General features: G+C 53.2%; 8 protein-coding genes across 15 annotated transcripts; 5 read left to right on the forward strand and 3 right to left on the reverse strand.

The window, feature by feature from the left end:
- Window positions 1-5,213: 5,213 nt before the first annotated feature.
- Window positions 5,214-12,875, forward strand: LGI3 (leucine rich repeat LGI family member 3). The gene is made up of 8 exons (XM_010592400.3): window positions 5,214-5,419; window positions 6,333-6,404; window positions 7,203-7,274; window positions 7,622-7,693; window positions 7,798-7,869; window positions 8,505-8,674; window positions 8,844-9,008; window positions 11,376-12,875. The coding sequence occupies exons 1-8, from the start codon at window positions 5,214-5,216 to the stop codon at window positions 12,191-12,193; spliced, it is 1,647 nt and encodes a 548-aa protein (XP_010590702.2). The 3' UTR covers window positions 12,194-12,875.
- Window positions 12,876-18,331: 5,456 nt separating this feature from the next.
- Window positions 18,332-22,368, forward strand: REEP4 (receptor accessory protein 4). Of its 2 annotated transcripts, XM_023551028.2 has the most exons (9): window positions 18,782-18,815; window positions 19,631-19,703; window positions 19,851-19,985; window positions 20,146-20,222; window positions 20,314-20,434; window positions 20,863-20,976; window positions 21,333-21,468; window positions 21,630-21,775; window positions 21,863-22,368. In XM_023551028.2, exons 4-9 carry the CDS (start codon window positions 20,155-20,157, stop codon window positions 21,926-21,928), a joined length of 651 nt encoding a protein of 216 aa, XP_023406796.1. In that variant the 5' UTR covers window positions 18,782-18,815; window positions 19,631-19,703; window positions 19,851-19,985; window positions 20,146-20,154; the 3' UTR covers window positions 21,929-22,368. The 2 variants fall into 2 exon arrangements, with proteins under 2 accessions (XP_003412530.1, XP_023406796.1); XM_003412482.4 differs by lacking the exon at window positions 19,851-19,985 and having other exon boundaries at window positions 18,332-18,815.
- A 4,297-nt stretch (window positions 22,369-26,665) lies between these two features.
- HRURF (HR upstream open reading frame) lies at window positions 26,666-29,756 on the forward strand. Of its 2 annotated transcripts, XR_002786357.2 has the most exons (3): window positions 26,666-27,046; window positions 27,590-27,723; window positions 29,244-29,588. XR_002786357.2 is itself a non-coding variant. In XM_064272721.1 (2 exons), the coding sequence occupies exon 2, from the start codon at window positions 29,585-29,587 to the stop codon at window positions 29,687-29,689; it is 105 nt and encodes a 34-aa protein (XP_064128791.1). In that variant the 5' UTR covers window positions 26,666-27,723; window positions 29,244-29,584; the 3' UTR covers window positions 29,690-29,756. The 2 variants fall into 2 exon arrangements, 1 of the variants encoding a protein (XP_064128791.1); XM_064272721.1 differs by having other exon boundaries at window positions 26,666-27,723; window positions 29,244-29,756.
- Window positions 29,757-29,792: 36 nt separating this feature from the next.
- On the forward strand, window positions 29,793-46,768 carry HR (HR lysine demethylase and nuclear receptor corepressor). Of its 3 annotated transcripts, none has more exons than XM_003412483.4 (19): window positions 29,793-29,857; window positions 31,134-31,783; window positions 32,528-33,308; window positions 34,853-35,003; window positions 35,088-35,275; window positions 36,773-36,937; window positions 37,703-37,792; window positions 37,968-38,083; window positions 39,410-39,491; window positions 39,883-40,046; window positions 40,163-40,399; window positions 40,627-40,792; window positions 40,993-41,062; window positions 41,272-41,402; window positions 41,558-41,677; window positions 41,772-41,887; window positions 44,151-44,315; window positions 44,814-44,942; window positions 45,193-46,768. In XM_003412483.4, exons 2-19 carry the CDS (start codon window positions 31,172-31,174, stop codon window positions 45,253-45,255), a joined length of 3,546 nt encoding a protein of 1,181 aa, XP_003412531.1. In that variant the 5' UTR covers window positions 29,793-29,857; window positions 31,134-31,171; the 3' UTR covers window positions 45,256-46,768. The 3 variants fall into 3 exon arrangements, with proteins under 3 accessions (XP_003412531.1, XP_023406798.1, XP_023406797.1); XM_023551030.2 differs by having other exon boundaries at window positions 39,413-39,491; window positions 39,880-40,046; window positions 45,193-46,767; XM_023551029.2 differs by having other exon boundaries at window positions 39,880-40,046; window positions 45,193-46,766.
- Window positions 46,769-50,643: 3,875 nt separating this feature from the next.
- NUDT18 (nudix hydrolase 18) lies at window positions 50,644-53,890 on the forward strand. The gene is made up of 3 exons (XM_003412485.4): window positions 50,644-50,833; window positions 52,135-52,348; window positions 52,573-53,890. Exons 1-3 carry the CDS (start codon window positions 50,672-50,674, stop codon window positions 53,166-53,168), a joined length of 972 nt encoding a protein of 323 aa, XP_003412533.1. The 5' UTR covers window positions 50,644-50,671; the 3' UTR covers window positions 53,169-53,890.
- A 1,292-nt stretch (window positions 53,891-55,182) lies between these two features.
- FHIP2B (FHF complex subunit HOOK interacting protein 2B) lies at window positions 55,183-70,371 on the reverse strand. Of its 2 annotated transcripts, XM_064272723.1 has the most exons (17): window positions 70,278-70,371; window positions 65,113-65,191; window positions 62,992-63,164; window positions 62,250-62,354; window positions 62,017-62,139; window positions 61,563-61,787; window positions 61,253-61,449; window positions 60,808-60,916; window positions 60,296-60,372; window positions 59,545-59,734; window positions 58,796-58,941; window positions 58,552-58,680; window positions 58,279-58,369; window positions 57,898-58,041; window positions 57,395-57,535; window positions 57,019-57,119; window positions 55,183-56,805 (listed from the first exon to the last, which is right to left on the reverse strand). In XM_064272723.1, exons 1-17 carry the CDS (start codon window positions 70,320-70,322, stop codon window positions 56,679-56,681), a joined length of 2,202 nt encoding a protein of 733 aa, XP_064128793.1. In that variant the 5' UTR covers window positions 70,323-70,371; the 3' UTR covers window positions 55,183-56,678. The 2 variants fall into 2 exon arrangements, with proteins under 2 accessions (XP_064128793.1, XP_064128794.1); XM_064272724.1 differs by lacking the exon at window positions 57,898-58,041.
- A 3,331-nt stretch (window positions 70,372-73,702) lies between these two features.
- On the reverse strand, window positions 73,703-100,201 carry DMTN (dematin actin binding protein). Of its 2 annotated transcripts, XM_064272726.1 has the most exons (16): window positions 99,484-100,200; window positions 88,441-88,645; window positions 88,093-88,167; window positions 87,568-87,723; window positions 86,600-86,644; window positions 86,094-86,193; window positions 85,676-85,732; window positions 85,252-85,404; window positions 84,555-84,673; window positions 83,779-83,884; window positions 77,714-77,778; window positions 77,498-77,546; window positions 77,304-77,311; window positions 77,055-77,120; window positions 76,669-76,749; window positions 73,703-76,488 (listed from the first exon to the last, which is right to left on the reverse strand). In XM_064272726.1, the coding sequence occupies exons 2-16, from the start codon at window positions 88,456-88,458 to the stop codon at window positions 76,375-76,377; spliced, it is 1,212 nt and encodes a 403-aa protein (XP_064128796.1). In that variant the 5' UTR covers window positions 88,459-88,645; window positions 99,484-100,200; the 3' UTR covers window positions 73,703-76,374. The 2 variants fall into 2 exon arrangements, with proteins under 2 accessions (XP_064128796.1, XP_064128795.1); XM_064272725.1 differs by lacking the exons at window positions 73,703-76,488; window positions 76,669-76,749 and having other exon boundaries at window positions 77,112-77,546; window positions 88,441-88,496; window positions 88,585-88,645; window positions 99,484-100,201.
- An 8,489-nt stretch (window positions 100,202-108,690) lies between these two features.
- FGF17 (fibroblast growth factor 17) lies at window positions 108,691-114,034 on the reverse strand. 2 transcript variants are annotated; one of them, XM_010592404.3, is made up of 5 exons: window positions 114,000-114,034; window positions 113,769-113,805; window positions 110,457-110,601; window positions 110,082-110,188; window positions 108,691-108,984 (listed from the first exon to the last, which is right to left on the reverse strand). In XM_010592404.3, the coding sequence occupies exons 1-5, from the start codon at window positions 114,032-114,034 to the stop codon at window positions 108,691-108,693; spliced, it is 618 nt and encodes a 205-aa protein (XP_010590706.1). The 2 variants fall into 2 exon arrangements, with proteins under 2 accessions (XP_010590706.1, XP_003412534.1); XM_003412486.4 differs by having other exon boundaries at window positions 110,457-110,634.
- Between the last annotated feature and the right edge of the window lie 6,653 nt (window positions 114,035-120,687).

A 120,687-nucleotide genomic window follows, 5' to 3' on the forward strand; every position in this document is an offset into this window, starting at 1 on the left:
GACTTGCCACGAGTCTCTTTTCCTATTTTTGTCCACTCTGCTGATAACTGTTTTTCACATGTTTCCCCCCAACCCTGCCCACGCCATGGGTTTGTTTGTAAGCTGAAGGCTTCTGATGGTAGATCCCATGTCTGGCCCTTCTTTCTTGCTCCCAGACAGCCTTGCACAGAGCTAGGCGTGGTGATTGACTAGGTCCCAACCTTCTTGTCTTTGAACCAGCCCTCTCACTCCATGGTACCTATCCCCCTGCTCCTCTGGACTCCACTTTTTATATCCCTTGATCCTAAATCAGGTCCCTGAGTGGTGCAAATGGTTTGCACTTGGCTACAAGTCTAAAGGTTTGAACCCATCCAGTGCCACCTCAGAAGAAAGGTCTGGCAGCGATCTGCTCCTGTAAAGATCACAGTCAAAAAGACCCTATGAACCGCAGCTCTACTCTGTAACACATGGGGTCGCCGTGAATCAGAATCAACTCAACGGCAACAGCGTTGGTTTTTTTGGTTTGACCTTAAACTTACCCTAAGAATGCCTGCCACTCACCCAAATATGGTCCCCTCTCTGGATCTTCTCCTTCTCCACTGTTTTCCTCACCTCTTGTACTAAATCAAATCCACTAACGACTTTGGTTTGGCTACATCCTCTCGGCCGCCTTTCACTTGTTGTGCCAGGTGGTCTCTAAAGTGCCTTCCCCTCTAATCTGGCACAAGTGTATAACTAAGAGCCCTACACCTCACTTCTCTATTGGCCTGACTCTCTTATCCTCCTACACTTTAACTCCAACACTTCAGCCCAATTCCTGTTCCTTGCTCAGGGGTCCTTCACACCTTGGCCTGCCCTTCAATCATGAACTGGCCCCCATTCTTTAGCCCTGGCAGGCTCCCTATCCCCACGAGGACACTCTCTCCAGCTGGAGGGCCTTCACTCTAGAGATTGCACAACAGCATGGCATCCGAGCTGAGAGCCCCTGAGAAGCTCAGGGAAGGACAGAGGGAAGGGAAATATTTGCTCCCACTACCCTCCTCTCCCCCCAGCTGCCCCTTTAAATATTTGCCCAAGCCTCTGCCAGCAGGGAGAGTGTCCTAGGATGAGTGGAAGAGGGGGAGGAGTGCAGGCATGAAGGGGGAGTGGGGAGAAGCATCCTCCTCTCAACTTGGTCTCAGCTATGTCCAGGTGCCAGATGCTGGAGACGGCCCGCCTGCAGTGCCCACCCCTGCCCTCTCCCCAGGGCCCCTACTCCTGCCTCTGGTTGTCCTAGCAACGTTGGGATTGATCGGCTGACTCACGAGTACTGGGCCTGAGCCAGGCGGGCAGCAGGCCAGTGGGAGAACTGCAGGCATTTCGGGGTCCCTGTGGGCATTTCAGGAGGCCGCAGGGTCCAGTGGCAGGGCTTGTTCTGAGCAGGTGCCAGGGCTTGCCATCATCAGTGCATGCTGGGAAAGGGGTCTGTTCCTTGGAAAGAAGCCACGCTGTCTTGAGTCCTGACTCTCTCTGCAAGACTGCCCTTAGGTTGTATACAGTTCTCACAAGCTTTATGGCAGCGGCTGCCTCTTCTTTTCCTTCTCTTTCTTCTTCTTCACTCGTTTTTTTGTCTGTTTGCGGGCCAGGGAAGGAAGCCCTCAAGTTTCATAAGAAAAGTTTACATTCTACCATCAACTGGTAGAGGTTTTGGGATGCTTGAAGAAGGAATGAAAGGAGGGATTTTTTTTTAAGTATTTTATTTATATTATTGTGCTTTAAGTGAAAGCTTACAAATCAGGCCAGTCTCTTACACAAAAATTTGTATACACCTTGCTATGTACTCCTAGTTGCTCTCCCCCTAATGAGGCCCGTACACACTCTCCACCCTGTATTCCCTGTGTCCATTCAGCCAGCTTCTGTCCCACTCTGCGTTCTCATCTCTTCTCCAAACGGAAGCTGACCACATAGTCTGATGTGTCTACTTGAGCCAAGAAGCTCACTCCTCACCAGTATCATTTTCTATCCCATAGTCCAGTCCAATCCTTGTCTGAAGAGTTGCCTTTGGGAATGGTTCTGGTCTTGGGCTAATAGAAGGTCTGGGGAACATGACCTCCCAGGTCCCTTCGGTCTCAGACCATTAAGTTTAGTCTTTTTACAAGAATTTGAGGTCTTCATTCCAATGCTTTCCCGCTCCATCAGGGATTCTCTGCTGTGTTCCCTGTCAGGGCAGTCATCAACTGTAGCTGGCGCCATCTAGTTCTTCCAGTCTCAGGCTGATGTAGTCTCTGATTTATGCGGCCCTATCAGTCTCTTGGGCTCATAATTACCTTGTGTCTACCTTGTGTCTTTGGTGTTCTTCCTGGAAGGAGGGAATTTGGGCTCATAATTACCTTGTGTCTACCTTGTGTCTTTGGTGTTCTTCCTGGAAGGAGGGAATTTAGGTGGGCACGCATGCTCCTTCAGCCTTGAAGCTCCAGTCTCCCTCTTTAGCCACATGGCCCACTCTCCCCAACACCAGCCCTCTGCTCCAGCCTTCTCATTTCTTTGCTTTGTCTTAGGCCATTTCTCCCTCGTGGAAAGCCCACTCCCAGCATCTCTCCACCTCTCTGGACACCACCCATCCTAAAAGGCCAAGAGCCAATGCCATGCCTTCATGACCTCGCCTCCCCACAGTGCCCCTCTCCCTTCTCTGAAATTCTCTTGCTACTGACCATACTGCTATTCTTGTCAGCTATGGGCATGCATTTTGTTGCCCCGTCTTCCCAACTAGGCTATCATTCTTGCTTACTGGGCACAGAGCATGTAGACAGACAATATTTAATTGTATTCAATGATAAGGCCCTGTTACCACACATGAAGGGGCTCCTGGGCTGTCAATAGTTCATTTCTTCAGTATGTGGCAATCTCAGTGTTCCCACTGGCTGGCTCTGGACCCTGGAAGAGTTATTCTGCCTTTCTAGGTTCTAGTATGTTCATCTGTGAAATAGGGCTAATACTTCCTGTTTTGTCCACCTCATCAAGATGTTGAGAGGATCCAATGATATCACTATGTGAAAGTCCAATCATCATGGTTGTCTTCATCTACTTCGTCTCCCAGGGCACCTCTTACTAGCTAGGAATAGGATCGAGACTCCCACTTTTTGCTGTCCCTGGGTTAAACCCCTCTGAGAGCCATGGGTGATGGAGAGTCCCATGGTAACCATTGCTTCTATGTGTGCCCCTCCCCTTCCTCTCTCCCAGCGCCTCAGCTGCAGAGTATGGGACAAGATTCACTCTGCTCTTTGTGTGCTGGGCAGAGCTGTGCCAGGGACGAGTGGAGGCAGTTGCCCAGCTGCCCCAGCCACCCTCCCCACCTCCATTGCTCTCCTTCCCACAAGCTGACGTACGGAGGGCAGCATGAGCAGCTGGATGGGCAGTGGCAAGTGGACATCAAAGGGCAGGGGCATCTCTGGCTGAGAGAGGAGGGACTTAAGCTCAGACCAGAGAATCCCTTGCTGGCAGAGGCTAGGGGCAGCTGAGGAAGCATCTTAAACTCAGGGATCTCAGTTCCCTGGACTGATGTAGAAAGAGTACTAGACTAGGTGCCCAGGCACCTGACTTCCAGGCTCCCCTTGCCCTGCCTGTAGCTGTGGGCTCTTGGGACAGTCACTTCCCTCCCCCTGAGAGGTGGTACGGTAGAGCAACAGTTCTCAAATTTTTTTTTTACTTTGATAACTCTTTACACTCTTAAAACATATTGAGGACCCCAAAGAATTTTTGTTTTGTAGGTTATGTCTGTTGGTATTTACTGAAATTTTTAAATTATTTATTTAAAATAGCAACAACAAACTCATTTTATGTCAATACAAATAACACATTTTAAGTGTAAATAACTATTTTATAAAGCAAAACATTCAGAGATAAGGATATCGTGGTTTTACATTTTTGCAAATCTCTTTAATGTCTGCCTTAATAGAAGCTTTACCATGTGGCTTCTGGAAAATTCCGGGGCACTTTTATGAAACCATGAAAGTGAAAAAGGCAAGTAATATCTTAATATTACTAGGAAAATTGTTTTGACCTCAAGGACTCCCTGAAAGGTTCTCAAGGACCCCCAGCCTCCCTGGACCACACTTTGAAAATTACTTGTGTAGAATGACTGTAAGCTTTGGAGTTAGGCAGAGTGGACTAAAATCCCTGCTCTGTCATTTTCTTCTTCCGATACTCTGGGCCTTACCTACCTACCTCAAAAGGTTGAGAGGATCAAGTACGTAAAGTATACAACAGGATAGTGTATGTGATCTAAAGCTGGGCTGCGTCCTCGTCTTTCGCGCCTCAGTTTCCTCAGTTGTTAAACAAAGGACTGAACTGGAAAACGTCCAGAGCTCTCCCAGCTCCGACAAGCTGTGGCTGTGCAGTGAGAAACGCTCCAGAGCGCCACACGCTCCCACTCCAGCTCCAGTGACTACATTGCCCTTTTCTGCTCACAGGGACACAAAGGCGCATTCTGTTCAGTAGCCGTGGAAACACATGTGCACACAGCTATGCATGCACACGCAGGGCTTCGTGTACATACTTGTGCATGCCAGCTATACATATGTCACTTACGACACATCCATGGACGTCTACTTGGAGGATGTGTCCCCTGAAGGCCAAGACGTGAGCACAGGTACACAGACGCACATGGATTCATAAGGCAGAAAAGCCTCCGCAAGGGAGAAGGTACATGCACTGCACAGAATGAGCGTGCACACCGTCACGCCCAACATACGGATGCACCTGTATACGTGCGCGCGCGCGCACACACACGCGTTCACGCACGGACGCTCTGGGTACCAGACAAACAAGCAGATGGCCCCAGGGACTGCTTTTAGGGCACACAGCGGCAAGGGCCCGCAAGCGCTCCTTTCTCTGGCTACTGCCAGCGCCGGGACTTCCCACACCCAGCCCCCGCGCGCGCCCCCGCCGCCCGCCGCCGCAGTCCGCGTCCACCCGATCCTGGCCAGCCCTCGCTCGCTCCGGAGCTCCGAGCATCTCTCCCAAGCCAGCCTGCAGGAGCCAGCAAGGGAGGGGACCGCAGCCGGCGCTCGAGGGCAGGAGGAGGCACACGGGGCAACAAGGGGAGTCTGCTCTCCGCAGCAGACGCAAGACCCCTAGCTGCGGCTGTGGCTGCGGCTGCCGGTGGCCCAGAGGTGCCTGCCCGCGCCGGCTGCCACAGCCCGCGGGAGCGGCGGGGCGGGGACTGCGGGCGGTCCTAGGCAGCGCTCGCAGGCGGCATGGCGGGGCTGCGGGCCAGGCGGGGCCCGGGGCTGGGGCTGATGGCGCTGTCCACGCTGGGCTTCTGCCTAATGCTGCAAGTCAGTGCCAAGAGGCCCTCCAAGACGCCCCCGTGCCCGCCCAGCTGCTCCTGCACCAGGGACACCGCCTTCTGCGTGGACTCTAAGGCAGTGCCCAGAAACCTGCCCTCAGAGGTCATCTCCTTGTGAGTGCTGAGCCCTGGCCTGGGGACGGAATGGGGGGAGGGACAGTAGCAGGAAAAGCTCTGGGAAAGGATGGGGGGAACCCCTGGTCCCCCCTCTTCAGGGTGTGGGGTCCAGGAGGACGCCAGGGGATAGATTCTCAGGCTGGAGGTTCCAGGCACTGGCAGGGCAGGAAGTTCTGCAGCCATGCAGGCTCAGTGGCCATGGCTGGGCAAAGCTGGAGTTTACGGCCAAGAATCAATCATTGCCACATGAGCATCAATGAGACCTACTGTGCGCAGGGCTCTGGACTTGGGGGGTTGTTTACAGGAGCACGTGGGCCCCTGCCTAGGATGTTACACCTAGGGCAGAAAAGCTTCTTGTGGGGGATGGGAAAGGGGTGCCTTGGGGAGTGAGATACCCCACACAGTGGAGGTGGGGTGGGGTGTGGAGTCTCCTGCCACTGGTCTTGCCAGCCATTCTTCACGCAGCCAGCTGGCCAGCCAGCCACCTGTCCGTTGCAGCAACCTGTCTCAGATTCCCTATGCATGGTGAACTGGAGAGGCTCAGGCCCTGGAGAGCAGGATGCTAGGCACATCCCCATCCCAGTGCCCATCCCTCAACAGCAGCCAGCATGTGTGGGTGTTTGGCTGGTGATGATGGTGAGAGTAATGGAGCCTTCTTTTGGGTGAGGGGGAAGCCAGAGCCTGAGGCCTTTGGTGCTCAGGGAGGCAGCAGGGGAGGATCCTGGTGAAGGAAGGCAGTGAGTTTGTGAAAAGAAGGGACAGACTGACCCAGGTGAAGGGCCAGGGCTGGTGAGATGGAAGCATTCAGGGCCAGTGAGTACAGAACCCATTGCCCTGCCCATCTCTCACTTGCCACCCGACCCCTGCATACTGCATACCGCCCCAGTACTGACTCTGTGTCGCCCTGCAGGACTCTGGTGAATGCTGCCTTCTCCGAGATTCAGGACGGAGCATTTTCTCACCTGCCACTGCTACAGTTCTTGTATGGACAGGGCCTTTGGGGGAGGGGGGCGGGTCCTATGCAGTGTTTGGATGTGAACGTGAACGTGCAGGTGTCCCTTACTTTTGCTCTGATAGGATATGCTGCAAAAGGTGGAGCAGCCTAGAGTCAGGAGCTCAGGACAAGGATCTGAGGGCCCAAAGGGCAGCAGTTGGGAAGAGGGAGAACTAGGGATTGCATCCAGAAGCCAGTAAAGGGGTATTTGGGGCCCATTTAGGAAGAGACCCAAAGAAGCTGGGTACAATAGCTTGGACTGCGCCAGAGGGTGGTCAGTGGGTGGGTAACCCAGGGGTCAGGGTTTGAAGAAAGAACGGGGTCTAAAAGGGAGGGATGATAGGAAGGCCTGGAATTCTAGAAGGTGCTGCTTAAAATTAAAACCTGAGCCATAGGAGAGAGGACATATGTGATACCCCACCTCCTCACTGAGGGTTATCCTCAACTTACCATCAGTCCCTGGTGGACTAGAGCAGGCTGGGGTGACAGTGCAGAGACAGGGAGAGGAGATGCAGTGGGGAAGGACCAGGACCCAGCCTGGCAGGAGAAATCTGCCCCTGACTCTTTTTACCCTAGGTGCACACAGGGACTCGGGGAGCTTCTGGGGCCAGAATGGGCTCCTGCCTGGTCTTGCTGCCCAGGCTGTTTTGAGGCTCTCAGCTGGGGTCCAGAGGTGTGTGGGGGGGAGCAGCCAGATCTCAGGCAAGCCCAGGGGTGAGGCAGTGTGCTGGGGGCCGGGGCAGCAGACACACCCTGGGAGCTCTAATTCCTCCTTTGTCTCCCCAGGTTACTCAACTCCAACAAGTTCACGCTGATTGGAGACAACGCCTTCACAGGACTGTCCCACCTGCAGTACCTGTGTGTGGGAAGGAGAGGGGAATGGGAGGAGGGAGGAGGGAGCCCAGGTCTGGGGAGCTAAGAGGGGAGGTTGAATGAAGGAGGCTGGGAGGAGGTGATGGGGAGGTGAGAGCCCTTGAATCCTCTCACTGGAAGGACCCAAGCAAGGGTCATTTCATCCATCTTCCTTCCTAAACCATTCTGTCCAGTTGCCTCTACTACTCAGCCTAATGCTGCCAGATTCAGAATGGAAGCCTGTTTCAGGGACATAGGCTGGAATCTAGGCTGGGGGGTAGGCACAGGGAAATAGGTTGTTGTGGGGTCTGGGATCCTGAGTGGTGGCTGAGACAAGTTCTCATTCTTTCCAGCTTCATTGAAAACAATGACATCTGGGCACTCTCCAAGTTTACCTTCAGAGGACTCAAGTCCTTGACGCATCTGTGAGTACATCACACGCATACCTACATTGGAACAAAGCCCTCTATATCCTGTGGCCTTTGGCCTTGGTCACTATCTTCAGGTGACCCAGGGGCCTCTCTTACAGCTCACTGGCCAACAATAACTTGCAGACACTGCCTCGAGACATCTTTCGACCCCTGGACATTCTGAGTGACTTGTAAGACCTGCGTCCTACCTCTTCTAATAAGGCCTCAGAGGGGTGTGGCCCTGGAAGGAGTGGAGGGGAGTTACAAATTAGGAAAATCCTAAAGCCTTGAGAGGCTGAGAGGATTTGGGACTAGGGGTCTTGGAGAAGGCTAGGTGGAGTTAGATAGAGATCAATGGCTTTCCAAATTGGAGTTCCTCAAAATACCTGTGGTTCCCTCAGAATGCTCATTAGACACTGTGTGGGTATGTTTTTAAAATGTATGTTTGATTGAATCTACGTTAAAGTCCTATAGCATAGCCACAATCATGTATCATTATTTATATATATATATATAAAAAAAAAAAACAACCCTGGATTGTGGAAGCTTTGGAGGATCAGGGATGTAACATACAGTGCAGGTTGTACACTGCAAAAAGCAAGGTGAGTAGGAACTGAAACTAAGCCCACACTCTCCTTGCCAAAAATGTATCTACAGGGCTGCATCCACCCTGAGGGGAATCTTTTTCTATTTGCACAAAGAGCCCTGTGAGAGACTAGCAGCAGCCTTGACAATATCTACTTCTGAAAACCTAGAGGGCCTGGGTGGGCAGAGTAGCTGAGAGTCTATCCCTCTCTGTGCCCACTCTGCCACTCTCATGATCCAGAGACCTCCGGGGCAACTCATTCAACTGTGACTGCAAGGTGAAGTGGCTGGTGGAGTGGCTGGCACACACGAACACTACAGTGGCCCCCATCTATTGCAACAGCCCGCCCCGCTTCCAGGAGCACAAGGTGCAGGATCTGCCGCTGCGGGAGTTTGACTGCATCACCACGGGTAGGAGTTGCCCCTGCCCTCAGGCATCAGGTCTGCCCTCCCCCAGGTAGTTCCAGAGGCACCCCCTGAACCTCCCTTCAACACACTTCACCACCCAATAAGCTCTTACTTTTCTCCTGTCTGGCTTCAGTAATGCCCCTTCATACATGTGCCCCTCTTGCCCCTGCAGATTTTGTGCTGTACCAGACCCTGTCCTTCCCGGCAGTGTCAGCTGAGCCCTTCCTTTACTCCAGCGACCTCTATCTGGCTCTGGCCCAACCAGGTGCCAGCGCCTGCACCATCCTCAAGTGGGACTATGTTGAACGACAGCTGCGAGACTATGATAGAATTCCAGGTACCTGTGACTGGCTTGGGTGTGCTGGCCCTAGATGGGATGTAGGGGAAGGGGTATTCATTGTTCAACAAACATTTACTGAGTTCTTATAGAGGGATGGATGAAGCAAGGTCTCTGCCCATAAGAACTTTCTGGTGTTTGGGGGGAGGCAGATAGATACGCAGATCACATCCGTAAAATGGGTACATGCAAGGATGGAAATATAAACATGATGCTCTGGGAACACAAAGGATAAGCCTGCCTTAGGCAATCAAGGAAGGCTTCCTAGTGGAGGGGATGCATAAGCTGAGTCTTGAAGGATGAGGGAGAGGAAGGAGTCAGAGATGATCCCTAGGTCCCTGGCTTAGGTAACTAGATGATGCTAGTGAAATAAGGAGAGGAAGTATAAGTAGCTATTAGATTCAGTTTTGGATCCACTAAGTTTGAGCTGAGTCTTGAAGGCCAAGGGAAAGTTAGCTGGGAGGAAAAACGTGGGAAGGGTGTTCTGGCAGAGGTGTGTAACAGCTTAGTGTGTGTGTGCGTGGGCGTGGGCGTGTGTGCGTGTGTGTGTGTGTGTGTAAACTATAAGCAGCTCGTATGACTAGAGCATTTTCAAGGTGAGGAGTGGCAGGAGATGAGACGAGAGAGAGATGATCAGGTCATTGGCAAGTTTTGAGTAGGGTGTGCCAACCAAGCCAGTCTGCATTTTGGAAAGTTCCCTCTGCGAGCAGCATGGAGAGTAGACAGGCATGGGCCAGGATGTGTGAGTAGACCAGTTGGGGGATGTGCTCCTGCCTGTGGGAAGGATGCTAGAGCCTGGACTGGGCCAGTAGCAGTGAGAACAAAGAGATAAATTTAGAAGCGAGGATTGAACTGACACAAGATGAAACAGAAAATTTAAATTGCCTTGTATCTATTAAAGAACTTAAAGCCATTATTTAAAAAAAAAAAAAAAAAAATCTTCTCCCACAAAGGAAACTCCACTCCGGATAGTTTCCCTGGTAAATTCTACAAAACATTTGAGAAAGAAAATAACACCAGTCTTACACAAACTCTATCAGAAAATAGAAGGAAGCATTGACAAATTTGGGGGTGATCAGCTGTGGAGTGAGTGAGGGACAGGAGGGTGTTGGAGATGACTCTCCAGGTTTCTGCTTGGGCTTGTAAGTGAAGCCACTCACTGACATTAAGAACACAGGAGGAGGAGGAACAGGTTTGCAGGTGGGCATGCAGCTCAATTTTCTCCAGGCTAAGTTTGAGGTGCTTGTGGATGGGGGGTGGCAGGGAGAGTTTGAGCTGCAGACTGGGAGCTGAAGGGTCATTAGCTTATGGGTGGGCAGACCACGGCTCAAAGCAGGGATTTAGACATTGTGGCTGCCAGAGCCAGAGGCTCGGCATGAGCACCCATTTGGGGAAGGGTGTGGCCAAGGTGAAAGGAGAGGTAGGTGAAGCAAGGATGATGAGGAGGAAATGAGGGGTGTTGATGGGGGACACCAGAGCCAGCAAGAAGTGCGTGGCCTCATATGCTTCGGGTGCCTGAGGAGGGTTCAGAAATATTTGGTTGTGAATACAGGTACACACATGTATATGTTCTTGTACATAAAAGTCCATGTATGTTCTGGCCTTTGAAAAGTGGGAACTCCTGGGAGAATGTGCTTTCTCACACGTATCCAAACATCTGGGTATCGTTTTGGTGCACCTAGGATTTGATAGGCATGGCTATGGTTGTGCTCAAACCCTTCCTCCTTCCCCTTCCTGGCTATTTATCAGTGAGGGGACTTTGGGAAAGTTACTTACCCTCTGTTTCTTTTTGTGTGAATTTGGCAAACTAGTAGGGCCCTTTTCAAAGCTATTGTTTGAGGTGATATGTGTTAAACACTTAGCACAGTGACATACAATAAAAATCTGGTAACTGATACTACGGTTAAACAATCAGTCAATATCTACCAACCAACCAACCAGTTGCCATGGAGTCAGTTCTGACTCCTGGTGATTCCACGTATGTCAGAGCAGAACTGTGCTCCATAGGGTTTTCGGTGGCTGATTTTTCAGAAGTAGATGGCCAGGTCTTTCTTCCAAGGTGCCTCTGGGTGGACTTGAACTTCCAGATTGGGAGCTAGGGGGCCATAAGCATACAGGAGGGCAGACTAAGCTTAGCAGTTGAGCACATTTGCACCACCCAGGAACTGCGATCAATATCTAGGGGTGCCTATTTTGTGATGCTGAGACTGATTAACAGCTAGAAACAACTAGAAAACATTGAGTGCTGAGTTGATGAACTTAAGTGGGAATGGAATACGAGAGCAGAGAACCTTAGTTCTGGCCCAGGGTTGGACAGGGTGGGAGCAGCTTGACCCTGCCTGACCCTGCCTGCCTCTGTCTGGGCAGCCCCCTCGGCAGTGCACTGCAAGCCCATGGTGGTGGACAGCCAACTGTACGTGGTCGTGGCACAGCTGTTTGGTGGCTCTTACATTTACCACTGGGATCCCAACACCACGCGCTTCACCAAGCTGCAGGACATTGACCCCCAGCGTGTGCGCAAGCCCAATGACCTAGAGGCCTTTCGCATTGACGGGGACTGGTACTTTGCCGTGGCCGACAGCTCCAAGGCAGGTGCCACCAGTCTCTACCGCTGGCACCAGAATGGCTTCTACTCCCACCAGGCCCTGCATGCCTGGCATCGAGACACCGACCTGGAGTTTGTGGATGGTGAGGGCAAGCCGCGGCTGATTGTCTCAAGCAGCTCCCAGGCGCCGGTCATCTACCAGTGGAGTCGAATCCAGAAGCAATTTGTGGCCCAGGGCGAGGTGACCCAAGTGCCTGATGCCCAGGCAGTGAAACATTTTCGCGCTGGCCGTGACAGCTACCTTTGCCTCAGCCGCTACATCGGTGACTCCAAGATCCTGCGCTGGGAGGCCACTCGTTTTTCGGAGGTGCAGGCCCTGCCTTCCCGGGGCTCCCTGGCCCTGCAGCCCTTCCTGGTGGGTGGCCGCCGGTACCTGGCGCTGGGCAGCGACTTCTCCTTCACCCAGATCTACCAGTGGGATGAGGGGCGGCAGAAGTTTGTGCGGTTCCAGGAGCTGGCTGTGCAGGCCCCTCGGGCCTTCTGCTACATGCCTGCTGGGGACACCCAGCTGCTCCTGGCCCCCAGCTTCAAGGGACAAACACTTGTGTACCGACATGTTGTGGTGGATCTCAGTGCCTAGAGGAGTGCCCAGGCCTCTGGGTTCCTCAGGACAGCTGCTGGAGGCCGATGGGTGAGCAGCACATGTGCCCATGTGAAGACACATGTAACCAACCCGCACACATGCCCTCTCCTACACACATGCCCGGTGAGCCTGGGCATGCACCTTGGGCAAGCCCAGGGGAGCCTGTCATTGTAGATGTAATCGGCGTGAACAACTGTACAGACATACCAGACACACCCAGGCAACCCAGCACACCAAGGTACCCTCCTGTACATGGACAAGTCACCCCCTCCCCGATACAGGTTCCTGTCACCCTGCTGCCCCCCTTGACTCATGCATACTAGTGGCTGGGGTAGGGGTGCAGGGAGGAAGGATGACCCCACCCTCCTGTTCTCCTGCTTGCTGATCTCACCCTCTGGTCTCTCCTGTTGGTACTCCAGGTGTTTGTTTGTCTGTTCACGGTCACCACTGCTGCCCACAGCCACATCCTTCATAGCTCTGGGTGTTTCATCCATGCTACACTCCTCTGTGTACACACAAGCACACTGACAGCCCTGCTCAGTGACACACTCTCTCACGGACCTGTCTGCCCTCCTGTTTCCATATACACACCTGTCAAGGAGTGTGTGCACACAGGTGGTCAGCTTTGCCCACAGGGGCCCCGCCTGCTACTTTGCCTCTCTTCTTCTGTTCCTCCTCTGCTCACATCCGCCCCCATGGTGCCCGCCCTGCTGCTAACAAGGATGGGAATGGTGGTGCCAGCCTCTGTGCACCAGCTTGACCACCTTCCGGGGGCAAAGCCCCCAATACCCCAAAGCAATAATAATATCAACGACAGCAACAACAGACCCTTGGCTCTTTCCAGTGTTCTCTGTCTGTTTTCACTGGAGTTTCCTGCTGTGACCCTGACTCGCATCTCCCCCGTGAACAGGAGAGCACTCAGATGAAAGCCTTTCTGCTTTCCTTTCCTATAACTGCTGCTGCCTCAGCCTTGGACCAGCCCCATCTTTGGGATGTGGACCCTGAGTTATGCTGGCTCCTTTGGGTGGATACAAAGAGCTGGCCTAGCCAGGGAACCTCCAAGCATGCCAAGCCACTTGTGCAGGTGCCTGGAATGGAGCTTGGCTTGAGAACAGCTTGGGGGGTTCTGGCACCCCTCTAATCCACACAGGCACCCCATGAGCTTCTCTGCCTTGGGTTTACAGAGTGGTGGAGAGGGTGAGGGTCCTGTGGGAAGGGCACCGGGTATCAAGCTTCTGCTGCCATCTGCTGTCTAGTGGGAACATAGAACTCTGAGATGCAAGGCCTGGGGAGAGAGGGCGGTGGGGAGGCTCTTTCCTGTGCCCAGATTGTGTGAGGGTTTCCTGTGGCAGGATGCCCAGGGGCACTTGGGGGCAATGCTATGATTCACTTGCTTCAAATAAAAAGTTCCCACCCCGTTGCCGACTCTCAGATGTCCAACGATGACAAAGTCAGAGGCAGCTGTCTCATGAACAGCCAGGGCCATGCTGTCTGCTGCTCACAGGAGGTCCAGCATCAGTTTTCAGAGCCTCTTCCTGGCCATGTCCTTCCTTCCAAGGAGTGGGCATCCCCAACGTCAGCTGATCCTGGGTTCAGGAGTTCTCCGGTGATGACACTCAGGTGCTGGGTGAGGGTGACTAGTCTCCACTGCCTGGGCCTGACTCATGTCCTCAGTTCCTTCCTGGAGATCACAGTTGTGGGGCCCAGTGAGACTTGAGTCTGTCCCTGTCAGGTCAACTCCAAACGACATGGCCAAAGACAAGCTCAGCAGTTCCTTGCAATCCCCCCCTTACCTCTACCCTCCATCCTAGGTGAGGCACCTTGAAGTACTGGCGAGCATCTTGGTCTCTCTTCTCCTCATAGTGAGTCAGCCACCAAGTCCTCTCCATTCTTCCTTCCAAATGTTTGCCAGATATCCAAACTCATTGCCTTTGAGTGGATTCCAACTCATGACAACCCCATGTGATACAGAGTAGAACTGTTCCATGGGGTTTTCTTGGCTATAATCTTTACAGAAGCAGATCACCAGTCCTTTCTTTCGTGGTACCACTGGGTGGGTTCAAACAACCAACCTTCCAGTTAAGCCCTCTTTTTTTCCCCTCTCCCTACTACAACCTTTGTGCAAACTCTCCTTCATCACTCATTATCTTGGGTCCTTTACACAGCTCCCTGACAACCCATTTCTCACACACTTCTAGACTCATCTTCCTAAAATATTCTTTCATCATGTCATCCCCTGCTCAGGAACCTACCTTGGCTCCCTATTGCTTCTGGAGCTCTCCCTCACATGAAGACCGCTGTTCTCTGGTCCCATCTTATGTACCCAAGCACCTGCGGGCAGTTAGGGTCCCATACTAGCTCTGAGAATGGAGTAGTAAGATTGGTGATAAAAAGAGAGTGAGGGAGGAGTCAGGTGGGAGTCAGGCAGGGGCAGGGGTGAGACCCAACCAGAAGCAGTGCCAAGTCAGTATGGGTAGGGAGGGTCTTAGGGAGAGCAAGGACACAACAGCTGTATGGCAAAATGGGGGTGTTTTTGACCTGTGAACTTGTCTTCTCCTTGTCACCCCCTCTCTACTTATGAATTTGAATAAATGGAATCCTGAACTATTAAGCCGTTTGTTACCTTGTGTAGGTCAATGACAGAGAGAGAGCAAGAGATAGGGGAATGGCAATGGGTGAGATGATAGACCCTCAGGCACAGGCTGCCTGGCTGTATGACCCTGGAAAAGTCACTTAACTTGTCTGGGCTCCAGGTCCTCATTTGATCTTCAGGGCCTCTCAACTCTCACCTGTCACAAAACCTCCCTCATTTATTTGTCTTTCAGGGAGTACTTGTGAGCACCTGGTCTGAGAGCTTGGAAAGGTCACAGACAGTGAAGGAAATAGATTACTATAAACAGTGTTGTATGGTAGAACGCACACTGGGCTTTGTTGTTGTTCCACCTCCTCAAGCCATGTTCGTGTACTCTGGGTTTAGCAGGTACCACATCATCCTGGGAATAACTGTCCTGCTTTTTCAAAAGGGGAATGGGTCCCTATCCTGTGTCGGGGAGTGGTAGCCAGGGAAAATGAGCTGGGTCTCTCAGACACGTTGGCACTCTATTGCCCAGTAGAAAGATAAACATCAGTCTGTCAGCATTCCCCCCAGGGCCTAAAGGCTGGGAGACATTTCTCTCCCTGTCCGCTTCTGAGTGCCCAGCTTTCTGCAGATTGGTAATGGAGCTCACTGTGTGCCCGCCTGGTCACTTGCCGTGGGGATCATCCATGTGTCCAGGGAGCTGCTGAGCAACCCAGTGTATGTCAACAGCTTGGGCCTAAAGACCGTGAGAGGCTAGTCTACTCTCTGCCCGAGCAGAGGGTGACACTGCTCAGCTGCCAGCCTCACGCCCTCCACGCTAAGTTCTGCTCTAGGCGGCAGAGCTTTGACATCTTGTCCCTTAGATTTCCCAAGCACAGGATGTGGGACTAGAAGTCTCCATGTGGCACCGTCCCAGCTGGGTGGCCTTAGAGTGGGCACAGGAGCACTTGTGCCCAGTGAATGGGGGGCGAGAGAGGCCTGTGATGCTGAGGTCAGGCCAGTGGCTCTGGAAGGTAGCCAGTGGGAAGGAGGCAATTCTGTAGCAGGTACCAAAGGACTCGAGGCTCACACACACACAGTATCCCAGGCGTCCATCCCTCCAGAATGGTGGTTGTCTCCTGCCTCTTCTAAGACCCCCTTACTCGTCCTTGAGCTGGTCCCCTACTCAATGGGTCCCACCTTTCCTCCTTCAAGGAGATCTGGGATACTTTCTGCCTCCATTACAATGTCTGTGCCTAGAGATGGATGGCGACTGGGGCCTTCCCAAAGAGGATCCTGCCTTGGGCACTTCTCATTCTTCCAGCCAGAATAGAAGCTGGGCTGAGTGTGAGGGGGTGGTGAGGAAGAGAGAGACATCAGGGCCTTGCGGGGGTTTCTCCCATGGGCTGGCTTCACTGCTAGCTCTCATACCTGAATACCAACAAAATTGTTGATAATAATTAAGACTATATAATCACTGTGTGTGTTTATTTATCTCCAAGAAGCTTCCTTTCCCTGGCCCCCATCATTACCTATTCCATCCTTTTGATAGGTGGTGGGCGTTAACTATGGCTCTAATAAAAAGTAATAACTGCCCGTGTTTCCAGTCACCCACAGCCCTGGGTAGCTCTGTTCTCACCCTCACCTCAGCCCTGAGAGGCGGAGGGGGGAAGGATGTGCAGGGTGGGAGGGATACTGTTCTCCCCACTTTCACTGAGACGAATTGAGTCACAAAGCAGAAGGTATCACAAAGAATGAAACCCGCATACTAAATTGTAGAAGTAGTAGCGTTTGCCTTATGTTTTAGAGTCCCAGGGTGGCACAAATGGTTTGCGTTTGACTACTAATGTAAAGGTTGGAGGTTCAAACCCACCCAGTGGTGCCATGGAAGAAAGGCCTGGCAATCTGCTTCCATAAAGATTACAGCCAAGAAAACCCTACAGAGCAGTTCCACTCTGTAACACATGGGGTCACTATGAGTCAGAATTGACCTCACAGCCTCAGGTTTGGCTTTTTTTTGGGGGGCTGGAGGGTAGCTGCAAATGGTTAAGCACTTGACTTGAAAGGTTGGTAGTTCAAACCCCACCCAGACGCACCTTGGAAGGAAGGCCTGGCAGATGGGTGATCTGCTTCTCAAAGTTCACAGCCCTGAAAACCCTATGGAGCACAGTTGTACTCTGAAACACATGGAATCAACTGGATGACAACAGGGTTTTTTTTCTTTCTTTCTTTCTCTTTCTGATATATGCCTCCCTCTCAGAGGGATTTCTCCAGTTCTCTGTCCCCCTCCCAGGGTTTCACTCAGCTGATCCCTCAGAAGCCTGATCAAGCCAGGCATGTACCATCCATGTAGCAATAAATGCCACTGTACTGTTTCTAGTCCCTGGGTGGCTAGAATACTAGCAGGACTATTAGTGGAAATGCTGGTCTTTGGAACTCGCCCAGAGGTACACAGTTCTACTCTGCACACATGGGGTCACCGTGAGTGGGAAGGGACTCTAGGACAACTAACACCAACAACGGTGCTACATTTGGGCAAGTCGCTTTCCATCCCTGGGCTTATTTCCTAAATGAGAAAAAGGATATTGGTAAAGATTGAGGCTCTGTGCACAGAAACGCACTACAAAATGGCAATCGTTGATATTAAGCTCTCAGGGATATTTGTGTTTTGGGCTCAGAGGAACAGGTGGAATTTCAAGCCTCTGGTGACGAAGGGACGGGGATTCTGCTCAGAGTCTCTTAGATCACCATGGTTATTCTGCCCAGGTGTGTGGGCTCTGGAAGGGTGTACCAGAGAAAAGTGAACCCCGGAAACTCGGACTTTGGCGTGAGTGGGTGGTGGTGATGAGTCCCTGAGGCTCCCTCTCCCCCACTTCCTCCTCCCTCTGCCTCCAAATCAACTCAGCATCCTTTAGGGTTAAAGGGTCTCCATGACCCAGTGTAGTGTGAAAACCAGATCTGCTGGCGCTCAGCCAAGCCTTCTTGCAGTTTGAGCCTGAGGCTTGGCACCTCTCATGCCCTTTCGGATTTCACCAAAACAACCAAGCCCCGTTTCCTTCCAGTAGATTCCGACTCAGCGGCCCTATAGGATAGAGTAGAACTGCTCCATAGGGTTTCCAAAGCTGTAATCTTTATGCAAGCAGACTGCTACATCTTCTCCCAAGGAGCGGCTGGTGGGTTTGAACTGCCCACCTTTAGGTTAGCAGCTAAGCGCTTAACCACTGCGCCACTAGGGCTCCTTCCCATTTTACAGAGGGGAACAAATGAGACAAGAAGAAAAACATTGGGAGAAACTAATGACGAGCTGGGAAAACGATGAAATCCAGATTTCCTTCGTTCTGCTTCTGCCTCTTTTCACTCTCGCTAACCTTGCGGATTAGAAAGGCTGTTGTACCTACCGGCCCCATCCCGGTGGCCGGTGCGCACCGCCCCTTTAAGGGGCGGGCCTCTCGCCGCCCTGACCTCGGCCCCGCCCCCGCTCCGGACCGCGCTGCGCCTGCGCCAAGCGCCAGCGACCTGGGGTTGGGCAGATCCCAGTTCCGTGCAACTTTCAAGTGAGTTGCAAACTCCGCCCCGGGGGCCGGTGCCGGTAGCCGGACGTACCGGGACTGCGGGGCCCCGCACGAGCGAAGGCCGCAAGCCGCCACCCCTGGCTCGGGACCAGGAAGCGGCGCTGCACGAGGGCCGAAAGCCCGATTCTCAGCAGCAGGAAGTGCCAGCCGGAGCGCTAACTGCCCGAGAGGCGCGGCGAAGGAGAGCGCCGCCGGTACCCCGCTCCAAATCGGCTTCCTCCCAGCCGGGGCCGCCTCGCCCCCGGGCCACTTGTCTCCCCATTCTTCAGGCTCCCCGCACGGCGAAGCGAGTGGGCCGGGGAGCCAGGAGTTCGGGCGGTGGGCTCTTTCTTCACTAGCGGACAGCCGGGCGCCACCGCCGGTTCCCTCATCTCCACTGATTAGCCCCCGGAGCCCCCGCGTGAACGTCCCTCTACGCCTCTTCTTTGGGATCTCCTGTCGCCTCCGAGGCTGGCAGGATGGTGTCCTGGATGATCTGTCGTCTGGTGGTGTGAGTATGGCCGCTCTTTGCACCCCCATCCCAGGGTACCAGCCCGCCCCTGGGTTGGAAGCTGGGAGCGCCTGGTGGGGAACGTTAGAAAGGGGATTTTCCGAGCTCCATCACACCCCTACGCCCCCCCGCAACATTCACCGCGAGGCACCGCGTGTTTGACACCCCCTGCCCCCACCCCGCCCCACCGCCGCCAGAAGCCTCCTTGGGCGATGGTGACCCCTCCCGCACTCACTCACTTTGCAGAAGGGTGCGTGGGGCCGAGACTCCCAGGCCGGCCCGCAGCCCCTTGGCTAACACAAAGACGTTGTGGCACGTTGTGGGTGGAGAATCAAGGTGTCTGCTTTGCAACTGAGCAGTCACGTGACTCGCCATTCTGGCCTCAGCCTCGCCACTCTGAACTACTCCTCACCTTTGTGTACTTTACCACCTGGGTCGAATATCCCTGTCTGCAGCCCCGCACTGCCCGGCCGCCCTGGGCCTGATTGCATGTCCATGGGAGGGGACAGCCAGGTGTTCTCACCCTCTCCAAAGCCTGCCTCCCACCAGTTCATTGAGTGGCTGTGTGCTCACTCCGTCATGCACCCATGGGCCACTGGCGCAGGCCCGGGCAGGCTCGGGATGTTTGTAAACAGCAGGGTGGGGAGGCGGCCTCCAGGGCACTGACTCAGGTGTGGGCCGTGCAAGCCAAGCGGGAAAAACAGGGCAGGCACTGCCACCTCGCACACCAGTAGGGGAGGTGGCCACCTGATGGGGTGGGGGTGGGACGTGGGGTCCCTCACACTCTGCCTCTCCTTTTCGGTATGCTCTTCCAGTCTGGTGTTTGGAATGCTCTATCCAGCTTATGCTTCCTACAAGGCTGTGAAGACCAAGAACATTCGTGAATATGTGAGTGCAGGGGTGATGAAGAGGGTTTGTCTGAGGCAGGGTGGGCCGACAGCCTGGGGGGAGGGTGCGTATCATAGGGCTTGGCACCCACAGAACTTGGTAACTTGGTGAGGTGGGGAAGCTCTGAGTTGGCCTCCCTTCCTCCAGGGCACAGCCCAGTGGCCTATCCTGAGTAGAGGGGGAAAGAGAAAGAAGACCCTGTTCAAGCGGGTCTGAATGGAGTGAGGGATGGCAGTTCGGCACTGGGGTGACTAGAAAATCTTGTGGTGAAGCCCATTGCAGGTGGGTACAGGAATGAACAGCAGTTTCTCAGAGATGCCTGCCCAGGGCCAGCCAGGCTGCTGGGGAAATGCAGTGTGACAGGCTCTCTGGAATCTCTGGGCTGGGCCAGAGACAAGGAGGAAGCTTAGCTGCTGACCTCTGACCTTTCTGTCCCCCACAGGTCCGGTGGATGATGTACTGGATTGTCTTTGCGCTCTTCATGTCATTGGAGACCTTCACAGACACCTTCGTCTCCTGGTGTGGGCACGAGGGTTGGCGGGCTGTGGGGCGGGATGGCTCACCCTTGACCTGGCTCCCTACCTTATGTTGCTCCCCTGTGCTCTGGCAGGTTCCCTTTCTACTATGAGATCAAGATGGCCTTTGTGCTGTGGCTGCTCTCGCCCTATACCAAGGGAGCCAGCCTGCTTTACCGCAAGTTTGTCCACCCATCCCTGTCCCGCCATGAGAAGGTACCCCAGAGGGAGGTGGGGAAGTAAGCATAGGGGTAGGTGTGAGGGAAAAAACCCTGGTTCAGGACACTGGAGCCACCCAGGTTCTAATCCCAGCCCTGTTGCTGTTTAATTACAGGACCTGGACGGGGCCTAACCTTCCTCACCTGCCATGATAATCAATAGGGGATGCGCATGAATGACCTTTTAGGGCCATGATAGGGATAGGGCCATAGTGGCTGAATAGGAGCTGGTGTGAGGATGGTGGGGGTGGGTGAGTTGGGGGGAGCCCTGCTCCGGGTGTGTGTTCTGGTCCTATACCTGTAGCTCCCGGTACATTGTGGATGGGGGTAGGCCTGGGAGGTGTGGCTACCAGTGGCATCTCTGGGGTCTGCAGTGGAGGAATGGCTCTGGCTGTCCATCTGAACTCTCCTTCCCTGGGCCTGCAGGAAATCGATACATACATCGTGCAGGCCAAGGAACGCAGCTACGAGACGATGCTCAGCTTTGGGAAGCGAGGCCTCAACATTGCTGCCTCAGCTGCTGTGCAGGCTGCCACCAAGGTGCAGGACCCCCAGCCCTCCAGCAGCCCCTCCACCCCACCCCCTTTATGTCAAGGTGCTGAGAGATAGCAGCTAGTTGTTGGGGGAACAGGGGTGAGAAGATGACAAGTGGGGTGTTGACAGGAATGTGGAGCTGGAAGTTTACGCTTTCCTCAACTGTCAGCAGATTGCTCTTTCTCACTGGGCCTTAGTTTTCTGTTGGTACCACAAAGGCATGAGGCTAGATGGTCGCTAATTTCTGAGTCCTGTGCACCAGTGATTATTCTCAGCTGGGCCCTTGGTCCCCCACCACTAGCCTCCTGCTGGGAGCCCCTCCCACCCCACCCAGATGATTCAGCAGCTCTCCTCCCTCACAGAGTCAGGGTGCACTGGCTGGCAGGCTGCGGAGCTTCTCCATGCAGGACCTGCGCTCCATCCCTGACACCCCTGCCCCTACCTACCAAGATCCCCTCTACATGGAGGACCAGGTGCCCCACCGGAGGCCACCCATCGGTGAGTAGACAGGCACCCAGAGCTGTCCTGGGAGGAATGGCTTTCCTCCATGCACGCTGTGGCTTCACCTAGGCTGGAGGAAGGCCTGGCTCAGCCCTGGACCTCTAGACTGTATAAATGTCGAGCTTCACCTCACCCTGGCCTCCATGTCTTCCATGCAGGATACCGGGCAGGGGGCCTGCAGGACAGTGACACAGAGGATGAGTGCTGGTCAGATACTGAGGCCATCCCCCAGCCACCAGCCCGGCCTCGAGAGAAGCCTCTGAACCGTAGCCAGAGCCTGCGTGTGGTCAAGAGGAAACCATTGGTATGGGAGATCGGTGATGAGGGAAGTGGGCTGCACTGGCTCTTCTCACCCAGACATCTCATGGGGTACCTGCTGTCTCTCCCCCAGGGAACGTCACGATCCCTGAAGGTCCGGACAAGAAAAAAGGCCATGCCTTCTGACATGGAAAGCTAGAGTCTGAGGAGTCTGGTCCGGTCTTACCTCATGCCCTGCAGGGGGCTGGAGGCCGTTTTGAGGAGCCCTTTGGCTGCACACCTGGCCTACCTGCATCAACTGCCTCAGCTTTGCCCCTCCTGGCCTCTGCTGTTGGTTAAGGACCAGGGGTAGATGCTGCCAGGGGCCACACCCAGGGATGCATCCACAGTGTACCAAAGCAGCCTGGTCCAGGGTTATATTTATTGCCTTCCTCATCCCTCTGCCTTCCTTTGGTATGGGACCAGAGCTTCCCTTCTCCCCCTGCAGATGAAACCAAAAGCCCACCCAGCTGTGTTCATTTGAATTACTTGATGGGCCTTTTCTAAGACCCTTGCGTGTGTGTGTCTGGTTGTATGTTTTGTGTTGGAGGATGAGGTCAGGCTTATGAAAGTTTTGATAAATAAAGACATAAAAATGTTCCATTTTTCCTGGTTTGTCCCGCTCCAACAAACACCAACCGTCAAGCCTTTATTAACAGTCTGCTGTAGGCCAAGGGGAAACCCTGGTGGTATAGTTGTTAAGAGTTATAGCGGCAGTTCGAATCCACCAGGCAGTCCTTGGAAACTCTATTGTGCAGTTCTGCTCTGCCCTATAGGGTCGCTGTGAGTCGGAATCAACTCGACGGCAATGGGTTTTTTTTTTTTTTTTTTGATTTGGTTTGATAGGACTAGGGCTAAAATGACAGGCCCCTGGAGGTTCCAGGCACTGGCAGGGCAGGAAGACAGCCATCAACAGAGAATTACACTGGGGCCAGGGCTGTGATGGAAGAGCTCTTTGGGAGCGCTGCGAACAGGCCTGAGGAGGGGTCAGTCTGAGAGGACATCAGTCAGGAGGAGACAGGATTGAGCATTGAAGGGAAGGTGCAATTGTCTGACAGGGAGAGAAACCAATGGTAGCAGAGATTGGAAGGTGTTTGGGAGGCACGTTAGTCAGCTGAGGATGTACTCGGAGTTGTGCACAGATTGGGCCTGGGAAGTCCTAATTCCTCCATGAGCCTGAGGGATCTCCAGGTAGCACAGGGACCACTGATTTCCTATAAACACGCAGGAATGTCAGGGGGAGCATTGCGCCTCTAAGGAGTGGCCACGAGAGGGCAGCAGCTGTCAGGGTCTGGGCTGCCCCCAGCTTCCAGCTCAAGGAGGGTGGGGTTTGGAGGCTGGCCAGAGCCTCACCCTGCCAGGGCTTGGCTGCCTGCTGGCTGGAAGGACAATTCAGAACTCTGACGGAGCCTTCCCTGGCCCTCCCTGCTACTCCTGGTCACTGGTCCTCGGCCTGCCCCATCCACGGCTCTTTCCTCAGCGGGCCCTCTGCTCTCTTGACAGCCAGGCTCTGCCTGGGCTGGCTCCATCCCCTGGATGCTGGTCTCACTGCCGAGTCCCAGGTGGCTCCCCTCTTTACCTCCTGCCTGCTCCCCTTCCCACTTTTGATTAAGCAAAAACGTGGGTGAGAGGATTGGATGGGAAGGCAGAAATGGGGTGGTAACCCGGAGTGGCCTGAGAGTGGGGATTAACTCTCGGTGTGGGGATTATCCAGGTTTTACTTAGGAGGAGGCGCTTAATCTGCTGGGGTGGTTTAGCTCCTCACATATTGGTGCTTTGTGGCTTCCTACCAGGGTGTTCCCTTGTATCAAGGTGTTATCTTACCTCCACATTTATCCATTCAGAAAATCGTTCTTGAGCATCTACCAGATACCAGTCATCGTGCTAAATGATGTAGGGCTGCGAGGACTAGTAATGATTCCGTGCAGGAGACCTTGCTCGATACCCCTGATGTATATTAATTTAATCCTCCCAATAATCTCAGGGTGTAGGTACTATGATTATAATCTCCGTTTTACAAATAGGAAAGCAGGCATAGACAGGCCAAGTCATTTGGCCACATTAAATGGCAGAATTGGGCTTTGAACCAGGCAGTCTGGCTCCAGAGTCAGTACACTTAACCACTTTGAAATACTGAAGTGATGGCAAGGAGGAGACTACCAAGTATGGAGCATTTGATGTGTGCCTGACCTTCTGCTGGGCATTTGACAGAGCTTATTTCCTTGAGTCCCCCCAACAAGCCCGTGAGGTAAGGGTTATACCTATTTTACAGACAAAAACACTGAGGCTCAGAGAAGTGAAGGAATTTGTCTAAGAGTGTGCTGCCTGTCAGTTAGAGACACTGTCTTCTGATGCAAGCCTGCCCAAGGGTTGCCTTGGTATAGGTGGGTGGGGGAATCCACACACCTGAGCTGAGTGAATAAAACATATGATGTTCAGAGCATGTAATTAATATTGAATTACACTGAGGTTAAAATGAAATGAAAATTCAGAAGAAAGGAAGGTGAGGTGAGGCCTGAAGTTATGAGGTGATGAGGGAGAGTTGACTGGGGCTAGGCCTTCACTTGCCCTCATTCTTAGAACAAGTGCTTAGAGTGGGCAACAGGCTTCCACGGGCCCTTTTGCTGAGTTGTTGCTTTCTCAGGCTCCATGATCTCCAACTCAGTCTTCCAGCCTCATCACTGGCTCAGCTGCCGCCCAAACTTTGCCTTCAGCCACACTACTCATTTCTGCCTCCTGAGCACACCACACTCATTCCAGCTCTAGGCCTTTGCACAGGCCGTATGACTCTCCTGCCCTCCAAACAATCTTCCTCAGCCTGTGGTGATTGTCATTCAAAACCTGCTTTCTCCAAGAAGCCTATCCTTGCTCATCAACCCCTCCTGAAGCTCCTATGGCTCTTGATCTCTGACCCTACGCTGAGCACACAATGCCTTGGGCTGCCGTGGGCCTTCCATTGCCTTCCCTTCCCCTTCCAACTGGCCTTCCCTACACCCCAGCTGCTTAATGTTCCCCAAGTCATCAACAAAGTGTCATGTGCCTCCGCACACCTGGTGTGTGCTGTACCCTCTTGTTGTGCTCCCACCCCAACTCTGAGTTCTTTTCCTATTTGACCTTCAAAACCCCACTAGGACATCACCTCCTCCAGGAAGCCCTCAGAAAACACCACTGCACCTCAGGGTTGACTGCTCATCATCTCTTGCACAGATTTCTGGTGTTGCCTTGGACACATTGTATTTTCTCCCCACTGTATTGTTACTTGATGAAGAACAGACTTGCATCTTACTCACTTTTGTGTACCAGCCTGGAACAAATGGTAGTTTAACCAAAGTGAAATATTTGTGTAAGTGTGAGACTCCATGGTAAAGGCTGACTTCTTCTCTGAGACTTCGAAGCTCTGTGAAGCTCTCCTGACTTCCCCAGGGTGGAGCTAGAAGCACCTTGTAATCATTTGTTAATAGGCCTGAGTCCTCTGCAGTCACCCCACAGTGCCCAGCACATGGCCTGACACCCAAGAAGCCTCAACAAATATTTGTTGGTAAAAGAACAAATGTGCTTAAGTGACTATAAGCTCCTCAAGGGTTGGGATGGTCATGTGCTTTTTTTTGTCTTTGTGCCTTGTATCTCCTTGGTGTCCACCACAGAGCCTTGAAAATGCCAGAGTCTCTATAATACACATTTGGTAAGTGGCTGCCTGTAGGCATATGGCCGTTCCAAGGCATCTTGGAGCCAGAGGGGAAGAGGCAAGGAGAATTCCAAGTTCAGGTTCATTTCTGGCCAAGCATATGTGTGATCCTGAGGCTTGAGATATTGGGTGTTGGCTGGACTCCCCTCAAAGCCTACACTGCCTGTCTGAGAATTGCTGAGGCCCATCCTCTGTCCAACACTGCCTCCATCTGAGTGGGGTCTCTGGTCCACCCTTCACCCACTCTGGCCTAGCCACTAGAGGAAGGCCCCAACTATCTATCTCTACCAGTGTGCCCACTGCTTCCCCAGGCAGGATCAGGGCTAGGCCTTGGTTTCACCAATTTGCCTGGGACACTGATGCTCCAGGTTCTATGCTGGGCACTGGGTAGGCACATTAAACAACAAAAACCAGCCCCCTTGGAAGCAATACCTCCAGTTGGTCCTGGTACCAGGCCCACTGGGTGTGTGGCCTAGGCTCCCTCTTCAGCCTCGCCACCCACACCTTGCCTGCTTCTGATGAACTCCTCTGTTTCTTCCAAGTTCAGGGTTCAGATGTCTCTTTCCCTCTCTGTCCTCCCTTCTCCCTTCCCCCATGTCCCCACCATCCCTTGAGCCTTCAAGGTTGTTTGTCTGTCTCCCTGCCTCTTCATCACTCACTGACCCTCTAGGCCTGTGGCCCTTCCATGTCCTGGTGTCCCCTTTCCTGCTTCTTGCCTTCATGTGCCCCACACACACATGGCCCCACTGCTATATTTTTAGCTGCTACTCTCGACCACGTAATTAGCCTCTTGTTTCAACACGGCCCTAGCCGGGGCTGAGTTGGGGAGCTCTAGGTGGCACTCCCCCACCCTTGAGGGGGTTGAGGAGATGGGCACTAAGGCTCTCAGCCCCTGCCCCTCCCCAGTGTCAGGGACTGGAACACCCAGTAGCTGGGTAGGGGACAGAAACCCAGGCAGAAGGATGATACCTGTTTCTCCTGAAATCCTGGGGGACCAGAGCTGGTGTTGCTAGGCAAAAAGGTCCTGAGCCTAGGGCAGAAGGGAGGGTGTGTTCTCTACCAGGGTGGTTAGATTTAGAGGTGGGGGCTGGGGAGGAAGGAAAGGGGGGTTGGGGAGGCGCTGACTGAGAAGAGGAATTAGGTCAGTGATGGGGTGGGTGGGCAAGAGGGGAGGGTGGCATCTGCCACCAAGCTTCCTCTTGGCTCCAAAAGCATCTCCAGGCTTCCCTTCCTCTTCCCCCTTCCCCCAGGTCCTGGGAGAATTCTCCCTGGTATTCCCCCTCCCCCCATGCCCCGCCCCTGGCGTTGCCACAAGGGTGGGGGGTGGGGTAGGGGGAGGCCAGCCTCAGCTGTCTGAAGGATGGAGGGGCTGGGGAAGTAGGGCTAGGTGCCCAGACGGCCGCGTGTGTGGGAGGGGATGTCCTCAGATGCCCTCCACCCGGCAGTCCCCGCTCTGACGTGGGTGCCCCCCCTCTCCCCGCCCGGATTAGTGGCAGCTTGGCCTGACTCTCCGGGGCTCCTTCCCCCACCCCCGCCTGCTGCCTTCCCCTGGGCAGGGGGCTGCTCCACCCGAGGGGCACTGTGCTTGCCCAGGTAAGGGGCTCTGGGGACGGTTTGAGGGCAGCTGGCTCGTGAGTGCTGCTGTGCTTGTCAGCACGAGTGTGCGTATCAGTGTGTGTGTCAGTGCGTGAGGGCTTGGTGTGGGTCCGGGGCTGGCCCACACACATCTGGGGGTGCTGGTCATCTTGCCTTTGTCCATGAGTCTAGCACGGTGTCTGGGCTTTGTGTGGCTTTCTGTGTGTGTGTCTTTTGTGTGTCTCCTCAGATCTGTTCTGTCCTGAGTCACAGAACAGCCAGCTACAATGACTCCATGGGCCTGTGGCATGGGCTCTGAGGGCAGGATGGGAGCCGGGGGCGGGTGGAGAGGGGATCCGTGCCTTCCCCTTCCCCCACGAACCCCTGGGCATTTCAGGGGCCTGTTCTGAGAGCCCTAGTCTAGTCCAGGGACATTGACTTGACACAGCGGGCATGGCAACTGGCGGTGGGGTGGGGAAGGTGGCTATCCTGCTCCCATGGGACAGTCCCCATCCCTTTTGGGGATGACAGTGACAGGCCCTCAGGACTCCCACTTTGCAGTGCCTCTTCCAGGCCCCAAGCCGCAGGACTCTCCCACAAGCTGCCGGCTGCTGAGGAGGGAGGCCAGAGGACACAAATGGGGGACCACGAGCACACTCCAGTCAACCATTGTCAGCCCTGAAGCCAGTCTGAGAGTGAGTGGGAGGCTGGGGTTGGGGGCCTTGGGATTCTCACTTGCTTTAGACCCTGTACAATCATCTCCCCTGGCACACTGAGGTCCGGGCTACCCCTCAAGGGAACTGGGGGAGGAAGGGAGTGTTAACAACTCAGTCACGTAAACAAGCCCTACCAGCCTGCCCTGCCACAGATCTGGCCCCTGAGGGGAACAGAAGGGGCTCAACAAATCTATGCCAACGTTGCTCAAGTCCTGTCCAGTGTTGGCCTTTCAGACCCCCGGTCCTTGGGACCCTTCCTCCTCTCCTCAACTGGTGAAAGGCTCCTTGCCTTCCATCCAGCCTCTGGGGAGGAAGATTCCCTGACCTTTCATGGCTTCCCTCTCGGGATTGGTGGTGTGACTACTTGGGACCAGGCTAGAGGCACCTGGGTACTCATTCCTCTCTTTAGAGTAGCTTGGGGACAGGGAGAGGGACAGGGCCTCTGTCCAAGGCTGTATGAAGGCACACCGAGGATGGCTTCCACAGAGAGGCTGGGGGAGTCTAGCGGTGGGAAGTGGGTGCCTGAGGGCAAGGGAAGCGCCCCTTGGGCGTGTGGGTTTCTATGTGTGCCTGAATCTGTCTGTGTGTGTTTGAATCTGTCTGTTTGTGTCTGTGCTCTGGAACCACCCCCGCAGAGGAGCCGGGATGCTTCCTCGGGTGGAGGGTGCCCTGCTTTCCCATTTCCTCTCCTACTCTGTGCTCCCTCCCAGGAGCCACTCCCATGGGCTGCTCTCCAGCGCTGGGCCTGGAAGCACTAGGAACACTAGGGATGGGGCAGACCCCCAGAACTCAGGGACAGGGCACTCATTTCATCCCACCACCTTTCTTGACACTTGGCGAAACCCAAGCCCTTAGAGCAGGGGCGGACTAGAGCCTAGGGCCTCCCAGAACTGCTAACCTAGGACACATTCTGCCACTGGGCCTCAGGAGGGGGATTGGGTGGGGGGTAGTGAAGAGCAGTTCGGCCAGGTGAGGAGGAGGCAGGGCAGACTCAGGCCAGCGGGGTGTGCCCACGTGCCAGCGCTGGAAAGAAGCAGGATCCAGTGGTCCAGCAGGCACAGGGCCGGGCTGGCGTGGGTCAGAGCGCCCATCACTGACCCGTGAGAACCCGACTGCCCCTGCCAGCTCTGGCACTGTATCCTCCCATTCGCCCCGCCCTAGCACCCCGGGGGGCACCCCGCCCTACCGTGGCCTGGTCCGGCCCCTCCCGCCCTTTGCTCCAGTTCCCGGGCTTGGCACCTATAGTCGGGGTGCTGCCCGCCTGCCAGGCTCCGGGGCCGGGCCCACGGGAGGGTGGGGCGGCTGGGAAGCTGGCACACTGCCCCCGGGGAGCCTCTCTAGGCAGGCGCCCGGGTGCCGCGGGGGGGAGGGGGGAACAAAGGGCTCATTCTCCCCTTGCGCAGCCGGTGGCATCGCCGGGGCGTTGGCGGAAGCCCCCGGGGCCTGGGAGGGGGCAGGCCCAGGCGGGGCCGCCGAATCACGGCTCCTGTTTCCCGCAGGGTGCTGGAGGAGGAAACCGGCGGAGCAGCTTCCCTACTCAGTTGCGCGTCTGGCGATGGCGATCAGAGGTCCCGCTGCGCTCTCTGCCGCGCTCTCTCTCCATTAGCCGCGCTGCGCTGTGCTGCGCCCTCGCTTGGTGCCTCTCTCCTGAGTCTCGGGATCGGCCTCCCTTCCAGACACGACCCCCTCCCCCTGCCCCTCGGCCTTTCCCCCAACTCTGCTATCTCCTACCGGGGGCGCGCGTTCCCCCCGGCCCGGCTCCCTCTCTCCCTCCGGGGGCACCCGCTCCCTAGCCCCGGCCCGGCACTCCCCGCGGCGCAGCACGGAGTCTCGGCGTCCCATGGAGCAACCCACGGCCTCGGCCCAGAAGCTGGTGCGGCCGATCCGCGCCGTGTGCCGCATCCTGCAGATCCCGGAGTCCGACCCCTCCAACCTGCGGTCCTAGAGTGCCCCCGCCGCCCCGGGGGAACGAGAGCGCTGAGCGGAGAAAGCGAGAGGACTCGCCTTCGCCCGCCGGCCGGGAGGCCCCGGAGCCGGCCCATGGGGAGCGAGCGCCCGGCGCCGGCCAGGACGCCCGCCGCCGCCTGCGCTGCGCCCGGCCGGTGAAGCCCAGGTAAGCGCCGAGAGGGGGCGCCAGGGGAGCGCCTTCTGGGGAGACTCATGGCGAGGATTTCTGAGAGTTGAGCCCGCGCCGCACACAAGAAATGAGTTCCCGCGCACCTCTGGGCTGGGCCACACATCTGAAAGTTAGGATGCCCGACGGGGCTGAATTGCGTCGGAGCGGTGGCCCCAGAAAACCTAGGCGCCCTCTGCTACCGCACCCTCCCGGTTCTCGGATTTCGGACTTCGCTCGACTGGCCGAGGGGGCTGCGCGGTGAGAGCGCTGCCGCTCTGGTGCCACCTGTCATCCTGGTCCCATGCACTCACGTTCAATTTTCCCTCTCTTGCCTCTCTCTGGGCCCCAGCCCGCTTTGCCCGCCTCCTTCCCTCCTCCCGGCCAGACTGCAGTTAGCAGTGGCGGCTGGCTGCCCTGGCACTGCCGCCTGGGCTAGGGTAGCTTGACCCATTCCAACTGAGGCCTCCTAATCCCCCTCTCCTGGGCTGGCTCGCTCCTTCCCTTGGAGGGCAGGGTTGGAGATCTCAGCCCCTAGCAGTTGCCCTGAACTTCTGCTTCAGAAGGCAAGAAACTGTAGAGCTGTGAAGAGGTGCACTAGGGGCTGCCCTAGTGTAGGAAGACACCAGCCAACGCTGGCTGGGAGCCCTCCCCAGTGACTCCAATCTGCCCAGCTTGCGCTTCCCTCCTCTGTAAACCTAGGTGGGACTGGGCAAGCAGCACCCCGAGGACCACAGAACGCAGTGTAGGAAGAGCCCTCGCCAGTTTCCAAGCCCCATTTGATACGCGGGGACACTGAGACCCAGTAGAGTGACATGACTTGCCCAAAATCACACAGCTGGTAACTGAGTCAGAGCCAAGATCCAGCCCTCTTATTTTCCCGAGCAGTGCCTTTCTACTGAGCTCACCTTTTGGGTTCTTGCTCCCTGTCTTTTCCCATGGCTTGAGACCAGCTTTCTGACTAGGTGAGGACAGGACATATCATCCTAGAAATGGCAGCCTTGGCTGAGGGGCTCAGTCCCAGGTGGGCTGCCAAGTCCAAGGAATTTGGGGGAAAAAGTGCCCTTCCCACCCTTGGAAGTACTGGAGCATCTCACCAGTCGGAATCCTTTCAGCTACATGTGGGTAGGCAGCATGGTGCCCACCTGTGAGTTGGCACTTGCCATACTGGTTTGAGCTGCCTTGGTACTACCAGGGCGGTGCCCACTCTGCGCTAGGTGGTAGAGTGCTTGGCCCATGTGCCCAAGGAGCTCATGCTTTGGTGATTATGCTTCAGGGACCCCTCTGGGAGAGCCCCATGAGGGCAGGAGAGTGATGGAGAGTACGCCCATCTTCCTGAAGGACATCCCAGCTTGGCAGAAGACAGCCTCTGAGAACGGCACCGTGGGACAGGAGCTGGGTACCCCACAGCAGGATGACCTGCGCCATGGGGCGCTGTGCCTGGAAGAGCCTGTTCCCTTCTGGAGGGGTGTCCTGAGCACTCCAGACTCCTGGCTTCCCCCTGGTTTCCCTCAGGGTCCCAAGGATGTACTCCCACTGGTGGAGGGCGAGGGACCTCAGAATGGGGAGAGGAAGGCCAGCTGGCTGGGCAGCAAGGAGGGGCTGTGTTGGAAAGAAGCAATGCTTGCCCATCCTCTGGCATTCTGTGGGCCAGCATGCCCGCCTCGCTATGGCCCCCTGATTCCTGAGCATAGTGGTGGCCATCCCAAGAGTGACTCTGGAGCCTTCCGGTCCTTGCACTGCCCCTTCCTTCTGGAGACCAAGATCCTGGAGCGAACTCCTTTCTGGGTGCCCACCTGCTTACCACCTTACCTAGTATCTGGTCTGCCCCCAGAGCGTCCATGTGACTGGCCCCTGGCACCGTACCCTTGGGTATACTCAGCGGGCCAGCCCAAAGTGCCCTCTGCCTTCAGCCTAGGCAGCAAGGTGAGTGCTAGAAGAGTGGGTATCTGGGGCTCAAGCCACGCAAGGGAGTTCAGTGACCCTGGAGCAGTCCTGCCAGGGCAGCACCACTCTGCTTCTCCATTTGATGAAAAGATAAGGCAGCACCCAAGTAGAGGCCTGGTCAAATGGGGCCTGTCAGCTCAGAACTGTCCTAGGCCCTAAAGTGAATCTCAAGCAATTCCTACTCTGATCAACTCCATCTCACTAGGCTTCCAGGGAATTGACTCATCCTTGTCCCCCCAGGGCAAGGCCCTGGGAATCGGACCTTAGAATATGTGGCCTTGTGTTGGGGGCAGGCAAGGCCCCTGGGGACATTCAGGCACCCTCATGGCCTGTGTCTAGGGGACCTCTCCCATAGGTGATCCATACTTCCAGGGATGTGATTTTAAAATATTTAAAAACCAGTATGATAGAGGGCATCAAGCAATCAGAATAGATCCTGGAGGCCCTTCGGCTGTGCCGGCATTAACATATCGGCAGCTGGATTGTGAGGAGACTTGAGAATTCCTGGGGAAGGATCTGGGGGTAGACAGAGCAGCAGTAGAGGCACTCAGGGGACCCAGAGAGGTGCCGTTTATCAACCAGTATGGGAATTCTTCTTCTGCACTTTCACAACCCTTAAGGCCACACAGGTGTGTGCACACCTGTTGTGTGTCAGTTCCGCCCATCCTTTTAAGCACTGGGAACCAAAGCCAGCACTAGCTTAACGTTTTCTCCTCCCTTTAGGGCTTTTACCACAAGGATCCAAGCATTCTCAGGCTGGCAAAGGAGCCATTGGCATCTGCAGAAGCTGGGTTGTTGGGCTTAGCCCCTGGTGGGCACCTCCAGAGAGCAGGGGAGTTAGAACGCCCTTTGCTCCACCAGAGAGATGGAGAGACAGGAGCTAGCAAACATCAGAATCTCTGCCCACTTTTCCTGGGGCGTCCAGACTCTGCTCCCCAGACCCCCTGGCCCGCTTGTCCCCCAAGCCTGGTTCACACTCTTGGAAGTGTCTGGGCTGTACCAGGGAGTGGGAGCCAGCTGGAACCAACAGCCACATCACAGTGCTCCTCTCCTGGGCCTCCTACCGCCCAGGCGGGCTGTTGCTCATCTCACCCACCCGAGAGAGATGGGAGCCTTGGCCCTTGTGGGAAATGCCAAGAGGGCCTAGATGGGGGCACCAGTGGGGCAAGCGAATCCAGTGATGAAGTGAACAAGCCCCCTGACCCCAGGGCCTGCCTGCCCAGCCACCACACCAAGCTGAAGAAGACATGGCTCACACGACACTCTGAGCAGTTTGGGTGCCCAGGTGGTTGCCCTGGGGACGAGGAGAGCCCAGCTGGCCAGCTCCGGGCCCTCAAGAGGGCAGGCAGCCCTGAGGTCCAGGGAGCAGAGGGCAGCCCAGCCCCCAAGCGCCCACCTGACCCTATCCCAGGCAGCACGGGGCAGGGGGCCAGAGATTGGCAGGAAGTGCTGAACTCATCAATAGGGAACAAGGCGGAGGCAGAACAGCGTGATGACCAGAGAGGTAAGAGGGCAGATGAGGGGCTGCAGGGGGCCCTACTTGAGAAGGGGCAGCCAGTGCTGGGCGTTTGCAGTGGGGTGGGAGTCAGTAGGTCTTTTATGAGTGGATCACACCCAGTTGTCAGGTTTCCCACCCTGAACGTGATGGCTTCCTGGGAATTCTTCAGCATCTACAGCCCAGCAAGTGGCTTCTACCTTCATGTCTCCTCCCAAGCCATGGTGTATTGGTGGCAGTGTAATGACATGGTTAAGAGCATGGGCTCTGGAGTCAGATTGTCTGGTTCCTGGTTTTGCCGACTGCTAGCTGTGTGACCTTGGGCAAGTTACTTCACCTCTCCGAGCCTCAGTTTCTTCACCAATGCAATGGGGATAAAGATGGCACCTACCTTATAAAGAGCTCTGCAAAGATTAAATGATAAAATTCACATAAAGGGCTTTGAAGAATTCCTCGCATTTAGTAAACATCAATAAATGCTGGCCATTATGATTACTGAAGGAGCCCTGATGGTGCAGCGGTTAAGCGCTCAGCTGCTAACTGAAAGGTCAGAGGTTTGAACCCACGAACCGCTCCTCGGGAGAAAGATGTGGCAGTCTGCTTCTGTAAAGATTTACTCTGCCCTATTCGACTCAATGGCAGTGGGGTTTGTTTGTTTTTTATTATAGGGATGCTATGTTTGTGAGTTGGAATAGACTTGATGGCAATGTTTTTTTTGTTGTTATGATTATTTCGGCCACAGTTCCCTGTCTGGCCAATTTCTTCTCCTGCCACTCCTCAAGGACTCCTTTTCCTGCCTCAGGAATGGCTGCTCTCTTGGCCAGTTGGATCCTGGAACGAACCTTGGTTTGGACTCTGCCAGCTTTAGGGCTTTGGGCACATCCTGGACCCCTCTGCCATGTTATGCCCTTCTTGGAGGCTTCCAGCATGGCCGGCCTGAGTTTTTTGGAATGATCTCAATTTCTCAGCCTTCTGGACTGCTGGGCCAGGATCAGAACTCTTGATGGCCTTGCCCAAGTAACCCTGCACCTGGTGTGGGTCTGTCCGTGCCCTCCCAGACCTCTCTGCCTGGGCTTGGAAGTTGTTGGCCCCTTCGCCTTCTTGGGTTACCGCACCTGTGTCCTGTGTTGAAACCCTGCAGCCTTCTCACCTTCTGGTGCCCTCCGTTCATGTTGGGATTATCTCCTCACACTGTCATGCAGCCAACGCTATCACTAAGCCCACAGTAGAGCTATCCAAACTCTACGCTGGCTGGATCCTCTTCTCGTGGCAGGATGATCTCCCTAACTGCCCCCAGCCTTGGGCCCAGCACACCAGATCCCATCTCCTCCACTCTTCAGTCTGTGGCAAAGCATTCTCAGGCTCCCTGTTCAGCTTTTTTATTTTTTTTTAAAACTTCTACGTGCCTGGTCCCCTCTCACTAGTTCTGAATCAAGCTTTATAGGCCTATGGCTAGGCACTGGGCATGCTCTGTGTGGGGACAGGGTGGGGGCTAAGGCGGGGGCTGGGCTGGAGAAAGCCCAGGCTCCTGACCAGTTGCACTGTCCCCTTAGGAACCCGAGATGGCAGGGCCAGCCTTCAGGATGAGGGGCTTCAGGATGTACCTTGCCCAGCTCACCTGGCAGGCGTCTCTCAATGCCAAGGCTGTGCTCAGGCAGCTGGAGAGGTGGGAGGGCTGGCCTGCCACTCCCAGCACGCAAAGAGGTGAGCTGGACCCCTCTGGCCCCTGAATGGCCCAGCATGCTCCCCTCAAGGCTCCCTTCTCATCTACCTCTGCCCTGTCTCCAGATTGTCTCGGGGAGGGGAAAAGCAGCCAGAGGAGGACTCAGCAGCCAGCTCCCAGGAGGGAGGAGGTTCTGGCCCAGAGGTGCAGCTCAGCATGGGCCTCGCCAAGCACCTGCTAAGTGGTTTGGGGGACCGATTGTGCCGCCTGCTGCGAAGGGAGCGGGAGGCCCTGGCCTGGGCACAGCGGGAAGGTGAGCAGGACCCACAGGGCATTCGGGACCCCAAGAGATCCCAGTCAAAGGTGCTTTCACAAGGACCATGGGGCCTGTGGGGGGGTGGTGGGGGGAGTGGCTCTCTGTTATTCCTCCCCTCCCCCCACCAATGCTGCCATTTCCTATTCCTGCCCGTTGCTGAGAAGCTCTCCTGCCCTACTTTGCCTTTATTCCTGATTTATGCGCTTAGTCAACATGTCTTAGGAAGTTTCTGGCCTGGGTGGGGATGTCGGGAAGGTGTAAAACCTGGTCCAGCCCAGCTCTCTAAGAGCTTTTGACCTTGTTGAGAAAACAAGACTGAATGCCAAATGTGTGCAAGAGCACCTGGAGGTAAGGGGCTCATGAGGGTTTGAGCAGATAAGGAAGGCTGGGGTGGTGAGGTGCACTGGTCCGGGGAGCCTGGTAGACGTGGGGCTGATATTAGAGGCTGGTAGAGCAGCAGGCATTCAGATGGTTCCAACTGCCTCCCTTTCAGGACATCTCTGGTCCTGTCCCTCCCTAGATGGAGGGTCACTGTTGGCTCCCTCTTGCCCCAGAAAGGCCAGCCCTGTCCCATTTCATCAGTGAGCCCCTCTTCTCCTGCCACTCCCTCACACGCACCCTGGATTCCAGGCACACCACCCCACCATCCTTCCCGGATCACCCAAGCTTGTCCATACCCTCAGGTCTTGGCACTTGCCAATCCCTCTTTCTGGAATTGCCTTCTCCTCCCTTTCTGCCTGGTGAATGACACACTTACTCATCGTTTGGGGCCCACTTGTGAAGCTTCCCCCATCGTGCCTGCCCTCAGCCTTCCGTTGCATTTTCCTACTCTAGCACCACCAACTGGTGCCCTAATCCTTGGCATGTAAGCTCTGGGAGGGCAAGGACCAAGTCTTCAAAAGCTCCGAATCTCCGATACCCAGCACAGGACACAGACAGCAAGCAATAGGTGTTTGTTGAATGAATAAGTGAATACATGCTCAGTGGCATCTTTTCCACCAACCAGTGAGGACTTAGTCTGAAATTTGCTGTGAAAAATATCCTTTCCTTTGGGTGAGATCTCTTAAGGTTTCCTTTTCTAGTATACAATGTCCTCTGGAGGACACCCCACCAGAACAGTTCCCACACGTTTCTACTTCTGGTAGCACACAGGGCTTGGGACTGAGAGAGGCAGATGAAGAATGTGTTAGAAGTGGGATGGATTCAGGGCCAATGGAGAGATCCCTGGGGCAGGACTGGGGGAGGGGCTGCAGTAGGGGGAGCTTAGGCCTCCACTGTCCCTGGAAAGATTTTGCTGGGGAGGATGGTGCTGGGTGAGGTTCTTGAATTAGGCCGCAGGATAAGTAAGGGGTATCTGTCAAGCAACCCATCTGCCTTTTCTTTGGGTGGCCCCTCAGTGGTAACTGCTCCCTGCTTCTCCACACCCCTGCCTGGGTCCTCAAAAGGGGCCTATTTCCTGATCCCTCTGACCCTGTTCTCTCCTGTGGTTACCAGGCCAGGGGCCAGCTGCTACCGAGGATGACCCACGTATTCTGCGCAGCTGCAGCCGTTGCCAACATGGACTCTTCAACACCCACTGGAGATGCCCCCACTGCAGCCATCGGCTCTGTGTTGCCTGTGGTCGCATGGTGGGCGCTGGGAGGGCCAGGGAGAAAGCAGGTAGGAAAGGAGCTGGAGGCCCAGGCTGGTGGGGCAGGGATGGAGGTCTCAGTTGAGCTGTTCTAAAGTTTGTAGCCATTTCTTGGCTTCCTCTTCCCGAGAAGGTCTTCCCACCAGCTCCTAGCTCCAGGCTCGGCCTTAATGCCCCTTAGAGCAGACCCTTCCCTCTTTCCTGATCAAAGGGCCAAGCCTGTGTCCTTGCTCACACTGACAAGAAGCCAAGCACTTACTAGATGCCTCCCACTTTGCTCAACTTTCACATTTTTAAACCTTACAAGTGGGTATTATTGCCTCCATTTTACAAATTAAAAAAAGCTCAGGTTAAGTGACTTGGCCAAGGTCACACAGCTAATAAGTGTTGCAGCCAGGATCTGGAGTCAGGTCTTCTGATTCTGTCCTGTTCTGTTTACAGTTCTCAGTTTCTCTCCCTCAGTTCGACCTGGTCATTTGAGGGCTTGAAATTTCCCAATGTTCCTGTTCTAATAGATATGGCCAAAAAGAGTTCCAGGGTCAAATCAGTTTCAGAACACTCTATTCTATATGGCCACATTGGAGTCTTGCAATGCATATCAGGATATTAACAGCTCTGCATTCTCTAAGCAAAGAAGTCTATTTCAGTGTTTACCCCAAGTTTCCCCAAAAGTCCATGTTTTGCAGGTTTTGGAGCCCCCTGATTTAAACATTATGTCCTTAACCTACTTGCCTGAACTTCACCTTGGTTACCTTGATTTCCTGACTTGTAGCTTCTCCCTTCCCACCACACAGGCTCTCAGGAACAGTCCACAGAGGAGTGTGCCCAGGAGGCTGGGCACAGTGCCTGTTCCTTGAGGCTGACCCAGATTGTCTCTAGCCAGGGTGAGCTATCTTGGAGGGGTGTGGAGTGCAGTGGGCAGTTCCTGAGGGAGACCAGCTTCCTGTCTGTATGTCCTTCACCCTGGTCCCATCCCCTCCTGGTTGGTGAGGCAAAACAGCACAGGGGTAGCTCCTGGTCCCCACTTACCACCAAACTCCTCTCCTCCCAACCCCACAGTTTTGGCAGAACTGAGCACTGCAATGCACCAGGTCTGGGTCAAGTTTGACATTCGCGGGCACTGCCCCTGCCAAGCTGATGCCCGGGTGTGGGCTCCTGGAGATGGGGGCCAGCAGGTAAGAATCAGGGCAACAGACAGGTGACAGGGGCATACCTGGTGGGCCATAGAATTGGGTGGTGGTCTGCAAATTACTGACTTGGCAGGGATTTGATGCTTTTCTTTTTTAAATAATATTTTATTGTGTTTTCAGTGAAGGTTTGCACAATAGTTTTGGTTCGCATTCAACAATTTCCACATAAGTTGTTCGGTGACATTGGTTACATTCTTCACTATGTATGAACATTCTCATTATTTCCATTCTGGTTGTTCCGTTTGGTGCTTTTCTATTGTTGGGGATGAAGAGGGACCTGAAAGCTGGGTGAAGTCAGGTCACTTCCCCACCTCCCCCTGGGGATTAGGATCCAGGCTGGCTTTCTAGCACTTGCCCCGCCTCCCTCTTCACCCAGCACAATTTCTCTCTCCCAGTCTGTCCAGAGCTCCTGTCCTACTTGGTGCATATTCCAGCTTAGCACTTGTCACCTCATAATAGAACTGCTTGTTGGTGTGTGCCAGACCACAGGCTCCTTCAGGTGAAGCTTTGGCCCGCCTTCACAGTATTTCCTGAACCTAGCACATAATGGGTGCTCAACACACAGTTCTGAAAATTTTTTCATGAAGTAAATTTTTTGTTATAAAACTTGTTCATTCAAGAAATATTTTATCGAATGCATTTTGTGTGCCCTACCCTGCTCCACATACTGATTGTGGAAAACTTGGAAAATACAGACAAGTATAAGCAAGAAAAATAACAAGCCCTAAATCATGCCACCATTAACATCTTGGCATTTTTCTTTCTAGTCATTTGTCTATATGTTTTTTCACACCTATTTTAACATAAAAGAGCCCTAGTGGCACGGTGGTTAAGTGCTCGGCTGCTAACCTAAAGGTCACCAGTTTGAACCCACCAGCTACTCCATGGGAGAAAGATGTGGCAGCCTGCTTCTGTAAAGATTACAGCCTTAGAAACCCTTCTGGGCAGTGGTGGTGTAGTGGTTAAGTGCTATGGCTGCTAATCAAAAGGCTGGCAGTTTGAATCTACCAGGCGCTCCTTGGAAACTCTATGGGGCAGTTCTACTCTGTCCTATAGGGTTGCTATCAGTCGGAATTGACTCAACGGCAATGAGTTTATTTTAGCATGCTTTAGACCCATACTGTGTTTAACATTCCCTAAGCAACTTTTTTCCAGCTAACGTTATATCATATAACAGTTTGCTCTTTGTAAACATAATTTTAGGACTATATAAGGGTCCATTGTTACTACTTGTCAGTTGACTTGAATCTAGTTGAATTTGCCATTTTTTAATCTCTGGTTGGATGGGGGGGTGGTGGATGGGTTTACCAGAAGGAGCCACCAGAAAAAACTCCCCCAACTCCACAACCTTCCTGCAACAGGAATACCAACAGGACCAAGGACATGAAAGAGGGTAAGCAGCTCCCCTTGTACACTTGGACTGTGGAGGAGGGATGGCGGACCACTGTCACTCCTCTCAAGTCATTCTAGACATTAAAAAAAAAAAAAAAAAACTAAGACAAGCTCAGCCCACAGCCCAGTCCCAAGGCCTTCTTTTGAATCTTCCATTCTGAGCCCAACCGAAGTACCTGTTCTGAGCCCTCTTTTCTAGAGATTCTGGAGCTGCCATCAGGGACCATGTTGGTGGGAGGGAGTGTATCCAGAGCAGAGTAAGACGAGCAAGTGCCAGTGTGAAGAGAGCAGGTCTGGCTGGGAATGGAGGGAAGAGCATAGTGGGTAGTGAAGCCTCAAGAGAAAAGTGAGGGAACAAACGTGAGGCCCCTCACCGTTTTCCTCCGCAGCAGAGATCCCAGACTCCACAGAGACACCAGCAGAGGACCGCTCAGGCCGAGGGCCCCTGCCTTGTCCATCTCTCTGTGAACTGCTGGCCTCCACTGCTGTCAAACTCTGCCTGGGGCACGATCGGATACACATGGCCTTTGCCCCTGTCACTCCGGCCCTGCCTAGCGTGAGCAAGGGCATGGAGGGAGGACTGGGAGACTGGGGACCAGAAGCCAGGCTGGCTCTCCCTGCTGGCTTGGGGGTCCTGAGCCCTCCCGCCCGTCCATCCCTCCCTCCCCGCAGGATGACCGCATCACCAACATCCTGGACAGCATCATTGCACAAGTAGTGGAGCGGAAGATCCAGGAGAAAGCCCTGGGGCCGGGGCTGCGGGCTGGACCCGGCCTGCGCAAGGGCCTGGGCCTGCCCCTCTCGCCAGTACAGCCCAGGCTACCTACCCCTGGGGCTTTGCTGTGGCTTCAGGAGCCCAGGCCTCACCGTGGCTTTCACCTTTTCCAGGAGCACTGGAGGCAGGGCCAGGTGAGGCTCCCCACCTCTCCCCTTCTTCTCGCTGCTTGGCCTGCTGATCAGGGCCTTGGTTCCCGGGCCCATGCAGACCCAGTTGCCTGAAGAGAGCAGCAGGGCCTGGTCCCCATGCTGTTCTGGTTCCTTCTACAACATACCCCAGCCTGGCCATGGTGGGTACCCCTCTACCCCTCTCCATCCACTGTTCTGTGCCTCCTGACTTTCCCCGCTCTCCCTTACAGCCCGTGTTGGTGTCAGGGATTCAGAGGACATTGCGAGGCAACCTTTGGGGGATGGAAGCTCTTGGGGCACTTGGAGGACAGGTGCAGGCGCTGACACCCCTCGGGCCTCCCCAGCCCACAAGCCTAGGCAGCACAACATTCTGGGAGGGATTCTCCCGGCCTGAGAGTAAGTACCCCTGAGATGGACTAGCGGGAGCCAGAAGCCTGAGCCATAGGGTAGCAGCCAAGACCCAGAGTGACCCTGGCAGTGGCTGGAAGCAGGGCCCAGGGCAAAAACTGGACTCATTGGTTGCTATCACTGAGGCATGGGCCTCTGGGGCTAGGAGGTTCCTCCCTGGGCCAATGGCCATTCTGTCTTTTCCCCAGTTCGCCCGAAGTCAGATGAGGGCTCTCTCCTCCTGCTGCGCAGAGCTCTGGGGGAGAAAGACACCAGCAGGTGTGTATGGTACCAAGGGCTAGCCCCGCCTCCCCAGCTACCGCTTGTGCTTTGGTCCACCCCTTTTCCTCCTCTTCTGTGCCCCCTTCCTCTCTGACACTCAGCTCTCCTGTGCTTGTGCCCTGGGTTACCCCTACTGGTAGTGGATGCTTTGATGGGGTATCTGGTGGCTGGGTTGATCTGCTGGGTATGACCCTCTTCCCCCATAGGGTGGAGAACCTGGCTGCCAGCCTGCCACTCCCAGAGTACTGTGCCTGCCATGGAAAACTCAACCTGGCTTCCTACCTCCCACCGGGCCCTGCCCTGCGTCCACTGGAGCCCCAGCTCTGGGCAGCCTATGGTGAGTGCTGGGCACCAAGTCCACTCCACCACTGCCCAGTCTCTATCCCCATGCCCTGTCATTGCTAGGCCTGTGTGTGTCTGGCCCAATGCCCTGGGGCCTGAAGCGCCTCTCTTATTTTATTCCCCAACTGTCCTTTCTCCACCTCCCTACAGGTGTGAGCCCACACCGTGGACATCTGGGGACCAAGAACCTATCTGTGGAGGTGACTGACCTGGTCAGTATCCTGGTATACGCTGAAGCACCACTGCCGGCCTGGCACCGGCCACAGAAAGGTGGGTATTTGGCTTTAGACGAGAGTGGGGACAAACTACAGACGCACGGGGTCTCTGCCCGACCTGGTCATGCTAAGCTTGCTTTCTCCCTCAGACTTCCTCACAGGCCTGGATGGGGAGGGGCTGTGGTCTCCAGGCAGCCAGGTCAGCATCGTGTGGCATGTGTTCCGAGCACAGGACACTCAGCGCATCCGCCGCTTTCTCCAGATGGTGAGGAGGGAGCCAGGGAGCCTTCCCTTTCCCCCTTCCCAGACCCCCAGACTGGGTGGAGCTCCCAGACTGAGAAGATCTTCCTGTCTGCCGAAGTGCCCCCATATACACGTGTGCTGCCCAAAGCCAGGCTGTTTCCCTACCTCGCTCCCTCAGGTGAACTGGACAGACCCAATTCAGACAGACAGGTGCAGAGAAGGCAGACTGGGACCCAGTTACATGCTGGAGTTCAGAAAAGGGGGAGGTTGAGGCAGGAGAGTCTGGACCTAACGATGCAATGGAAGCAATACCGTTGCTTCTTGGGTGCCTGCCATACGCTAGGCATTGTGCCAAGGGCTTTTGGTACATCATCTTGTTTATTTGTCACAGTCACCCCCTGAGGTGAGTATTGCTAACCCCATTTTGCAGATGAGAGGACAGATGCAGTGGTAGAGCTGGTAACTGAGCCTATGTCTGTTCCACCCCATGGTCACTAGACCATGCTCCTTCTTGGGGAGGCAGCCTCCCCTTCAAAGGGAAAGGCAAAGGGAGCCTGTCTGAGATGCCATCTTGCCATGTCCCCTTTCCATCAACTACACCTTATGAGGAGAGACTTCCTGACAGAGGGGCTCTCTGGGGTGCCAGCAAGTAAGGTGGCTGAAGGAAACAGCATGGTAGGTGGAGGCAGAGACTGGGCCAACATAAGGGGCCAGGAAAGGAGAAGATGATGGGGGCATGGGCAGAGCAGGCAGGAGGTAGGACACTCCAGAAGGGCAGGAGAGGTGGGAGGCCAGTATTAAGTTTAGGGCAGGTCCAGTAGTTCCAAAGTCCAGATGAACCCTTGTTATCCTGGGGAAAGAACTTCTACCAAGTGTCTACCCCTGCTAGGCGCACACACACAAACACACACACCATAACTGTCCAATACTACCCTTCTGCTCACAGGCACACACATCTAGAGACACACACATCAATAGATACACACACAGATGTTGGAACTTGCAGAGGGGAGCAGACAGAAGCATACCTTTATAAATGGACAGCCTAATCTAGTCTGGGTGTGACTGGCTGTGATCTTAGGTGGCCCTGGGAAGTCCTGTATAGCTAGACCAGGATGACTCATGGGGAAGGTCTGAATGCTCATTCTAACTGGATGGGCCTGGGGAGCACGGCTCTAGGCTCAAGATGGACTTGAACTTCAGGGGGCAAAGAAATCTTGGCACATGGTTAGGGTTGCCCTGGGATCCAACCTGGTTCACCAACCAATTTCTCCCCCTTGGAGTCTTGTAGCCCTAAGCCCAGGAACAATGGCTGAGGTCCTAGCTGAATGAGGCTGGTGGCCAGTTGAAGCATGACGCTGCCGCTGCCGTACACCTCTACAGGTGTTCACAGAGCACTTCCTTCTTTGGCCTCCACGAGTCCCTGCCTGTCTAAGGAGCTCCCAGTTCTGGTTGGGCTGGTGAAGGCCTCTCATACCTGTGCCCACTCCAGAGGACAAAGCCTGGACGGGCACACCTCTCCACCCACCGAGAATGAGAACTCCTGTGTGGCCTTGCTTTTATTGGTTGGAGATCTTAGAAGAATCTGTTGAATGTTTTAGATTACCTCATCAGGGGCATGCAACTCCCTACTCACCCACAGTTTAGCACACAGTTAAGGAAGTTCACAAGGACTCCAGGTTAAGAACTGGTGTAGACGTTTATGAGCTGGAATTATTCAGGATGTCTTCCTGGGTTTTGGAGAAAGGAGTACTATTGAGAGAAGGAGCAGCGGGGTCAGGGCCAGGGACACAGAGGCTATTAAAGGTATCTAAATGAACAAACAAAAACAGTTGCTTTCTAGTCGATTCCAATTCATGGCAACCCTGTATGCGTCAGAGTAAAACTGCACCATAGGGTTTTCAGTGGCTGGTGTTTTGGAAGTAAATCACTAGGCCTTTCTTCCGAGGCACCCTTGGGTGGACTCAAACCTCCAACCTTTCGCTTAGCTGCCAAGTGCGTTAAGCATTTGCACCACCCGGGAAGGGACTCCATTAAAGGCATCTAGTCCCAAGAAAAGCAGGGATTTAGACCCCTCAGGCTCAGAACCCTCAATCCTTGCCTCTAAGCTGTTCCCCCAGCCCCCTTTCTCTCTTACCCCTCTGTCTCCCCTGCTTGCCCTTCAAGAGTTGAGACACATCAGCTCTTTTCTATGCCCCTTTCTTCTGGGAAGTTTATGTCCAGGTCCTCTTGCAGCCCTGTCCTCCCTTCCCACCCCTTGTTCATTCACCCTTCTCTTCTTCTAGGTGTGCCCTGCTGGGGCAGGCACCCTGGAGCCCGGAACCCAGGGCAGCTGTTATCTGGATGCGGGGCTGCGGCGGCGCCTGAGGGAGGAGTGGGGTGTAAGCTGCTGGACCCTGCTGCAGGCCCCCGGAGAGGCCGTGCTGGTCCCCGCAGGGGCTCCCCACCAGGTGCTCCCCCAGTGGGCCAGGGGCTTGTGGAGAGATCAGAACAGCAGAGGCAGCAAGAACAAAGACTACCTGTATATGGCATTCTCCAGCCCAGTGATATCCTCAGCCCTCTCAATACTGGAGAGCTGGGGACAGGGAGCAGGAATGCAGGTCCCCATGGTAGAGAAGTGGAAATGGAGAAGCTGAGTGTGTTCTTGAAGCCATCAAGCCAAACTGGGATTCCACCAAGAGATCTGTGTCTCGTCCTGACCCCCTCAGGATGATGCGGTGCTTTGTGTCCTCAGATGCCACTCTGCCTGTGCCCTTGCTGGCATCTTTGTTCTTAGTCTAGTTTTGGCTAAGCCCTTTGTGGTGCCTGGTGTTGTATCTAGGGCCCCTGCTCTCTAAGAGCTGGGTAGAGGTTATTATAGCAATTAGACCTCAGGGACCAGATGGCAGGATGAGGATCTATGATCCTGAGCCTCTGCTGACTCTCATGCCATCTCCTCCCTGGCACAGGTGCAGGGCCTGGTTAGTACAATCAGTGTCACTCAGCACTTCCTGTCCCCTGAGACATCGGCCCTCTCTGCTCAGCTCTGCCACCAGGGACCCAGCCTGTCCCCTGACCACCGCCTGCTTTATGCCCAGGTGAGTGTGACACTGGCCAAGAGGCAGGTGGGCTGCCCAAACCCTCCCCTGCCAGGGTCTGCCTTTTAGGGGCCCAGCTGGGGTAATGCGCATAGCAAAATAGCAGATCCAGCTCTGTGCTGTGGAGGCAGCTGGCTGGGCGGAGGAAGGGCATTCTTTCTGAGTGGGAAGGGGGAGGGCTCCACACCCCAGGGCCAGGGCCAGGCCCAAGAATGTGACTGAACTCTCCTGTCCTCTCTCTTTCTCCTAGATGGACTGGGCCGTGTTCCAAGCAGTGAAGGTGGCTGTGGGAACATTACAAGAGGCTAAATAGGGTGACCTCAGGTGTCTGGGGACAGGGGCAAGGAATAGGTAGACCAGGTGCTCAGCCAGGCCACAGCTTCAGCAGGAAGAGATGCTCGGGGATTTGGGGACTTTTGGTTAATCCCACAAACACCACTCTGGGTATAAACAGATTGCCCCATTCCATGCCCCTGCCCTGGGCACTAAAGCCAACAACCATAGTGCTACCAAAGCTCCCACCTGCCCTTTGTGAGGCTGGCATCTCCTCTGCCCCATGCCCCGCTTCATGATACTGGGCCCACCAACCCAGGAGAAAAAGAGCCCTTCCTTGGGGGACCTTGGGAATCCTTCTGGCTTTAGCAATACCTCCTTCCGCTGCCTCATCACCTTCTGCCCCCACCCATGCCCTGAGCTCTGTTCACACCACCCTCATCCTCCCTGGGCCCTGGGCAACCCTTTGCACTGCAGGCATTGCTGGGCAAGGGGCCCTTGAAATCTGCCCTCTCACTGGAGAGCTGTGAAGTGTGGGGAAGGGATGGGACCAGGGGACTGCCCGGGCTTGGCTGGAGGGAGTGATTGGGGCGATGCCACCCTGCCTGTGCTCCTCCCTCCCTCCGTCCTCTCTCCTTTGAGATTTCCATTAAAGTCTGTTGTTCTGTGAACGCTGCCAGTGTGGTTGGCACTGCTCATGCAGGCCACGTGGTCTGGGGAGGGAGAGGAGACATGGAAATTTGCTCAGGAGCAGGGGCAAATGGAGTGGGTGGGTGGGAAGCTGGGGCCGGGGTAACAGGGACCGGCAGCACCTCTGCCTGCTCTTTTCCTGGGGGCCCAGGTCCCTGGCTCTCACTGAGAAGATAAAGCCTTCTATGTGGCTGCCCCCCAAAGATGGCTCCTGACAGACACAGCATTGAGGCAGAGCCCTGGGGCAGAACAGCACTGCTTCCCTGGGCAGCAATGGCCCGCAGAGACCCTGGATCTGCAACCCTCTCTGCAAACCCCAGGCCCCAGCCACCCACCTCTCCTGTCTGACCTGAGGTAGAGATCCATGCATGTGGCCCAGAGGAGCCCTTGCCCAGCGGGTCAGCCCTGAGTGCCTCAGACAGCTGACTGCCCCCCACTTCCCTCTGGTGTGACTCTGCCCCTCCACCCCTCTGCTTGTATATCTCAGCCCCATACATGCGCCAAGTATTGTTGTACCTGATTGTTTCTGTGGTGGTTAGGGGAATTTTTTTATTAAATAATTTTTTTTTAAACGTTAATATACTTTCAGAAAAATTACAAAATAAGAAAAAGCCACCTGTAAACCCATCCCTACCTGCTCTAGGCTGAACCACTATTAGTATTTTGGTATGTTTCCTTTTGGTATTTTCCACAAGGTTTTGTACTTGGTTTCTGTCTTTTAACATTGTATTATAGACATTGTCCAAGTTGCTACCAAACCTTCATTGAAATGTCCCATTATATCCCATTAAGTGGTTTTGCCATGATTTATGTAACCATCCCCCCCTCTTTTTTTTAATTTAGATTTCTTCATTGTTCAGAAAGCTAGGTTATTTTTTTCATGGGATAAAAAAATAGAGAAGTCCTACACTTTACCAGGTACTGCACTGTGTTCATTTAAATTATTTCGTATAATCTCTTACCAACATTTTGAGGTAGATGTTATTTCCATTTTACAGATGAGGATATGGGCAGATTAGGGTTAAGACAGTCACCCAAGGTCACACAGCTATTTGAGTGGCAGAACTGGGATTTGAACCAAGTTTTCTGACTCAAGCCATCTCGTTTACATTATAGTCTGAGCTCTTAATGGAGTTTAAAGATGGGTTTGCCCTCTTCTCTGTCCTCCTCCTTCCAACATTAAGCACTTTATGTCTGATCATGTTCCAAGTAGCCCTGAATGACCCATTCCCACTTACATTTCACTGTGTATAGCCGTGTCCTGATGTCACCCCAGAACCCAAAGTACAGGGTCCCTGCTGTGGAAAGATGGTGCTCTGAACTTTTGCCATTAAGGAGTCACTGGGCCTCTCTTCCCCACACAGACCTCCCCCAATCTGCATCACACCCCTACCCCATCATGGTGACCCATCCCAGAGGTCATATGTGGTCTGACTGCTTATAAACAGCAGGTGGATCCGTGTTCATTTGTTCCAGGGCTGGCCGGGTCCAGGTGGGCACGGACCCTGAGACTGGGCCTATGGGCACTCGATAGCACTGTATCTCATATAGGCTCGGCGGCTGCTTGACCCCAGTCTAGACCTGCCCTTTGGGCCTCTGCTTCTCACAGGCCTGTCCCAGCATCCCCATTGTCAATCTTCTGTTGTTTCCAGCCCCTCTCACTGGCCAGATTTCACATGTACAGCCCTCAGAGCTGGACATGAGCTCAGAGCATGTATATCCCCTCGCATCCAATACCTTCTTTTTCTTATAAATTGTTTAGACTTTTTATTTTGAAATAATTTTAGATTTACAGAAGAGCTGCAAGATATGATAGAAAGTTTCCAATTACCCTTCACCCAGCTTCCCCTAATGTTAACATCTTATAAGACACCATGGTACATTTATCAAAAAAAAAATTTTTTTTTTTTTTTAAGAAATCAACATTGATACAACTTTGTTAACAAAGCAACAGACTCTACTGGGATTTCACCAGCTTTTCACTAATGTCCTTTTTCTGATCCAGGATCCAATAATGCCTTCTTTTCACAGATGGTCTAGAGAATAGATGTGGTTCCTCTAAGGTCACTCAACAAGCTAGTGGCAGAGCCCAGCCTGAGCCAGACTTCTTTCGTAAGAGGGCCTGGAAGCTTGGGCTATGGCCCTCCTCACCTTTCATGCTTTGTTAAGAGACAAGAAGATTTGCTACTCTGTACATGCCTTTAGTGTCACAGATACTCTTGCCCCACCCTTGTCCCTGATGCTCCCTACTACAGGCCTTTCCGCACACGTGTTCACACGCACACACGTGTATGCACCTTGAAATGGCTGGCCCAGGCTTCTCTCCCATAGGTGTTGGGAGCATGGTACTGTACCAGTCAGGCTGTTCCTGTTCGCTCCACTGGTATTGCTTGAGTGGCACCCACACCAGCCAGTTTTCTTCCCTGTCTGGGAATGGAGGACACAGACCTAACTTGACAGAGATCTTTCTTGGTTCCTGGTTTTAGAGGACCACCCTCACTGGCTGGGTCTCTTTCAGCACCTAGCTGCCTCAGCCTCCGTGTCTTTCTATCTCAGCCCCTCTCCCTCCTCAGCTTTTCCCTCTTTCTGTCTCAGGGTCTCTTGAATATGCTCTCTTCCTCTCAATGCCTTGAGAAGAGTCTTTGTTGTCTCCTTTAGCATTGGGAAAGGGCTGAACAGTCCCTCCCATGTGTGCAGCCCTTCACAGTTTACAAGGGACTTTTGCACATTCCATTGCCTCATGTGATCTTCGCCACAGCGGTGATTAGGCCCACTTGGGGTAGCAGAGGAAGACTTTCCCTCAGTGATAATGGGGGGAGTGGAGCCGCGGTTTGTTGTAGTCTTCGCTCTTCCAGGCAGTTAGGCTGTCTGGTGTTTATCTTAGGCTGCCTTTGAGGCTCTCAGAGCCTTGCCCAGACATGACCTCACTCCCTCTCAAATCATCCCTGGGAGGCAGAAAGGCGTCTGGGACCAATGCTGTCCCCACTTCACAGATGGGAAAACCAAGGGATAAACACACACACATAGAGCAAATAAGTTAACAAGTTGCTCTGCAGTCCTGGGGTCCTGGCTCTCAGTCTTGTAAGTTCAGTTGTCTGGGAGGTAAGGAAGTCTTGGATATGGCTGAGGGCAGCAGCATTCACCAAGTGTCTCAAAAGTTCACGAGCCCACCGGGGCTGTCCTGCGGCTGAACATAGGGCCCTACCTCCAGGGAACTTGCAGTTAGTGTCAGTATGTATGAGAAGGGCCTAAAGAGGCAAACATAGTGTGGCTGGAGTTCCCGAGAGTAAAGTTTAGTGCTATGGTGGCCCTGTAGGCATATTTCATGAGGGGGAGCGCCTTTTTTCATTGCAAGTCCTGTGGCCAGGAGGGCTCAGCCTGGAGGGTTGGTGGGCTGCCGGATGATGGCACCTCCCTCTGCCCAACACTGGACAGTGCACAGAGCAACTCCCACAACATCTCGCCTCACCTCCCAAACAACCCTGTGAAGAGTTTTTATGATTCTATTTATTCTACAGATGAGGAAACGGAGGCCCATAACTTTCCCAAGGGCATAGAGCAAGCCAGGGGCAGTGGCCAGACTTTCTAGCTTCAAGTCCAATGCTTTATCCATCTCACCACAGGCACTCTCTCAAAAGGGAGGGACACAAAGCCAGCAGGAGGGAAAGAGTAAAGGGGAGGCCTAAATGGAGGTGAGGAGCCCAGACTTGGCTTGCTTCATAGTTTCATTCCAGCTGGTCCAGACTTCCTGTCCTTTGAGGAGGTTAAAGGAAGCTCTGAGGAGGAAAGGTCAGCCTGGGAGAGAAGCAGAGCTCACCAAAACAACCCACACCCTGTTCTCAATGTGCCAGGCCCGTGTACTCGTGGAAGGAAACAAAGAGGAAGAAGCGTAACGTCCTACACTGATGAGGCTTGGCGGTCTGATTCCAGGCCCTCTCTCAGCCTATCCTCCCACCCCCCCGCCCGCCGTACCACACCTTGGTCATCCCGGAGGTGACCTCTCCCTTCTCCGAGTGCCTGTCACACCTCCTGCCACATCACTCATTTAGCACTTAGCTTATAACCCTCAGATGCCTTTTTTATATGTATATGTCCATCTCCCCAACTAGAATCTCCAACACGGGGGTTAGGTCTCCCCTGCCATGTGACATTGAAAGAAGAAAGTCATTTGGAAAGTGATCCTCTGGAGTAAGGGCATTGCTTGTTTACAACAAAAGTTCCAAAGTGGATCTAAGCCGCGTGCCAAAGCCCCGTGACGTCATCGCGCTCGTTGTCACGTCATCGTCGCTAGCCACTGGGGCGTCTCTGCACCCGGCAGGCAGGATGACGTCACCTTCGGAACCAGTAGAGGCAAGTGCGCACTAAAGGAATGAGCGAGGTCGGCGGCGGGAGAAATCCCGAAAGACAGAGGAGGCTGCAGGAGCAGCCGACGCCCGGCGGGAGGCCGCGCTGCCCGGCGGCTCCCCTTGCGCTCCGGGCTGGCTCCGCCCCCTCCGGACTGGCTCCGCCCCTCCGGACTGGCTCCGCCCCTCTGGACTGGCTCCGCCCCCTCCGGGCCCTGCGCTGGCCAGCCAACCGGGGCCGGCCGCGGTGACGCGCAGCCTATCAGCGGCGAGGGCTCGCCGGCCCTTCCGCGTTCGCGAGCGCGCCCGGGCCGAGGCCGCGGCAGGGGGTGGGGAGAGACCGGCCGGCCACACGCTCGGCTCGCGTCGCACTGCGTCGGGCTGCTCTGCGCGGTCAGCGCCCGCCGCCTCCCACGGGACCCGATGGCCTCTGAAGGCCTGGCGGGGGCGCTGGCGGACGTGCTGGAGGGCGGGGGGCCGCTCGTGCAGAGCTGCGACTCGGTGCCGGCCGAGGAGCTGGTGGCCCCGGTGCGGCTGCGGAAGAACGTCTGCTACGTCGTGCTGGCGGTGTTCCTCAACGAGCAGGTGAGTGGCCGCGGCCGACCGCCAGCCCCACCGCCGGGCCTCTGGAGCACGCAGGCAGCCCAGGTGGAGACAACCGCAGCTCGCTTGTGTGTGGCATTTTCCAGTTTTGCAAAGCACTTTCACTTACACTAGCATTTGAACCTGGTGCGGTCCAGGACTGCTATCATCCCGATGTACAGAGGAGGAAACTGAGGCCCAGGGGCTCTGGAACTCTTTCCCAGGTTTGTCCCCTAGGCCTCAGAACCTTGAGGGGAGGGCTGTCTTACTCATCTTCCTTTCCCAGGAGTCCAGTACAGTGCTTGGCACGTAGTGGGCTCTTGAAGATCGGAGACCTCCCCTTGGCCCCACGAATAGCAATAGCAGAACCCACACTTACACTCAGGCCTTCTGATTCCTGTCTAATGCCCTTTTTGGTACTGATTTTCCTGTACAAGTTGCTGTAATAACAGGTAGAAGGGGCCAGGACCATACATAGGGTTACATAGGGTTGAGGAAGGGCATGATTCAAAATGTAGCCATTAGTGAAAGGACGAGTCATAAGCAGTTTATCAACTATGTGGCGAGTCTAGATACATAGTGACAAATATAGACATGATTCAGCTCAGGACTCATAGTGAGTCTCACTCTGGGGCCACACGCCCAACCCCTGAAGCAGCGCCCAGGAATCTCAGCCCCTTTCTCAAGAGGAAGTCTTCCTGAATCTAAAACCAAAAAACAAAGCCGTTGCAGTCGAGTCAGAATAGTCACCCTGTAGGAGAGGGTGAAACTGCCCCATAGGGTTTCCAAGGAGCAGCTGGTAGATTTGAACTGCTGACCATGTTGGTTAGCAGCTGAGCTCTTAACCACTGCACCACCAGGGCTCCTTCTGAATCTGAAGAGGGAAGAATTACAGAAGGTACTCCTGGATAGCTCAACCATTTGACGGTGGCCATCAGAAAGGAGGACTCCCTGGGTGCTGCAAATGGCTAACGTGCTCATCTGCTAACCGGAAGGTTGGAGGTTTAAGTCCACCCAGAGGCACCTTGGAGGAAAGGCCTGGTGGTCTTACTTCCAAAAAATCAGCTCTCGAAAACCCTGTGGAGCCCAGTTCTACTCTAATACATAATGCATCACCATGAGTTGGAGTTGATGCGATGGCAGCTGGGTGTCAGGAGGGGCGTGTTAGGCAGAATGAATGTGAGATGTGATCAGGCCCCACAGCAAGGAAAGGCTTGGGGCTATGCTGCTCCTCTGGACTTCTCAGCACTGGAGCTCCCAGACCAGCTGTGGTGGGGGGGTGAGGATCCTCTCTCTCCCTTCAGGATGAGGTGCTACTGATCCAGGAGGCCAAGCGAGAATGCCGTGGGTCCTGGTACCTACCCGCCGGGAGAATGGAGCCGGGAGAGACCATCGTGGAGGCACTGAAGCGCGAAGTGAAGGAGGAGGCCGGACTGCAGTGTGAGCCTCTGACTCTGCTGTCTGTGGAGGAACGGGGCCCCTCCTGGGTCCGCTTTGTGTTCCTCGCTCGCCCCACAGGTACAGTGTTGCCTGGTGGCAGGGACCAATTGACACCTTTTCCCCCAGCTTGTCTTCAGGTGAGACGAGCCGAGCCCCTCCGCAGCCAGCCCTCTTGTGGCTGGTACAAGCCTGAGAACTCTGGGCCTCCTCCCTGGGTCGGGGCTAGAGAGCCTGGGGGTCTGTTCTACTCTGCCGGACCAGGCACTTCTCTTTTGCTTATCCTGTCTCCCAAATCCCCTTAGGTGGAATTCTCAAGACTTCTAAGGATGCAGATGCAGAGTCCCTACAGGCTGGCTGGTACCCACGAACCTCCCTGCCTACTCCATTGCGAGCCCACGACATGCTGTACCTGGTAGAGCTAGCTGCCCAATATTGCCAGCAAGCTAGGCACCCTCTAATTTTACCCCAAGAGCTTCCCTGCAGTCTGGTCTGCCAACGGCTCGTGGCCACCTTTACCAGTGTCCAGACTGTGTGGGTGTTGGTGGGCACCGTGGGGATGCCTCACTTGCCCATCACGGCCTGTGGCTTCACCCCCATGGAGCAGAGGGGCGGCATGAAGATGGCCGTCCTGCGGCTGTTACAGGAGTGTCTGACCCTGCACCATTTGGCAGTGGAAACCAAGGGGTTGCTGGGACTGCAGCATCTGGGCAAAGACCACACAGATGGCATCTGTCTGAATGTGCTGGTGACAGTGGCTTTCCGGAACCCAGGTATCCAAAATGAGCCCCCGAAGATTCGGGGTGAGAACTTCTTTTGGTGGAAGGTAGTAGAGAAGGACCTACAAAGCCAGCTCTTACAGAGGCTTCAGGAGTCATCTGTCATCCCAGTCAACAGATAGGAAGGGGCCAGGAGTGGGCAAGAAGCTGCTCTCCTCCACCACGGCTTCATCTCTCCTCTGAGGGAGACAGGAAGCTGGAGACCAGGGATCTTGTTGCATTGGGAGCAGGGGCAGTTTTCTTGATTCTCAGGGGATTCCCATCTCTCCCTGGCTATGGAGCAGGTCCTACATCACACCCACCAAGAAGGACAGTGCCTTTAACCAAGCAAGGAGTCCAGAGCTCGGGGACCTGATTGCCCTGAGGGCAAACTGAAGCTATTTCATAAGGGGATGTGGGAACTGTCTGAACCTGAGAAGTCATATAGTCATCATTTCCTGTGTCCACCTCCATACATGCCTACATCTGAGTCCTCTCAGGCACTTAGAACATGAAAGGGGCATGTGGGGAGCAGGCCCCTTGCTGAAGTAAATAAGTGCTGCTTACCTGGCCTTCCCTGCCTAAATGTCTCTGTGGGGAGGAAGTGAGCTGGAAGGTAGGACTGCTGTTAGAAAAGAGGAGTTGCTTCCCTTGTTCCACCAGACGGTCACCCTGGCCTTTTCCAAATGGCGTGCTGATGCTGGAGGGGCCAGCCTGCTAGAGGGTGAGTGGCTGGGGCAGGCAAGCTTTAGGCCGCAAGCTTTAGGTGTAAGCGACCCCACTGGGGTGCTCTTCATCTTGCCAGCCAGGAACGTGACTGTGAGAGAACCACATCCCTATTAAAATAAAACTCCAGCCCCTTCAAGGTTTGAATGGTGGAAATGCCAGGAGGAGCTTCAGGTGGGAGCAGGGTCGTAAATGCTGCCCCTGCCTCTCTGCTGGAGTTTCTTTCTCCCTGAGTTTCTCTGTCTCAGATCCCTTCCCCATCACTCCTAGCGGCCCCCAGGCTTGTGCCTCTGCCTTTTTACAACCTTACCCCAAGCTGGACCAAAGCCTTTTCTCCATTTCCCCTTAGCCCCAGCTGAACCATGGTAGGATTTTTTTTTTTTTTTTTTTTTAAGATCTGTACTAAAATTTAAGGGAAAGCCAAAGGAAACAAAAATTTTATATTTATCATTGTATATAATGTACAGGTTTTTGATTCTATGCAGGGAAACGCATGGACTTCCTTTCTCCCAAGGTAACTACACTCTACCCTGAAGGCCCAAGATAACCTCAAAGGCTCCTTCCCCAGCTCCCCTCCCTGCCTCTCTTGGCTGGAGGCCTCCAGCTGCTGCCATCTTATCTTTCTGGCCTCTGGAACTGTTGCAGGAATCCTCCATGTCCTCTCTGAGGACAAACATCTTCCACAAGATGGAACCAAACCCTTTCTTTTGGTCTACCCCTCTCAGTGTCCACTCTGAGGGACCCACCTGGCCACGTCCACTTAGAAGGCTAATAATGTTTGCTCCCATGATTTTAGCCAAGTAGCCTTCAACCCTGGGTGCAAGTTAGAATCACCTGGGGGAGCTTTTACACCTACTCTGGGCCCCACCCCCAGAGATACTGATTTAACTGGGGGAGGGAGGGGCCTGGGCACTGGTAGTTTAAAAAGCAACCCAGGAGATTCTAACGTGCACCACGCCACATCGAGAGCCACTGATCAGCCCCTTCCCCAAGTTGTCAGCTGAGCCTTCCCTTCCCCCTCCAATACACACACATTTAGGGACGTTTTAAAAACATCTGGCCCACTGTTTAAGACCAAAACAGTCATACACAACATAAACACATAAAAATGAGAACTACGTATAGATGCTAACAGACGGTTCAGTCCCTCATGGTGTCTGTCTCTAAGGCTAGCCGGCTCTTAGTTGTAGGTGAGCTGAGCAGAAATCCTGATGCTTGGCCAAGAGAGCCTGATTCCTGGCAGAGGCTGAGGAACATCGGATTTGCACTGCCAGAGCCTGTCTCTGTTTACCACCCCACCACACACCACCCCCTCCAGACAGTGCCGGAAAAGGAATTTAATTTGTCTTCCCTTGGGGAGAAAGAGGGGTCCGAATTAGCAGTGGATCCCTGGGTAGAAGGACGCAAAGGGAGAAGAACAGAGCCACTGTGTCCGCGCAACCACACCGTTTATTGCTGTGCTGTCTCAGGGAAGGTGCCATGCAAATGCCAAAGTGCATTGAGAGTGGAGGGCCTGTGACGCCCAGACCCTTGAGCATTTTCTGAATCTACGGGTCCAGACAGTTCATCCACTGAGATCTGCTCTCCTGTCCCACACCAACACGCGCACACGCACAAATGCACGGCGTTCTTCTGAGCAGCAGCTAAGTCCTCCCCAGCTTGGAGGAACGTGGAGAGGTAGAGGTCATTGAGTTTCCTCCTCTTTCATGTCACCTCTTGGCAACCTGCGCCCGGCTTCTAGAAGCGACATGGGCAGGAAAAGGAAGCGAAAGGGGCTCTGGCCTGCTCCTCCTTGCCCAGGAGCGAAGCCAGCAGCTGCAGTCCTGACGTGAGGTAATGCCTGGCGCCGCCTGTGTGTTCCTGCAGGTCGAGACAGATTCGGAGCGGGTGGGGTGACAGCCCCAGCCGTGGAGGGCACGCAGGGAGAACAACGCCAGAACTGGCTGCCTGTGCCTCAGCCCCTCCCTGCCAGGCCTTGGGGGCCTCTAGTCGGGTGGGATACTGGCCTCACATGCCCCTCTAGAAGGGCATTCTGTCGAGAATACTGGGGGCTGGGCAGAATGCTAAGGGCAAGGTCTGGTCTCTGAGCCTCTGTGCCCAGGTGTTGTGGACCTGCTGAGACGGGTTCAGAAGGCGCCGGAGAGAAACCAGCTGTAGCTGTAGCCTGGCACCCAGCTCCCCAGCTCCCCAGGCCCTCTCCCGCCCTGGCTGCAGTGCATCAAGGTTCTCATTAGCAGCTACCCCCGCCTGGGTGCGGAGCATGCTTTGGGCATTTGCCATGAGGTGCTTGGGAATTTTGCAATCATGTCCAGGAGGGCAGAGCAGGCAGAGGGGGCTTCCCCTGCTCTCCTTCACTGCCCCTTCCCCATGGGTCCAGCCAAGGAAGAAAAATGCCAAGTCTCAGGAGCTTCTGTGGTACCTAATATGACAGGAACAGGGCCCCCGTGCCCCCTGTCTCTGGCCTAGGTTCCTGAGCAGCCTCTGGAGCCATCTGCTCACTCCCGCTCTTGCCTCCAGAATTGAGTTGCAGGTCTTGGCCCTGGCCAGAAGGGTGATATGTGCAGAAAACATGAGGTTGGGGTCCGGGTGCTCATCTGGCCATCACTCAGCTCCTCTGAGAAGGCCCCGAGGACACCGTGCTGCCTGGGAAGCCATCTCTTTAGCTCCTGTGGCATCTGGTGCCTCTGAGGGCTACTCCCTGAAACCCAGTCCGGTCTGGTCAACAAGCCAAGGTCTTCTTAGTTAACCTGGGAGCTGAAGCCCAGGCTTTGGCAGAGGCGGAGGTCCCTGGGATACAGAGGAGGCAAGCCCAGCCCCCAACTCCTGGGAGGAGAGTGGTGGCAGGAATGCCAGGCAGGAGGCAGCTCTTGGGCAGAAGTATGGACAGGAATCTCTCCACCCGTCATCCTTCTGGCTCAGACATGCCCTTATGGGGGTGGGGAGAGGTTCAGGTGAGGACCATGTGGGGGAAACTTAACAAAAGCAATGGCGGCCAGCTCCTTGCAGAATTCCTCAAGTACTACCACACCTTGAAGGAGGGTCTGATGGTCCAGCCTGGAGGGAGACAGCATGGGTGTCATGACTGAGAGGAAGTGGATGTGTGCCCAGAGTGACATCCTGGTGTCCATATGGCATAACCAGAGGTGGAAGACAGAGGGCAACAGGCTGTCATATGCTCTCCATGTCTGGCACCTCCCACAACCTACAGCGCTCCACCTTCCACCCTCAAGGCACTTCCTTGGGCACCCACTTCCCCTGGATACTTACTGTTCCCCAGGGACCTGACCCATTAGCTGCTTTCGCACCAGGAGCAGTTTGCCTGGGAACTGGGGTACCCTCTGAATTCTCTGCATCAAGTCTCCAATTACCTAGAGTGGGACCAAGGGAAGACTGAGATGGGGGAACCAGGCCACTGAGGCCTCTCTCAGGGTACCAGGTGCCAGTGACACTCTAGCAGGGCCCCCTGACTCTGCTGTGTCATGGGTGTGTTTGTGTGTGTGTATCTGGGCTTTCCCCATGCAGGGCAAGGGTGCCCACTCTTCCAGCCCCCAACCACCCTGTCCTAGATGCCTTCAGTGCAGTCTGCCTTTTGTTTATTCCCCTTTCTTCCTACTCCCCACCCACAGGGCCCAGGCAGACTTACCCTGACAAGCACAGAGAACAGGCTCCTACAGCCAGGGGCCAGGTTGATGTAGGGATCCAGGAGATACTCATGGATATGGGGGTGGGGGAAGAGGGCGAGCCGGGACAGGACTGAGGTCACTTGCAGGTTCAGGCTGTATGGCTATAGGGAACATGGTGGACAAAGCTGAGGGCTGGCAGGGCTGGTGAGCATTTGTCACTCCCCCAGCAAGGCGCCTGGCCAGTGTGAACGTGTGTGGGGTGGGAGGCTCACGTGATGTATGTGTCATGTATTCCCTGGGACTGAGGGCCAGAACATGTTAGGACGTGTAGAGCAGAGGCAAGATGGGGCTTCTCGCCCAGGGAAAGTTGGGATGGGGGGTGAGGGGCTGTTGTGGAACCTAAGACCTGAAGAGGAGTCGACCCCAAGAAGCAGCCCCTCTCCTGAGGTACTTAAGAGGGCACGAGGCTGGAGTTCTCCTATGGGTCCTTGCCCTGTTGTCGGGGCCCAGTCCCGTTGGCTACCTGATCCAAAATCCGGGACATCCGGTCAAAGAGCACTTGGAAGAAGTGACCCTCAAAGAAAGGCCTTTCGGGCTCGTGGGGATCCAGGGGTGTGGGGCCCAGGGGCCAACCCCAGGGGGCGACTCGGGCGCTGCACTCCTGGAACTGAAACAGGAGAGGGGGAGAGTTGAGGAACTGGGCCCAGTGGTCAGGAGAGGCCAGCAGACCAAGGGACACCACCCAGGAAGGACGGGCTTGGAGCTTTTGGCCAGAGCTCGGAACACCTGGGGCCAGAGATAGTGATCAAAGAGGGGGAACGTAGAGTTTATCAAACCAACGTGTTGAGGGATGAGAGGTGGGTGCTGGCAGAGGCCTAGATGCTTACCAGTCCTAGACGCTTACCAGTCCGTATGCATCATGGACGTAGGTGTCATAGCCAGTCTCCTCCAGGAAAGCTGATGTCTTGGCTTCCTCAGGAACCAGGCAGAGGAAACTGAGAGACATTAGCCTAGGTATGGGGGTGCTCCACCTGGGCTCGCCCTACTTTCCCCAAGCCTGGGTCTATGGGATCTCCAGCCCTGAGGAAGCACTCCCGCCCTGGCTGGACCCCATTAGGGTTATAGCCAGAGACAGAACAAAACTCCAAGTAGCTCAATTTCCTACCCTATTTCCCACCTGTTGACGATCTCAGTCACTGCTGTTTTGCCATCTGAGTTGGTGGCAGGAACTGGGGGAGGCTTTGAGGAGGGTTGAAAGCCGGAATCGAGGAAGCCGTCAGTGAAGTAGGGGTCTTCCTCCAGATCCCTGTGGCCGGGGCAGACGAAGCACACACCCATGGAAGAATGAGTGTGGGTGTGCTGAGGGCTGGGGTGGGTCCTGAACAGCCCGAGGCCTCCCAGAGGTGCCTACTTGCACTTACAGGGTGTCCTCATAGTTCTCAGGCTCGGGCGAGCCCCGGGCCACGTAGAGGCGGCCCTCAAGGTTGCGCAGGATCAGGCTGTAGATGACCCACTCATGCGGCTTCTGGAGCAGCTCCTCAAACAGCCGCAGGGAGACGATGCTGATCTGGGGCCAGAAAGGGGTCAACAGAATGGCCCCTTCCCCTCTCCAGGGAAACCAAGGCATCCAACACCAACGCAGCTTCAAGGGGTGCCTTGGAATTGCTCAGATAAGAAACGTCTTCTAAGGAGGTGGCTCCCCTGGCCGGGGACCAAGGCAGCAGGTTCTGGGGAGAGTGGATGGGTGCTGGCCTAGGAACCAGGAAGTTTGAGTGGTCCCTGTCCTGTTACTAATTTCATGTGATACTGGGCAAGCTAGTTGGCTTCTCTGAGCCTCAGTTTTCATGTCTGTAAAATAGGAGTATCAGCTTCACCTACTTCACAGAGTGGTTGTCAGCCTCAAACAAGCCAAGTGAACATAAATGCGATTTGCAAAATATAACATGCTGTAAAAGTATGCCATCACAGAAAATTGCCGCATGACGTAAGCAGTTTGCTGTCATTCGTGACTTTACTGTTTTGGGGGGTTCAATGCCTCAAAGACAGAGAAAATTTCCTGGGAAAGCTACTGAAAATGGGAAGGAGTGATCAGGAAACCCCTTTGGCAAGGATGAGAGGCAGGATCTGGAAGGAAAGGAGCAAGTGGGGCTGATGGCCCCGCCTACCTTACCTCATCAGAGAGGTGGTCACAGTGCCCAATGAGGTGGGCACACAGGGTACGGGGGCTGTCCTCAGGGGCCTCAGGCTGCCGCTCTGTGCCCAGGAGAAAAGTCACGGCCTCACGCAGCAGAATAGGGGACCGAAGCTGGCGCAGCATGGCCGTCAGCAGGGCGGTGGAGGTCAGGATGCTCTGCTCACACCTATAGCAAGAGCACACTTTAGCTAGGCCTCGGTGCTCACAGCCAGGTGGATGAGCAGAGGAGAAGCAGGGAGTGAATGAGCATAAACCAACCAAAACCAAACCTGTTGCCATCAAGTTGATTCCGAGTCACAGCAACCCTAAAGGACAGAGTAGAACTGCCCCATAGGGTTTCCAAGGAGCACCTGGTGGATTCAAACTGCTGACCTTTTGGTCAGCAGCTGTAGCTCTTCACCACTATGCCACCAGGATTTCCTGAATGAGCATGGGGGTGGTAAAACCCTCTTCCTCGGTTTCCTTACATCTTGGCTATTATCTCTCTGCTCATTTCCCATCCCTAGTGAGGTCCTGAAGTCCAAGAGTGGGAGGCCTTTGTTTAGCCTATGTGGCTCAGAGCTATGTGCCTGTAAGGTGAGCATCTTGGCAAACATTAACCAGTGGGGTCCATACATGTGACTCTGGCCAAGGAGGTTCCTGGCATTAGGGACAAGAAGGGGCTTGGTGGAGTGGGTGGTTTGATCCAGACCATGGCCATGTCCAAGGGAAATGGACATACACTTACACGTGCAAGAGCTGGGGCTGCAGAGTCTCCACAAATAACTTCTCAGCCACAGCCTTTGCCAAGGCATCTGCAACAACCTGGGCACAAAAGAGCATGTCTTAAACATGTTTTACAGTCACTGACCATTACCCGCTGAAAAAGAATTATGTCCTTGCACAGCACCTAACACAATGGGCAGAAGATCCCTAGGTGGTGCAAATAGTTATGCCCTCAACTACAAACCCACCCAGAGATGCCTCAGAAGACAGGCCTGGAGATCTGCTTCTGAAAGGTCACGGTCATAAAGACCCTATGGAGCAGTTCTACTCTAATACACATGTGGTTGCCATGAGTCAGAATCGACTTGACGACAACTCACAACAACACAGAGCCATGCTAGGCTCCTGACAGATCCCAGGTTTCCAGGCACCTGCTCCACTCGGTCCTTGAAATGGAGACAATGAAGGGAAGGGCGTGAAGCTGGGGAGAGCACCTACTGCACCGAAACCCCCGTCTGTGCTGTTCTTCCTCACCGTGTGTGCCTCCATGATGAGGTGGTCGCAGTAATCAAACCAGCCCAAGAAGGCAGCCAAGGCCTCTTTGCCAGGGAAGGAAGCCTCATCAGATGGGGCACTGGGTAACCTGAAGGGAGAGGAGGGAGCCAAGTCTGGGGAGGGAAAGAAGAGCTGCTAGGTCTTCCTCAAAACTGTTATGGGAGCTGGGCCCTCTCTCCTCTCCCTTCAAATCTCTGTTGCTGGAGGGCCAGTTTGATTTGGGGCTTTGTGGTCAGAGACAGCAAAAGTGATGCCTCCCTTGAGGGTGAGAAGGCCCTTGGGGAACAGCCAGAACCTTGGGAAGAGGGTGGCCAGCAGAGGTCCCCATCCCACTTGGAATACAAGAGGAGCCATCTACCAGAAATATAGGCAAGGCTTTTAGCCACTGAAGATGTCTGCTAGCCTTCCCTGGCCAAGGACTTACCTCCAGCTGATGCCCTCTAAAGCAGCAATGTCTGCAGGGTCAAGGAAGGCAGGCATGGACTGGTACAGCTGGCAAAGGTGCTCAGTGATTGCAAGGCAACAGGGGCTGCTCTGTACCAGGTAGGTGGCAGCTGCCTGGGAAGCCACGCTTACCAGGAGCAGCAGATTCTCCTGGGCCTTCAGGGCCACGCGGCTTTTCTAAGGGATGGGAATATGACTTCAGGGACATGCATCTGAACCCCAAACCGCCTCCCCATAATTCACCCTACCCCTTTCCAATCCTCTGCCCACTCCATCTGTGCAGCCAGCACCTTGCTCTTGCACAGCCCGATCAGGGAAGTAATCAGGTTGCTCTCTCCAATCCCACCATCTGGGTTCTCAGTCTCAGCAGGCTGCTGGGCGTTTGAGGCCTGGGCCGCACCGGGCTCCCCGTCAAGTCTGGACTCCCTGTCAGGAGCCTCCTTGTGGCTGGGTGCCTCTTTAGGCAGGGTGATGGATTCTCTGGATGTTGTCTTCTTGCCTATAATCTTTTTACCCTGTAGAGAAGGTCCGATGAGGCCAGGCTATGGTAGAGACCATTCCTCATGATCTCCCCTTGAGAATGCAGGATGTGCTGGAGGTCAGGGCCTCTGCACCAAGTGGGAGAGGAAACTACTTGAATACCTCTCTGGGCACCTGCTCTCTCCTGTTTCCTCAGAAGGGCCAAGAGGGCTTCCCCCTGGGGTTCTGGGCCCTCCCATGCCTGTTCCCCACAGAAGTGCTCACTTCCAGGATGTAGGTGAGCAGGGCTGGATCCTGCTGGATCTTGGAGCAGAGGACGGTAGTGAACTGCACCTCCTCCTTTTCTGTGAGGGATCCAGGGACTGTCCCACCAAGTCGGAGAAGTTTCTGGAAGGGGAGCAGGGTAGAAACAGAAAGGAATGGGGTGGCAGGGAAGAGAGAGGGCCATTTGCCCCCAGCCCTCACCTCAGGCACCCCTTGGCTTCTTGGCCCCTCACCTGCACAGGCCTGTGGACGTTGAGGTAATGCAGGAGGGGGTGTTGCACCTGGGCCAGAACTTTGCTGAAGAACTGGAACACCTGTTGCCGCATGCCTGGGGGGTACTAAGGTCAGGGAACAGGGCACCTTGTCAGAAGATGGCAGCTGTGTCCAGCCCATTTCCCACCTTGGTCACTGCTCCAAGGGCACCATTTGCACAAGGCTTTCTTCCCTCACTACGCTGTTTGAGACTGACCTCCCCTGCGCTTCCTCTCCCCCTCCGCTGCTTTATTTCCCCCTCACCCCGATAACTTTGTCATTATTGAACCTCTTATATGAGTTCATTAGATTCTTCTCTCTCTCCCCCACTAGAATGTAAGCTCTGTGGGAGCCGGAATTTTTGTCCATTTCAATGACTGCTGTATTCCCAGCATCTAGAACAGCACCTGGCACATGGCTGAGGCTCAGTATATCTTTGCTGAATGAATGCTGACAGTGAGAAGACACCCAAGTACATAAACAAGGGCCGGAGTCCCCAGGGCTGGTGGAATCGTCTGAGAAAGCTGCAGTACCAGTCCCCTGTTCTGCCCCCCACCCTCAGGTCAGGACTGGGAGGAACACAGGTAGAAGAGACTGGAATCCAGGGATTTTTACTCCAGGCTGCTGCCAGCAGTGCCCTGGTGCCTCCTGAGGCCCTGTCCCTGGCAGAAAGTTGGCGGGTGCTCGGAGGCACTCTGGGGTCTGGGCATAGGCCCTGCCCACCTCGGCTTTGCCCAGCGTGCACAGGGTCTCCAGGATCTTGTGCTGCAGCAGGTACTCCAGGCAGGGCCCAGCCTCGCCGGCGGCCCCCTGCTGCTTCTCCTCATACACCAGGATGTCCAGCATCTGCTTCAGCCGCCAGGGAATGTCTGTTCTCTTGGCTGGGGTGTTTTCATCTAAACCGAGATTCCGGAAAAAAAGGATGAGCGGGGTGAAGAGGGACCCTCCTCCTGAAAAGACCCACACTCCTGCCAAAGCAGAGGAGGGAGTCGTGTCTGAGAGATGGGGTCAAGCCCTGGGGCCCAGAGGGCTGAGGGCAACCAGGAGCAGACAAATATACTGAGGAAACGAAGTTTGCTTCAAACAAAGACCAGAGGAAATGGAAGTTTATGGTAAAGGCCTCTGTATTTAAAAAGACAAAAGACCTGTTGGATGTGGCCAGGATATAGCCCTCAGACTGACAAAATGTGCATGCCCCTAGCACTTTATCAGAAAGACCAGGTAGCATCATTTTTCTCCAAGTCCTGGGACAGGACATGCTGTGATCCTTCAGAAGGACAGCTAGGGTTGCCTGACAGCTTTGGGCCTGAGTAAGAAGCCACGGACTCTGTCATCTAATTTAGAAGCTATATTCTAGCACCTTCTTGAGAGAGAACCTCCTAGGACCCGTTTATGTCCTAGAGATAATACTCTGATTTTATAAAGCAGAAAAAGAATGTGTGTTCTGCCATTCATTCCGCCTTGAAGCTGCTCCCTTGTGCAGGCCCTGATGGCAGGAGCTAGTTAGTGGGGCTTTTTTTAGCCACCCAGACCAGGAGTCTCAGAGGATAGAGTGTTTAAAGAAAAAAAAAAAAAGTTTCAGTACTCTGGGATTGGCCTTGGAGCACCCCCTAGCTTCTTTTTAAGGCATAGAATCTTTAGCAAGGCAGCCTGCCTCACCCACTCCTGATTCCTCTGGTCCTAGGGATCATTCTGGAAGGTAGAGAACTGAGTCCAGGTGAAGGCCCAGGTAGAGTCTGAGTCAGTTCTGGATTTCTCTCTGCTCTCCTGGTGGACTAGGGCTCTGTAAAGGGATCTTCTTCAGAGTTCTTCAGTCTATGCAGTGGTTCTCAACTGGGGGTGGTTTTTCCCCTCAGGGAACATCTGGCAACGTCTGGAGACATTTATGGTTGTCACAACTGAGGGTGGTACTACTGACATGTAGGGTAGAGTTGCTGCTAAACATCCTACAGTGCACAGGACAGTCCCCACAACAGAGATACCCGACCCCAAACATCAGTAGTGCTGAGGCTGAGAACTCCTCGTCTATGGGAACTCTAAAGGGTTCCTCAGTGTCCAAAGACCACTTTTTAATTTTCTTGGACTGACTCAGGCTAAAAATAAAGCCTTTAGAAAAGGTGTAGGCTGGAACCAAACTTCTGTCTGAACTCCAGGAGGTGGAAAGCTAGGGACACAGGACGAGGTGACTTGGCAACCAGTTTGTATCCACCAATACCAGCATATTGACAACAAAGCAGCTCATCAGATTCTGCTCACTCAGAGTATGATCCTGAAGGGCCCAGCTGACCCTAAGACTTTGGCTCTCTGGGTGTCAGCTTGGGAAGACTGACCTGGGCAGGTATATGCCTTGGTTTTGATTTTCCTCCTACCCCGAATCTTGACTTGGGAAATAGACTTGGGAAATATCCTCTACGTTGGCTAAGGGGAGAGGAGAATTTGATACCTTTCTTTTCTCTTAATCAGTAAACCCTGGCACAAGCACTTGGGGACCAAAGGCGTGGACCCTCTACCCAGTGGGAGCTGGGGGTGAGTGAAGCTCACCCCTTAGGCTGCCATGCAGAGTTCGCCCAGTGAAACACCCAGCCTCCAGGTCCCCAGTCCCACCTCTCGTAGCTTCTCTCCCAAAAAGTGAGGGTGGGGCCAGGTGAGATCAGCAACTAAAGGGCAGAAACAGAGGTAGCTGAGGCTCTAGATCTGCCTGATTCCTGTCTCCTTCCCTGTCTCCATGAACTCAGCCCCAACTCTGACTCCTGGGCAGCAGCATCTCTGAGCTGGGTGGAGAAACTGCTTACACCTTCCCCCCAATTCCTTCAGGGCCCCTGGTGAGGGGGGCTCAAGCCCTACCTGTGCTTTCGATGTAGTAGTGAGTGATGCCCTTCCAGTGCTCCACAAAGGCCTCCAGCAGGTCAATGCTGGGCTCCCGCTGTGAAGAGAGCAGAGACAACCCATGCAGTAGCCACCCACAATGACGCAGACCTGCTGCCCCAGCCACTTAGCTTTCACTCACAGGCATCCCAGGCTCAGCTCTAGGCCCTGGAGGACGCGCTCTGCTCCAGGGTGTTCAAAGGGCAGAGTAACACATTTTCTCCAGGACACATACAAATTGCCTCTGTATCTTGCCCACAGTCCCCTGGCCCCTCTCCTGCTGGAAATGCGGTGCTTCTGCTACATGCCAGGATTCGACAGTCCCTGTACCGGCAGTTGTTAGCTGCCATCAAGTCATCCCCAACTCATGGAGACCCCCTGCGCAACGGAATAAAACACTGCCGGTCCTGCACCCCTGTGATTGGTTGTGGATCAAACCATTGTGATTCATAGGCTGGCTTTGGGGAGTAGATAGCCAGCCCTCTCTTCCTATTCTGGCTTAGTCTGGAAGCTCTGCTGAAACCTGTTCACCATCATAGCTAATGCAAGCCTCCACTGACAGACGGGTGGTGGCTGCGCATGAGGTGCACTGGCCAGGAATCGAACCTGGGTCTTCCGTGTGGAAGGTGAGAATTCTATCACTGAACCACCACTGCCTCCTCTGTCCTAAACCAAAACCAAACCCAGTGCCGTCGAGTCCATTCTGACTCATAGCGACCCTATAGGACAGAGTAGAACTGCCCCAGAGAGTTTCCAAGGAGCGCCTGGCAGATTTGAACTGCCGACCCTTTGGCTAGCAGCTGTAGCACTTAACCACTATGCCACCAGGGTTTCCTCCTCTGTCCTAGAAACCAAAAAAAAAAAAAAAAAAACAAACCTGTTGCCGTGGAGTCACTCCCAACTCATAGCGACCCTAATAGGACAGAGTAGAACTGCCCCATAGAGTTTCCAGGGAGCGCCTGGTGGATTCGAACTGCTGACTTTTTGGTTAGCAGCCATAGATAGCACTTAATCACTACACCACCAAGGTTTCCTCTGTCCTGGAGGAGCTAAGAATTTCGGTGGTGGAAATAAACATCGAAACAGATAATTTCAATACAACATGGTTACGCTACAGTAAAGGTTGTTGTTAGTTGCCGCTGAGTCAATTCTGACTCATGGTGACCCCATGTGTGCAGAGAATTGCTCCATAAGGTTTTCAAGGCTATGGCCTTTCAGAAGCAGATTGCCAGGCCTGTCTTCAGAGGTGCCTTTGGGTGGGTTCGAACTGCCAACCTTTGAGTTAGCAGCTGTGCTGCTGAACCATTTCCGCCATCCAGGGACTCCACAATAGAGATAATATAGAAAAACCAAAGAGCCCCCCAGATAACAAAAGCAAACAGAAAGCATGCTAAAGACAAAGCTTTCAGGTCCCTCTCAGTCTGATGGTCTATGACAATCTGTGTTTAAGGCCATGACAAGCTGGGTTTAGCTAGATGTTAGCATAATATTAAGAAAGTACCTTACTTATAATGTGCTTTGATCTTTTGTCCAAGACTCAGGCTGTGCACCTCTACTCATCCTTGGGCTAGCTCTTGTCCTTCCTGTCCACTCCTCCACTGGCTCTTTCCTTGGGCCCTGGAAAATTCTAATTCTGCTATGGCAAACCCCTAAGCCTCTTCCTTTTCCACAAGCGTTCCTTCCATTTCCACACTCTGGCTGGGAGTTGATAACAACCACTTTTCCTGAAAACTTCTCCAAAAAAAGGCATTTCTTCTCTTTCCTTGAAGAGTAAATGTTTGCAGGGAAAAACGCACCATCAGATATTGCCTGTCCACATATGCTCATTTCTACCTCTGTGTCTTTGCTCCTTGGGCCACCCCTCTGTCCAGAAGGCCCTTTATTCCTCTATCCTTGTCTCAATCCTAGCAGTCCCCAGGGAGGTTCAGCTAAGGGCCACCAGCTCCACAAAGCCCTCTCCAGGGTTCTGGCCCACACACATCTCTTTCTAACCTCATGCTTTACTGCACCAAAGAACTGAATACTTAATCCCTAATTAACTTATTCACGAAATATCTTTTGAGTGTCTACTATGTGCAAGACACTGCTAGACACCACAAGCAATACAAGAATGACTAAGACCTAGCGCTCATGAAACGTACCATGGACAAGAAGAGAATATAAAATTGTACCGAATAACTAAACTACCAGGTAGTATTGTGATACCACAGGGGAGCTGGAAAAGTGACCTCTCGGGGAGCGAGGGGTCACTCCTAACAAGTTGGAACAGGAAGGTTCTACTGAGGAGGTGACACCTGAACTGAACCTTGAAGAACTGGGCCAGATTTCAGCAATTAGAAATGAAGGAAAGTCATTTCTTGTGGAAGGAACTCTGCAAAGTGTGTTTGGGACAAGGTTGGATTAATGAGAGAGCGAGTGGGGCCTTGAATACCAGGCTAAGAGGTCTGTTTTTTTTTTTTTTTTTTTTTTTTTTTGCAGGCAGGTCAATTACATCTGAGCAGGGTTTTAGGAAGATTCATCTGGCAGTCATGTGGAGGAGGGGACACAAAGGCAGGAAGAGTGCTTAGAAGGCTATTACAAGGAGAAAGGAGGCGATAACACTGAATCAGAGACCTTGAAACACTCCTCTTTCCGCTGCCCAGGCAATCTCATCTCCTTTTAAAGTAAGGTTGTAGGGGCTGTGACCCTTATGGAAGTAGCACCTCCCAGTCATCCCACACATACTGTCCATATGGAGTGGCTGCATCTCATCACATTCTACGTGATAATATAATTGTTGGTTAAGCACTCATCTCTTCCACTAGACTGTGAACTCCCTGAAGGCAAGGCTTCTGTGTCTTATACCTCTGCCTGCTCTTAAAGTGTTCCGCACATAGTAAATACTCATCAGTATTTACCCACTGTCTCAACAAACTCCTTAAGACATTCTTTCCACATTTCCTTGTCTTTTGGAAAGTCTTCTGACCCTTGACCAGCATAATTATCTTACAGTTTCTGTGATGGGGTCTCATCTAGCTTCAAAATTCATTTATAGTCTAAAGCCTTCAGCTGGAGCCCTGGTGGTGCAGTGGTTAAGAGCTCCGCCGCTAACCAAAAGATCATTAGTTTGAATCCACGAGCTGCTCCTTGGAAACCTTACAGGGCAATTCTACTCTGTCCTATAAGGTCGCTATGAGACAAAATTGATTCCACGGCAATGGGTTTGGTTTTTAAAGCCTTCAGCTGGGCTTAAATCAAAGAGAATAATCCAGTGAAAGCAGGAGAAGCAACACAAAGCTGGTTAGCCAACACAGCCTGTTAGAAGAAAGAAGGGGGATATTTACCTGACTCTCCATCCTACAGAGTTGCTATCAGTTGGATTTGACTCGATGGCAAGGGGTTTGGTTTTGGTATTACTCAGTACTATAACTCCAGACCAAAGAAATTGTATTTCTTTAAAAGAAAAAAAATTTTTTTTGAAGATAGTATTATTATTTTTAGATATATTATTTTTTAAATGATATTATTTTTAAAAAGAGCCATAATGATTGCTATTCTATCTGGTAAAAAGAGTACAGGAAGGAGCATTCCTCCTCCTTGACGAGGAGTCAATTGACTCGTGAGGGTCATACACTAACCTGGTGCCTGAACCCAAGGAAAGACCTAGACCCGTGATGTGGAAGGTGGAGAGGGAAGACGTGGTTCCCAATGACCACACAGGACCAGCCAAACTTCTAAGCACCATCTATCACTTTACACCGAGGGGCTTAAAAATTTCTCTCTAGACCAGGGTCACCGATGCCTGAAATTCCTGTGCTGGGAGCATTACAAAGTGACTTCTCAGGGTTAAGATACTGTCTGTCCCATCTAGCCGGCTCCCCCCCCCCCCCCCCCCCCCCCCCGCCATATGAAGCGTTCCCTAGGTGGTATGCCCCCAAGAACCTGGACGTCTGGGACGAGGAGGGCTGCAGGAAGGCTGAAGAAAGGTGGGCCAAGGAGCAGAGTTTTTCTTCAGTTTTCCCTAAGGCTGAGTCTGCTATTCATAAGGAGCTCTGATTTTGGTATGGAGGGGGAAGAGGGAGTCAGACTCTGGGTTGTTTCTTGGGGGAAAATTTGATACATTAAGCTGATCAATATTAAGCTGATCAATTAGGGGGAGAATTATACTATGAAACAAAAGGACTGTTGACTTCACAGACAGCGTCTTGGCAGGGTCACCTTAAATAGAGAGCAAGCCCCCACCCTATCTAAACCGCTTTATTTACAAGCAGCTTTCTACAGTGGCACTTGGATCCTGCTGAAAACAAAGTGATGGGCAGTCTCTGACCGGTCTTTACACCCTCTGGGAAATGGCAAAAACACAAGCTATGATGGAATGTGAAAAATCAATATAATCGTCCACACATGGCAGTCCCAGGCCCCACCACGGGCTGATTCTCCCGGACTCAATCGGGCTTGTACAGTGAGAGAGAATATCCTGGAAAAATGCGTTTTACACTGCAGAACGCTGTTTCTTGGGCTAGACGCCCACCCACCCCTACTTGGAGGGCTGAATCCTGAGAACCTGGTCCTTCAGGCCCGGGCACTTCCCAAGTTGAGGCGTGACAGGGCGGGTGGAGAAAGGGTCAGGGTCAGAACATTCCATCTGAATAGGGCCTTGGAGTTGTCTGAGAAGTCAGAGGAGCGAAGGGACTTCTTTATTTAAGCCCAGGTGACCAAGAAGGGAGGAGGGAAGGGAAGGAAGAAAGAGAAGGGGGTGGGGATGGGGGGCTGGGAAGAAACTATTTGGTGACAAGGGTGCACCTGGGAAGAGAAGAGTTTGGGAATTGGGAGAGACTCCGGGAACAGGTAAAATAAACAGGAAACAATGTGGGGAGAAAGCTTAGGGAACTAGGAGCGACCAGAGGGCGAGCTGAGAAAAAGGTACGATTGGAAAGAAGCAAGTGGAAGGAAATAGGGAACGATCCGAGGGAGGCGCGCCACGGAGCGGGGGTGGGGGGAAAGGAAGACCGGCCAGGGGCGCTGCGGCCTGGCTGAGGGTCCCTTTCCCGAGGCGGCCCTGCGCCCTCCCTCGCGCCCGCCGGCTCCTCCCCGCCTCCGCGCCCGCCCTTCCGGCCTAGGCCCCGGCGCGCCCCGGCCGCCCGCCCCGGCCGCCCCGGCCTCACCGCCCCCACGGCCTCCTGTAGCAGCGCCCCGAGCCGGCTCAGCATGATGGCGGCCCGGCCCAGCTCCCGGGCGGCGGCGGCGGCGGCGGCGGCGGTGGCGGAGCTCTCGGGCGGAGGAGGCGGCCCGGGCGGCGCGGCGCGAGGGAGGCGGAGCCCGGCCCGGCCCGCCCCGGCCCGGCTAGGGGCGTCCGCCCGCCCGTCGGCTTCGGGAGCCGAGCAGGGTGCCGACGTGGCCCGGGCTCCGGGGAGAGAAAGACTGGGCCTTGGAGCCAGCGGCGCGGAGAGACTGAGAGCCGTCCGCTGCAGAGGGGCGCCGTGGAGGAGGAGGTTCACGCTTCGCTGGAGAGCGGGAGCGCGGACACCTTGCGCCGCACCTTGGGGAGCCTGGTGGCAGCGAGCGAACGACCCTTAGTGAAGGGCGTGTGGGTCCGGGAGGTTATCCTGATGAGGGTCTAATTCCTCCATGAATCGAAGTTTTGTAAATCCCCGCTGTCCAAAACAGTAGCCACTGGCCACATGTGGCTATTGAGCATTTGAAATGCGGTGGTCTGAATTGGGATGTGCTGTTAAGTGTAAAGAAAACCTTGGTGGCGTTGTTAGTGAAGTGCTACTGCAAACCAAAAGGTCAGCAGCTGGAATCCACTAGGCGCTCCTCACCAAAAGGTCAGCGGTTCAAATCCACTAGGCGCTCCTCGGGAACTCTATGGGGCAGTTCTACTCCGTCCTATAGGGTCGCTTTGAGTCGGAATGGATTTGAGGGCAGCGGGTTTCTTTAACAAGTACGTGTAAAATACACACTGGATTTCAAAGATTTAGTACCAAAAAATTGCGCTAATAATGTTTTAGATTGATTACATGATGAAATGATAATATATAGGTATATTGGGTTACTCTTTTTAAGCGGCTACTACAATATTGTAAGGAGTCCCTAGGTGGCGCAAACTGTTATCAGGCTAGCTCAGCTGACTAAGTTTGGAAGTTCAAGTCTACCCAGAGGTGCCTAGGAAGAAAGGCGTGGAAAATCCTGTGAAGCCCCGTTCTACTCTGACACACATGGTGTCTTAGGCTGGGATCTCTAGAGAAGCAAAACCAGTGAAGCGTGTGTGTGTATGTGTGTGTGTGTATATACACACACACACATGCACGCATATAGATACACATATACATACACATGTATATACGCAGAGAGAGATTTATCTCAAGGAAGTGGTTCACACAGTTGTAGAGGCTGGCAAGTCCCAAGTCTGTGAGTCAGGTGTCAGGCTAGAGGTTTCTCCTGACTCAAGTGGCTGCAGGGGCTGATGAACGCAAGATCCACAGGTCAAACGGCAGGTTGCTGGCTCATGGGCTGCAGAAGCTGACGAACCCAAGCTCCGCTGGGAAGGCAGAAGGCTGCTGGCTCAAGTACCAAGAACCGGAGGTTAGATGATGACAAGTCAGATGCAGGATCCAGAGCAAGCCAACAAGCTTTGCCAGTCACACCCCTAAGGAAATGCCTTTTACAACTGATTGGCTGATCACGTCAGATCACATCATGGAGGATGAGTACATCATTAATAACTGCCAAATTACATCATTATATAACTGCCAAACTATGCTATTACATAACTGTCAAACCATTGAGAATCATGGCCCAGTCAAGTTGATACACGACCTTAACCATCACACATGGGGTCTCCATGAATCAGAGTGGAGTATAATAGCAACCAGCTGTATTTTGTAGTGTTAGAGAATTGTAAGCGACATATGTGGTTTGCACTGTTTCCACTGGGCAGTGTTGCTCTAGAAGTCTGGCAGAAGGAAGTCACACCTCACCCCTTTGCCCTTCCAGCCACACCAAGGAAAGAAACAGAAGGTGGGTTCCCTGTGGGTGGGGGCATACCCTGGAAAATGAAGCCCCAGAATTACATGGGCAATTGCTCAACAAGATCAGGAGTCCTGCATGTTCAAATCAAAGTGAGGGCCTTAGAGACTAAGCCTTCTAGCAGCGACTCTGCAGGTTTAATGTGGTTTTCACCACTACTACTCCTGCCATCCCAGGAATGGAAGAGATTCTAAGGACGGGTCTTAAAATATATTTCTGTTGTTGCTATTGTCAGGTGCCATTGAGCCAGTTCCAACTCATAGCAACCCTATGATGAAAGAGTAAGCCATTAAGAGTCTTGCTAGGGAAGGAGGAGTAGCCCCTATCCCAGAATTGTAGATCCTAGTGCCTTGGGGTCTTGGAGCTTCACAGGACAGATCCTGCCTTTTGGCTGGTAGAGCATCGTCAGCCCCTTTTACCAGTGGGGCTAAGGCCCAGGAGAGGGTGACTGGCCCAGTGTTGGCTATGTGCTATAGAGTGGAGCCTGCAGTCCAGACTGACTCAGAGCTGGGGAGGCCACGGCTTGGGCCTTGGGCTCTAGGAAGTGCTGGTGTTCGGCTGAGCCCACACAGAGCTAGGATTTAGATCTCCGTTCTCTACCAGCTGCTTGAGAAAAACAAACAGTTCAGCTGCAAATAGGTCCCTGGGTGAAGAGCCCTATGGGAAATGAGAGGCTTTTAGGCCAACGGGTATAAGAACAAAGGGAAGAAACAACCTTGCTTTGTGTAGCATAAAAAACCCTAGATAGAGAGTTGGGAGGCCTGTGTTCCAGACCAGTCATGTTAACTCTGGAAAGCCACTGTACTTTTCTGTGCCTGCTTCCTCATAGGTAAAGGAAGCAGGCTGGCTGGATTAAATCAGTTGTTTTCCCCCAACTATTTCCAGGAACTCTATAGGGGAAGTGCCTCAGGAGTTTATAACCTTTTATTTGACTTAACTTTTTAAACGTCTTTTTGAAAAACTCTAATGAAAGTCAGCATACACCCTCACAAGTATTATATGCCAAAAGTGTTAGAGATCAGGGGTGTATTTTTCTGCTGCCAGGTGAGCTCGTTTTGGGAAAGGACTTTGAATGAGGTCAGCTCACTTGGGGAAAGACCTCTCCTCCAATCAGTTTGAATGAAGAGTATGAGGTTACTGCGGGGTAAGCTGTTTTCAGTGAGCAAATCAGTCAGCCCAGATTCCAGGAGAGGTGACATGGACCCTGCCTCTCAATAGGAGGAATGGGAAAGAATTTATGCACACGTTTTTTAAACCACCACAATTTTGCATGAATCAGGATTTTCTCAGTACTGTGCAACCCAACCCGTAATTCCATTCTGTGATTTGTAGAAGTGCTATTGGCATATGTAACCCTGACTTATTCATCCAACAACTTCATTGTTCTCATTGATTTCATAATCATTAACTCTAAAATTCAACTTATAAATGTATTCTGATAACTAATAATAGGATTTTCATTTTTTTTTTAAATACAAAGTTCTGCTACTAAAAGGCTTGGAACCCATTGGACTAAATAATCTCCAGGGTTTTGCATCTATGTGCATGCGTGCATGTATGTATGTGCCTGTGTGTGTATTGTGGGGAGGAAGCACTGAGAGACCCTCTAAGGTTTTGCTTTAGGGGCAGAAAGCTTCCCTTTGAATTGTTCTAAATTCAGCAACTTAAAATCCTTTAGAATTTAGCATCACATCTGCCCCCCATGGCAAGCTTTTCCCTATTAACTCTGGTCAAGCATTGCCTTCAGTATCCCTTGGTGCTCACTGACCTTGACATTTCCCCCAACAGCCTGGGAGCTCCGTGTGGACAGGGAGCATGCCTACCTTGTCACCCTGTGTCCCTAATGCTTGGAACAGGGTTAGCCTTCCAACTTAGCTGAATGCCTGATATGAGCTATGTGTGTAGATGTCTCTCTCTGCACCTCTAATCTGCCCTCCTCCACTTCCCCTTGAGAGGTAACGGTACATTACATATTGGGAGAGTCTTGAGTCAGAAGTCAAGAAACTTGAGTGTTTCCATTCTCCACTCAGTAGTTGTATGTAGCTTCAGATAAAATTTTTCTATTCCACAATTTTCTCGTTGGCTAAAAGGATCGAAGTTATCTGTCCTATTGACCTCACAGGTTTGTTGAAAGGATAAGACAATAATGGATGCAACCCATAAACCCGCTTACAGAACACCTAAAATTTAAAAGAATGGTTTCAACTGAGATGACTCTTTATCCACTTTGTTTTGTTTCAGCCAAAGGAGCTAGACTCTCGTTCTGGGAATAGAAGACTTGGATCAGGTACCAACCCCAGCCTTAGGTTCACAACTTGGACACTCCTCCAACTCACCTGATCCCTCTGACCACAGGCCCCTTCATTTGTCCCACATACACATCCTGTTCCCCCAGCCCACACACACACCCTCAGTCCTCCTCTTCTTCCATTCAGATCGTCATCATCTCAGCTCCCCTTTAGCATGGTTACTCCCCCTTTGGAAGCCTTGCCAAACCAACCAAGACCTAACCATCATCTTCCTCCTTTGGCCTCCATTTAACCCTGGCCCCTGGTATGTTTTTTGCTGCTTTTCTCCATTTCTTAGTTTTCTCTGTCTGATCCTTGACAGTCTGTTCACCACAGATTCACATTCTTGTTGACCTTTTCTGGGTGTGTGTCCTCCCCATTGAACTTGGGCCTTTGAGAGTACAGCCCTGTCAGATGTTGGTTAGCTTGATGGCCAAGATGAGGGTGTAGGCCCTTGGTGGAGGACAGAAGCAGCCTTTTCTTCTAGCTGGCTCTCCTATCAGGCTCCTTTCTCAGAATGTGCGCTCCCTCCAGCCCCCAAACACAAAGGTTTCTGCCCCCTCCTCCGTTGCTACCATCACAGAGCTGCTGAAGCAGAGGAGGAAGACAGGGCACTGCGTAGACAGCCAGTTTTTGTGGCCTGAGGGTGAGGGAAGAGTAGTGTGTGCTGTCTCCACACTCCCTCCATCCCTTGTGTGCCTGTACTTGAACTCTGACTCCCATGACTTCCCTCAGCCTGACATTACCTGCCCCTCTCACCCAGGACTGGTGCCTCATAAAGAACAAATAGATTTGGGAACTCAACACAACCTTTTAATTCCAAGCAGAGTCTCCCTCCCCCAGCATTATCACACGCACAGTGGAAAGGGATGCCAGGGTCTAGGCAGGAACAAAACCCAGACCTGGGCAAAAATATATATATATATAATTATATACACATATGTATTTGTAGAGAAGAAAATCTGAGAGTGTGATTAAGGTAGGGCGGAGAGTTAGGTGAGGAAAGCAGCTGGGGGTGCCCCAATAAATTACATTCTTTAGAGAGCCTGGTGTGGGATGCACGGTTATGGGTGTGGCTTGGTAGCCAGGACACTCAGAAAGGTCTTTGTAGCCTGGCCTCTTGGTCCCTCCAAGGGAACCTAGAAGGCCCGAGTTCAGTCCAGTACCTGTTCGGTGCTAGAAGATAGAATTCTAGCTGACTTTGCCTGGAAGCTGATAGTGGGCTGGAGTTTTGTATAGGCAACATCTCCACTCTAAGCCAAGGCTTCTGGGGAAGCCGCAGAGCTGAGCAAGAGGCTTTGAAGCTTGAGGGGTGCAAGTTGAGAACAGGGAGAGCTAGAGGGAAGGCTGGCCTCCCTGCTGGAGGTCCGAACTCTAGCTGGCTCCTTCCAGAGCCAGAGAAGCAGGAGTCCTAGGTACAGGGGAAGCTGTCAAAGTGAGGTGTGGTAGAGTGCTTGGGCACACACAAGGTCCCGGAGTTCTGCCTGGCTGCTTCCTGCCTCCCACCGACTCCCACCAGGGCAATTCCTGCTCATTGTTCACAAACGCTGACAACTGAACCCCCACTTTGATTTCTCCTTGCCCTCTTCTGGGGACCTTTGTGTGGGGTGGGAGGCAGGGAGAGGGCACAAACATTAACTCTCTGTGTGCTGGAATCGAGGCTGGGCTGCCCTGTGCAGTGAGGACCAGGGATGTCAGAGGAGATCCCCTTAGCTCATTATGGGGAAGAAAGTCCATGCCTCACAACCCCAGGACTGTGGAGGCCTTGGTCTCCCCACCTACCTGGGGAATAGAGCCAATCCCACCCCGTCCCACCTTCCTACTCTCCAAGAGATGACTGCTCCCAGCCCACCAGGGGAAGAGGATGTTTTGCGATCTCATAACCCCAGCTCCAGAGCCCTGAAGCAGCAGAGGGAGGGGTTGATCATGGAGAGGGAGGGGGCAATCAGAAGAGGGAGGCCTTTTTCTTGAGTTCATTCCGCTTCCACAGAGCCAGCTTGCCAAACTCTTCAGGAGACATGGAGAATACCCTTGAGAAGTCCTCGGCTGATAGATGCCTCTGTCACAGAGATACATAGAGGCAGTTTAGGGAACAGAGGCACGGTGGGGGGCTGGGGGGCTGTGCTGAGCGACTAGAGGGGCATGCAGACAAAAGGCTCCCCATTACCTTCCACCAGGCAGGGGACAATGCCCCACTGATAGCCTCTCAACACCCACCCACTGCCTTCTCCCTAAATACCTCAAGCCGCATCCGGTCCACGCCTGGAGGCAACTTGGTTCGCCCCCTAGTGGTCACCACCAGCATTTCATAGGGATAGATCTAGGGGTTAGGGGTGGGAGGTAATGTTAGGCTCATAGAGTTCTCTTGTCAACATAACCCCTCAACTCCTCAATGAAACGCCCCTCTCAGCCTGCAGGGACTGTCTGGGGCTCATGCCATTTTGCCATCCATCTGTCCCATCTTCCCTGCTGTCCCTCCCATCATCAACTCCAGGAGGCCCCTCAGCCCATTCCATTTCCCTGGCTTCTTCCCCAGCCCCCACCCGAGAGAGATGGTTCTAGCTCTTATTCTTTTGCCAGCTTGTTCCCTGCCCACCTCCCCTGTCTCTGCCCCCTGCCCCTCACCTTCTGCTCCAGCACACAGGGCAGGGAGTTCCCCCGGTCCATCCTCCCCCTCTGGCCCTCTCCGTTCTGGGGAGACCAAAGCCGCAGTGAGCCAGAGTGGGGCAGGGAGACCTTCCCAGCCTTACCCTGAGAAGCTCATGTCTTCGGCAGGCAACTCTGTGGCCCCACACCCTATACCCCCCGCCACACTTCCAGTCACCTGTCCCTCGCTTCTGGTGTACCACATGTTTCTCTCCAGAAGGTACTCACCTGCAGGCCTGCGGAAGAGAAGAGTCAACATTCAGAGGCAAATCCAAAGTCAGCTGGCCTCCAAACCTTCTCCCAGCTCAGCCTCCCAGCCCTCCAGCTACATAACCCTGCCCACGACACAGACACAGGCCGAGAAGCCAGCCTGCTTAAGCTTCTTCCCAGCTCCCCTGGCATCAGATCCGTCTGCTTCTCACCTGAGCTTCCGGTCTCAGTCCCCGATGGGCTGAAGTCTGTGGACTGTAGCTAGAAAGGACACAGAAGGATCAGAAGGAAGCTGGGAGGACCTCTTATCTTTCCTCTTCACTTTGAGGGTCTCCCTGTCCCCTAGAATGCCCAAGTGGCCCTGTGCCTCAGAGGCACCCACATACAAACTCCCCACACAGTCTGTATCTCTGGTCCAGGGACCTTACCCGGCTCAGTGTGGTTCTGCCATAGGTGGGGAGAGAAGAAGACTTAGATGTTCCAGGGTACAAGGCTGGAAGAGAGCAAGAGGTCCAGGTTCAGTCCCTTTGACCCTAATGGTCATTCCTGAGAGGGAAGGGCAGTGAAGGGTGGAGTTGAGGTGGTTTCCAGCTCCTACCCATTACCTTCAGCAGGTGACACAGTGCTGGTGCTTCTGAACTGTCTATAATTTCTTCCCTCTTCTTACTAACTACAAGTGCAGCAAAAGTATATTTGGGCCAAATGCCTGGTGTTAAAGTCTCTGTTCAGCCAAAGCTGAGGCTGAAGCCAGATATCACCGTCACGGAATGAACTTCTGGGGTACATAAATAAATCTAAAAGTTAACCAAAATGATTTAAGGATTATAATTATTACTGACAGTGTTAATAGTCAAATTTTAAACATTCGACATTATACTAGAAACAATGATTTTCTCAGCACCATCAGCTGCTAGATGGCCCCTGCAGTCAATATACTGCACTTTGCATTGTTAGATGTCACTTTCAACTCACACGTTTAATAATATCACTAAACCTCTAAGCACTGCAGATTATAATTCGTGATGATTTGTTTTCAGTAATTTGTTTTCCTAGAAAGAACTTTGTACCTAACATTCTTAGCTGGGGCAGGTCTCGAAAATTCCTTCATCTCCAATTACTAGAAATTGTTAACATTCTATAGCAGTTGTTTTGACAAGCATTCTTATTTAAATGTTTAGCTTCCCTGGATTCAAAACTGTAGGGAATCCTGTTTTTTTTTTTTTTTAAGAAAACAAAACTGTTGTCTTAAAGCATTCTCATAAAATCTGTAGTTTGGAAGTTTGGTGAGAAGGAACTTTTTGAGGACCTCATCTTTTTTTTTTCCTGACACTTGTTTTTGTATAGAAGATTATCAGCTTTCACGGTCATCATTCATAACTGAAGCATTTCACTCTTATGATAATACACATTTATACTTCCACTGATGGACAGAATTTCAGCCTTTAAAGCATATAGGATTTTCACTTCAACTTCTAGAATGCTTAGTTATGTTGGCGGTAACTATTCCAATATGCCATTAAATCAGAATGACATAATTCTGAAATTGTTAAGGTTGATTAGATATGATAGTAACAGGCGATCACATGATAAGTGATCACGCACAAGTCCAGGGATGTCAAAAGGGATACTGAGGAAGGCATTCGGCTATTCAACTTCACCAGCCAAAAGGAAGTTAAGGAGCTACTTTCGATGGAACATTGAAACAGAATCCAATCTTTGGGGCATCCCTATAACTACCTCATTCTTCGGGCCTTACCTATTTATTCTACATTCTCTTAAAACGCCTTTTGTAGCTATTCCCATCCATACTAACACATCATCCTGGGAGCCTTCGGTGGCCATGTGGATATCTTAGTCACGTTTTAACCTTCCAGTTCCCTGAATTCCCCAATTTCAGTAGCCCTCATCTCCACTCCAAATCAGGTAACCCTTTCAAATAGCCACACTCTGGAGCTTGTCATCATTGACAACTGCTTTGCCCCTGAAATATTAAGCCCAGGTATCCCACTCTGAGGCCTTTGTTTTGCTCAGCATCGTTCCCACTGTACCTGTTTATCAGTCTCAGGAAGGCCTCCAGTTTCTGGATTCCCACCCCTCCCTGCCCCCACACCACCCCTGGCCCTCCTTCCTTACCTACTCAGCCTCCATCCTGTGGCTGGCTATACTAACCACTTTCACCTACACTTCAGCAGCTCAGTCCCTCAGCACCTTTCTTAAAAAATGCTAACCCTGGATCAACCCAGCATCTCCCTTTCTGCCCTTGCTGCTCAGCGGGGTTGGAGGTAAAACCCACAGCCATGTAGACTAGCCGCACTACAAATGGTAGGTCCTGAGTCTCAGCTGGACCCTGTTGTCTTGCGCCATAGTCGTTTCCCTTTCCCGTCACAGATATTCTAAACCACCAATCTCACCAAGCTTTGCTCCTCTTACCCTCAGAAGACACCCTAACTTCTAAGCTGTCCTGTTCCCAGATCTGTGTCCCCTCCCTCAGAGAATGAGGGTTCTTCCTCTTTTCAAGGTCAGCCCCCCAACTCCTGAGGCTCTGTCTCCTTTCTGACCTCCTGCCAACTGGATCTTTAAGGTGAGTCCTCTCCAGGGAACAGCTCTAGGCACCCCACCCCCCTTCTTTTTCTTTCCCTTCTCTCTCTGCACAGTGTCATTTATTTTTCTCATGGTTTTACTCCTACCTATAAGCTGAAGACCCTATTTGAACCCTGATTCTTTCCTCGAGCTTCTGACTCAGCCAAATTCAGCACCTACTTACATGTCTTATATAGGGCACTTCAGTACCTCCAAAACTAGTCTCTTCATCTTTCCTTGAAAACCTGCCTCTTTGATTATCTCATTCCAGGTTTGTCATCACTCTGTCACACACGACAAAAACCCCACTTCTCTCTCCCTCACCTCCCACATCCAATTAGCCACTAAGTTCTGCTGATTCTCTCTCCTATGTATTTCTCAAACCCATTCCCTCTTCTCTGGACTTACGTACATCTCTAGGCCTTATCTAGACTACTAGGAAGTATGGTAGATGGTTTCTAAAAGTGGCCTACAACAACATCTCCATCTGGCATGCCTTTTGCAATAAAACTTTGCTGTTCCTCTCATCATGAAGTGGAGTCCATTTCACCCCCCATTGACTTTAGATTGGACCTGTGACTTGCTCTGACCAAGAGAATGTAGTAGAAGTGACACTGTGTGGCTTCTGAGGCTAGGCTTTAAAGAGGTCTTGTAGCTTCCATGTTTGAGTTCTTGATCACTCCCTCTTGGGGCCCAGCCAACACCCTCTAAGGAAGTTCAGACTGGAACACTATTATGGATTGAATTGTGTCCTCCCAAAATAAACCAAAAAACACATTTCTGTTGAGTCGATTCTGACTCACAGCAACCCCCAAAATTATGTGTTGTAAATCCTAACCTCTATGCCTGTCGTTATAATCCCGTTTGGGAATGAGGTGTTTTTGTTATGGTTAGTGAGGCAGGATTAATATAGGGTATATTTTGAGTTAATCTCAAGCAAGTAGAGATGGGGTAAGATAGATGTTAAGACACATGGAAGCAGAAGCTGAAGAGACAAGGAAAGACCTTCCTCTAGAGCTCCAGAGAGAGAAAGGCTTCCCCTCCAGCTGGCACTCCGAATTCAGACTTCTAGCCTCCTAAACTGTGAGAAAATAAATTTCTGTTCACTAGAGCCATCTACTTGTGGCATTTCTGTTATAACAGCACTAGATAACTAAGACAGAATTTGGTGACAGAAGATTGGGGTACCGCTCTAACAGATACATAAAAATGTGGAAGCAGTTTTGGAATTGGGTAATGGGTAGAGGCTGGATGAGTTTTAAGGTGCCTACATTTTTTTTTTTTTTTTACCTAACAGTAAAAGCCTAGATTGCCTTGAAGAGACTGCTGGTAGAATTATGGACGTCAAAGGTGATTCTGATGAGAGCTCAGAAGGAAGTGAAAGGAGCTATAGAGACATGCCCTGTCATCTTAGAGAATACATATGGTGTCAGCAACAGAATGCTGCTAGAAATGTGGACGTTAAGTGTGCTTCTGGTGAGCCTTTAAAAGAAAATGAGGAACATGTGATTGGACAGTGGAGAAAGGGCGATGCTTTTTATGCAGTGGCCAAGAGCTAGTCTGAGTTATGTTCAAATACTTGGTGGAAGGTAGAACTTGTAAGTGATGAACTTGGGAATTTAGCTGAGGAGATTTCTAAGCAAAATCTTAGAGAGCCTGTGTGATTTCTCTTTGCCACCTATAGTAAAATGGGAGAGAAAAGAGATGAACTTGAAAACAGAACTTAAAGATTTCAAATATTCTGTTGTACACACTAAGGACATGTGTCCTAGAATGTTCATCAAGGATGTGCTACACAATCATTTGTTAAAGAGATTAAGCCTGTGACTGATGGATCTAACCAACTACCACATTAGAAAACTCATCGGCTTAGACCAAAGGGAGAAGAGAAAGAAAAAAAGGAAAGAATGCTCTCTACCTCTTAGAATTCTACAGGCAGAAAACAGGCCAAAGGAGCTACATCTGTTGTCCTCTGAGAGAAAAAAAGGGTCACCCCTGGAGCAGCTCAGAAATCAGCAGAACTGTTGGAAGGAGCACCGAAAGCAGGTCCTTCTTGGTTTCAAAGAGTAGGGCCACAGCCTCCTAGGTTTCTAAGAGTCAGATCTTTGCCAACTTGGTTCTGGAGTGTGGGGCTATTATTAAGGTGTGCCAGGGGATGGGGCTGCTGCCCAAAGCTGAGGGGGAGGGGTTGCCATGCCCAAGGGGCAAAAGAACAGAGCCTGCTGTGGCCGAGGGGGTGAGGTTGCCCCTCAGATAAACTAGGAGAATGGAGCTACCCAAAGCCAAGGGAGAAAAGTTGCCATCTCAGTGGGCCTGCAAGGCAGAGCTGAAGCCCAGGGCCCAGGGGTCTCCACCCAGAACCCAGAAGGCATGGCCAACACCTAGAATCTGGAGGATGGGGCCGTTGTCCAGATGGTCTCAAAGAACAGAGGATTATTTTCAAACCTTGAGAGCTAATGTAAATTGTTCTGCTGGGTTTTGGACTTGCTTGGTTCCCACTATCCCTTTTTTCCCTCCAATTTCTCATATTTGTAATAGAAAGGTTTACTTTGTACCTGTTTCATCATTGTGCTTTGGAAACAGATAACTTGTATTCTAGATTTCACAGGTTCACAGAAGAAAAGAAATTTTGCCCTGGGGTGGAATATGCCTAAAGTCTCACTCATATTTGATTTAAATGATTCAGAAGATAAGATTTTAGACTTTGAGTTCATTTAAGACTTTTGGGATGATGTGATGGGGTGAATAGGTTTTGCATGTGGCAAGGACATGAATTTTGGGGGCCAAAGGGTGAATGTTACGGATTGAATGGTGTTCCCCCAAAATACGTGTTATAAATCTTAACCTCTATACCTGTGGTTATAATCCCATTTGGGAATGGGGTGTCTTTGTTATGTTAATGAGGCAAGATTATTGTAGGGTGTGTCTTAAGTCAATCTCTTCTGAGATATAAAAGAGGTTAAACAAGCAAGCAGAGATGGGGTAAGATAGATGCCAAGACACATGGAGATCTCCAAGGAACCAGGAAGCAGAAGCTGAAGAGACAAGGAACAACCTCCCTCTAGAGCTACAGAGAGAGAAAGGCTTCCCTTCCAGCTAGCACTCTGAATTCAGACTTCTAGCCTACTAAACTGTGAGAAAATAAATTTCTGTTTGTTAGAACCATCCACTTGTGGTATTTCTGTTATAGCAGCACTAGATAACTAAGATTTACATTGAGTTTTTAGGAGCCCAGCATTCAAAGCCCTGGCCTGCCCCATCTCTCTGGCCTCACTTCCCACCACTCTGTGGTACACAGTCTGTGCTCTCTAGTTCCAGATGACCAGTGATTCTCTAAGCCGGTCAGTTTGTTCATGTTCTCTGCCTTTCCTCCCTCATGTTGCTCGGTGTCTGCCATATCCTTCTCCTCGACTCGTTTACCTGGCTCACTTTGTCTCATTCTTCAAGACTCAGTTTAGCCTTCCCTGACCCTCTGACCCCAGGCCTTGTCACTGAATTCTCAAAACACCCACTGTAACCCCTACCATAACATGGCTACATTGTATAAACCCCAGTTTCCATATCAAGTTTCCTCATTGACTATAAGCTACTTGAAAACAAGGACTGTGGTATTTTTACTCTTTATGTCTCTAGTGCTCAGTACAGTGCCTGATAGCATTTATGTATTCTAAGCTATAAATGTTTGTTTACCTATATTTGCTGATTCTACTTTATCTGATACCATCTTTAATCATTTAATGTTGTTACATGACTGAGTTATAACTTCCCTAAGGATAGCATGAGTGATTTGAGCCAGAGACCACATCTTATACACCTCTTATACTTGTAGTAACACAGTGCTGGGCATATGATATGCAAACTCTACAGATCAATAGTCTGGCTAGGTGAACGGAGCCCCCGCCAGGGCACTCACAGGCATGGAAGGGTGTTCGGTCAGGCAGGGAGCGGGCTTTCCTCCGGATAGGCAATGACTTTTCCATCTCTTCTTTCAAGATTATCTTTCCCAAGTTGGAAGTAACCTGGACAGGGGGAAAGGAAGATGGATCCAACACTTAAATACTCATTTCTGATCTCCAAAACCTTCAGGGTTGGGGAAACTGCATGCAGGACACAGGCCCTTGCAAGACCCCTTTACTAGGGACAGATTATGGCTGTTTCATGTCCGGAGCCCATGGAGCCTCTCATTCTTGTCTGTTGCACTACCACACTGAGTTTGGACACCCTTGGGGCAAGAAGTCAGAGCTGCTTAGTGTAATTCTGCCCCAGTGGCCTCCCCATCCCAGGATACGATGTCCAGAGCATGGCTGATATCACTGTAAATGGCCTTTCCATGACTCTCAGTACCCTCTCTCCTCCCCTCGAGATCAGTAAGTCACACTCCTTTTCTCTCTTCCCTCTCCTGTCCTCTTCTCTCTTCTCCATCTACTCAGCTTGCTAAAACCTGGCACTGGTAGGACCACCCTTTTCTATGCTTTTGACCCTAATATCAAGTAGCTTTCCCCACAAAAGCAGCATAAAGTCCAGGTGTCCCTTGAAAAGCGGCACCCTGAAATCCTGGGAAAGAAGAGGGACTTCTCACATATTCTAACAAGGATATTTTTCTGGCATAAATTCACTTGGGTTAGCAACAAGACCAGAACTTTTGTCGTCAGGAAGACACAGGTTGGGTAGCAGGTAGCGAGATGCTACCTTACTGAGTTCCTCTTTCTGACGCTCCCTGAAAGCCTTCCTCTCCTCTTCAGAGTCATCAGCTTTCTCCTCTTCTTCTTCCTTTTTCTGAGATGCCTTCCGCTTCCTCCATTCTGTCTCTAGGAAACACAGGTAAAAGTAGCCAACAGTCAGTCATGCAACAAGTATTTATCAAGTGCTGGCTTTGTAAGCAGGACTAGGCTGGACTTAAAGAGGACCCTATAGGTTATGTTTTTGTAAAAAAGATAGTATTTCCTAGCCTTGCAGTGAAACTGGATAGGCAACACACACACACACACACACACACACACACACACACGTGCGCGCGCACATGCATGCGCGGCTTAAATTCATCGGGGACCAAGACCTTGTCTCATTTATCTTTCTCTTTCCCAGAGCTTCCATCACAGAGCATGATACATAGTAGAAGTTCGATAAATGTCTTTTGAGTGATCAAGTAAGTGAATGGAAAGTGAATGAATGACTAACAAACAGCGCCACTTAACACCAAAGCCTATAGTAATACAGAGAGAGAGAGCTCTCTGTGAACTGCCTGAACAAGGAGCCTGGAGGGTTTCATGAAGGCAGAAAAAGCATAAAAGGGTGGGGGTGGGTTCATGGGGGCTTCAAGAGGGAGGTCAGCGAGGGGGTGTCCTGGGGCCTCCCTTTTTCCCCACCTCCCGACAATTTCTCCTACCCACAACAGCCAGTGATGGGGGGCATGGCCAGTAGTCAGTTTCTATCTTGGCCGGCTGGTTGGGGTCAGGGGGCTGGGCCGCAGGGAACTTGGATGACTCGATGATGAAGTCCTCAATGGGGTGCTTGCTCTGAGGGCTGCCTCCCAAAGACTCTGCAGGTGGAAGACAGAGTCAGCACACACGCACCTCGCCCTGAGGCCAACTATTCTTCCATCCTCAGCCCCCAACTCCCTCACTTGTCCCTTCACGCTTATGAGAAAGTGGATGTAAAAGCAATGCACAAGGAAGAACACAAGGCAACTATTGCATATTGTTATCAACAGTTATTCTCCCATCACCCTCCTCAGCCATGCAGTGACCACAGCCACAAGCCTCCTAACATGTGGCAGCAAAGGGGCTCTGGTAAGTTAGGGAATCCCTCACCTCTCTGCTTGTAAATGGGTGGCTTCTTGTAGATGTTGGAATCTGGGCGGGAGGTCTCTGTGGAGAGGGAGCAAGAGGGGATGAGAAGGGGCATATGTTGGTGGCAGAGGGGGGTTGGGTGGGTAAAGAGAATGGAGGCAAATGGAATGGGAGAAGGTAGGAAACTTGCTGGCTTCTGCCAAGAGCCAGGACAGAATCAGAGTTCCTTGAACTGTCCCTCAGAGGGTTGGGACTTTCAGCACTTTTCTGGTTGGTGGGAGGTAAGAAGCAACAGGGGTCCTGGAATCATGGGGCCCAGCCAGTTCTCAGGTGAGCACATACCCCAGAGAGCGGGCTACTGAGAGTAAGTGGCTTAGGGACCCTGAAGAAAAAAGAGGTCTGAGGGAAAGTACACACCCAGGCTGACAGTAAAACCTACCAGGGTGGTGGAAATGGGGCAGGCTGGTCCGGGGGGTTCCAGTGATTCTCGGGGCTGAAGCCTGAGAGATAATTCCAGGGGATCGGCTCTCTGCCCACACCTGTAGAGGAGAAGTGTGGTTCATTGCAGCTCCTATATCCCCCCAACCCACTCCTGAAACCACATATATACCACTTCATCTCACTCTACCAATCTCTGTCCTCCCACCCTAGCAGGCTGCATTCCCCCAACCCCAGGCAGAGGACAGAAATCCAAAAACTTGACCCACTGATGGTGCCGGGCCCAGGGAGAAAGGATTAAATAAGACTTTAGGTCAGACAGACAGATTATAGAGCTGGCCAGTGGACAGGGTGAGGTCGGACCAACACTTTGGCCCAGAAAAGTCCTCAGTCTGCTGATTCTGTCATATCCCCTAGGCTATGCAGAGCTCTCTGGACTTGTGGGGGTTATAGTAGGGGTCCCATCAGAGCAGGGCTGGGCGAGTTTCAGGTGTAGGGCAGACTCACCTCTGGGGATGGTGGGGGGGATACAGATTTGGGTGACAGAGAGCGCTGTGAATGGAGAGGAGGCTGGTCAGACCACAAGGGTAGGATTAAACTCTCATCCCTAGAGGCCTAGAGTAGCTACTTCATCCCTTTCCTGGTCCATCCACACCCTTTCCTGGCCAACTTCTCAGCCACCTCTTCTTTTGCAGATCCTTGCCAAGTCCCAGTACTAGGTTTCCATTCTTCTTCCTAGTATTCTCCTGGAGAAAGTTCTAAGTCTTTTTTTTCTATAAAGCATGATCTGGGAGCAGTGTGCTTGGTGCTCTAAGGGCCTACTGAAGAGTAACTATCATCCTACCCTCAGATCCTAAGAGCTAATGGAAGAGACAATACCAACAAACATCCGAGGATGGGGTACAGGCTCCTGGTCCAGTTATTTAAGTCTCCCCACTGTCTGGTCCCATCTTACTGCCCCAGCCATGACACTAACCCTTTTCTTAAATACAGTTTACTAAGGACCTGCATGTGCTCATGTACCTACCCTGACTACTCTGTGAGGTGTGAGGGCAGAGATATCACCTTTATTTTACAAGAAGGAGAACTGAGACCACAGGATCACACAGGTTACTCAGCTAGGACTTCCAGCCTACAAGTTCAATTTCCCTGGACTCTTTCCATAAATTTTGCTCTCTCTGCCTACTCCCACCCTTTCCCTACATGCCACTCCCTTTATGCTTCTGCCATTCAAACACAGCCTTTTCTGCTCTCTTCTTTCAGAGCTACACCCCAACCTTGAGCCCATCTCTGCCTGTGCTCCACAAACACTTGGTTGGTTGACTGACTAGCTGGTGGATTCCTGTGCACAGTTCCCTTTCTTGTTTGGCTGAGTCTGGCCTCCAGGGAATAAAGCATGAGAGGGATTCTGTCCACCGCCCAGTGTGACTGGTGGAATCCTTCCTCCAAGTCCTGTCCAAGGGGAACCACCTTACCTCCCGGCTTCTGGGCAGCTCTACGTGTTCCAGGAGGGAATAGGTAAAGTGGGGCTCGTAGATCATGAGATCAGGCCGCTCAATGTCCAGGATGGCCTTGTCCTTGGGGATGGCAGCCAGGTCCTTGTAGCCCAGCACCTGATTGTCCATCTTGGCCTGAAGGAAAAGGGTGCTTATGAAACAGGTGTGCCGAAAGCCTCACATGGAATCCTGGCCTTACAAGCTAGACTCATAATTTATTAAGAAGAAAACGGGCAGCTATTTTAGATGTCAGCCCTTATAAGTTAATAACTCTGTTATTTTAATTGGAAGGATTTAGATTGTCACCTTAAAAAATGATAGTCCTTCACCTAGCAATCTGGGTAATAGAAAGACCACACCATCTGGAGCTTTGGGTTCTCTCTCCCTTCCAGCGCTGGTAGGATCATCGGCTACAGGCTCAGAGTGAAGCTTCCTCTGCATTGTTGTCCCCTGCCCCTCCCTCCTCCCAGACTGAGGATGCTGGTGTCAGAGAAGGGTACTCACCACGATGGTGGAGGGAGAGCCGGGAACACTGGAGCCTCGGGAGGAGCTCACGCTCCCTGGGGAGGTAAGTGGTTGCTGGGGAGAGTGAGAAGGCGGGCGAGTGGGTATGTGCGTGGGTGTGAGGGGTGAAACGGGGGCAGGGGCTCTTCAGGAACCTGAGGATGTGGGCTGGAGTTGAGGGCAAGAAGGTCTTCCCTCGGCCTCTAGGGATCCGGGGTGCTGCGCTGTAGGTGACCACCAGGTGGCACCCTCGACTCCCAATCTGACGCTTCCGCAGGAGATGCGAGCCCCCTCACCCCTGCCCTAGGTGCCCCACCTGCCCGGGGAGTGGGTGCAGCCCCCGCACACCTTCTGCTGCCGTTCCATGCAGCAGGGAGCTCGCTGGTCAGATCACTCACAGAGCCCTGGGTGGGAGGAAGAGGACAAGGGCTCAGGCTCGGCTCCGCTCCTGGGTGCTGCGTGTTTGGGGCCGCGAAAGCAGAAAGGTCGTACCACCAAGCTGTAGCGTCCTCATCCCTCGGTGATTCTTCAGGGTGCAGACCAAGCGGAGGGTCTAGAAGGAGAAGGGAAAGGGAGAAAGTGCCAGAGAGGGCTGGTAAGCTCTGGGTCTCAGAGGGTGGGGGCGGGGCGGCCCCCTTACTCCCCGGAGACGGAAGGGAGCTCGGGGCCTTCGTTGGCTCAGGCTTTCCATTCGCTCACCCCAGAGAAAGTGTGTTTGTGGACTGCGAGACGGGAAAGTGGAGGGGCTGCACTTGTTTTTGAGCCATTGTTCTCAGGCTCCAAAGGAAATGACGGCAGGGGACAGAGGCTTCCCGGGCAGCCTCCACGTGCCCTGCTTTGTCACACCTTCCCTGCCCCAGGGGCTGGAGCCCTGTTTCAGGCCCAAGGTCTCACTCTCAGCCTCTACCAAGGCGTCTCTCTCTGGCTCTGTGCTGGTCCCCTCTTCCCCTCAACCACTGGTCCACTCCCCCTCAATCTACTGTCCACTGACCGCGTCTCCCTGATACTCACCCAAGAAGGTTTAACACAGAGAGACTGAGTAATACCTGGGAGGTGGACACTGGGGGAGAAGGGAGGCAGAGACAGCCAAAAGCAGCAGCTGCCTTGGTATGAGGCAGTCAGGTCGTGGGCTTAAGGACTGCTGACTGTCATCTCTGCCCCAGGTTCAATTGGTGGTTAAGAAGGGAGGAGAGGGCCCAGAGGGAGCCCATATCTCCCTCACCCCTATTCCCTGTACAGCAGTCAGTCTCATGTGGGGACTTTTGAGAAAACATCCTTTGGGGCCTCAGCCACATCCCAGCTCCTCACAGACTTCTCAGAATGCCTGTGCTGAGACGACGACTCTGTCTGAAGGGCTGTGACACTACAAGTCAGCGCCACTGGTTCAGCAGGAAGTCATCTTCCCTGGCGCTGCTCTTTTTGTTCCTATGGAGCTGGGTCCTTTCTGCTACGTTAGAATGTGAGTCCCCTGGGGCACAGCCCTTGTTTCCTTCCTCTGTAACTCTCTTAGCAATCCCTCCAGCCTCCTTGTGCCACCCCCACCCCCACCCCCACTCCACACTGGACACATAATAACATGAGCTCCTGGCTGAGTGTGACGAGTGTCAAGTGTGATGGTGGCAGCGGGCTATAAGCTATAGCACGAAGAGAGCTGACAGCTACAGAAGGGACTGGGAGGAGGCAGCATAACATTGTGGTTAAGAGCATGAACTTGGGACCAGAGTGCCTGGGCGTGAGTACTGACTCTGCTATAAGCTGGGTGGCCTTGAGCAAGTTAGTTATCTTCTCTGTGCCTCATGTTTCTCATCTGTAAAATGGGGGAAGGGGTAATACTAGTACCTGTGTCATAGTATTGTTATTATAGCAAAGTACTTAAAACATTGTAAATTCTCTGTAAAGTGTTAGCTAATATAATTTCTATCTTCCCAAGGACCTTTCTGTAGCCATTCCTTGCTACAGAAGGTCATAGAAGACCAAGGTCATTGGCATTCCCAATCTTATCACCTCCTACTTTGTATCAGGCCATTCTTCTGCTCACTGTCTCTCCACCGGTGCTCACTGGCACTACCCATTCCCTGCGCAGGCAGCCCTCCCACTTCCCTGCTTTTGCACATGCTGTTCACTATTCTCTGTCCACCTCTCTGCCTCCCGACCCCACCCATCCTTTGGTCCATCTTAAACTGCCTCTTCCTCTGGGAGGCCTCCCCTGCTATTCTAGTTGCAGTGTAATGGATCGCTTTCATACGGCTTTTCTCATCGTGGTCTTGTAACTCCCACCAAATGACTAGGCTGTTGTTCTTGTTATTAGATGCCGTCAAGTCAATTTTGACTCATAGTGACCCTATGACCAATAGAATGAAATACTGCCTGGTCCTGTGACATCCTCACAATCATCGTTATGCTTTAGCCCACTGTTGTAGCCACTGTATCAATCCATCTTGTTGAGGGTCTTCCTCTCTTTTGCTGACCCTCTACTTTACCAAGCATGATGTCCTTCTCCAGGACTGGTCCCTACTGATAACATGTTCAGAGTATGTGAGATGAAGCCTCGCCATCTTTGCGCATTCTGGCTGTACTTCTTTCAAGACAGATTTGTTCTTTCTTCTGGCAGTCCATGGTATATTCAATATTCTTCTCCAACACCGTAATTCAAAGGCATCAATTCTTCTTTGGTCTTCATTATTCATTGTCCACCTTTCACATGCATTTGAGGTGACTGAAAACATCATGACTTGGGTCAGATGCACCTTAGTCCTTAAAGTGACATCTTTGCTTTTTAATACTTTAAAGAGGTCTTTTGCAGCAGATTTTCCCAATGCGATATGGTGTTTGATTTCTTGACTGCTGCTTCCATGGGCATCGATTGTAGATCCAAGTAAAATAAAATCCTTGACAACTTCAGTCTTTTCTCCATTTATCATGATGTTGCTTATTGATGGGGTGGGACTATACAAATAAGTTGCTTATGGCCTACCAAGAGGACTGGACAGCTTGCTAATAAGGCAAATAAGGTGAGTGGCACTCTTGTGGAGGTGAGACCATGCAAATAAGGTGTATTGAACCCTAACGAGGGGATTGGTCAGTTCTGCCATCCTACCAGGTTTAAAATGAGCCAACCCAGAGGTGGAAAGGGGGGACCTCACTACTACCAAGAAAGAAAAGCCTGGACCTTTGGACCTAGGGTCCTTGCACTGAGAACATCCTGGACCCAGGAGACAGTGAGCTGTAACATCACAGACAGAGCAAGGTGGCAAGAAGCCATGGGAAGCGCAGCAGAGAACTGCCAATAGCACAACCAGGAGACCGGCAGGATATGGCAAGGTGGGCTTTCCAGCCCACGGAGTGAGAGAGCTAAGTGCCTTCAGGCAGGAGGCTTCCTGGTAGAATGGGGTGCCTCCAGGCACCTGTCAGAGCTAGGCTCACAGATCCATGAAGCTAGAGAGCTGAGCACCTTTGGGCAGAGGGCATTTGCTGGTGGAGTAAGGTGCCTCCAGGTACTTCTCAACAGAGCTAGGGCTGGAGATCCATGAAGCGAGAGAGCTAAGTGTCTTCAGGCTGAGGCTTGCTGGCAGAGTGGAGTGCCTCTCGGCACTTAACGGTAGGGCTAAAGAACTTTGTAACATTTGCCTGAGCAGGGCAGAGGCTGGTTCAGCCCTAGAGGCCCAAGGAGCTCAAGGGGCCAAGGGGGCCGAGGGCCAGGGAGAGGCCTGCCTATAGACATGGCCGAAAAGCTGTTCTGACCGAAGAACTGTATCCTGAGTTGTTTCTGATCCTGAATTATAACCTGTTACTTCCCTAATAAGCCCCTTAATCATGAGTATTTTGTGGGTGTCCTTTAGTGGCCATTGCAACAAATTATCAAACACAGCAGAGAAGCAGAGGGCGCCGTGGGAGGGATGGCTGGTGTTAGAACTGGTAAAAAGTTTGGAGAGAGGAGGTATGTCTGACCTTTGCTTCATAGGCATCAGCTTTGGCCTGATGCTGACGGTGATTCTCTCTCCCCCTTATGAAGTTAGAGGAGGTCTGACACCCCCACCGTGCCATTTTTACACCAGTCCTCACTGATAAACGCTTCTTAGAATTCCGGTGGGACTTTAAAGGGAACCGTATAATTTAGCACTTGACTTTCCTAACTAGACTGACTGCTAACTTCTCAGGGCGACAACAATAATGATAAAAACTCATTGCCATCGAGTCAGTTCTGACTCATAGTGACCCTATAGGACAAAGTAGAACTGCCCCCATAGGATTTCCAAGGAGCAGCTAGTGGATTGGAACTGCCACCCTTTGGTTAGCAACCAAGCTCTTAACCACTGCACCACCAGGGGTCCACAATAATGATAGCTATCATTTTTTGAATGTTCATTATATGCCAAGTACTTCGATGAGCACTTTACATGGATTATTTTGTTTCGTCTACACAACAACCCTATAAGGTAGACTCATTTTGTGGATAGGGAAACTGAGGCTCAGGGAAGTTAAAAAACTTTGCAAAGTTGTGGAGCTAAAAATGACTGTATCTTCAGTTTTGACATCATTCACAGTACCTGCCTAGTACTGTGCCAGGTGCATAGTGGGGACAGACTAGAACCTTCCAGATTGCTCAGGTCTATGGCATCTCCAAGACAAGACTCTGATCACCAGAGTCACACGTGGTATTTGGTGCCCGTAGAAAGACTCCATTCCAGAGCTTCATTCTTCTTCTGCCCTTTTAGCATGTACTTTGTAATGCTTTTGGAAACCCTGGGCGCAGCAGCTAAGTGCTCCAGCTGCTAAGGCTGCTAACCAAAAGGTCAGCAGTTCAAATCCACCTTGTGCTCCTTAGAAACTCTATGGGGCAGTTTTACTCGGACTTTTAGGATCGTTATGAGTCGGAATTGACTCAACGGCAACGGGTTTGGTTTTTTTTCTTTTTTTGGTTTGTAATGCTTTAGGACCTGGATGAAGTCTAGTACATACCTGAAGAGCTGTTAGCTCCCTCTCCTCATTTTTACTTTATTAAGAGCCGTTGTCAAACTAGATATACACTTGGCTTAGCCCTAGAGACAAATGCTTATCCATCCATCCACTCGCCCACCCACCCAGTCACGTGTTGTTTTATCCATCCATTCAACAAACATTTTCTGAGCACCTATTCTGCAATGAACAGAGAGCAGTGTTCTGTGATTGGCCCTGTGGAGAACAGAAAGATGAGTCAAAGCTGAGCCACCTCTCTAAAAATAAGGCTCATGCATATAGACGACTCCAATGCAAAGTAGAAAATTACATGTGTAAGATAAGATAGTATAAGGGGCTATGAGATATCACAGGGGAGAGAGATTACTCCCACAGGGTGTCAGAAGGGGAAAACAAAAAAGCTTTCTTGGAGGAGGAGGTATTTGAGGTAGGCCTTGAAGGATGCCCAGTGTGAGGTCATGGAAAATTTGAAAAGGGGATTCTTGAAAGAGGAGGCAACACATGTGAAGGTGGGGATATGGGGAAGCACTGGATCTGTCTGGAGAACAGCAAAGATGACTTAATTGAACAGCTCATGAGGTTAAGATACGTTTGGGGTAGGAAGTTGGGGCCAGATTGTGAAGGCATTGAACCTGGAGGATGGAATTTAGATCGTATTCTTTGGGGAACAGGGGGCCATGAAAGGCTTAAAAACTTTCTTTTTCTTTCTTTTTTTTTTAAAAAAACAAAGAAGTGATACAATTCACGAGGTGCTACAGGAAAAATTAATCTGGCTGTCGGCTGGGAAGTGGATTGCACAGGAAGAGGCGGTCCACAGGGAGACCAGCCAGGAAGCTGCGGCAATAATTCAGGCAGAGGATTGTGAAGGTCTAGACTTGGGCAGCGATGGTAAGGATGGAATGGGGACAAATAGGAGAAATCCTAGTGGCAGAATAAGCAAAGGAAAACCCGATGTGGAGAGGCCCCAAAGGAGGAGCAGTTTGCAAGCGCGAGAGCCTGGAAGGAGGCGAGGAACAATGAGTTCCCTTTTTTGACAGGTTGAAGTCGAGGTAGGTGAACAGGTGGAGATGTCCAGGAAGAGGCTGGAAAAGGAGCTTAGGGGAGGAGTAAGGGCTGGAAACAGAGATCTAGGAGCCATTTGCCTAGAGGTGATAGCTGGGACGTGAGATTGCCAAGGAAGAAAAAAAAAAAATTTTTTTTTTTTTAAAAACAGAATCTTGGGAACACCTAGAAAACTGGAAGAAATAGCTGGAGATGGCACAGTCAGAAAGGGAGAAGGAAAACTGATAGCTCTTTGGGAGACAGAGCATATCTAGTGATTCTTTGTATTTTCAGCAAAGGGTCTGTCACAGAGTAAGTGTTCAATAAATATTGGAGAGAGGGTAGGGGGAAGGAAGGGGAGGAAGGACTAAGAAACTAGAATGTCATGGAAACCAAGAATCTTCTTCTGTAGAGAAGGCGTGGAGAAGTGACCAAGGAAGTGTATGCCTCCAGTTTGGCTATCAGAACCATGACGGCCTCTGAGAGCATGTTCAGAGAACAGAGAAGCCTCTGTGTTAGGGATTCCATAGAGTGGGGGCTTGGGCTTAGGCTTGGCCAAGGATGCACAGGCAGGGGGGACGGAACTCTCAAGAAGGATGACATGCAGGAAGGAGCTAGGAGAGTAACTTTGGAAGAAGCAAGATTGAGGGCCAGCTTTTAAGGAAAGGGAAGACTTGAATATGTTTTTAGGCAATGGATAGGGAACAGTTGAGAGCAAGAGATGGAAGCTGCAGAAAAGAGGGGTGTTTGATGGAACAAAGTCCAAGCAGGGAGAAAGGGATTCAGTCCAAGCCTAAGTGGAGGATTAGCTTTGGAAACAAAAATGCATGCTTCCCTGAAGGAAGAGGAAAGGGAAAGAAGTGGGGTAACAGGGGCATTTAGAGGAAGCCGACTTGGAGGCTTCTATTTTCCCAGTAAAAGTATGAGATATGATCATATGACAATCTTATAGGTGGGTGAGGGGTGAGACTTGAAGAGAGTAGAAAAGGTTTGGAATGATCACTGTGGTGACTCCATGCAGCTGAGCCTTAGAAAGGGGCCAGGAAGAATGGATAGCTTCAGTGGGTTCTGGAGTCTCCTGCTGAGTGTAGGGCCAGCCCTGGCACCCTTCCCCTTGAACACCGATGGGCGATGGGCATGTATAGAGTAGGACGATGACTGTCTGTCAGTGTGGTAACTACCCAGGCAAGGAGGGAGGTGAGGGGGTCCAGGGTGAACCATGTCACAGGTCATGCTTTGAGACCCACGCTCACACATGCACAAATCCTATCCCATAGGCATATTCACTCAGAAACATGATTCAAAATAATGCTGGTCATAATATTAATAGCTACTGTTCATGGAATTTCTACCATATGGCTGGCACTGTGCTAGGCATTTTATATTTTCCCCCATTTAATCCTTACATTGCAACCCTGTGAATTGGCTATTATCTCAACTTTGAAGATAAGGAAATTAAGACTTAAATATTTAAGTAATTTGTCAAGGACACACTACTATGTGGAATTTAAGCCTGCATCTGTCTGACTTCCAAAGCCATGCTGTTAACCACGATACCACCCAGGGCAAAACTGTGGCGTGACTCACTGAGCCTCTGGCCTCCTGTCTCTGCTCTGGCCCCCAGCTCTGTGCCTTCTTGTCCACAGCTGTCCACAGCCCTATCCCCATCCCCAGGGCTGGGTCTTGCCCATTAGCATCCTCTACTAGGGCCCAGAGCCACACTCCTTCTGGATCCTGCCCCCAGCCTCCCCTTCCCTGGGTGTTAGAGAGCATGCTGGTAAATTACCTCCATAGAGGTGCTAATGGATGAATTATGTTAATATATTATCCTTCCCCCGCCCCCAGGACATTTGCATTTTAATTTGGGGCTAGCCTTAAGGAATAAAGTTCTTAGTGGTAAAATTTTAGGCTGCAGAAGGCCAACTGAGAAGATGTTTGGGGAGAAGTGTGTGTGTGTGTGTGTGTGTGTGTGTGTGTATGTGAGAAAAAGAGAGAGAGTTTTTTTGGCTTCTCTCAAATCACACCATGCAGACAACTACCTACTCCACCCACATGTAACTCCCTCTCCCAAAGTTGATTTCCTCACACATCAACAACACTTGTCCTCCTCTGTCCTGACCCCTTCCCATCCCTGCACACCCCTAAGTCCCATAACCACCGTGAATGAAGAGACCAAAAGGGCAGGCTGCAGGCAGGAAGGGAGGGAGGAATGGAAGGAAAGGGAAAGAAATGCAGAGGAAGGTGAGCCCAGATGGTGGAAGGGACATCTCAGCTGCCCCGGCTCTGGTCTGATGCCAGCCAGAGAGGTTCTCAGTGCCGCCTCTCGGCCCCACCCTCCCCCAGCTGTGCATCCTTGCCTTATCTGAGCCACCAGCCCAGCCCCACCTCACACCACCCACCTTCTCATCTCCCCAGCAAGGCAATTAGAGCCTCTCAACTCCCCAGGATGTAGGTGATAAGACCCGCCCACAGGGACCTCCAAGTTTTCGCCCACCTGTTCCAGTGGGCTCTGCTCCAGGCAGGGGCTGACCCAGGTGACGGCTGGCTAGAACTTTTAGAAATGAAGGCTCAACTGACAGAATCCACCTCAGGCCCTCCAGTCCAGCCTCTGCTCCATCCTAAGACAACCACTGCCACTTGCTCTAGGCCAGTCACTGTGTTAGGAGCTGTCCATAACTCCTCTCTAAAGTTCACACAAACCAGCTACCTAGCAATTATTGCCCTCGTTTTAGAGATGAGGTTAATTGAGAGGTTAACTTGCCAAAGGCCACCCAAATAGAAGCCAAGCTGGAATTCCTACCCTTGCCTGTCTAACATAGAAGCCAGTGAATGCGCTTTTCAATGAGTCCCCAGAGACCCCACCCCATTAGAACTCTGGACTCACGTCCCCTGTGCTAACCTTATATGGTGGTGCCACTCACAGTCCTGCTTGCTGACCTCATCTACAGAAAAGGAGCCAGGAGTCTGGGGACTTGGGCTCTGTGTCCTATGGGCAGGGTCAAGCAGGCTGGGTGCCAGCTAGTGTAGACAGTAAGCAAGTTATGAAATGAGTTGAGTTGAGGTGTCCAAGTAGGCTGGGGTCAAGGTGGGCAGAACACTACCCCTCTCCTCTGTCTCCAGTCTCATTCACAGTGTGCCTGCCTTGCCCCTTCCCTTTCTCCCCCCTTTCTTTCTGCCTTCCAGTCCCCTTTAGTTTTCTTCATCATCTTTCCTCCCTCCATCTCTGCTTCCCTTTCACCCTCTTCCCCTCCTGGCCCCACCCCCGCAGTTACTGTGGCAACAACTCCATGCCAGAAATAAAGGCAGGATCCAGCTAGGTCGTTGGTTCCCAAAACAGCATCCTAGGGTGGGGAGGGGAAGGGAGGGACCAGGCCTGCTCCCATGGGGTCTGTGTGTATGTGTGTGTGTTGTGGGGTGGGGTGGGGCAACCACGATTGCCCCAGAAAGGATATGGAGAGAGCAGGGGAGGATTCGACTCACCAGAACGTCCCCTACCTAGACTAGGCCTGAGCCCTGGGCACTTATCTCGCCACCTCCTCTCTTCTCTCATTTTCTCCTTCTTCCAATTTTTTTTTTTTTTTAAACTCCTGGCCCAGTGGTTAAGAGCTAGGGCTGCTAACCAAAAGGTCAGCAGTTCAAATCCACCAGCTGCTCCTTGGAAACCCTATGGGGCAGTTCTACTCTGTCCTATAGGGTTGCTATGGGTGGGAATCGACTCAACGGCTAGGGCTGGGGCCCCTATGATGCCTGCCAACACTATACAACACCCTCTCACACTCTGGTAAAGGATCAGAACCTGGGTCCAGCCTGAGGACCCACCTGCTCACCTATTCTCTTAATGCCAACAGAACTGGGCTCATGTGCCCCCTTTCTCCCCACCACCCCCCATAAATATGCAACTACCTATCCTTTTTTCTGAAGGTCTCTCTTGCTTGGGTTTTCATACCCTCTCTCTATATGCCCTTTCTCAGAAGAGCCCCCCTCTTCCTAGGTTCCCCCAGCCCATCATGCCTGCTGAGTCTTCAGCATGCTCCTATTTATAGCTGGTCCTGTTGGCAGGTTGTAGTGTTACTTGTACATGTTGGATGGATAGTGCTGGGGGAGAGGAAAGGGTCTCGTACCCTACATTCAGCTTCTGGGCGCGCCCCTGTTCTGGTCTTTACATACACACACATGAACTCTGAGAGAGGAGTCCCTGCAGACTTCTGTCTACAGGTGGACAACTGAGCCAGGTGTTGGACACATGGCCACGGAGAGGCCCCCATATCAGACTCCCATATGGACATACAGGCTCTTCACTCACACAGGCAGAAAGCCCACGCTGAAACGCAGTTGCGACACTCATGCACACGGGTGCACATGGGGAGACTCCGCAGCCCTGCTTTGCAACATCATGCCCCCACTCTCCCAGCAAGGCCCCCACACAATGGCACACGGGCATGCTGACACCCACTCACACCCACCCACCAGTCCTCCCCTTGGCACTGCTTTCTACACTCACAGCCACTCGCACACGTGCTGAGCCCCCTCTCCGAGCTGGTCACGTGTGCAGCAGCACACAGACCCCTTCACTTACCCATGCCCTGGGGGCTCCCGCGGGTCCCCCATTCCCTTAGTGCAACTGCCTTCCTTTTCCCAGACCTGCTGCTGTTCCTCTGACTCCACACCCTGGCACACAGTCCCCAGGGAGGGAAAGGCCAGATGAATCTGCCGGAAAGGGCGCTTGGCCTGCCGGGGGGGGGGGGGGCAGAGCTGGGCGGGGGGTGCCCAGGACCCTCGGAGGCTTGTAGGTCCTCTCAGCCCGCCACTTCAGGCACTTCCGCAGCTAACAACAGCGAGCGCCGAGTTAGGGCCTGCCACCCTGCCCCGCCCTGCCACCAAGCCTCTTTCCTCATCTGGCCCTCACCCCAGCCTGGCCAGCTACCGGCTAGAAGGGGGCTCCAAATCAACGGCATTTGGCCTCTCTGTCAACTACTCCAACCCCCAAGGGTATCTGTGGGGTGGAAGGAGGAAGGCAGGCAATGGCTTCATCTTCCCATTATTCAGCAAAGAAGGAACAACTCCCCTGCCCACCCTGCACCCCACAGGATCCCATCACTTCCATTTCTGGCCAGCAGAACTAGGTGGGCAGGGAGAATAGCCAGGGAAGGGGGCACTGGGGTGGCTGCAGGGGCCCCAACCCCTTCTCCTCACATCGGAAAGAGGATTGGTCAGAACAAAGCCAGCTTGTCCCAGGGTCTAGCCACCCAGGCCCATTCTGTCACTGAACCAGGGGCCACAGCTAACTCCCTTCCCTAGGGGATCCTGCCATCACCCAAAGCCTCACTCGTAGGCAGGTGCTGTGGCCCAAAGTGTCCACAGAGAGGAAGAGAGGTGGGAGACTCTGCCACCTACCTTTTCCCAGACAAGGTGGCCCGGATGCTCTGAGGTCCTAAGGCCAGGGGTAGGGAGAGGTGTAGGCCCAGCTCCACCAGCTGCTGCTTTTTTTTCTCAAGAGCCTAGGTAAGAGGCGCCTCTTCCAGGAACCCAGCTGCACTCTCCCAGAGCACAAATAACGGGAAAAAAGCTGGCTTGAGGTAGGTGGGGTGGGAGCTGGCGAAGGAGGGGAGCTGGTCTCGGCTGAGCAGTCTGATCTCCCCGCTGGGCTCCCACCCCGTTTCTCCACAAGCCACAGCCGCTCAGATCCCCTGGTGCTGGGGAGTCCGTGTCTGGTAGGCGGGCCGGCAGACGGGCAGGATGGCGGGCGGGCCCTGGCTCCCCCACGCGCCCTCCCTGCACCCTCCCCACCTCCAGCTGATAGCATGTGGCTGCAAGCAGGGTGTGTGTGTTTGTCTGTGTTGCTCGTCTACCTCGGCTCTGCTGCAGCTCAATCCATTTTAAACAAGAGGAGCATTAACCCGGCATCATGACGAAGCAGAATCTGCAGCATTGTCCTTTCTCGCTTTCCCACACCTCACCCCACCCTGCAACACTCACTCACTCGTGCACACACAGTCCATCAAGCCTCCTGGTAAAAACAGCCAGAGTTCAAATTTGGGGGCGGAGGGACTCTACGGATGGATAAGCGAGGATGACAATTCCTCGTTTCTCCAAAAACCTGTATCTCCTACCCCATTCCATGGCTATCCCCACCACCTAATACAGCAGCAACAGAGGCTTCCTGGGTCCCAGATACTCCTGGGGTGCTAAAGGACATGCAGTAGGGGCAGAGGTGCCAGAATTGGTCAGTCAAGGGTTAACCCTCTCCTGGGGTGGACAAACAGGAAGATGCGGAGAAACCAGGTCTTCAGTATGGGAGACTCCCTTTGGCCCATTTGGTAACCTGAGCCTCCTGGGAACTGCAATAGGGCACAGCAGTGTGAGGAGAAGGACCCCATTTCTTGCCAGGGCAGCTTCATAAAAAGGGAATGTCCTGCCAGGTGATCCCCAGGTTCCAGCAGGGAAAGTACAGGGATGTGTCTTCCCTGTACCTAGAAAACATGAACCACCCCAGGGCCTGTCATTGGCCTTTTGGTTCCCTGTGGGCTCAGAATAGAGCCCCGGGTTTCACTTGTGCCCCACCTGGGGGATGGAAGGAAGTGCACTCAGATGGCTGACCCCTTGCCCTGGCCCCAGCTTTCTCTCCACCTCCTCTAGCATACTTGCCTACCTAGGCAGCCCTTGCTGTTGCCCTGGTAACCGCTGCCCACAGCCAGTCAGCTGATGGTATCAGCTGTTGTTCAGGAGATCTAAAATCTGGGGAGGGGACTCTGGGGTATCTGAATAGAAAAATCACAGGGGAGGGTCTTGAGGGGGGCAGGAGAGAATGTGCCCCAGGATCACTTTCTCAAAGAGAAGAGGACAGGAGGGGACAGGTAGGGACAGGAAGGGAGCGGTGTATCTGGTTAGTGGAAGACAGAAGAACATAACACTGAAGGGTGGGCTCCAGAAGGAAAGGAGAAATGGAGGAAGGCAGGTAGCTGAATGGCCAGGAAAGAGCAGATAGTGTCCAGGCTTAGCTGGTGTATGTGTGTGCTCACGGGGAGAGCAGGGTGCTGTGGAAAGGTACAGAAAAACCTGCGGGTGGGAGAAGAAACGTCAGATCGATCTAACCACAAAAGAAAGGGCCAGGAGAGGGATGTGGGGTAGGGGGTGTTATACCTTTGATGTGGCAAAGAGTGGGGCACTCGCCTTGGAGGAGGGGCTAACTAGGCCTGTTTCTTGATCACCAGCCCCAGCCTCTCAGCTTTCTGACCCTTCATTGCCCCCCGCTTAGGGTCCTCACATCAGGGCCTGCCTCAGAGAGAAAGGTGATACCTGGCCCCATCCCAGTCCTGAGCAATTTCCTTCCCTCCACCCCTCCATGAAACTAAGGACCAGGTGATTGTATACCTCAGCTGTTTAGGCTGCCAAAACCTCTGTTCCTCCCCTGCTTCTCACCCTCCACCCCTAGGCCCCACCCCAAGAGATTGGTCTTCTGGTGCAAGGGTCCCCAGAGGTGGGGATGGAAGGAGTTGATGCCGGGAAGGACAGCTGTGGACAGGGCCCTGGAGTGAGGTGTGCCGTGATAAGTGGGTGGGAGGAGGGGAGCACCCTTATGGAAACAAGCATGTAGAATGGAGTGGGGGGACCAAGGCGAAAGGGCCAGAGGGAGGAGGAGGAGGGGAGGGTTCTCCGGTACCTTCAAGGACCTGGGGCGTGAGGCAGGAGCACGGCAGCTTCCTCGGTGACATACACCTCCATCCCTCGGAGCAACTCCTCTCCGCCTCCCGTTGCCAAGACAACCTGCTGGCAGCCCAGGCCTGGCTTAACGGCTGTGGTAGGGAGGGGGAGGAGGAGGAAGAAGTGGCTCTTACTGCCTCTTCCTCAGTGATGGAGGGAGGGGGCCACTTAGCGTCTTAGTGCTGGGGGTGGGGGCTTTGCGGAAAGCTTCAGGGGGCTCAACTGCACTGAGCCCCCACCAGATCTCCCCTCCCCTTCTTCTGCCTCTTTAAGACTCTAGGATTGGATACTGGTATGGCCTCAGGAGAACCTTAATTTAGGGCCAAACAGCAGGCTGGCCTTAGAAGGGGAAGCAGTGCTGGAGAAGCTCTCCTATTCCAGAAAGCCCAGGGCGAATTGAGAAAGGGCGCTAGAGACCAACAGAGAAGAGATGAGGAACTTGGGCAAAAAACAGGCCATGTGCTGAAGGGCCAGAGGGGTGGCTTCCCACAGGAAGGGGAGGCTGCTGGGCACTGGCTGGGGTGGGCATGGGGCTGTGGGCCCAGAGGTCTTTCGCCCACCTGACCTATCCCTATCTAAGCACCTTGTCCAAATCCCAAACCCTCTCTCATTCCTCTTGACCTAGAGAAAAGTCAAAGGGATAGCTCTGTTTGAATTCCACAAGGCCCCGTTTCCATGGCCTCCCACGCCCAAGCCCCACACCCAAGCCCCACACCCCTTAGGAATCTCCCTCTGCCGGATCAGGCTACCTTGGAACCAAGGGGACTGCAGAGTTAGGGCTCCCTCTGTCGACCTGAGGCATGGTAGCTGCCAAGGTCATTACTTCTGAGAGGGATGAATCCTGGGTGTGTGTGTGTGTGTGTGTGTGTGTGTGTGTGTGTGTTGGCAGTGGGGTTAACCTGTCAGGAGACCCTTCTCTCCCCTGCCCTGCTTCCTCCACCTCTACCTCATGTCTGATTCGATCTCGGCCTACCTACGAGGGAGATATGCTCAGTGTTCGGCCCTCCTCCTCCTGGGCAGGCCCCCTCCCCAACTCCTCCACGCCAGTTGAATAACCCTCCCCGGTAGCTGACCTGCCCTTTCTGTTCAGGCTGGGATGAGAGGGGAGGCAAATTCTCCTCCCCAGAAGCAGGCAACGCTGAACACCAGGTGCCTTTTAGTTCAGGCCCCAGGCAGGTTTCCTTGCGGACTGCTCTGGGCCCTACCCAGCGTGTAGGAGACTGTGAATAGATCTAGCATACCTTTAGACTCAGGAGTCTCTTGAGGGCTTGGGGATGAGTACTTGTGTCCAAATCAGGGGGCAGGGGCTCCTGCCCCTCTCAGGCAGGCAGTCCCAGGCCCCCAGATACCTGGTTCTTGGCGCCTTTCCCCAGCAAGGTTATTCGTGCCAGATGTCCTGCTGGACTCTGGCCCTGCTGCCTGCCCCCTCCCCTGGGACTGTGCAATAGGCTTCTCTGACCATGTCCATCTGTCTCACTCCAGTGCCCCCCTGCCCCACCCTGGGCATCAACCTGCTGGGGACAGGGTGCACCAAGGACACTCCCCCTGTGCTGTCTAAATATTAACAACTGGAGAGGCTGAGCTATGGCACCTGGGCATCGGAGGAAAAGGGAAAGGCGACAGAGAAGACTGACATTTCTCATCTGAGATTGGGAAGCTACCTCCCCCTACCTCTGAGCACCGGAATCTCCATCTTCCTGATCTCTGAGCCTCTGTTCTCCCAGCCTCAGCCACCAGAGCTGCCACCAGACCAGCCTCTCCCCTACACCTAGGATTATGTCTTCTCAAAGTCCTTTCCTAGTTCTTCACTGCATAAAGACCAAACTTTCCAGAAATTGACCTTAGTCATATCCCATGAATTCTCTATGCAAATTTTCAGTTTCAGGCAAACTGATCACTGCTCACCTTCTGAACACCCCTCCCATTTTCCTGCCTCAGCCTTTCTTCTTATGTTTCCCTTTCATTTTTTCCCTCTCATATGTCTTCTTTGCCAACGGAAGTCCTGCCCACTTTTAAAGATCATGCAAACTTCAACCCTTCCACTAAGCCTTTCCCAATCCCAGCCCCCAGGGGTCTCTCTTACCCCTGGACCCACTGTGCTTTGCAAGTGAGGGCAGAACAGGTGAGAATTAGGCTGGTGTTCACTGGATGGTGACCACGAACGATTTAACCTCCCTGAGCTTGAGCTTCCCCACGCATGACATGGGACAAATGTTACCTCCCTCACTGGGGTGTTACCTCTGAGCATGCTGAGCACTTCAAAGCTCAGCACATATTCATGTCCTTATTTCCAATCACTCTTAGCTCCTCTTTTGCTTTTTTGGAATGTACCTTTTTATGGGCTTATCCCCCCCAACCCCCAGTTGAATTTCGAGTAGCTTGAGATCTCAACAGGGGATGACACAATATCTTGTCCATCTTTTTTAACTGGAGGGTTAGCATGGTGCCTGAACTGTATAGGAAATAAGTATCTGGATTAACTGCTTAGGACCCCTCCCCACCCGAGTCCATGGTCATTGCCCCTGATACTTGCTGATACTAAGGATGGAGGGTGGAGGCAGATTCTGGCTTCTTATCCTGGCTCCACCTGAGGGTGCAGGGTGCCAGGCCAATGATTTCTTTCTGGTGCTTCACTTGGTTTATTCCCTCAATAAATATTTACTGGTCACTATGAGTCAGAATCGACTCGATGGCAACAGGTTTTTTTTTATTATGGGGGATACTAAGATAGGCTATGTCTGTGATTGAGGCACTTAATGTCTAGCAGGACTATGGCATGAACATAAATAGCTGCAGTTTTGGGTAAACTGTGACGTGTGCCATAAGGCAAGGACATGTAAAGGGCAACCAGAAACCAGCAGTAGTGGAGACTGCTGCTCACCCCTGAGAGAGTGAGGAAACTTCTTGGAGGACAGAGGGTGGGCAGAGTGTGGACATGCAAATACTCTAGTTAAGGCATGCTAGACAGTGGGAGCTTCATGAACAAAGAAGGGAACAGTGTGTTTTTTGGATGGCAAGGATTCCAGTTTTGATAGACCACTTAAGGGATTTTCTTAGGGATAGGGCTGGAAAGGGAGGCTGGATAGGATTGTACAGTAGTCCTGAAACCATGCTAAGGCATTTGTTGGTGAAAGCATGACATGGTCAGGGCCGTGGTTTATGGTAGGATAAGGTAAGATGAGCAAAATGTGTAATGTATTGGAGTGTAAGGGTATCAGGAGGCAGACAGACCATTCAGAAGCTGCTGCAGTAATTTAGACTGATCATGAAGAGGTCTGACAATGGTGCAGAGCTTCAGAGTTGCGGGGAGAAAGTCATGTGCAAGGAGGTGATAGTTGAGATGTTGAGATTGTTCAGAGAGAGAGAGACAGTATGAAGGACAAGAAGGGAATAGAGTCAAAGAAACCTAAGAAAACGTTTCTGTGAAGGGATTTACCGACTGAAGAGGAGCCAGTGAAGAGATGGGTCAGAGAGGTGAGAGGACAAGGGAAGGCCAGCCTCCTGCATGCTGAGGAAGGCCTTTCAAGAAGGGGTGGTCTGTGCTGTTCCGTGAGGCTGAGAACTGAGGCGAGGCTTTTGGCCTGGCGACTGGAGGTCACTGGCCATTGGCATCAGAGGGGCAGGGCTGAATAGAGAGAGATAAGTAGAAGCCAGACTTCATGGACTAAAAAGTGAGTGGATTTCCCCTTCTGACTTCCTGCTTTAACTCCCTTCTGCTTCATATGGCCTTTTGAAGGACAGGATGGAGAGGGAGAGATCAATATGTAGGCTATTTTTAGCTAGAGTTCTTGGTAATCATATAGGGCACAGGACTTGAGGCACGCTCCTGCCTTCTCCCTCTACCCTGGAACATCCTCCCTGAGATGAGTCCATCTTGCCTTCAGCTCCCTGTGTCCACTCTCATCCTCACACTTGCTTAGAACCTTCAGGCACACAGAAGCAACCAAGATTGCTGTCAACGTGGGCAGAGCAGGTAGCCAGCTGTGGGGCTGTCTGAGGTATCTGGGGAAGCCTCCTTCCCACTACATACATATATATATATTAATCTCCTCTGAGGTTCCATTATGAGAGATCTATTTCTTTGGCATCTTCCTTTTAGCATCTAAGTTACCTACCAGTTCAGGGTGAATGAGCTAAACAGACTTCCCCTGAGTGTGAAGAATGCCCAGGGTATGGGCCTGGGCGCTGAGCAGAGAGGCACTAAAAGGTGTGGTGAGAAAGAAGGTTCAGACAGTCTAGTCAGGGGCCCAAGTCCAGAAGCAGGTAGGGTGAGGGCACTCTCGGAGATGCCACAGGCCTCCAAAGCTGCCCTCCTTTCTCACCCTTCCCTCTTCTCTGTCCCTCCCTACCAGGTCTCACCTCAAAAAAGCAAGAAAGGAAACAGTGAGGGCTTTCTGGAGCCGGCCCCCAGAGGCCTGTCTGTGCTGGGGAGGTCACAGAGAGGGAGGGAGGGGCCTGAGAGAGGCAGGGAAGAAAGAAGAAGCAGGACAAAGGGCCCGGTCCACCTTTGAAGCTCTCTAACCCATGGGAGGCAGAGGTGGGGGTGGGCCAGAGAGCCTGGCTCGGGGGGAGCCAGTCTAGAGTTTTAAAGAATGTCTCAAATTCCTACGGAAGTCAGAGGGATTGTAAGAGCTCCCCCTCCCCAATACACCTCCTCCCCCCAAAAAAAGCCCCCCCAAAGTCCAGTCCTCCACACCTGGGGGGCCCCCAACCCTTTGTCCTCAAGTAATTGCTGGGTGTTGCCCCTGCTTTTAAAGTCCTATTGAACTCACCAGTTATCAGCTGTGGCTCCAGACCACCCTCCCTACACACACCCCAGAAAACTACCCCCAACACATCCCGCAGTCTTCACCGGGATTAAGGCTCTTTGTGATGGGGGGAGAGAAAAAAAGCAACCTGGTGAAAAGCAATTATGACAAGCTGGAGGGCGGGAGAATGTCTGTCCTGGGGCCTGGGAGACCTCCCTCTTGGCTGCTGTCCCCACCTTCTAAATTGCCCAGGGTTAGGGGTGTCAGACTGCTCCAGTTCTCACCAACAGAGAGGTGAGCAACCCCTTCAGCCCCCATCAGCTTGGACGGCGAGTAAAGCTGCTCCACTCACCTCCCATTTTGACTAAACCAGGCCCCTCCACAACATCCCATTCTTTCCTTATTTTTAGACCATTCTTGGGAGAAGTGAGGAGACATGTCTTTCTTTTCTCTCCATAAACCCCTTCCCAATGTTTTCTCACAAAGACAGAGGAAAAGTGAAACTGAGGCTCAGGGTCCACCAGCAGAAGAGAGGGCTCATTGAAGATGTCTCTCTTGAGGAGCAGACTTGGGGTGGGGGCCATTTTAGGAAGAGCCTCCCACTTGGCAAGATTAAAAGTGAGTGTAAAGAAGGAAAGAAGCGGCTTTTATGGCCTCTTAGTTCCACTCCCTAACTGCACACCTGGGGGCTTATGCGAAAGCCCACCCAGAGAAGCTCTGGGTGGGGGATAGGAGCCTCACCCCCTTTTCTTCCTTCCTCTGCCCGACTCAGCCCCCTCCGGGTAAAGCCACGCTGCCTCTTCTAATTGAGATTTCCCCTCGGGTATTGCCTCCTCCCGGCCCCCAACGGGCACCTGGGAGAACATGAGGGCACTTTCTCGCCCTTACCCCACTTCCTCTCTTCCAGAACCCTCCTCCCACACCCTCCGCCCTCCACCCTCCTCACCGGAAAAAAGCAACCTTGCTACCTGCTAGGAGGCTTCAGGCGTCCGCAGGCCGCCGGGGCCTCGCTCGGCAGGCCAACACCGCCGCGGGCGCCCGGGAGCGGCCGGTCCTGTGTCCACAGGTCCCTCGTCCGCTCCTCTGGCCTGGCACCTCCGGCTCGCCCGTCCCACTCCACCCCGGCCCCAGCGGCTCGGGCCGGCCGAAGGGTTTTGGTTTCCTTCGGCCCAACAGGTAGCACGGGACGCGCAGTAAAAGCCGAGGAAACCGGAGCCCGAGCGGAGGGAGGGGCGCGCCTGCCGGTCCCGGGGGCCTGGGCACGCCCTGGGCCGCCAGCCTCACTTGGGGCGGAGGTGCAGGTGCTTTCCTGGAGCACAGGGCTACCCTGCCACTCCATCCCCTTCTTCCCCGGGAGGCGGGCACGGTCCACCTGCCACCCTGCAGGAATGTCGGGCTCTGGCTCAGGCGCTCCCGGCGCGTGGCCCGTCCGCCTGCCATCCCCATGACCCGGCCTAGGGCGCGCTTGTCTTCCACTGATAGCACGGGTGCTTCTCTGTGCCTCTTGGGGAAGCAAGTTTGTTACCAGTTGAGTTTGTGGTTGGATTCCCTCGGGTCCCCCTTCAGATAACCCGTTTGCAGGAAAATGGTTTTATTCTAGGGCTGGGAGTTGGGGGTGGGGTGCAGGCCTGGGAAGTGGAATGTGAAGAATGGCCAACTCTCTTTTTCCCCTCTTTCTTTTTTTTCCTGGAACAAAACAAAAGTCCCTTCCTACAGTCTGGCCAGGAGGAATTTGGGGGCTGGGGGCAGACCGAGGGAGACACGAGGGACAGAATTTGAGGAAAGCCACCTCCAGACGATGTCTCCAAGGCCTTGAATCTGCTGACGTGGCCACTTGTTTCACGCAGCCAGGGCTGGGAGGCCGGCGTTTGAGTCCAGGGTTAACACTACAGTTCCTCTCTTGGGGGTTTGCCCCACCCCCTGGAAGGGAGCCTATTCCAGTGTGAGGTCGTGGGGCGGCTGCCCTCTGGCGCCAACCCCTTGTTTGCTGCAGTCCTGCCTCTTTCCAGCTGGAGGCGCTGATGCTTCCTGGTCCTCAGGGGTCGGCCTTGGGGATCTGGTTCCCCTCCCTCTGCCCCAGCCCAGTCTTTGGATTAGGAAAGGGAAGGGGACGGGAAGGCTGGTTAGGGGCAGTTGCCCCCTGCCTCTGGGACTACGTGATGGGCTGGGGCCGCCGAGTGCGCTTGGTCCGGCGAGTGGGGGCTGAGCCCACAAACTCGAACTGCTTCTGCCTCTCGGCGTGGTTGGGGAAGGGCAGCTGGCCCTGGTAGAGGCGCTTGATGAAGTGGGCCTCTCGCTGGTTCTGGCGGCTGCGGGAAGCCTGACGCGGCCGGCCCTGCCGCGTGAAAGCCATGAACCAACCCTCGTGCCGGGCGTTTTGGAAGGCGGTGTAGTTGTTCTCCAGCACGATCTCGGTGAACACGCAGTCTTTGCTCTTCCCGCTGGGCTGCGGGAGAGGGAGAGAAGGGCAGTTTGTCCACCCACCCTGGCTGGGTGATCTGCTTTTTTAGGCCTGTTTTGTAGGAATGAGGAGGGAGCAATGGGAGCTGTGAGCCGAGGAACTTTGCCTGGTGGATGGCAAAGTTAGAGGCAACAAAGTTAGAGCCCTTGTTAGAGGCAACAGTGGAAGAAAGGAACAACCTTTGCTTGGAATCAGATCTAAACTTAAGTACAGGCTTCCTCTGGAAGTTGTGTACCTTGAGCAAGGCATTTAACCACTGTGTGCCTCAGTTTCCTGAGGTGGCGCGTAAAGATGAAGTAATTATATACTGCAGCGCATAACCAGTGGCACCACTACATGAGAATTCTCACAAAGTGTAAGTGAATGGTGTTGCTGAGTGGAGGGACCCGAGGCAACAGCCTCTGATGGAAAGAAGGGGACAGACATTTATTGACCACTTGCCAGGTGTCAGGAACCACACAGTCATCCATTTGTCCTATAGATCGCTTGGGAGCTATGCGCATTTTTACAGATAAGAAGCCTGAGGCTTGGCAAAAATAAGTAACTAAGAGGTTTTTGGGTAAGCGACAACCAAAACTGGAAGCCAGGATTGTCTCAGTCCACAGGAAACAGAATTCGCCTTCACAACAGCGCTGGATCCACCAATGCAGATGGTGACACTAGTAGGTGGCTAGTGTGCATTGTGCTAGTTGGATGCACTGAAGCTTCTTGTCTTATATGAATGCCCCAACTCTCAACCCTGATCAGCCCTGAGCCCTGAACACAGGGGCGGCCACATCATGCAGGTGTTAAGATATTTACTGATTGATGCTGGGGAAAGACCTAATATGTCAGAGTCAAGGACCCTCATGGATCGGTCCCATCAGAGGGCTTACAGACCCACTGGGACTCATTTAAACAGAGAAACCAGAGAGTGGCTGAGTGGGTGTGGAGAGAGTAGAATGAGAAGTGTAGCCTTGCCCAAGGCCCCTGTTTGTAGGCAGGTGTGTTGGAGAGGGGGCCGGGATGCTGTTGTGGCCCTGCATGCCTCCACCCCAGTAAGATTCATTCATTCATCTAGTTCACTGTCTCCCAGGCCTCACCTTCCCGATGAGCTTGCCCCTCTTGTTCATACAGATGTATTTCTCGCTCTCTGCCCCCTTGATGCGCACCCGGCTGCCAAAGGTGTCCGTCTCCACTATAAGCTTGGCTGTGATGGGGGGAGGGGGAGAAAGACCTCTGTCCATTGGGGCTGCTGGCACAGTGGTGTGGCGGGGGGCCCCACAACCAACCTGACCTCCAAACTCGGCTGAGTGGGAGTGGGAACTGTTAGACCTTGGCCTGGCCGACAGGCCCTTGGGGGCCCTCCTCCGTGAGGCTTTTCCCTGCTTTCCCCCTGCAGCCTCGGGCTGACACATGCTCTGTGGATTGCAAGCCAGGCAGGGTGCCGGGGGACTGGGCTGAGGGCTAGAGCTCACCAAACTTGTTGCCATCCTCGGCGGTGGCGGAGATGCGACGCCCGGTGACCTGCACGTGCTTGCCGCTGGTCCGGCTGTACAGCTGGTACTCACGGATCTGCCGCCTGCTCAGCTGGTCAGTCATGGCACCCTGGTCCCTCACGTACTGGTTAAAATTAGGAGACGGGTGATTCTCCCCCTTTGCGGTTACCAAGGGAAAAATAGTGTCAATTTGCTTTGGGTAACACCACCACCAGTCCAGCCAGGGGAGAAGGGTGAGGAGATGAGTGTGGTGGGGGCAAGCCATTTGTCCTATCATCAGAGCAGAGGGTGCAGGCTGTGACGTGGGCGTGTGGCCAAGGGCTGGAGGAGGGAATGGCCACCATCTTCCCTTGCCACTGGGTGAGCCAATTGTGACCCTTTGGCTCTACACCCCCCCGGAACAGAGGACTGGTTGTTGTCCAGCTTGCGGGGCATGTAGCAGTATAGCACAGACCTAGAATCATGACTCTGGGAGCTGGAAGGAACCTTCAAGATGATGGTGTCTGATACCCATGTTCTATGGAGAAGGTCCCCAGGACCACACTGCTAATTAGAGAAGAACCCCTGCCCCTGCCTCTCAAATCAGTACCTGTCCCTTTCCTGGACCTCCAAGGCCTTGGCGCCATTAGCCAGGACAACAAGCTTCCTCCTCGCTCCTCCCCACTGGCCTTGAAGGGCCTCATCCCACCACGTGTGTACATGTGAGTGTGCGCACGTGTGCGCACACACACATACACAGTGGTGCATTTGTTGAGATCTCTGAGATAGGGTCAGGGGAATAAACCCAGAGAGGGAGAGCATTGTGTGTTGGGGGGGGTGGGTCTCTAAGACCCTTCTTTTTAGGTTCCTGCAGGGTCCCTGTGAGCATTCCTTGAGAGCACTAGCCATGCAATCCTGAGCCACATGTTCACTCTCTCCTGCCTCTCCCCTGGGTGCTCAGGGCCCTCAAAGCCAGTCCTGCCCCTATCAGTCCTCAAAGGGGCTTCTTCACGGAGGCCGGTGAGGCAGCTATCAGCAGCTATCAGTGGTGGCCGTACGGCAGCTCCTCCCAGGCGGCCTGCCTGCACCACAATGTAACAGTAATAGGCTCTGGCCTGCCAGCCGGGTGATACCGCCCTCCTGCTTCCCGTGGAGAGGAGAGGAGCTATTTCCACCCACTCATACTGCAAAGCCCGGACAAGTACCTTCTCCAAGCTGGGACTCTCCTTACCCACCTGTGGCTCTGAGGGTGAACGAATGGAAACAGGTTAGTTGCCTGCCCTCTCCCTCGAGGCGCAAACCAAGAAAGATGTCATCTCCCAGGGTGCTTATGGTGGCCACAGGGCTGGCACATAAAGTGTACCTTGTTTTTGTCTCTCTCTCCCCATGTTGGCCTGTGCTGGGCAGCCTTTCCCTGTCCCTGCCCCAAATCCCTAATTCCACCTTTATCCCAGGCCCAATCCCAACCATCTGGACTGAGCGAGGCCCAGATCAGCATCTGTTAGGGGCCCCTTTCCTAGAGAGAGGGGGTGGGAAGTATCACCTTTGAGGCAGGGGGAGGTGAGGCCACAGCTCTCCAGGCTGCAAGTTTAACCTGCTCAGGGTTAACCCTTCATGCCTGTCATTGTTACTTTCCAACTCCAGCTCCCCTTAGGCCAGTACAGCCAGGACACCAGCCTGAGAAGGCAGTGTCTGCAGGACTCAGGGCAGCTGTGCCCGCCCCACGCCCCACCCTGGAAAAAACTAAGGAGAGCATTTGGGGTAGGGGACCTGCCAGGCCTGCCCCTCGCTGGCCTCTCTGCCAGGGGGTGGGGCCTGTCATGCCAGGGACCCTCGGTGGGGTCCTGCCTGACTCCCTGGCCCCTAAGCCTCCTGGCCCAGGTTCAGGCCCTCCGCCCCTCTTGGCGGGCAGCCTCCTCTGGCTGTCTGTTCCAGGTCAGGAGCATAGAGGGCCCCCCCGAAGCCCCCTCCTCTCCTTGTCCCCCTTCAAGTCCTGCACAAAAGCCGCCCCACGCTCCCCCACAGCCCACAGCCCACAAGTCTCTCTCCCCGCGGGACCTTGCCTGTCCCTTTCATGTTCCCGCTGCGGGGGGACCTCCCCTTCCACTGCCGCAGACAGCTGCTTGTCAGACAGCCCCTCAAGCATGGCTGTGGTCCGGCCTGCTGGCCCCCCCTTGGAGGGGGGCGAGGGGGCACTTCAAGGGGAAAGGACAGCTTTGCCACCTTCCCTGAGTCCTGAATGGGGCCTCAGCTGGGCCATAAACGCCCCGGCCAGCCGCACCATTGTGCTAATTCCCCTTCCAGAACAGGTTGGGCCCACCCCCAGCCCCCTCCCGGCCAGGCTGGGGGCTTTCTTCTTGCTCTCCCTGGATGTGTGAAGCAAAAGGCCTGGAATGGGGGCTAGAGCAAAAGGGGGGAAGGAAAAGGGGGGGAGTTGTCTCTCTCTCTCTCTCTCCCACCCCCCCACTGCTTCAAAGGCAGCCCCTTTCCCTCTCCCAGAGAAAAGGCATTTACCTTCAAAAAAAGTCCCCACTGGATATGAAGAGAAGCGGGCCTCTGGCCTGGGAAAGCCAAGCGATCTCGCCCCAGCGCGGTTCTGGACCAGTGCATTTTAATAGCTGCACTTTTATGGAGGATCACAAAAAAAGGACCGAGCCTCGAACAGGGGGCTAAGGCTTGGGGGTGGGAGGTGTGCGTGGGGGGGCAAGATGGGGGACTGATGTGGGGTGGGGGGAGTGTGGAGAAACAAATCCTGAATCCTGCCCCAGACAAACCTCTCTGGGATTGACGTCTTTGCGTGCAGGTGGGGATTCACCCCACCCTGGCTGGGCATCCTATGTGCCCACTTGACTCTCCCTCCTCCCCAGGACATTCGTGTTGGTGGGAGTGGAGTGGTGAGTGGAATACAAAGGTCGTTTTCATTGAAACCTGTCCTCAGTGCAAGTACCAGTCTCACCTGAGCTGTCATCTCCACCCTCTTCCAACCACTCCGAGACTCCATCCCTCAAGCCTGGGCTGCCCCATGCACTCAGGTTTCTCGGGGAACCAAGCGCAGAGGGATGGAGAAGTAGACTCCATAGGAAGTAGGGAGCACCCGTTAGAGGGAGCATTGCTCAGCAGATCTCAGGTACCCCCAAATCTGCCATAACCCCTTCCCCTACCTCCACTGGAAACACTGTACCCTCCGCTGCATAGGCTGACCCTCCAAACTTCAGAGCCTCAGATGGGGGAGAGGCCCGAACCTGCCTCTGTCCACCCTGAAAGTAGACGCCCCTTCGTTGGTGTGGTCGGAGGTGGGGAATGCCTGCCTACCTGAGTTTGACAGCAGAGAATCAATAGCTGCAAGCACCTGTGTGGGGAGACAAAACAGAACCAGCTGTGGCTGCCAGCCGCAAGTACAGGGCACCACCCAGGCACGCGTTTACACCCCCTGCCCTGCCCGGCCAGCAGTCCGCGTGGGCAGCCGGGAGTCCCGGTGAGATTAGGTCTGCCCCAAGGCTGGAAATGGCAACAAAACTCAAGTCAGCAACGCAACACACTTACAGAGTGAGGTTTGGCAGCAGGCGGGCGGCTTCCATCGCTGAAGAGATGTCTTGGGGTGGCTGCCCCCCTGCCCCCAAAGTCAGGAGCAGATGTGGGCAGTCCCCAGGGGCAGAGTCCCAGAGAAGCCAAGGTCTCTTCAAGCCACAGGTTTTCAGGGGGGAGAGGAGGAGAGAGAGGGGAGGAGGAGAAGGAGAAAGAAAAGGGGGGAGGAGGGGGAGGAAAGGGGGAGGAGGGAGTAATTGGTAGAGCTGAGGTGTGAGGTGTCCACCTTCCTGTCCAGCGAGACTGCACAGCCGCCACTGGCGGGGGCTTGCGTGCACTGCACTCTCAACCTCAGCTGCCAGGCTCTCAGCTGCGCTACCCAAGCACAGAGGATGGAGCCGCAGGCGCCTTCTTGATAAGGAGGCTGGTCCCTTCGGTCTCCCGCATTATTCCTGACCCGCACAGACCCAGACTTGGGAATTGTGTCAGGTGGGGGGGGGGGATGGGGGGGAGGAGGAAGGGCCCCTCCTCCCCTCTCAGGGTCAGCTCTCCACCCTTAGGTTTGGCACCCCATCTCCCCAAGGGCGAGTACAGGCATTGAGCAGCGGTTGGGGTTGCTGGTTCTGGCTCTGGGGGTGGAAATTCCCAGAAGCAGCCTTAAAAGGAGGAGCCTCCCTCCAGGGGGCAAGGGGTGGGCTTGGCTGGAAGCAGTTCCTTCCACTGCCTCTGTCACCCTTTGCTCCCCCATCCCCTGTCTGGCCACCAGGGAAGGAGGGGTTAAGTCTATCCCAATTGGCAGCAGACAGTGGGAGCAACAGGTTGGGGGTCAGGAATGGGGAGGAAGAAGAAGTTGGGTGTTGTGGAAGGCCCCTAACACGGGGTGGGAGGCTGGCCTCTGAGATGGAGAGTCAGGGAACAGCCAAGTGTGCTGGCACAAGCCTTTTTCCTCTGGGCCTCAGCAGTTTCCTCTGGGAAATGGGAACACTGATGTCTCAGGGTTTTGGGGGACCAAATGAGATAACTGCACTCCATAGACATCAAAAGGCATATGTTCTTGGCCAAGGCTGGGATGACTCGCCATCACCCAGACAGTGAGTCTGTCCCTGGAGCCTCTCAGATCTGGGGGGAACTGCCCTCCCCATGTCCCCTAGCAGCTGTCTTAGATGAAGTGGCTACTAAGCAGTTCATATCACCTTCAATCCCCACACTGCTCTGGACAATGCGAGTTATCGCCCCTGTTTTGCAGAGGCACATTAGTAGGCACTTCGCTCAAAATTACGCAGCTAATAAATGGAGTAACGGGTTTCCAAAGTCCATGCCCTTTCTACTCTCCACAATGTCTTGGACTGTGTCTCAAGCCTTTCTACTGTGCCCATGCCTTCCTGGGGCTGGGCACAGCACAAGTTCATTGCAGGGGCCCTAGAAGCTTTACTGGGTTTATTGGACCAAAGGTGATATCTGAGGCCCTGGATGCTAGTGACCAGTTTGATGCTGTGACCCACCTACACAACGGTGGATGATGGTGCCTGGGGAGGGGGGCTAGTGTTTAAAGGGAATCTGAGGGAAGCTTCCAGGTCTGGCGATGCGAGCTCACACCTCAGCTCTGGGTTCCCTGGAGCTCCATGTCCTCAGCACGGGATGAGCTCAGCTCTGGGCTCCCTGGAGCTCCATGTCCTCAGCACGGGAAGAGGGCGAATGTTGGATGTGGATTTATTTACCTAAAGAGATGACTGGAAGGGTGAAACTCTCACCTCTAGGTCTCCTTCTCACCTTCCTGAGCTAGATCAATCCACAAAGTTGTCTGCCACCCCCTCCCCCCAAACACACAAACAAGGACAGACACCTCCAGGGCTGGATCCAACTCCACTCACAGTGGCTTCCAGCTCCGCCTTCCCTAGGCACAAAGCACGCAGCGGGTGATTGTGGAATGACTTTTCCTGAGCTGGTTTGGGGAAGGTGGTGCTAGCCCAGGCCCTGGCTAACTGGGGGCGTCTGGGTTTTGGAATCAAACTCAATGTCAAAACTGGAAGGGACCTTTGAGATTCATCATCTGCTTCGAACTTGCTTCACAGATGAAGCCCAGAGAGGGTCCAAGACCAGCCCAAGGTCTCACAGCTAGTTAGTGGCACTGATGGGACAAGGTATCAGGTGTCCAAGCTCCCAGTCCAGTACTCACTGTCCTCCAAACCTACCCCAGACTGTCACACCTGCTTTGGCTCATGCTGGTCCCCTTGCTTAGGCTGGTTTCCCTTGATTATTTCCATTTTTCCCACTATTTCCAACATTTTGAGGCCCATCTTAAACTCTGCCTCTTCCATGGAGACTTCTTGAGTCAACTTCTCTGATGTAATTGGTTCTGGCCCTGGCCCTGTTCTCTGGAAAACTTTGACCTTGTGCCTACATCCTCATTAGCTCCCAGCTCCCAGCTCCCAGCTCCCAGCTCCCAGCTCCCAGCTCGGGTATTAAAGGCTACCTTCACCTGACCTCAATTCTAGGGGGGCGGGACAGGGTCACCCAGTAAGAGAGCAGACACAATGGAGCAGGTAGCACAGGCCCTTAGGGTCACAGGGTGGAGGTGTCAGCTGGGAAAACAGAGGGCAATTAGGGTGAGGCAGGCACTGGAGTTCCACCTAGTGCACCCTGGGCTTCTTGACTGGCGGGCAGTGGGAGACGCTTAAGACCTCTCAACCTGAGGGCCTGGCTCCTATCAGTGGGGGAAGTGCCTGCTGTCACTGGCCAGGCCTCAGTCAGCCTGGGTCTCCATGGTAACAGGTGCCAGCAGTCAAGCTTGGCCTTGGGGCTCAGCCAGGGGGCTCCAGGGCATGGCTGGGTAGCCTGTTTCATGGGTGAGACATCTTCGGCTCCCTGTTCTTCATTTCTTCCCATTCCACACCTGCAGGCCTGGCTTTCTGATTCTTTGCTCCTTTGCCCCAATGGGAAGGGCAGTGGTGGGTCCCAGTGAAGCGGCAGCATGGAGAGTGTTATCATCTAGTTGCTGTTGATTCAGCTCTGACTCATGGTGACCCCATGTGTGTCAGAGTAGACCTGTGCTCCTTGGGGTTTTCAGTGGCTGATGTTTTGAAAGTAGATCACCAGGCCTTTCTTCCAAAGTTCCTCTGGATAGACTTGACCTGCCAACTTTTCAGTTAGCAGCTGAGCTGGTTAACCGTTTGCACCTCTCAGGGATTCCTGTTCTAGGCTTGGACTCTGGGTTTTACCCCACCCTGGTCCTGATACTTAGAAGCTGTGTGATTTACAGCAAGTTCCTTTACTTCCCTGGTCTCAAGTTCCCAATTTATATAAAGGAAATGATGTCAGCACTGATGCCATCAAAACTGCCACCATCAGTGTCAACTGAGATAAAGGACACTTATTGAAAAGTATCAAGTGCCACAAGCATGAGGACAGAAGACAGAGGCCCTCTTCTGTGGTTGGGGCTTAGTTTACCTAAAGTTTGACTGACTTTCTCCCTTGACTGGAGTGAGAGGGAGGGAAAAGAGTAGGGTTCATTAACATTTATTGGGGGGCGACAGGAGGTGATCAGGGAAGTGAGAAGTAGCCTGGGCTGCAGTGGTTAATCCCCACCCCCTAGTGCCAAGTTCAACACCCCCAACTGGGGCTGTCTCACGCCTCCTCCTCCTGGCAGTCCAGCTGGTGCAAACACACCCACAGAGCCCACCTGCAGACCTGCCACTTGTCACCACCTGCTTCAGCCCTCCCTGCCCCACCCCAGCCCACCGCTTTCCTGTTGAACAACAGAAGAGCTGGCGCTGGGGATGGGCCGAAGGCCATGGAAGGGCAAGGGGCTGCCCAGGCAATGCAGATGGACCTCCCATCTTTGCTCTTTTACCCCTCAAAAAATGAAATCAACAGGTTATCTGTAGAGTATCCATATGTACAGATCCATGGCTGAACAAAAGAACCAAGGCACTTGGCTGGGGTGGGGAAGGGAACTGCCTGTGCACCTGGAAAGAGGTTTCCTGCTGTCCCTCCTAGGACTCCCTTTAGGCTGTAGACTTAATTCTGCCTCCTACTCTCAGCTTTCAAGACTTCCTGGGTGGTCTGGCTGCTGCCCATCGTTCCCTGTCATCAGCAGAGGGGCTAAAATCAAGGCTCTGGGGGCCAGGCTTCCTGGGTTTGAACCCAGGCTTCTCCACTAGCTGTGTGATTTGGGGGCAAGTTGTTTAACATCTCTGTACCTCACTTTCCTCATCTGAGAAATGGGGCTGATAACAACCAACTCAAGGTGTTGTTGTAGGATCAAACCAGGGTGTCTATGGAAGGTGTTTAGAGCACTGCCTGGCACACAGTGTGTATGTGTGTGTGTTAGCTGCTATGACTGCAATTGGATCAGCCTTCTGTCCATCCCCCAACCTCCTGCCTCAGGCCCTTTGGACTTTTTGCTCCTGTTGCTAGCAATATCCTTCTGCCAGCTCTTTGTGTAGCTGGTGACCCTCTTCTTACCAACCACCCCCTCAGAAGACTTTCTGAGACCTCCTAAGTGAATTAACTTCTTTTACTTCCTTCAGGACACTTGAAATACTGTTGGTTTTTTTGTTTCAACTAGACTGTAAGTGACTGGAAGGGGTGGAATTCACCTTTTCCACTCTGTGTCCTTGTGCTGGAATCATGCTCAATAAATCTCAGCTAACTGGAGCCAGACCTGGACTTAGGTCCCTTGTCATTCTCTGCATGACCTGAGGTCAGTGACTTGTTTTCATTTGCTAGAGGGCCAACTCCCACATGGGTTTCACAGGGTGTAAGATGCCATCCCTACCCTCCTCCTCGGTCTCTGGCATCAAGAGATGCTAAAGCTGAACTGGGAGCCCAAAGCCTGGTTGCTGACCATCCTATGCAGGTGTTCAAAGGACCCATCCCTGGGGCTCATGGGGGTGGAGGGCCGGCCAACTCCCCATTGGCCTCAAAGGTTGGGGGCACAGGGAGGGGCAGGAAAAAGCCCAGCAGAGGCTCTCCAAGCATGAACCTGAGTGGAGGCCATCTGTGGGTCTGCCTGCTTTGGGGACTAAGCAATGGTCACCTATGGGTGAACCAGATCCCAGAGCCACCTCTGCAGGCCTGCGAGAGGGCAGGAGGCCAGTCATACAGCGTGTCCTCCACCCTGTTTTCCAGTCCTTTCTACTGGCCTATATTTTACTAGTCCAACTCCTACCCCTCAAGTGGCTTGTGGGGCTTAGCTCCTTAGCCTGCCCTCTCCAGCCCACCTGGAAGGGCTCTTTGGAGGTCCAGGCCACTGTCTGACACTGATCCTCCCATATGTGAAGGTGGGTGTGAGCAAGAGCTCCCCTAAAGGAGAACCACGCTGTTCCCCAGAGCTCCAATAAATGTACCTGCATCTGACAACCCACTGAGGACTGAAGTGGGGTGGGGGTCGGGGTGCCTCAGGCTGGTCCCCTAGGGGCCAGGCCCTTCCTGGTAGGGGCAGCACTGTAGCCCTTAAGTTCTGTACCTGTAAAACTGGGCCCTGGCTGAAGGGGTGTGGATGTGGGAAGACCCACACCAGCCCTAGGCCTGGCCCTGTTACGCAGCTCAGGAGGGAGCAGAAAGTTGAGGCTGAGCAAGGGTCTGAGATGCTTGGTTCCTTCTTCAAAGCTGGAGGTTGGGGGCTCCAGGAAAAGAGGGAGATAAAAAAGCAGAGTGGAACACAGCTGGGGGCCGGCTCCCCTTCCTTGGGACCTGTAGGAATGATGCGGCTTCAGACCTGGGCTGGGGGAACAGGAACGGGCCGGGGTGGAGTGTGCCAGGGCCTGGGTGTGCTGGTGCGCCACCGCCCTCTGCTGGGCACATGGGCTCACTGCAGCTGGCAAAAGGGCAGCTCCAGGGAGGAGGAGGAGGAAACAAGACTTTGACAAAGCTAACTTTATTGTGGCCCTGAGGTCTGGGCTTTTCTCTCCTGGTCCTGCTGGAACTGGAGAGTTGGGAGTGAAGGGCTCTTGTGTTGCCCCCCAATATCCCCATCACATTCAGACTCAGGGATGGAGAGAGACTGGGGTGGGCATTCTGCATCGGCAGCACACCCCAAGGAAGGCCAGCCTTGCGTGGGGGGTCACTCCTGCCCGTCCATTCCTGGTGCCTCACTTCTTGAATCCAGGCTTTTTAGGTCTGGGTGTGAGTTTGGCCTATGAAGAGAAGAGAGGGCTCTATCTCCCCCTCCCCCCCCCACGCCCCGTCTTGGCCACCTCCCCAAAAGCCACCCTTCTCAGCCCCCTGCCTCCAAGGCCAGCCCCATCTTACTCAATACTCACCTTTCTCACAGGACTCTTGTTTTTAACGGTGGATCTGGAATAGGGGGTGGGGTGTCAGGGACCGGGGAGGGTTGGGTAAGGAGTGGGGATACAGGTGGGAAAGAGAGACAGCTCAGGGTGATACCCAGCAGCCTGGCCCACCTAGTGCCTGTGAAGGAAAGGCTGGGTCCTGGACAGTTCTGGGAAGCAGGGCCCGCAACCCAGAGGCTGCCGAAGTCATTTCTACACCTGATCACCCTCCAGGGATGACTCTGACTCTATCGCCCACTTTAAATAGGATGATTTTTCTTCTTAGTCTCCCATCTGCTTTCTTTATCACAAATATGTCTTTTTCATTATAAAAGCAATGTTATGCGCAAAACATAGTTAACAGAATAACATAATTTTTCTCTATCCCCCACCACATAAACATTTTGGTATAATTCCTTTCGGGTTTTGCTGTT

Source organism: Loxodonta africana, chromosome 19 (assembly GCF_030014295.1).
Source record: "Loxodonta africana isolate mLoxAfr1 chromosome 19, mLoxAfr1.hap2, whole genome shotgun sequence".
In the NCBI taxonomy this organism is placed as follows: Eukaryota; Metazoa; Chordata; class Mammalia; order Proboscidea; family Elephantidae; genus Loxodonta; species Loxodonta africana.

Coding starts and splice junctions, on each gene's coding strand:
- LGI3 (XM_010592400.3), top strand. CDS start 5,214: ATGGCGGGGCTGCGGGCCAGGCGGGGCCCGGGGCTGGGGCTGATGGCG. Junction 7,870..8,504: donor CTGGACATTCTGAGTGACTT/GTAAGACCTGCG, acceptor CTCATGATCCAG/AGACCTCCGGGGCAACTCAT. Junction 9,009..11,375: donor AGACTATGATAGAATTCCAG/GTACCTGTGACT, acceptor CTGTCTGGGCAG/CCCCCTCGGCAGTGCACTGC.
- REEP4 (XM_003412482.4), top strand. CDS start 18,784: ATGGTGTCCTGGATGATCTGTCGTCTGGTGGT. Junction 19,704..20,145: donor CCAAGAACATTCGTGAATAT/GTGAGTGCAGGG, acceptor TGTCCCCCACAG/GTCCGGTGGATGATGTACTG. Junction 20,435..20,862: donor CCCTGTCCCGCCATGAGAAG/GTACCCCAGAGG, acceptor CTGGGCCTGCAG/GAAATCGATACATACATCGT.
- HRURF (XM_064272721.1), top strand. CDS start 29,585: ATGGAGCAACCCACGGCCTCGGCCCAGAAGCTGGTGCGGCCGATCCGC.
- HR (XM_023551029.2), top strand. CDS start 31,172: ATGGAGAGTACGCCCATCTTCCTGAAGGACATCCCAGCTTGGCAGAAG. Junction 40,047..40,162: donor TCACTCCGGCCCTGCCTAGC/GTGAGCAAGGGC, acceptor CCCTCCCCGCAG/GATGACCGCATCACCAACAT. Junction 41,063..41,271: donor GGGGAGAAAGACACCAGCAG/GTGTGTATGGTA, acceptor CTTCCCCCATAG/GGTGGAGAACCTGGCTGCCA.
- NUDT18 (XM_003412485.4), top strand. CDS start 50,672: ATGGCCTCTGAAGGCCTGGCGGGGGCGCTGGCGGACGTGCTGGAGGGC. Junction 50,834..52,134: donor CGGTGTTCCTCAACGAGCAG/GTGAGTGGCCGC, acceptor CTCTCCCTTCAG/GATGAGGTGCTACTGATCCA. Junction 52,349..52,572: donor GTTCCTCGCTCGCCCCACAG/GTACAGTGTTGC, acceptor AAATCCCCTTAG/GTGGAATTCTCAAGACTTCT.
- FHIP2B (XM_064272723.1), bottom strand. CDS start 70,322: ATGCTGAGCCGGCTCGGGGCGCTGCTACAGGAGGCCGTGGGGGCG. Junction 62,355..62,991: donor GCACGCTGGGCAAAGCCGAG/GTGGGCAGGGCC, acceptor CCCTGACCTTAG/TACCCCCCAGGCATGCGGCA. Junction 57,536..57,897: donor TGTCCCGGATTTTGGATCAG/GTAGCCAACGGG, acceptor TGTTCCCTATAG/CCATACAGCCTGAACCTGCA.
- DMTN (XM_064272726.1), bottom strand. Junction 85,405..85,675: donor ACCCATTTACAAGCAGAGAG/GTGAGGGATTCC, acceptor TTCCACCTGCAG/AGTCTTTGGGAGGCAGCCCT. Junction 84,674..85,251: donor CCCATCACTGGCTGTTGTGG/GTAGGAGAAATT, acceptor TGTGTTTCCTAG/AGACAGAATGGAGGAAGCGG.
- FGF17 (XM_003412486.4), bottom strand. CDS start 114,034: ATGGAAGCCGCCCGCCTGCTGCCAAACCTCACTCT. Junction 113,806..113,999: donor CTGCTGCCAAACCTCACTCT/GTAAGTGTGTTG, acceptor CTCCCCACACAG/GTGCTTGCAGCTATTGATTC. Junction 110,189..110,456: donor CGAGGATGGCAACAAGTTTG/GTGAGCTCTAGC, acceptor CCCCCATCACAG/CCAAGCTTATAGTGGAGACG.